Source organism: Megascapheus bottae, chromosome 15 (genome assembly GCF_031878675.1).
Source record: "Megascapheus bottae isolate mThoBot1 chromosome 15, mThoBot2.hap1, whole genome shotgun sequence".
Lineage (NCBI taxonomy): Eukaryota > Metazoa > Chordata > Mammalia > Rodentia > Geomyidae > Megascapheus > Megascapheus bottae.
Window position 1 is genome coordinate 57,126,673 of NC_143523.1, and position 134,412 is coordinate 57,261,084.

Genomic DNA, 134,412 nt, shown 5'->3' on the forward strand with positions numbered 1-134,412 from the left:
TCAGATCTCAGCCTCCTGAGTGGCCAGGGTTACAGATGTGAGCCATTGTTCCTGGCTTAGAAGGAACATTTTTTTTTGCCAGTCCCTGGGGCCTGAGTACCGTCCTTGGGCTTTCTCAAGGCTAGAGCTCTACCACTTGAACCACAGCACCACTTCTGGCTTTTTCTATGTGTGTGGTACTGAGGAATCAGACCCAGGTCTTCAGGCATGCTAAGCAAGCACTCTTACCACTAGGCCAAACTCCCAGCCCCAGAAGGAACATTTTTTTTTAATTTAAAGAATTTATTAACATTGATTTTTACATCATATTTCAAATGATGTGTTTAATAAGCAAGTATTCAAGAAGGGAAGTTCTACATACAATCAATGACACTTAGATTTTAGAACATAATTAAAATTAGGCTGAGGGTTTGTATGTCATAGATACCTATTAATCTATGTAATAAAACATTATGTCTATAGAGTCAGAAATTTTTATGTCTATATAGTTGTGTTTATATTTCCAATACCATGTCCATACCATCAGGTATGCAAATACTGTCATCGCTCTTGTACTGTTTGGATCTAATAGCCACATATTAAGGATACCATGCGCCTTTTGTTCCTTTGTTCTTTATCCCAAGGATAAACAGCAGGGTTTTTTTTTTTTGCCAGACCTGGGGCTTGAACTCAGGGAAGAGCTCTGTCCTTGGGCTTTCTCAAGGCTAGAGCTCTACCGCTTGAGCCACAGCATCATTTCTGGCCTTTTTTTGTTTGTATGTGGTCCCAAGAATCAAACCCAGGTCTTCGTGCATGCTAGGTTAGCATTCTACCACTAGACCAAACTCCTGGCCCCAAATCAGCACTTTTAAAATACAAGGCAGAATGCACTCATTCCTAAATGGGATGTCCTTTCATAATATTGATCATCAGAGCCCCTGAGCCCAAGTGGCAAAAGTGTAATACCAACAGTGACTAAGAACAAAGATTACTTTGCATAACTTGAAATCAGACCCTGCTTTTATCATATAAATACCCCCAGAGGTCAAAGAGTTCAGTGTCTCTCCCTTTGAGTGTACCCACACGCAGTGACAGTTTACCTTTCTGATTGTGTTTACCCTCTATGACTTGTGCAGAAAAGCTTATTTTGTGATTGAAGTCAAGGACCCTGAGCAAAGACACCCTACTTTTAGAGAGAAACTTTACAAATCCTCACCTGGACCAGATGACAATGCCAGCACTCCCACAGCAAGATCCAAATCTGGGACTAGTCTGGGATTCATAATGAGATCTTACCTTAAATAAGAACAAAAGCACAAACGTAGGGGAAGGGCTCAAAGTTAACACTCTACCACATGAACCACAAATAAAGTGGACATCTCTTATATAAAGTGGACATCATTTTGGTAGAAAAGTTACTCCAAGCTGAACATAAACACTTAAGCTAATATTCTGGAGCAAACTAGCTATCTTCTTATCTTGATCTGGGAGAAGGGTCAGGAATGTTATCCAGGGCCACTGTTCACCTGTGCATGCATGTCTCTCTCTGCACTCTGCCTAAATGACCCTTGCCACTTAGACACCCTAGCATGGTGCCTTTGCATGCAGCCAAGTATGTCTCTAGCCTTGCTTAGGGAGAGCAGTACCTTGTTTAGGGAGAGCAGTAGTCCCTAACAGACAAGCTTCCTAGCAAGTGAGAAGATCCTGAGTTCTAAGCCCTTAAATAAATATAGAGAATGACAGAGCATACCTGACAGACAGGATGGAAGGAAATAACACAGTTTTCTTTCCATCACTTCACGATCAAGTAAATATTCAAATCTTCAAATAAACTAAGAGTAAGCAAACGTCTATAAATATTCAAATAAATATTGTATATTGGTTTGTGAAATTAATCTTTCACTTTACATCAGAAAACAGAGCTAGAAAGTCGGGTGCAGTTTCAGGTAGATGGAGATCAACGGTCAATTGCAGGTCAAGACAAGGGGCTGTGCATAGGGATTAGGCAATGAGTCCTTGTGTGCATGCTATCCTGTGGACTTGGATCCTAACCTGGCTCTGAGACTTGAGTGGCTTTGATTCTGGGGGTTGATTTTTGATTTCTTTTATTTAATGCAGTCTTCAGGTTAGTCTGTCCTCAAGATCCTCCTGAGCCTGTCCAAGTCTCAGATTCCAGATGTGCTCAAACCAGTACTACCAAATAAATACAGAGACCCAACAGAGCACATCTGCAGAAACAGAACAGAAGGAAGTAATCGCTAGAAACAGATTCTGGCACGTGTGGCTCACACCTGTGATCCGAGCTCCGGGGTCTGTGATCTATCTGGGTAGGGACTTGATCAGGATGCAAAGACTGAAGCTCCATTCAGAGGGCCAGGGTGAAGGTCAAGGCCCTGGTGTGTCGTCCCTCCAAGGAGGCCCAGGGCGCAGGCGTGTTCCAGTGACAGTCTTCACGACCTATCAGATCGAAGCGTCTGGAGTCCCACCCACCACACGTGCGTCTATACCCGGCAGCCAATCACAGGCGACCTGGGCTCGAGCCGTGGCAGAGAAGCCGTAGTCAGGCGCCCAGGGCTCGAGGAAGATTCTAGACGTAGGCGTTGCCCCTTGCCGAGCGCCTTAGCGACCGGGACTCCCGAGGACCAGGGCAAGGTGTGGTGCCGCGCCAAGGTGAGCGGAGGCGGGAAGGGCCCCAGCCGCAGCCCCTCGAGTCAGGGCGCCTCCCACGCCGTCCGTTGGCCGCCGAGCGGCCTTTGTGGGGTAGGGGCGGCCGTGAGGCCTCTCCCCGGACCGGGCCTCCCCACGGCCCTCTCGCATGTCACCGTTTCTCTCCCGTTATTCAGGACATTGCTTCGACCAGGCAGGGATCGCAGTAGGAAGAGGTCACCTGGCTCCTGACGCTTGGCCCAAGCCAGACTCGGCCTCGACTGTGGTGGTAAATATCATTCACTCAGACCCTGTCCATGAGGGCACACATGTAATCCCGCCACCGGGGATCTTGCGTTTCAGGCCACCTGCACTGCATAGGGAGGCCCTAACTTAGAAAAATAACACAAAGTAAATCATAGAGGCTGGGCACTGGTGGCTCCCACCTGTAATCATAGCTACTTGGGAGGCTGAGATGGGAGGAGCATGGTTCAAAGGTCACCCAGGCAGACATAGCCATGTCAGTCGTGGGGCTTGAATTCTGGGCCTGGGGGCTGTCCCTGAGCACTTCAGCTCAAGGCTAGGGCTCCACCTACCTGAGCCACAGTGACACTTCCGGTTAGTTGGAGATAAAAGTTTCCCCAACTTTTAGTGCCCTGGCTGGCTGGCTTTGAATCACTATCCTCAGATCTCAGCCTCCCGAGTAGCTAGGATTACAGGCGTGAACCACCACGCCCATGACACTTTTATCTCCAGTTAACCACCAAAAATCTGGAAGGGGAGCTGTCGCTGAACGGGTAGGGCACTAACCTTGAATAAAATAGTTTAGGAACAATACCTAGGCTCTGAGTTCAAGCCCCAGCTCCACACAATCTAATGTGTAAATAAGTAAGGATGTGACCTTCACTTGCTTGCGAAATTTTCAAGTTCTTGAAAGTTTCGATGGACATCTGAGGTAAGCTAGACATCACTATATGAAATTTTCAAGTTCTTGAAGGTTTCAACGGACATCTGAGGTAAGCTAGATATCACTTCAGCTTTTTTCTGAGTCATTTGTTGGAAGTAAGAATCTCATGGCCTTTCCTGCCAAGGCCGGCTTCAAACTACAATCCTCAAATCTCAGCCTCTTGAACAGCTGGGATTACATTTTGAGAGTAAAACATTCTTTGGGTTGAGGCCATTTCACTTTAATTTCTGCCTCCATCTTCATATCACAGTCCCTTTCCTTCCCTTTTTTTTTTGAGATGTACTTTATATTCCTCCCTCTTTCTTTCATTTTAAAATGAAATCAGTAATATTTTTATTTGGCATCTTTTTCGCAACTTTAGAATTTCTTTTGCAATTCCCAGGAAGCATGTAACTAGTAAAAAAAAAAAGTGGGGGGGACTTTTTTGACAAGATAAATTACCTTAATATTTTAAGGCCTATCATAGTGTTGGAGGGTATGTAACTAAAAGGACAAAGAGACTGAATTATTTGGAGTATACTTAAATGTTAAGATATGAGTGAACCTAAATATAGTTCAGTTTGGAGATAGGGACATTATTGGGAATGGAAATTAGAATTACCTGCTAACAGCTAACATTTATAATATTAGGATGTATTATGATTTCTTTGTTAAGCAACTTGGGCTTCTTTTTGTTTTTGCCAGTCCTGGCGCTTGAACTCAGGGCCTGAGTACTGTCCTTGTGCTTTCTCAAGACTACAGCTCTACTACTTGAGCCACGGCACCACTTCTATATATGTAGTACCGAGGAATTGAATTTTGGTCTTTGTGCCTGCTAGGTGAGCACTCTACCACTCAGCCAAACTCCCAACCCCAGCAAATTGGTTTTTTTAATTTACTTTTCATTAAATAGTTATATAAAGGTGTTTCAGTTCCAAAGCAGACAATGCGTACAGTGCATCTTGATCAATGACCCTTTCCATCATTCACCTCTCCCTTTCCCCATCTTATCCCTACTGTCAAGTTATGTAGCTCAGTTTTTACATAGTGTACATTGAATGCAGTGACTGTATCTGCTCACTCTACCTCTCTCCATTCATGTATCATTGTATTACTAACTTTAACTCCACATTTATTTGGAAGCTGGGCAACTATGGCTCATGTCTGTGATCCTAGCTACTCAGGAGGCTGAGATCTGAGGATCATGGTTTAAAGCCAGAGGGGGCAAGAAAGCCTTTTTTTTTTTGGTCTGTCAGTTGACTTGAATTCTGGGCCTGGATGTTGTCCTTGAACTCTTCAGCTCAAGGCTACCACTCTACTACTTGAACTACAGTGCCACATACGGATTTCTGGTGGTTAATTGGAAATAAGAGTCTTATGGACTTTAGTGCCTAGGCTGGGTTTGAACTGTGATTCTCAGATCTCAGCCTCCTGAGTAGCTAAGATTACAGACATGAGCCACCAGGGACTGGCTAGTCTGTGAGAGATTCTTATCTCCAGTTAATTATCTGGTACTGTGGCTCAAGTGGTACAATGGTAGCCTTGAGCAAAAAGAAGCTCAAGGACAGTGCCCAGGCCCTGAGTCCAAGCTCCAGGACCAGCAAGGGAAGAAAAAAAAAGGATGTCAAGGAATACAGATGAAATCCCTTGAATTTATTACTTAGAATTGTAGAAGTGATCCTTAGAAGAAGGTTGGATTTGCTAGCAGTTCTCCCACACCACACTTGATAATCATTTAAGGTTGTCAATGCTGGGAAATTGCTATAGTAGTTATTGGCTACAGGACATGGATGATGATAAACATCTGCTATGCATCCAAAATTTCCACACATAAAGAGCTGTCTGACCAAAATGTCATTACTGCTTAGGAGGTGAAACACGTGTTAAGTAAGTGACTGCTATATGCAAGCAAACCATATCTATATAAGGAGAATGTTGACTGCAACAAGCCATGTTTTCAAATCTGGCTCATATTTTTGTGACATTTCTTACTGAATAATTATTTAAATAGTCTTGAATTTGTACTTGTAAATTATATAGTAATATAATTACTATTGAACTCAGCCTGCAGGCTGTCCCTGAGCTCTTGGCTCAAAGCTATTGCCCGACCCCTGGGCCTGGGTATTGTCCTTGAGTTTTTGCTCAAGGCTACCACCCTACCCTAGAGCTAAGCCCTACTTCCTGTTTTCTAGAGGTTAATTGGAGATAAGAGTCTCAGGTTCTTTTGTGCCCTTGTGCCTGGACTGGCTTTGAACAGGCAATTGCGCATGCACACGCATGTGTGCCAGTACTGGAGCTTGACCTCAAGGCCTGGACTCTTTTTGTGTGTGGGGGGGTCATGTGTCATGGGGCTTAAGCTGGGCCTGGGTGTTGTGCCTGAGCTCTTGAGCTCAAGGCTGCTACCCTACCGCTGAGCCTGGACATTGTCCCTGAGCTCTTGAGCTCAAGGCTACTGCCCTACTTTTGAGCCAACCCCCACTTCCCATTTTCTAGAGGTTAACTGGATATTAGATTCTCAGGTCTTTTTGTGCCCAGGCTGGCTTTGAAATGCAGTCCTTAGTTCTCAGCCTCCTAAGTAGCTAGGATTATAGGTTTGAGGCACTGTGCCGGGCCAAGGCCTGGGCTCTTATTTGCTTCAAGCTAGCCCTCTACCACTTGAACCACAGCTCCACTTCCATCTTTTTTGGTAGTTAATTGGACATAACAGTTTTACAAATTTGCCTGCTTGGGCTACTTTCTAACCTTGGATCCTCACATCTCAGCCTCCAAAGTAGCTAGGATTACATGTGTGAACTGTTAGTACTCAGCTGTCATTTTCAAGCTGCCATTTAATCCTCAGTGTACTTCTTTGTTGAGTGCAGACACTACAATTGTCTCACAGTTTGGAGAACATTGAATAAAGGAATGTATTTTGTATACTTACTGATGTATACTTTCTTACATAGGTGACAGTTTATATAAAGGCACTGTGCAAGAATTAAAACATTAAAAAATGGATCAGCTGTATTTATTAAGTGAGGAAGAACAAGATGCAGAACTACAGAAAAGCTCAAAAGCAACCCAACAAGAAGAGGATAAGGATGCAGACGTGGTCTTCGTTGGTGTAATTTCGAAGTCAAAACCAGTTGTTTCCAATATTTTGAACAGAATCAACCCAGGGTCAAGAAGAACAATGTATAATCACCTAAGAAAAGATACTAGACTGCAGCCTACAAGTTATATGAACCCTACATCAGAAACAAGATCACCATCTGAATCAGCCAGTCCTAGCATTACTAAGCCTTTATGTAAATCTAATTACAAAAATGACTCACTACAAGTCATGCCCACTAGGTCCTCAGAGTGTTCTCCTGTGGTTACCCTCACAAGTTCATGCCATCACGCAGAAGGAGCAGCACCTTCAGTGAAAAGTGTGAGCGAAAATCCTCGTGTGGCAAAGCGTCGACGTACCACTTCTAAAAGAAGGAGCACAAATCGAAAAAGAGCTAAACCTACTGATAGACACATAGGAAAACGTTCTACAGCTTTGTCTCTTTCCGGCAATATTCAAGCAGTAAATCCTCAGCAAAAGCCATCCTCAAATGAGGTTCATGCCTCATTAAGTCTTGTCCAGAGTGGGCCACCAACAGCCTTTCATTTCAAGCCAATCAGCTTAAATGTTGATAGAGCAAATGGAGGGACAAAATCAGACTTCTCAAGTCTAGGACATGAGAACAAGGCCTCTGATCCCAAGAGAGGAAAATTGATTCTTTTACTTGATGATTTCTACTATGGACGTCATAAGGGACATGGACGTGCAGGACAGAAAACTCTCATACACTTTAAATGCTCCAGATGTCAGAAAGTTCTAAAAAATATGAAGTTTATGAATCATATGAGGCACCATTTAGAACTTGAAAAGCAGAGTGACAACTGGGAAAATGATATCACGTGCCAACACTGCCACCGAAAATTCCCCATGCCTTTCCAGCTGCAGTGTCACATTGACAAAGTGCATTCTCCTCAAAAACACTCAAATATCTGTAAAATCTGTGAATTGTCATTTGAAACAGATCAAGTTCTCTTACAACACATGAAGGACAATCATAAGCCTGGGGAGATGCCTTATGTGTGTCAGGTTTGCAAATATAGGTCATCAGTTTTTGATGAAGTGATAGCACATTTTAAAACGCGCCATGCAAATACTAACTATCTACTCTGTCTGTTTTGTCTCAGAATTTTCAGAACTGCACCAACATACACGTGTCATTATAGGGGGCACTGGGAAAGGTGTGCCCATCAGTGTTCTAAATGTAGGTTGCAGTTTCTGACTTTCAAGGAGAAAATACAGCACAAGACCCAATGTCACCAAATGTTTAAGAAGCCTAAGCAACTAGAAGGATTGCCTCCTGAGACCCAAGTTGTGATTCAAGTGTCCCTGGGTCCTTTTCAGCCAGGACCAATGACAGCATCATCTATTACTGTGAATATATCTGACTTTGAGCCATCTCCCCTTCAAAACTAAAAGGAAAATTTCAAAATAGCCCAGTACTTCTACTTCTGGTAAGCCGAAAGTAAAATTTTAAAATCTAAAGTAAAATCCCCATAGAAATAAAAACCATTCCTCATTCACTAGCACCAAAATTATCTGAAGATTTCCCTTATTTTTTTTAGTACTGGGGTTTGAACTTGGGGCCTTGGGACTACACCCCCAGCCCTGAAGAAGTGTTTAATTTTATTTTAGAGCCTTTAGTGATTATCGTATACTTAAACATGCTAAATTGGAGACATCACAATTTTTTGAAATGGCATATTGCTTTTTATGATGTACAGGAAGCCTGCTTGTATTTGCAATAATTATTGTAGTTTTGACCAAATACAGTCAAAAGTTTTTTTGAATAAGATATTCAAAAATTTTAATTTCACATGTTCAGTTAATAAGGAGGCATTCTAATGAATTTCAACTTATTTCAAGTTTTTCCCCACATTTTTTTAAAACAGGGCCATAGTGTAAAATCTGGGCTTTAATGGGGCCAGTGTTCTACCACTTGAGCCACACTTCCGGCTCTCCTTTTATTGTTTCTTTTGGAGATAGAAGAACATGTATTTTACTGTATGAAATGTGATTATTTTATCTATGCCTCCTGAGTGACTAGGACTATAAGCTAGAGCCACAGGAGCTTCCAACCTTTTGATTTTCATCAATTGTTTTTAGTATGAAGTTTCATTTTGACATATTCGTATGTGCATGCATGCCTTGCACCTTGATGTACCTTATTCCCTCCATCACTCTTCTTTACCACCAGACCCCATTTCCTAAATGGTCTCCATAAGCTTCATTGTTCACTTTCACACATGTACATTTCAAACAAAAATTATTTTGACAATATTCATCGTCTCTCAACCTCTTTGTTGCATCTCTACTTTCCCACTAATGCCCACATTCCTGAAGTACCTGTTTTACAGTTTTACATTCCCATCCTTCATTTCTCTTAGTGTATGCTAATTGCTTACAGGAGGATTTCACTTGGTATTTCACATTATATATATATATATATATATATATATACATATATATATACACACACACACACAATATTTTAATCAAATTGATTTCCTCATTCATACTTGCCCACACCTAACACCTCTTATGCTCCAACAGCTTTTGATTGGCTTCATTTTTCTACTTCCATCACACATGCAATGTATTTCATTATTCACCCTCTAGCATTCTCTTTACCACCTCCCATCCCCTCCAGCAGAACACATAAAACCTCTCTACATGGACATGTTACACTGAGATAATCCTAACCTGCTTTAGTTGGGATGCATTTACCAATCTCTTTTTAGAAATCTTCCATACTCATATACATATACATATGGTCTTCTCTGTGTGTTTATCTTGCATATCTAACATCCACCTATGAGCAAAACCATGCAAAATTTTTGATACTTCTGAGCCTGACTGCCTTTGCTTAACATGATATTCTCAAATTCAATATATTTTCTTTTAAATAATGAAAATTCATTCTTTATGGCATTCCATTGTATGCGAACATCACATTTTATTGATGGATACTTTAATTGTAGGTGTCAGACACTGGGGCTTTTCCCATAGCTTAGCTCCTGTGTATATTGCTGCAATCAACTTCATTGTGCTAGTCCCAGTGGTTTTGCTGGACAGTACTTATGTTTTCAAGTTTTTTTGAGTAGTCCTTTATGAGCTTTCTGGTTTTTTTGTTATTTATCTAAGCAATGTTATTTTATGTTGAAAAAATGTATTGGATATTCAGATTGCAATTTTATAAAATTTGTGAATATTTTTATTTGCTGTTTTGCCAGAGAAAATGTTATTGCCAACAAAATTACATGTAAAAATATCAATTATGGTAATAAAATTGTTTTGAAAACATATTTTCTATTTTGATTTTATCAATACTTACATTTAATTTTAGGTTTTATTTACTGTCTTACCAGCTGTGCTCATTTTGTCTTAGGACATTGGCCACAAATTCTAAACAATGATATGTCTGAGTTAATGAGGTTCTTGTTTTATGTTTAAATAAAAAGATTACTATTTTGAGTAAGTACATTGCTCTTGGAGAATTTTTACTTATATGTTTAGAATAGGTGAGGAAAAGAGTTTAAATTTATCCATATATAAGTTACAGTGAGGTAATAACCCAGGGTTTACATTCCTATATCACAATTATAAATAGTCTTTTTTTAAAAACTGAAATAGTACTTACCAGAGTCACATCACTGTGGAAGTTTTAGAAGCAGGTTGGTGAGTTTTGAGGCCAGGCAGTGCTACACTACATAGTAGACCTTGTTTCAAAAACCCAAAAAGAAAAAAAGATCTTACCCTTTGTTTTAGCAAAATCAGCCCACTTGGGTTAGAATATTGTAATTATGTGGAATCCAATTTCTTTCTCTCTCTTCCTCAGATGTCAGTCTTATACATGTTTTTGATATTCTTTTCAAAATATCACCATACTTTTAACATTTTATCAGGTTTACCTTGTTTGAGAAAATCATACTTTTCTTAATTGATGTGGTTGATCCTATTTATTGTACTGTCCTTGCATATTAAATCATCCTTCATTCCATTAATAAATCCCACTTGATCCTAGTGAATTATCTTTATGTGCTGCTAGACTTGGTTTTAGAAGTCTTTTGATAGTCATTTTTGCATCTGAGTTCATTTACATGTGTATCTGTATATTATCTTAATACGATGGAGATGTTGGCCTTACAAATTATATTTGGAAGGATTTATTTTTGTAGAAATATTTATAGGAAATTGATGCTTCTGCTTTCATATATATTCATACACATACATATATTGAAATATATGTACATATGTATGCAAATCTCATTGAAATTATACACCATAGAAAGTACTGGACTACCTTTTAATACATCTCATTTTCATCATTTAACAGTTTATATAGCAGTAAATTCATGTTATTTGAAAGTCAAATGATTTCTCCATAGTTTTTTTTCTAATGTATTCCTTTGGCGTATTTTTTTCTTAATTACTTTGGAAAGTTAGACTTTCTTTTAGATGCATTTCATCATGTTTTGATTTCTTGCTATAGCTTTATTTTCTTGTTAAACTCTGTTGATTCTGGAGTATAACAAACTGTTCCTAACAAATGATCTTCAAAAAAGCTCTCACAGTCTCTGCACGTCTTATTATCTAGGATCAGGATATTTTGATTTATCTGCTTTGACACTTCCCAGTGCACCTCAGAACCTGTGTCCTAAGGCATGACATTTAACCAGAGCTGGCCTCAGTCTTTTTCAGCCTATAGCTTTTTCCTTTTCAGGGAGAAAATGGGGTGTACATCCATGCATTTGATATAGATCCTTTTGAACAAAACCTTCCGAGAGCATAAAATGTGAATAATTCCTGAATTTCCTTCCTGAATTCATGAAGTTCCTATTAATTGATCTGATGAACATTGGGAAAGTTCTATGATTCTATAAAACCAAAAATATAAAACAACCTTCCCAATTCTGTGCTCAATTAATGCTTTGACTCATCTGTTTTGACTGTCCAGTGGTCTGAAAACTCCAAGGCTTTGGTTCCAATATGAAGCTGTATGTCGGTCCTTTACACACAGTCCTGTCTTCTAGACCCTTTTGTCTTTGAGAAAATAAGGCATGTGGCAAACTGGTGATATAAAAGTATTTTAAACAACAGAGTCATCTGAGAACATCAAATGCATCCAAGTCATGAATCTCACTCTTGGGTTCCTCAACTTGCCATTGAACTTGTTCAACACAATTTTTGTGCTTCCTTAAAGCCAAGGTTTTATAACTAAGACAATGAGTAAATACAGAACAAGTCCTGAAAGAGATGCCTGTCTTCAGGGACCTTACTCATCAATGCACTAAGCAAACTAAGTAAATAAGGGTCAGATAAGTGGTAGGGCCTTCCCACAGCTCCTCTCCCTGAGGACTCATAACTGACATCAAGCACTCCACCACTCTAACACTTCTATTTTTTCCCCTAATGCTAGGATTGGCCATGGCTTATGTACATCTACTTTACTACCTGTGTGCCAACTCTACTTTGGAGTATGCCTACTCTTTCTGTCTGCACACTGTAAGGAAAGAGTTGGCAGTGTCATCTAGAGTCTCCTAGGTAGCAGTAGGCAGCTAGTTCTAGCTGAGCATTCAGCAGGGAGGTGGAACCTGTAAGACAGTCAGCAGTTGTAATAACCTAACTGACTCAAATCTCTCCCTCACACAAGTATTCGGTATTAATGCTGAAAGTAAACTATACAACTTGTGGGTGGGAGAGGGAGAGTAAGACTGGGAGAGAGGAAGGAAAAGGATGGCATTGTTCAAAAGAATGTAGTCTTTACCTGAATTATGTAACTGTAACCCTTCTGTTCACAACATAACAAAAAAAAATTTGAGCCAGGAGCATAGCCTAGTGGTAGAGTGCACACCTAGCATACACTAAGCCCTGAGTTCGATTCCTTGGTACCATTAAGTTTCATAATACCTTGCTTCATCCTGTAGTACATTGCTTAATTTCCAGTGTTTTTTGGGGGGGGAGGGAGGGGAGGTGTGGTTGTGAGGCTTGAGCAAAGGGCCTGAGTGCTGTCCCTGAGCTCTTCAGGTCAAGGCTAGTGCTCTACCACTTTGACTCACAGTGCCACTTCCAGATTTTGGTGGTTAATTGTATATGAATCTCACAGACTTTTGTGCCTGGGCTGCTCTGAAACTCGATCCTCAGATCTTAGCCTCCTGAGTAGCTAGGATTACAGGTCTGCCACCAGCACCTTGGCTCATTTCCAGTGTTTTATAGTATAATTTGTCATGCTACATGAAAGGTATGTAAATACTACTCACTGAGTGCTGTTCCATCAAATAGACAGCAAATATTTCTGCAAAAATAGTTTAGTTTTGGTGTTTTATCAGAAACAGTAATGATTATTTTTGAAATTTTAATTTTATTATATTTCAGTAGTTGTATAAAGGGATTACAATAAAATGTCAGTTTTTACAATGCATCTTGACTAATATCACTCCATTCATTCTTCTTCCCCATCTCTCCCAATACTTTCCCACCAGTTTTCCTAGTTTCAGAGTATACAGAGAATATTATGATCACATTCTCTCCTCTTCCTCTGATTTACTTACCATCTCCACTTGATTCCCATCCCCTTGCAAACTTCAAGTTATCAGCTGCCTTGTATATATGATGAAAAAATGAGTTGTTTTAAGTAGTCATACCATTTGAATTCTCCCCCTGCATATACTACACTTCAGTTAATATATGTATGTTCATGTGCAAATGACCTTGTATGAGTTTTACTTTAAATTAGGTCCTTTGTCTCCCTGGGCATGATGATATAATTTTTCCAGGTCCATGTGATATCATTCCTGATGGATGGGTAAAATTTCATTTTGCATATGTATCACAATTTCTGATCCACTCATCCATTAAAAGGCATCTAGACTGTTTTTATACTTTGGCTAATGTGAATAGTGTAAGAGTGTACACAGTTTATCCCAAATGGCTTTACTGTACCCTGACCTGTAATCCTTTATATAAATGTCCAGAGTAGTATCTATCAGCTATAGGGTAGCTCTACATTTAGGTTTTTGAGAAATTTCCAAACTACCTTCCACAGTGGTTAAACCAGGTTCCATTCCCACCACCAAGGTATTAGGGTTCCTGTTTCCCCATATCTATGACAACATCTCTTGTTCATATTCTTTTCCTTTTTGTTTTTGGTAGATCATGGGTCTTGAACTCTGGGCCTGGGTGCTGTCCCTGGGTTCTTCAGTTCAAGGCTACCTGCCCTACCCCTGGGCCTGGGTGCTGTCCCTGAACTCTTTAGCTCAAGGTTACCATCCTACCCCTGGAGACACAGCACCACTTCCGGTTTTCTAGTGGTTAATTGGAGATAAGAGTCTCATGGTCTTTAGTGCCAGGGATGGCTTTGAAATGTGATCTTAAGATATCAACCTCCTGAGTAGTTAGGATTACAAGCATGAGCCACCGTACCTAGCTTTTCTTGTTCATTTTCTTGATAGTGATTTTAACTGGGGTGAAATAGCATCTCTTATTTTGATTTGTTATTCCTTTGTGGTGGAGATACTGAGCATTTCTTAAGGTGTGTCTACTGGCCACTTTTACTTTGGAGGAGTCCCTATTTAGTTCATTTGCACATTTATAAGTTGAGTTGTTGACTGACTCACTGAGAGTTTAGTTTCTTGAGCTCTTTGTGTATTTTGTATACTAGGTCATTGTATGATATACAGCTGGTGAAAATCTCTCATTCATGTTAAGTTAGAAACATTTAAGTTTGATGCAATCTCATTTGTCAATTCTCTCTCTGGACCTTTTATCAAAAAGTTTCTGCTTATGTCAAGAAATTTCTCTTATTCTTTCCTGTAGTTGTTTCAAGATTGCTCTTGCAATTGGGAGCCCTCTGTGTTTCAACATAAATTTCTGGATTGTTTTCTTTATCTCAGTGAGTGACACTGATATTGTGATGAGCATTGCATTAAATTTCCAGATTTTCTTGGCAGTAGTGCTATTTTAACTGTATTCTGTCAATCCAAGAACATGATGATTGATCCATATGTTAATGTCTACTTCAACTTCTTTCTTTGAGGATTTATAATTCTCATTGTATAAGACATTCACTTCCTGGTTTGTTGTTTTTGCTGTTGTTTTTAAAAGAGTATTGAAAATGGAGTTGAATGACCTCACTTTCAATCATCAAATTTTTGGTATACAGGAAAGCTACTGCCAAATCTGGGGCTTGAACTCTGGGCATTGTCCTTCAGCCACAGCACCACTTCTGGCTTTTTCTATGTGTGGTAGGCAAGCACTCTACCACTAAGCCAAACTCCCAGCCCAAAGCTACTAAATTTGTGGGTTATGTTTACATCTTTCTACTTTGCCCAAGTTATTTGTCATCTTCAAGAGCTTAGTAGTAGTCTCTAGGGTCCTTTAGACACAGGATCATGTCACCTGCAAATAAGGAGTTTGTCTTCCCTTTTTATATCCCCTATTTGTATCCCATTTTTGTCTTTCTCTTGTCCTGGCGCTCTGGCTAGGAATTTCAGTACTATGTTAAAAGTTTGTAGAAAGTGGACATCCTTGTCTTGTTCCTAATTTTAGAGGAAATCGTTTTAGTTTTTCACTGTTTAATATTGTTGTTTGCAGTAAGTTTGTTATAAACAGACTTTAGACTATGTTGAGAAATGTTTAATCCCATCTAGCTTCTGTAGAGACTCTCTAAAGGATGCTGGACTTTGTCAAGTGCTTTTTCTGCATCTGTTGCGATGATCATATAATTCTTGTCCTTAGCTCTGTTATTAATTTATATATATTGAACCAGCCTTGCATGCCTGGAATGAAACCAACTTGATCAACAATATAAGATTTTTTTTTATTAGTTGTTGAGTTTGAGTTTAGTATCTATGTCCATCAAACAGATTGGTCTACAGTTCTCTTTTTTGTTGGCTCGCTGTTTGGTTTTGGGCTAAGTGTAATGCTGGCTTCATAAAACAAATTTGGTTGTGATGATTTTCTGCCTCATAGAAGAGTTTGAGAAGTGTTTTGTTTTTTTTTTTCAAGTGTAAAAGTATTTATTACGCACAGTGGGTGGATGGTGGCCAATTACAAAATGGTCATCAGGCTCCCTGCAAGGGGCATAGTGTGGGACATATCACATCAGGGAAATGGAAACCTATGCTGTAAAAGGAGGCCTAACTCTGGGCCCACCGCTCATTCCCTGGTCTTGGGACTGCACCTGGCTGAGATGGTGCCTGCCGCCCAGTTGGAAGACGTGGCTGTGGTTTGTAAGGTCACCTATGGATCGAACCCTTCTGCCCACTCGGACAACACATGCATCCTACTTCCTCAATGAGAGTACCACCCCCGCCCCTGCCCACCTTTGTGCTGATAGGCTCCTGCACCCTATATTAGCTGAATGGACTGGCTTCCTCAACAAATGAGCTCCTGCTTTGACTGGTCTCCATGATGCGGCTGATTGTCCTCCAGTGAGGGAGGGCTGGGTATGGGCGGTCAGTCGGCCCTCTCCTTTCTCGGCTCGTCCTGGTTGAGACATGTTCTCTCTATCCCTCCCGCGGGTCAGGAGGGACCAAGGAGTAAAAACTCCAACATCTGGCGCCCAACTTGGGGCAGGAAAAATGTGCTCATCGAAGTGAAACTGTCAGTGAATAGAGCCAAACAAGTTACGAGGTAAGGGTCTCTCTGAAAAGATGGGGCAATCTCACAAAGCATGAGGACTTGGAGCTCAAGGCGTTGAGATTTATGCTTAAAAGCCGAGGTTTGGAAATCTCGGATTCCCAGGCTGAGAAGGTCTGGGAGGCCTTAATGCGTGCTGCGCCCTGGTTAATGGTGGCCAATCTTTTCAATTGGGCCACCTGGAATCATGTAGAACACGTGGTAAGAAGGAGGGAGATTAACCTGGGAGAGGACCCTCTCCTCGGGGTCTACCTGACTTTGTCAGCCCTAAAGACCTGCTTCTATCCTGACTCACTTAAGGATACATCTAGGGACAGTGAAGATGCCCCTAAGGTGGCCTCAAACGGCGAGCCAGCTGGGGAAACTTTGAGTGCTCAGGGTCACGGCGAGTTAGCCCTTCCACTGATCCAGAGGAAACAGGTTTAAAGCCTCGCCCTGAGGAGGGATTGTTGGTCCCCTTTGATTCTGGGGCCAGGCTCTTGAGCCTTACACCAAGTGCTCCTGCCCCGGAACTCGTGGCGGACGACTGGGGTATGGAGTGACCCCCCACATATTACTATCCCTCTTCCCGAGAAAACTCTTCACCACTTCGTGTTAAACAGGAAGATGAGGGTAAGCCACCATTCTATAAAATCAGTGGTGACTCCTCCCCACCATGTATGGTTTTCCCGGTAAATGCTAACTCTAGGGGCAATAGACCAGCTCTATGGTATCCCTGGGAGGCCCAAGATTTAAAGGAGCTTAAAAAAGTGGTCTCCAAGGATGGGCCTAATTTGCCCTGGGACGACAACATCCTCCAAGGCCTGTCTCTCCAGCAGTGCACTACCCAAGACTGGAAAAATTTAACCAAGGCTCTGCTCCCTAGTACCCTGTACCTCAAATGGTGTGCCTTTTTTTAAATGAGGAGTGCCCTGCTCAGGCCGAGAGGAACCAGGCTGTTAATCCCCTGGTCACTGTGACTTATGGGATGCTATCAGGATCCAGTGATCACTTTTCCACAGGCCTCCAGCAGGCTGTTATCCCTGCCCCCTACCAAGAACAGGTGTGGGCTTTGGGACTGGCTGCATGGAAAAAAATGGAAGAAGGCTTCTCAGAGCCTCCAACAGCAGGAATTACTCAGAAGGCTACTAGGATCTTGCCACCCTTATAGAAAGAGTAGAGCGGAGCCTTCAAAGAAAGTTCCCCCCAGTGGGCCTCTCCGAGATCAGTTTGTCAAGATGCTGGTCTGGGAGGGGATGACCGCAGACCACAAACTGGCCTGTGCAGGAATGAAGGAAAGATTTATGGGAGGTAGATAGTTGCCACTAAGGATGTAGGCACTTGAGCCCACCAGTCACAGACGCTGGTTGCGGACCTACAAGCCCAAATGGCTTCACTTGCAGAGGTGCTTTCTACCGCCCTTACCTCTTTCAATGGAGCGGAAGAGGAGTCTGTTATGGATGTGGTCAGCAAGGCCACTTCAAAAGAGATTGCCTAGGGGTCGGATAAGACCTGATCCCCCACAGGGACATCTTTCAAGCCAGATCAAAGGGCAAACTCCACCTAAAACACCCTGTCCCCGATGCAGGAAGGGATTTCATTGGCAAAGAAATTGTACATCTAAATTTGACATCAAGGGAAATCCTTTAAACTAATGATGGGGCACCCTCCACCCAAAGGAGGCATCTCATCTAGAGATCCATCTAGGGCTCACCGGACCATCCCAGTAGTCGCAGGGATTAGGCCAAAAATGGATATGTTCATAGCAGGGGAAAAGGTTCTACTGCCTGATTGACGCCAGAGCAGATCGGACAGTACTGAGAAAGGAGGTTCCCCCCGAGTGGAAATTGATTCCCGGACCCCAGTTGTTAGGGGTGGGGGGTGACATCAAGTCTGAAGAGGCCAAGGACTGGCTCCCTTGGAAGGATGTGGATGGCAGCCAGGGGGAGGTGCGCCTCTAGTGCTGTCTAGCCTAACAGCCAACTTACTGGGACAGGATATTTTGGGAGAGGCAGAGGCATTCATCACCACAGTCCATGAAAGGATATATAATGATACCCTAGAGGAAGAGGATCAACAGCAATTCTGCCTATCAGGCCATCTTAGTAACTATAGGGGGGACCCGCCTTTGGAGGCTGCAAGGCAGAACACTCCTGCACCCCGTGTAAGGCCTCACCCCCAATCCTAAAGGCCACTGTTCCTATCGTCCCCCCATCCAATGGCTTCCGGGCCCTCCAGTTTGGGAGGAACAGTGGTCGCTTCCTTTATATAAATTACAAAAACTAAGAGAGATAATATATGAACAGCTGACTATAGGGCATATCAGGCCCTCTTTAAGCCCTTGGAATAGTCCTGTGTTTGTCATACAAAAGTCCTCGGGGAAATGGAGAATGTTACAGGACCTAAGAAAGATTAATGAGCAGATGGTTGCCTTGGATCCCCTCCATCCCTTGAGACTTGACCCTCATTGTGATTGATATCAAGGATTGCTTCTTTTCTATTCCTCTAGATCCCTGGGATTGTGAAAAATTCGCCTTCTCTGTTCCCTCAGTGAATTTCCAGGGGCCAGATGAAAGATATGAGTGGGTGGTGCTGCCTCAAGGCATGACCAATAGCCCAGCCTTTTCTCAACATTATGTTTCACAAATTCTGCAACCCCTTTGGAGGAGATCAGACATAAATATATATGTATACATGGATGATATTATTATTGGGACAACTGATGAGATATTAAACTTTGCCTGTAAGGAACTTCAGATTCTTTTACAGAAAGGAGGATTGCATATATCTAATGACAAAGTACCCCTTTAAGACTCTGGGAACTGAACTTAGACTGGACTCTGCCTCTCCTCTCAAACCCCAATTACTCTTCCAATCATCCTACACCTTGGTAGAGTTACAGAAATTGTTAGGTGAGCTCAATTGGCTGAGATCTTGGCTTCACCTGCCTATGGAAGAACTCCTGCTTTTTGATTCTTTAAAGAATAAGGCCCCTACAGATGTTGTTACCATGACCCCATCACATCAATTGATATTTAATAAGATTCAGATAACATTAAATGCAGCACAATTGGCTCATTATAATCCCCAATGCTCCCTCTGTCTCTGGATTCTCCCCGACTCTAACCTACTTTCTGCAGCAATTATTCAGCTAGGCGAGCCTCTTCAATGGATACATGTGTCGGTAGGAGGAGCTCCTAGAGTTTATTCACAACTTGACCAGTTGGCTGACCTAGTAATTAAGGGTAGAAATATTTCCCTGAGGCATTACGGTCAAGATCCAGAAGTGCTGATAATCCCCTACCGGTTGTCAGACTTAGGGTGGGTCAGAAGAAAACATGATCAGGTTGCCACTGCCTTGGAAGGTTTCATGGGAAAGGTGGATTGCCATTATGGTACTTCCAGATGGCTGTCATCATTCTCAAGGTTACAATGGACGCCCCCCCCCATACTATTTTCCACTAGGCCCCTCCCTGGAGCAGAACATGTATTCACAGATGGGGGAAAGGCGGGATCTGCCATAGTGATATGCTCTGTCTCTCTACCAAAGAAAGGAAAGACATCCACTATTTTGAGCCAGTCACGGGATCTGCACAGTTTAAGGAGCTGTAGGCAGTTGCCTTGGGCCGTAACCTATGTTCATGGATCAATGAACTTGTTTTCTGATAGCCTATATGTAGTCAATTTGCTACCAACCTTAGTGTCAACCTATATAAAACTGGACCAAAACCCAATTACTCCCTTAACGATTCAAATCCCTGTTAAACAAATGAGCTAAACCCATTTTTTTTTTTTACAGCATCTCAGGGGACACCAGGATTTGCCTAGGAGGCTGACGTGAGGAAACGAAATGGCTGATCAATTGGTAACCAATGGGATTATTACAGCTACTGCTCAGCTTCACCAGGACCTTCAATTAGCTCAAGAGTTACATGAACTGACTCACTTAAATTGGAGAGAGTTGCATCAGAGATTCCCCCTAGTCTCTATAAAAGACTTGTAAATCGTGCATGCCGTTTTTACAAGTCCCACCTCTACAATCCCTGGGGCCTCAAACCTAATGTTATCTGGCACACTGATGTAACCAACTATGCACCCTTTGGAAAATTAAAATACATATTTATGTCTGTAGATATTCATTCACATGATTGTTGGGCTACTGCGCATTCTGGCAAAAGAGCCCAACACACTGAAAGCCATTTTTTACAGTGTTTTGCTGTCTTGGGTTTACCCCTACAGGTTAAAATGGATAATGGGTCTTGTTTTATGAGCAAATCATTACAAAATTTTTTTCATACTTGGAATATTAAACATACCACTGGGATACCATATAATCCCAAGGGACAGGCTATAATTGAGAGACACAATAAGACCATAAAAAAAATCAACTAATAAAAAAGGGGAGGCAACACCCATGATCAATTGAGGACAGGCATGCTTACACTAAACATTTTAAATTTTTCCAGGGATCAGCCTGATTGCCTTTCAGAGACATTGGTCTAATCAGACAACTTATTTAAAGGTTGAAGTCCATTGGAGGGATCCTCTTACTGGATCATGAAGAGGCCCTGATCCCCTCATTAGTGTGGGGAGACGATTTGGATGTGTCTTCTCAGTGGGAGAACCAAACCCAATTTGGGTACCGGCTAGAGGTTTAAAATATTGTTAGCAAACTAAAAAATAATTACCCAAGAGCACCCCCTCTTGAGGTATGATTTTCTTTCTCCCTCTCAGGAATGATGAGACCATACTGGATATTCTGCCTACTTGTGTTTGGATTCCTCAGAGTTGCCTGCCTTCTCATCCTGGGCATCATTATCCACGCCGCCCACAAAGACATTCAACGATTACCTTCTCCCCTTCGTGGGCCACTTGCCTCGGTTCCTTGTATTTCACATCTTATGTGATAAGCTCCTTCAGTTTCTTAGAGATCAATTCAGGTTAAAAATTATTCAGCTAATGGTAGTCCGGCAACAATATGCTGTGCTATGAGATGCGGACTGGGAACCCTATGAGGTTGGCCTGGGCCCTTACCAGGATGTACAGGTGTAGACCAGAGGATAGAAGGGTTTCCTTTGTGAACTTTGGCCATCTCCCGTACTTAAAATCTCCATTTGGGTCTGCCAACCTTACAGGTGAATTGCCTTAAGAGCTAGAGTGGTAGTCAATGACGGGTAAGATCCCCAGAGGAGGACAACCTAAGGCAGGCACACCCTTGAGTAAGGCAAGCACCTGCTAATGAAACAAATAAGGGGGAGATGTGGAGCACGTCACATCAGGGAAATGGAAACCTATGCAGATCCCAAGCAATGGATAGTATCAAAACAACTATGGCTGCCTTGAATACAGAATATTCAGCTTGTCCAATCTGGCCCTTAAAGGCAGCCACACTGGCAGTATTGATGAAAACCCCACATTCGCCTCCTTGGTTTGCTTCATTCTGGCCCATCTCATTAGCAGCCAGGCAGTTCCTACAGGGACCTGTGAGATTCACATTGACAACTTACCGCAAGTCTTCCAAAGAGTGGGCCATGTTTTTTGTTGTTGTTGTTTTTTTGTCTGTCCTGGGGCTTGGGCTCAGGGCCTAAGCACTGTCCTTGGGCTTTTTTTAAGGCTAGAGCTCTACCACTTAAGCCACAACACCAATTCTGGCTTTTTCTTTGCATGTGCTACTGAGGATTTGAACTCAGGTCTTTGTGCATGCTAGGCAAGCACTCTACCAGTAGGCCAAACTCCTGGCCCCTAGCCATGTTCTTTTTTGCATTGTATGTGTTAATGGCCACTGCAATGCCTGCACAGTTGACCACCATATCTACACAGCCAAACTTTTATTTTGCTAGATCCAGGGTTACTTGAACCTCCTCAGAGTTTACATCAGCTGGGCAAAGAGGCAGCTCTTTCCTAAGTTCTGGGCCTCACTATCTGAGTTGGGCAAGTCCAGAAGCACAGCAGAGGAACCCTGTCTCACCAATTGCTTGGCACTGGCCAAGCTAAGGACAGAGGCTCCGCTGATTATTATAGTGACCAATCCCTTCATGTTGCAATAGGCTGCAACCATCTTGCTCCACCTTACCAATGTGTTAGTTTTTTTTTTTTTCTTTTGGTCAGTCATGGGGTTTGAGCTCTGGGCCTGGGCACGGTCCCTGAGCTCTTCAGCTCAAGGGTATCGCCCTACCCCTGGAGACAGCACCCACTTCCATGTCAACTGGGATAAGAGTTTCACAGACTTTATTGCCCAGGCTCGCTTTGAACTCCTATCCCCAGATCTCAGCATCCTGAGTTCCTAGGATTACAGGCGTGAGCCACTGCACCCAGCTTCAGTGTGTTAGTTCTTTAAATGTCTTTTAGAATTCAACTGTGAGACAATCAGGACTCCATTTGTCTTTGTTGGGAGTTTATAACAGACCTGTTGAAATGGCTAACTGCTGGCTCAGTTTTGGTACACTGATGTTATCTAAGAGTGCATCCATTTTTACAAGATTTTCCAGTTTGTTGGTGTAAATTATTCCCTCATAATACCTCGAATTTTACTCATTTTTGTTGTGATATCTCTTTTTTCATTCCTGATTTTATTTGGGTGATTTTTCTTTTTTGGGTCACATTTGCTAAAAGATGATCAATTTTGTTTGATGTTTCCCCCCCCCTCTCTCTCTCTCCCTCCCTCCCTCCCTCCCTCCCTCCCTCCCTCCCCCCCCCCTCTCTCTCTCTCTCTCTCTCTCTCTCTCTCTCTCTCTCTCTCTCTCTCTCTCTCTCTCTCTCTCTCTCTCTCTTTGGTCTCAAGGCTTAAAAATCTAGGCCTGGGCATTGACCCTGAGATCTTCAACTCAAGGCTAGTACTCTACCACTCTGAGCCACAGTGAAACTTCCAATTTTCTGGTGGTTAATTGGAGTTGAGTCCCATGGTGTTTGATGCCTGGGCTGGCTGAACCTCAATTCCTAGATCTCTGCCTCTTGAGTAGCTAGAGTTTCAGGTGTCAGCCACCAGTGCCCAGCATTTTTTTTTTTTTTTTTTTGCCAGTCCTAGTAACTGAACTCAGGGTCTGGGTACCATCCCTGAGCACTTCTGCTCAAGGCTAGAGCTCTGTGACTTGAGCAACAGAACTACTTCTGGCTTTTTCTGTGTATGTGGTACCAAGGATGCGAATCCAAGGCTTTGTGCATGCTAGGCAAGAACTCGACCACCAGGCCACATTCCCAGCTTGGAAGTGTTTTTAAAGAAACAACCTTTTTTTTTGTTGATTCTCTGTATAACATTTTATATATTTCATTTATTTATGATCTAATCTTTATTATTTCTCTTGCTATGCTAGTTTGGGGATTTGTATTATTTTTATTTTCTAGGACTCAGATATACAATTATTAATTTGAGGTATCTTTAATTTCTTGTCGTAGGTGCTCGTTGCTATAAACTTTCCTCTTATTTACTGTCTTAGCTTTGTCCCAATGGTTTGGCAATGTATGTTCATTTTTATTCGATTCCAGGAATTTTGCAAGTTCTTTTCTTTTCTCCTTAATGACCCACTATAATCTCAGCAATGTGTTGTTCAGTCGCCATGAATTCTGTTATTCTGTGTCTTTTTTTGTTGGTAACCATTATTATTTTTTTTCATCAGGAGGGGCAATTTCAATTTTCTTAAACTTAGACATTGATACTATTTTGGAGAATGTCCCATGAGCTGCTAAAAATGTGTTCTATATAGCTGCTGGGAGAAATATTCTGTAGATATCCATTAGGTCCAACTGGTCTAATCTGAGGTCTTAATTTCTCAATGGATGATATATCCATTGGTGACAATACTGTGTCAAAGTCTACCTATCACTGTGTTTGGATCTCTGTGTTATTTTATGGCCACTCCTATTTGACAAAGTTGGGTGCTCCACGGCATCTGAGGCACAGACATTAAGAATTGTTACATCTTCCTGATGGAGAACTCGTTTCATTAAAATAAAGTGGCTTCTAATTTTAAAATCTGCTTTATCAGATATTCGTATTGCTATTACAACCTGCTTACTGTGACTTGCAGCATTGTCCTGAGTGCAGGGTAAGTTCACAGAAAAATTCCACAGACTTTCATCCTCTTCCTGTGCAGCTGGGGAGTGAAGCCCTCACTGTTGTAGTTGAGTAGCCTTCTTCCTCGATTCCTTTGCAGTGAAGAGTGGCTTGTATAGTTAGCATTAAGTTCTTTTGTTTACTGCTTCTCTGGAGCCATCAGAACATAGCATTCACCATCTGTATCATCATTTATGTCACTTCCCAAGCTTCTAAGGCCCCCAGATCTGTAACTGCAGCTTTATTTCTCTCCACTTGTACAGTGACTACATGGGTCTCAGGAGAATATAAGAAGAAAGATCTGCAGTGGCAGTTCAGCATTTCTACAAAGCCGTGGATCTGTGCATCTAAATAATATTGTGACCCCTCCCCAACTCTTTTTTTACAGACTTAAGATTTACTACTTTAACCCATAAGGAAAATATTCTTGTTATATTTTATTGCCTTTAAGTAGTTGTACAAAGGAGCTCCTTCCCTCCCATGCCCTCCAGAAAGACTAGGAGGCCTCTACTCCAAAAAACTGGCAGCTCTTGGAGACTAAAGTTGCCTCTGAGTTCCCACTGTTCAAACTTCAAATAGTTTTCTCACAATCTACTATAAGAAGGCCTGTATAGCTCTCAACCTGGCTAAAAGATTAATCTTAAGAGGTAACAGAGCCAATTTTCTGCCTTAAATGACCTCCCTAAAATAGCTTCCTAAATGGAACTGTATGGTAACTAGTGTTGGTAATACCACCAAGATCAGAAGATTCACTGATATCCTAGCTAAAACTATGGTTTTTGGTTCAATATAAAGGGGAAACAGAAGTCTGGGTTATGTATCAGAAGGCCCAAAATAAAGTTGTTGAATATGTCTTAAAAAGTATATTAAGGGTTGAAGTTATGAAAGGTTCATACGTATAATTAAGTTGGCTGTAATTTATCAGTCACTAAATGTTGTAAGGGTGAAAAGTTAATACTGATGTTACATCAATGTATTTGTGTGTGTGCATGTGTATGAGTGTGTGCACATGTACACGCATGCGTGAGTGCACAGTCCATTACTAGAGTGTCAACTCAGGGCATGGGAGTTATCCTTTAGCTTTTCTGCTCAAGGTGAGCCCTCTACCACTTGAACCACAACTCCATTTTTGGCATCTCTTAGTTCATTGGAGATAAAAGTCTCTTAGACTTTTTTCCCTAGGCTGGATTCAGATTATGATCCTCAGATCACCACTCAACAGTCTTAAAATATTTTTCTTTTTAATATTTGCAAAATAAATAAATAGCTCAATCTTTATTTGTTAAGGTAAAACTTTACTTTTACTAGGCTTCTAACTATCTAGAAAACTGAGTCCTAACTAAATCAGAATTGATTTCTTTGTTTGTATAAAAGTCTCTTATATTAAGTGACTATAAATTAAGGTACAGTTAAATGTGTGGGCTACATATCTAAGCCTTAGTTAAGTGTTTTGCAAAAAGTTACTGAATACTAGCATTTGCCTGTATTTTCTGTTTAGTAAACAAATGACTGCCAAGTGCTCTCTAAAGGATAGTCATTGATTGAGGAGCATGGTCTAGGGGTAGTGCTTGCCTACTAGCATGCACAAAGCCCTGGGTTTGATTCCTCAGTACCACATATACAGAAAAAGCTGGAAGTGGTGCTGTGGCTCATTTGACAGAGCACTAGCCTAGAGCAAAAAGTGTTCAAGGACAGTGCCCAGGCCCTGAGTTCAAGCCCCAGAAATGGCAAAAACAAAACAAAACAAAAAAATTCAATGAGCTAAATGGACATTGTCATATACAGAGCATGCCCTTGTGTTATATGTGTGTGTGTGTGTGTGTGTGTGTGTGTGTGTGTGTGTATTCACTGACACTGTTTCCCAGTAACTTGTAAGAACCTCTTTGCAAGAGGTATTACTTATCTCAAAACCGATAAAATTATTTAAGCCATATCCTAACTCCAGGGAAAATTATTTTGGCCTAAAAAAAAAAAAGACATTTTTAATGTTAGGGTAAAGGGAAGACAGAGTTAGCAGGCTCACCATAAGTTATAAAGGATCCTGATGCTATACTTCCAGAGGACAGATTCACAAATATGAATTCTTTATGATTCAGAGGATTCTGAACTCATGTAACCTTGAATCATGTACACACACTGCTACCTTAGCTTTGCAACCATACATGGCAAGATGATACTTTTGTCCAGTAGAGTGTAACCATGCACCACTGCTGGAAAGGGTACAGCATCTGTGAATCTGTGTTGCTGCTGCTGCTGCTGCTGCTGCTGCATAGGCAGAGAGAGAGGGAGACAGGGAGAGAGGGAGAGATCTGAATAAAGCGTCACCTCTAATACTACCATAACTTGCCCTTTCTTTTCCCTGTTCCTAATCATGCTTCCATCTGCTTGGAACAGAGAACCAGAACCTGCATCATAATTGGCAAAATTTAGAACAGGTTATTGCTTGCTGATAGCAGAGACAATTGCCCAGGGTGGTCAATAGGGAGCACAGGCTACCCCATGGAGGGAGTGCCCCTGTAACACTGGGATATAAGAGAAGCAATGGCAGCAGCCACAGAGATGGCTCTGTGGACCTAGTGCAAACAACTGACTGATAGGATGCCCGGGAGAAACAAAGGAAGCCCCTGCTGCCAGCAATCACTCTCAGGGGGAGCTGGGTTTGAGAAAGCAGCCAGGGAGTTCATCTGGTACTAGATGCAGGCAAAGGCCAAGTTCCAAGTAGGAAGAACAAAGAGAGAGCAGCTCAAGCCAGCCAAGACCAGCTCGTTTACGGAGCCAGGTGTGAGCAGAAGAAGCAGCAGCCAAGACAGGACAGAACCACCGAAGAAGACACAAAGAGCTGAGCACCACAGGTTTTCACCCCCACTTGCCTGGACAGTGACAAGGTGGACAGCACCTGAACCTGAGGAAGCATGTACCCCACTTGTGACTTCTAAGCCAGAGGCCAAGAGCAGGGGTCAGAGGTCCATGGAAAGCAGGGACACAGTCTAAGAAAGCCAAGGAGCAAGCCTGGGCCACAGAGCTGCACCACAGCACTGAGAGGGCAGGTAGGTGATGGCCAAAGCAGAAACCAGAGTAGCATGACACAGAAGAGGCCAAAGCCCAGGTGAAGGTGACATCAATAGGTGGGTAGCAGCAGCCCATGCAAGTCTAGTGTGGCTGGTGAAGAAGCTAGATGGGACATGATGATTGACTGCAGACCACTAAAAATTGTTCCTATCTAGCTTCTTTTAACAGCTACAAGAAATGTAGCTCTATTTGAAAAAAGAAAACTTCCACAAATTAAATATGATTAAGTAAACTGCAATGCTTTTTTTTTCTCTCTCCCATCTATAAAGCACTTTAAAAGTACTTTCTGGGCTAGGTATATGGCTCGTAAGTAGAGAATTTGCCTAGCATGTGGAAGACCTTGAGTTCAGTCACCAACATCATACTCCCCACTCCCCACCACACAACACACACAGAAACATAGTTCCACGTGTAACCTATAATGAACAGATCAGAAATATCAAAAAGGTCCTCTGGTCATGTTTTGTGATGATTCTCAAAAACATGTGAAACCAAATCGGATTAAGTCAAGGCCATCATCTAACCAATTAGATGTGGGAGATTAACCGCTGCGTGTGGAGAGGCTCCTGGCCCATGTTACATTCTCCCATCCGATTTCACTTAGCAGACAGGAATCCAATTTTAGTTTAAGAAAAAAATTTCAAGCCCTGGTTGCCCAGCTGCCGCCACTGCTGGCAGTCTCTCCATTCACTGGTGCCCGGCTGGTCCCCACTCCACTCCTGCGCGTCTTTGTGAAGCTGCTCCTCCCTCTCGCTGAGGCTTCAGCTTCTTTCAGCCAGGAGCCGATGCCTCACGCCTGTCATCCTCGCTACTCAGGAGGCTCAAAGCCAGCCCGGGCAGGGAAGCCTGTGAGGTTCTCATCTCCAATGAACCACCACAAAAGCCAGAGCGGAGTCGAAGCTTACGTAGTAGAGCGCCAGCCTGGACAGAAGCAGCCAAGTGAAAGACAGAGGCTCCAAGTTCACGCACCAGGACTGGCACGCACGCACGCGCACGCACACAGACGCACACTCTCCCCCCACACCGTCCCACACCGCAGCTCCCACCTGGGCGTCCGTCCGAGCTCCCGTAGCGGCGGGACCCTCTCAGCAGAGGCGCGGCCCTCTCCTCAGCAAGCCTTCCCCGGTGTCCCACAGGCGCCGGCGCGGACTGAGGACGTCTGGGTGACGTCATCTCCGGCCGCGCACATGCGCCGTTGGGACTGCACGCTTCTCCCCAGTCCGGACGCGGCGGCGGATCGGGGAGGTCGCGTAGATTATCCCCGAGAGCAGTGTGGGGCTCTGGCGGGGCCTAGGGAAAGATCAGGAGGCGGCGAAGCATACGCCTCCGCCATGAAGAAGATCTTCGGCTTCAGGACCAAGGGCCCGGTGCCCCTGGGCTCCTCCGGCGGCGCCCGACCCCGGCGGAGCGGGACTGCGAAGAACCCGGGGGCGCCCGGGTACCCCGTGCAAGACAAGGATATGGGAAAGATCCACAAAGCGGCCAGCGTAGGGGATGTGGCCAAAGTACAGCACCTCCTCCTTCTGGGGAAGAATGGCCTGAACGACAGAGACCGGAAGGACAGGTAGTCAGGGGGGTCTGCGGGGCGGTGGGATTGGTGTCGGGGAGCCGGCACCTCCTTCCAGGCTCGGGAGCTGCAGGACTTGGGAGTCCCCGGCTGTGCCCTTCCTTGTGGTCTTCTCACCGCTGGTCCTCAGCACGGGGAAGCTGACCCTGAAAGACCCTTGTGAGAAAACCAAGACTGGCGCTGGGGACGGGGAGGAGCCGGGGGGAACGGAGGGAGGGAGGGAGAGGAGAGTGTGTTGGTACTGGGGCTTGATCTCAGGGCCTAATCGCTGTCCCTTAGAATTTTCACTCAAGCCCGGTGCCTCTGCTACTTGAGCCACACCTCCATTTCTGACCATTACAGTTGTCATATATCAGGAATAAGTGTCATTCTGCCACGATCATTAAAATGTGAGAAAAATAGCATCTGAGTCTTCTTGAACAACATAATCCTTAAAACACGTCTGCAAAATAGATTACTATTTTGTACTAAACATACTACCTTTCTCTAATAAATCATATTGTTTACTTGATTGGACTGTTGTCTTTGTTTAGTAATACCAACTATTCTAAATACTTAAAACCATAAGCAATCCACTGGTGTCCTTGAGATCATTTTTTAATCGTTATTATATGAATAAGAATAGCGATGACTAGGAAGTAACAGCCCTTCAAGTAGGATTCAAACTCAAGTTACTCTAAATTCAAAGACCATACTTTCAAATAGACTCTTCTAAATTACATGCTATTTAATGTTCACAATGAAAGGAATCACTATTTCTATTTTTAGCTAGTGTTCTGTATTTACCTAAAAAGTTCTCTCACTTTCACAGGACTGCCCTGCATTTTGCCTGTGCCTTTGGTCATTCAGAAGTGGTGACTCTCCTTGTAGAGAGAAAATGTGAGATTGACGCCTGTGACAATGAGAACAGCACAGCTCTGATTAAGGTATACAGTAGCCAGTCATTTAGCATGAAATGGCTTTGATTTGAATTTATGGCATTGAAATACAACTAGTAGAGCTAAGTGCCCATAGCTTACTCCTGTAATCATACCTTCTCTAGAAGCTGAGATCTGAGGATCACAGTTCAAAGCCAACCCAAGCAGGAAAATCCATGAGACTCTTATCTCCAGTTAACCACAAAAGGCTGGAAAATAGAGCTCTGTCTAAAGTGAGCACCAACCTTAAATGAAAAAGCTAAGGGACAGCTCACAAGCCCTGAGTTCAAGTAGTAGTACCAACATACACACACACATATGTACACAGATGCATATATGTATATAAATATACATTATGTGATATATATATGAAAATATGAATACATAGCATATGTATTATATCACAACATATTGTAGTATAGTGTATGTAGTATATACTGTATGCTATCTATTATGATATATTGCATATTATATAAATATTGTATGTATTACATACTTATATGTGCCAATAGATAAAATGTTGAATGTCTTTTTTTTTTTTAGTCACGGGCCTTGGACTCTGGGCCTTGGTGCTGTCCCTAGCTCTTCAGCTTAAGGCTACCACCTTACCCCAGGGCCTGGACATTCTCCCTGAGCTCTTCAGCTCAAGGCTACTGCCCTTCCACTGAGCCACAGCCCCACTTCCAGTTTTCTAGTGGTTAACTGAAGATAAGAGTCTCTCGGGCTTTAGTCCCTCAAATCTCAGCCTCTTGAGCAGCTAGGATTACAGGCGTGAGCCACCAAGCCTGACTGAAATGTCTTGTTTTTAATTCCTCATATTCCTCATGTTTCTTTGTGCCCCAATGGTAGGCTGTACAATGCCAAGAAGAGGAATGTGTCACCATTCTCCTGGAACATGGTGCCAATCCAAATATTCCAGATGCCAGTGGCAACACTGCCCTCCACTATGCCGTGTATAGTGAGAACATACAAATTGCAGCCAAACTCTTTGCACATGATGCAAATACTGAAGCAAGAAACAAGGTATACAGATCCATTCATTTTATTTCTAAATTACTTGAAATCCATTTCTTTTAACAATGATGGCTAATATTTAATTTCAGCAGGCCTATGCAACTAGTTGCTCATTTTTAACAGTCTAGGAAAATTGAGTACAATGAAGTATATGCTTAATTTTTGTTAGAAAAGTTATTTCATTCTGGGACCCAACATTTTGGTAGAGCAACATACTAAAGAAAGAAAATATTTTGTAAATATATACTTTGGAAACACATTCACCTGCTCAGCAAGGGGAAAAGGGGCTATGGACTAAATGTGGCCTATAGATATACTTAATTTGCCTTCATAAATTGAGTCAAAATTTAAACTTCAGGAACTGTTGAAGAAATCTGAAATTCCAGTTAATGTGGTCTTTGAACCCACATGACTGTTCAGTGCTTGTGTTGAGACCTATATGATTCATATATGGCCTCCATTTGCTGTGAATCCCCACTTGGAATTTTTTCATATCATCTACTTTAAATGATCTCTACAAAAATTACAGTTTATACCTTTTTCATTTTTAAAAAACACTATATTGTGATTTAGATTTCAGAGTTTTAAAAGTTATGATAATTTAGTAAAATGTGATATTTTCTGTTGATCTAGAGATAAGACAAGTTAGGAGTTGATATTGAGAATAAAAATAGAATAGAAGTTGATATTAAAAAGAAAAATAGAGCCAGGAACATGACCTAGTGGTAGAGTGCTTGCCTAGCATGCATGAAGCCTTGGCTTCGATTCCTCAGTGCTACATACACAGAAAAAACTAGAAGTAGTGCTGTGTAGAGTGCTAGCTTGGAGAAAGCCCAAGGATAGTGCTCAGTCTTGGAGTTCAAGCCCCAGGCCTGGCAAAAAAGAAAAAGAAAAAAGTAGAAGTTGGTATTGGAGTGTGTTTGCATGTGTACATGTGTCAGTACTGAAACTGAACTCATGATTGCCAAGGCTGGCACTCTACCACTGGGCCACAGCTCTACTTCCAAATTTTTGCTGGTTATTTGGGGACAGACTTTTCTTCTGGGGCATGCTTTGAACCCCTGATCTTCAAATCTCAGCCTCCTCAGTAGGTAGAATTACAAGCATGATCCACCAGTGCTGTATTTTTTTTCCATTTTTCTTTTTTCTTTTTTTTTTTTTTTTTGCCAGTCCTGGGGCTTGAACTCATGACCTGGGCACTATGCTTGGTCTTTCTCAGGATAGAGCTCTACCACTTTTGAGCTTTTACTGTGTATGTGCTATTAAGGAATTGAACTCAGGGATTCATGCATACGAGGCGAGGACTCTACCACTAGGCTATGCTCCAGGTGCCCCCCCCCCGCCCGCCTTTTTTTTCATATAGTTTTTTATTGTAATTAATAGAATGGTTACATGATATTTGCCAGATAGATGGTACATTGATGGTATATTGATATCCTTTCACATGTTTTGGTCCCCATTTCCCTCCCCTCACCCCCACCCCTCATCTTGTTTTCCCCTTTTCCCTATCCAATTTCAAATAACTAAATACAAATATATCCGATATATCAGGTAACAAAGTGAGATAGTGTAACAATATGAGATAACCAAGGGACAGCAAAAGTGATGAGAGATAACATAGTACCTTAAGAACAACAATCATTCATTATATGGCTTATGTTTACATCATATTTTAAATGACAAGTTTAACAAACAAGTGTTCAAGGAGGGAATCTCTAATTACAATCACTGGGACTTAGTATTTAGAACTTAGTCAAAATTAGGCTAAGGGTTTGTATGTCATAGAAACATATTAATTTATGAAATAGAACATTATGTCTATAGAGTCATAGGTTTTTATGTCTATATAGTTATGTTTGTATTTCCATTACCATGTCCATAGACAGAAACAAGGCTACACTCCAGGCCCCCCCCCCGCCTTTTTTTTTTAAAGATTTTATTTACCTATAATATAACTAGTCACTCCCATTAGAATGAATTATTAGAATAGTCATGGTGCTAGTTAAGTACATTATGAATATTGCAAACAATCTATCTCTCTAGCCTTAGCTCTTAAAAATGCACGGATTTATAGGCTATATTGGCTTATGCTAAAAACAATTTACATATATATTTTTTTAACTTAAAAAATAACTTTATGGCCACTACAGAATAAAAACAGTGGCTTTATATTTGGGACTCAGAATTATCATTATAAAGAAAAATGCGTTTTTCCTGAATTTTCTAATAGCTAATAAAATATCTTTATTATATAAGAAAAACATATAGACCATTTAGTAATAAGTGTAAGGTCTGCCGAAAGGAAACTCCATGCATTTCAGGAGAAGAGGGTTTATTGTGTGAGATTTCCTGCCACCCAAGATGGAGTCAAGGCTGGCATTTCAGCTAAACCTCCACTTCTGGCTCTTTGCTTTCTTAATCAGGGATAAGAGTCTAATGGCCTTTCCTGCCTTAGCTGACTCTAGACTATGATCCTCAGATCTCAGCCTCTTGAGGATCTAGGTTTATGGCCAGTGGAGTGAGCTACCATTACCCTACCAGCAGTGAAGAGTGTGGCGTGAGCTGTTGAGAGGTTGAATATTCATATAGCCAGTCTAGGCACAAGAGGAGCATTTAAAGCCAAGTAGGGGGAGAAGGAAAAGAAAGTATTGTATATAATTTATGGTGCAATCACTTTCCTTTCAGTTAAGAAATATATAATGTGTGAATGATAAACTTGTCTTACAGGATGATCTCACACCACTTTTACTGGCACTAAGAGAAAAGAAACAGCAGATGGTAGAATTTTTTGTAAGAAGCAAAGCAAAGACTGGTGCAGTTGATGAACTGGAAAGGTATAGTACTAAAAAAAAAAAAACCTTATTGCAGTATTCTCTAGTTCTCAGACAAGTCAAAAACTTAAAATTAGTGGGAAGACAATTATTAGAACATAGTAAAAAATATCAATATAACATCATGGAGAAAAGCATTTATTCATGGTAGGTAACAAAGAACAATAGTAGGATTTGAAGGGGTATCAGTGTGTGTGAAGTAATGCACCTTTATCTGGTGAATATAACCAACCCCTCTTACTTACAGTAAAAAAAATTTTTTAAAAATTAGTAGGATTTATATTCTCCAATTGTTGACTGATTGTTATTTATAATTTGATTGTCTTATAGTCCTATATATAGCTGTAGGGGTTCATGGTCTATGTAATATGAACTTTTTTTATTATTGAACTTCTTGACCCTTGCATAGATTTTGCTTTTGTTTTGTTTTAATGTGCCAGAATGTAGTGTCTCTGCATTATCCCATAGCATTTTCGCTCAAGGCAGGCACTTGACCACTTGACCCACACAACTCTACATCTGGCTTTTTCTTCTTTTTTTTTTTTAATAGAGTAATTAGAGATAAGAGTCTCTTGGACTTTCCTACCAGGGCTAGCTTTGAACCTCCTTCCTCCTACCTCAGTCTCCTGGGTTCCTGAGTAGCTAGGATTATAGGTGTGAGCCAGTGGTACCAGGCATTTTTTATAGTATTCTTCTACCTCTACTTCTTATATATTTTTCCTTTTAAAATGCTATATTAAATATATGAGGGTTGCAAATTATTTTTCGTTTGGAGGATTGTGTTTCAAATTGCTTTCTTCAAAGACTATTCATATTAAATTATCACTAAATGATTCTTATGATTATTGTTACCAGATGTTATTCAGGTTTTTTCTTTTTAATTTCTAGTGTAGTTTGATGTTTTTATTTTTAATTGGCATGGACAGAGGAAAGACAAGTAACTTGAATTGGGTAAATTTTCCTTTAATAAAAGTAATGTAGCTGGGCGTCAGTGGCTCACACCTGTAATCCTAGCTACTCAGGAGGCTGAGATCTGAGGATCGAGGTTCAAAGCCAGCCCCGGCACTAAAGACCATGAGACTCTATCTCCAATTAACCACCAGAAATGGCGCTGGCGCTCAAAGTGGTAGAGTGCCAGCCTTGAGCTGAAAAGCTCCAGAGACAGTGCCCAGGCCCAAAGTTCAAGCCCCATGACCGACTGAAAAAAAAAAAAAAAGGTTTGGTGAGCTGAAACAATAAAACCTCTTAACTTTTAGAAGACTTTGAAACATAACACACCCAAGAGAAATAGCTATTGACTATAGAACTACAGCTTCTGAGCTCAAGACACGATCTAGAGAAATAGCTATTAACTATAGAACTACAGCTTCTGAGCTCAAGACACGATCTGTGTTCTCAAGCTAATCTAATGAGTGTGCTGATTTGTAGATCATTTAATTCATGACTGTTTCACCTCATTGTCTTCTCTACTAATAAGCATCCTTAAGAATTGGAAGAGCTTACACATTTGAAGCATATGTGGGATAGTTTTAATATTGGGTCAGGTATTTTCTGAAAGACTTGTGAATTTAAAATAGTAATTTTACTTATCTTTTTCCTTTGTACATAGCAGTAGGCAAATACTTTCTAACTGTGAAGAAAAGAGACTTAAAACTTCTGAAAATGGCCATTCAGGTAAAAGTTCTGATTTAATTTTTTTTTTAATTGCTTTTGGTGGTCCTGCCCTAGAAAATCAACTGAAAAAGAAACTTTGAGCTAGATGCTGGTGGCTCACACCTGTAATCCTAGCTATTGAGGAGGCTGAGATCTGAGGATCACAATTTGAAGTCAACCTGTGCAAGAAGGTCTGTGAGACTCTTCAGCTCCAATAAATTACAAACAAAACAAAACAAAGCCAGAAGTGGAGCTGTGGCTTCAGTGGTAGAGTGCTAACCTTGAGCAAAAGCAACTCAGGCATAGAGCCCAGGCCCTGAGTTCAAACCCTTTGACCAACAAAAAAGCAAAAACAAAAGACAAGAAAAATTTTGAACATAGAAGAACAATTTAAGCAATGATGGAATTATATTTATATTATATCCTAATTTCTTTTAGTCTAGAATTTGGAATTATAATTTATAATCTACAACACTATTATTTATTTTTTTTTTTTGCCAGTCCTGGGCTTGAGCTCAGGGCCTGAGCACTGTCCTTGGACTTTCTCAAGGCTAGAGCTCTACCACTTGAGCCTCAGCACCACTTCTGGCTTTTATCTATGTATGTGGTACCGAGGAATCGAACCCGGGTCTTCATGCATGCTAGGCAAGTACTTTAACCACTAGGCCAAACTCCCGGCCCTACAACACTATTATTGAACAAGTGTTTTCATTTAACTTTTGTTCCTAAAATCATTTATACTTTTGTATAAATAAGAAAAGAGGCCTGGGATGTAGTTCAGTGGCAAAGTACTTGCCTAGAAAGTGCAGTGTCCTGGTTTTGATCACAGTACTAAGGAAAGAAAAGATCAAAAAAAAAAAAAAAAAAAAAAGCAGTTAAAAAAAAAAAAAAAGCAATAGACTTTTAAGGCTGAGATCTTAAATTGCTGGTTTGAAATCCATCCAGGCATGAAAGTTCTTGAGACTTATATCTCCAGTCCAGTAGCAGAAAGCCAGATGTGGATGTGTGGGTCAAGTAGTAGAATGCTAGCCTTGAGTTAAAATGCTTAGGGATAGTATCCAGGCCTGAGTTTATGCCCAAGTACCAACATGCACAAAAAACAAGAAAGACTTAAACTATTGTGTTATGTGTCTACATTTACATTACAGAAAATCAGGCTTATAAAATTGAATTTTCTATTGGATTTTTTAAATAATAAATAGATTCTACTTTTTGTATGAACATTATTATAGTTTTGCCCCTAACTGAATTATTTCACGTGTTTTCAAATTCTTCAGTTCAGGAGATAATAGCCATATTCTCTTACTATGATTTTGATAGTTATACCTACTTTACAGTGACTTATATCTTGCTGTAACATGTTATATATGATAATAGATTGAGTACTGTTTTTTTCTAATTTACTTTTTTCATTTTTTTCTTGTGACAGTGCTAGGAATCAAACCCAGGGCTTCATGTGTTGTAGGTAAGTACTACATTACAGGGCTATACCCCTGACACCTTAATACCCTAGGACAATTTTCAATTCATAGCATAACTGAGAGGAATATTCAGAAATTCCTCCAAATACTCTGTGTTCTCCAGGCATAGCTTCCTGTGTGCTAATACCTTCTGCTGAATAGCATCATGTTGCAGTGATGATTCTGAGGTAGTAATACATTACTGTCTCCCATAAACCATAATATGCAAGTAGGTTCACTGTTAGTGCTATATATTCTGTGGATTTAGGCAAATGTTTGACATGTATGTATCATGGGTTATAAGCACATTTCCCCATCTCTGCATTTTTTGTTTCTCATCTAATCTCTGACCACTGATCTTTTTATGTCTTAGGAGGCTCTTTTATTTTTTTCAAGAATTATTCTATAGTTAGAATACTGTACTGAATTTTTTTTCAGTTAAAATATTAGTTTTACCAGTCACTGATGGCTTGCCACTGTAATCCTAGCTACTTAGTAGCCTGAGATCTGAAGGTTCAAAGCCAGCCTAGCAGAAAAATCCATGGGACTTTTTATCTCCAGTTCACTAGTAAAAAGCCTGAAATGGAGCTATGGTTCAAGTGATAAAATCTCAGCCTTAAGCAGAAAAAACTAAGGACAGGGTCTAGGCCCTGAGTTCAAGCCCTAGTAACAGCAAAAACAACAACCACCACCACACACACAAAAAAAAAATCCCTCTCAGATTTACTTATCTTTTTGGGAGGGGGGCAGGGGGGGTCAGTCATGGGCCTAAAACTCTGGGCCTGGACCCTTACCCTGAGCTCTTCAGCTCAAGGCTATTGACCTTTCTCTGGGCCTGGGTGTTGTCCCTAAGCTCTTCAACTCAAGGCTACCATCCTACCCCTTGAGGCACAGCACTACCCGTTTTCTAGTTTTCTAGTGGTTAATTGGAGATAAGAGTCTCACAGTCCATATTCCCTGGGCTGGCTTTGAACCATGATCCTCAGATCTCAGCCTCCTGAATAGCTAGTATCACAGGCTTGAGTCACTGTACCTGGCTTTACTTGCCATTTTTACCTGTCAGAATAAACTATTCCATAGGTAGGAGATAACTTTTTCCTTATCTTAGGAAAATCTGCTTCTACTTTTGTGTCTCTTACCCCCCCCACACACACTGTAAATTAGAAATAAGAGTCTTGTAGGCTATCCTGTCCTTTCTGGTTTCAAACCTTGATCTTCAGATCTCAGCCACTTGAACAGCTAATCTTACAGGTATGAGCCACTAGAGCCTAACTAGGAGAGATTAGGAGACTTAAAGATATTAGGCTGTTCCCCAGAAGAGAGTTAGTGACAGCACTTGATATCTCTTGGACTGTTCTCAACTGGCAGCTGGAAAACCATTGCAAGCATTTGTGTTCCTGGTCTGTTATCTCTATCTTAATAGGCTACAAAGTACAGTGTCTAGAGATACAGATTCCATGTGACAGGATATTTCACCCTAAACTGAAAATCTGATGAAGCTATGTTGTGTTTTAACAAAATGAGTATAATGTCTTATAATGGCTTTTAGTACCAATAGTCCAGAAAAAACATACCTATGTTTGAGATTGTAAATTTGTTTCTGTCTTCCTGATAGTATTCAGTTAGAATTATGGTCTTATACATAGCAGTTTATTCTTAGTTATCAGAATTTGATAAACTCCATTATTTATTGTATTTGATAACTACCAAATAGATGAAGTAAGAGTTCATAATGCAGTAGTTGCATACCACGAATACAACTAAAAATTATTCTTGGTACTCTCTGGGTATGGTCCCAGAGGACTTTCCCACCAACCTTTGAAGTCTTTTGAGTCTTTTGTAGTTATGTATTTTTCTATTGTTGATTTAAAATTTATTTTCATCCTTTTCTTTAATAGATAATGAGAGTTCCGAAGATGGTTCTTTAACCAGGTAGGGATGTATACATTTTTATAAATTTATTGCTGAACTAATTGGTGCATACAGTTAAAAGACACAGATCTGTTGAGTTTTCTACTCTGAGTTGGATAGCATATTATGTAACATGCTGGACATTTCAGAGGACAGAACTTACATATTCTGTGGATGAAACGTTTTTTGCTTTGATTGTGTTTGAGATAAGGCCTTGATTTTTTTGCTTGCCTGGACCTCACTACTCCCATTTACACTTTTTTTTTTTTTTTGCTATAGCTGGGATGACAGGTACATATCACAGTAGCTAGCTTTTTCTCTTGGTACTGGGACACAGCCTGGGAACTTACACAGCTTGGCCTCATATTGCAGTCCTCCTGATCTCTCTGCTTTTTGAATAGCTCAGATTACAGGTATAAAATATCAACAGCCAGCCAACATTTTTATTTTTTAGTGCACTTCCAACAACTTTGCAAACTATCTGTGTAATTTTCTTATTAATCAGGTTACTTACTGTCATTCAGAGAGTTTGATTAATTGGGCCTGTGATCACCTGGTTGACAGATAGCTGACTCATGAGTTGTCTTTCAGCCTACTTTTCTACGCTCACTGCCCCTTGGCATAGATTGACTGGTACCTGTGTGGCAAGATAGGGGTCCTGTTCAGGTGCTGGTGGCTCACACCTGTAGTCTAGCTACTCAGGATGCTGAGATCCGAAGGTTGCAGTTAAAAGCCACCTTGAGGAGGAAAGTCCATGAGCTGTTTATCTCTGATTAACTACTAAGAAGCCAGAAGGAGAGCTATGTTTCAAATGGTAGAGTGCTAGGCTTGAGCAAAAAACTCATGGACAATGCCCAGGTCCTAAGTTCAAACCCTAAGACTTGCAGAGAGAGAGAGAGAGAGAGACAGAGAGAGAGAGAGAGAGAGAGAGAGAGAGAGAGAGAGAGAGAGAGAGAGAGAGAGAGAGAGAGAGAGAGAGAGAGAGAAGAGGGTGAGAGGTGACAGAGGGGATAGGTTTGATTGAAATATATTGTGTGCATGTATGAAAACACCACAGTGAAAAAATATGTATGTACATACACACAGACACATACATACATATATGCGTACATACATAATACATACATGGAGGTCTTATCTGATCAGTTTGGAAAGTCTCCTTTAGCTATACATTAATTCTAATTTGTAATTCTCTCAATCAACCTGGTTATATTCTTAGTTTGTCCTATTATTTTTGACAAGTATAGTGACATACTGTACTTTGTTTTTTTGTTTGTGCATGTGCTGGGACTTGTATTCAGGATCTTGAGCCCTCATTTATCTTTTTCCACTCAAGGCTGTTACTTTACCACTTGAGCCATACCTCTGCACTTGGTTTTAATCAAAAAAAGGTTTAGGGCAGATCTCACTTGGTTATGCCCATAATACCATATCATCAATGTCAGCTAACTACTAGAGAAGAATGATTTTACTGAAAGTATGTGTAGATTATATTTTATTATTTTTGAAGTCAATAAAAGTAATACTGGAATTAATGACCCAGGAAATTGAGTGTTACCTTGAAAAGCATGTTCAAGGGAGTTTTCTACAAATTGTTGCTTTTGGCTTCTTTAATTACAAGAACTGACAAGAATTGAACGACTGGAAAGAATCTCTTGTCAGACAGGAATGTGGGAGCTTCTATTGCTTTTGATTACCTCCATTTATAAAAGGTGTCTAAGAGCCCGTAAAGCACCAGGGAACTGGAAGTACATGGATTTGTGGCCTATGGCAGGTTCCCTTCATCTCTTTTCAAAATCTTTTTCTTTTTCTTTTCTTTTCTTTTGTGTGTGTGGGTGTGTGTACTCACATGCATGAGTGCGTGCTTCTGTGCCAGTACTGGGATTTGAACTCAGGACCTGGTCCTATCCTTTAGTTTTTTCCACTGGTAGCACTCTCCCTCTAGGGCCACGTTGTCATTTCCAGCATTTTGCTGGTTAATTGGAGATATCTCACAGACTTTGTTGTCTGGGCTGGCTTTGAAACCATGATCCTCACATCTCAGCCTCTGAGTAGCTAGGGTTGTAGGTGTGAGCCACTGATGCCCAGCTTTTTCTAATTATTTATGGCATTCCTGTGTATTAAAGGATAAGATTGGCTGGAAAATGAGTCCCAGAGCTTCAGTTGGATTGTTGGTAACAGGTCTGTGTTTAAGAATAGGTTGTGGAGAATTTCCTAGAAGCAGGAAAATGGAGAGCATTTCCATTTAGCTTGTTTCAGCCTATCTTTTTTTTTTTCTCCAGTCCTGGGCTTGAGCTCAGGGCCTGCGCACTGCCTTTGGGCTTTCTCAAGGCTAAAACTCTACCACTTGAGCCTCAGCACCCCTTCTGGCTTTTTTCTATGTATGTGGTACTGAGGAATCAAACCTGGGTGCATGCTGGGCAAGCACTCTACCACTAAGCCAAACTCCCAGCCCTCTTCAGCTTCTTTTTAGGAATTGAGTTCAAGTCCCTGTGCCAACACACAAAAAATAGAATTAAGCTTGGCCCAGTAGCTCTCACCTATAATCCTAGCTACTCAGGAGCTGAGATCTGGAAATTGTGGTTCAGAGCTAGCCTAGGTAGAAAAGTCCATGAGACTCTTATCTCCGAATTAACCACTAGAAAACCGGAAGTGGTGTTGTGGTGCAAGGAGTAGGGCTATAGCCTTGAGCTGAAGAGCTCAGAGACACTGCCCAGACCCAGAGTTCAAACACTACAAGAAAAATATAAATTAATAAAATAGAAACTTGCTACTTTTTGCAGACTGGAATAAGGCTTGTCCTGTACACAAAAATATAAACAATTTTTGGAATTTTTGATGTGTTAATCTCTCTGAAAAGAATATTGCCAAGGCAGAAGTTTGGCCTAATGGATAGAATGTTTCCCTAATATGCACAAAGACCAGGGTTCGATTCCTTGGTACCACATAGAAAAAGACAAACCTGATACTGTGTCTCAAGTGATAGAGCTCTAGCCTTGAGAAAGCCCAGGGACAGTGTTCGGCCCCTAAGTTCGGGACTGGGGAAAAACAAAAAAAGAATATTGCCAATAATCGCATGTATGTTTTGTGTTCTATACTTTTGTATATTTAACCTTCAAACATTTTAAATGTTTCAAGACCCTTCTGCTTGTATTGTTTTGTTAATAGTAAAGGGAAGGAATAGATTTTATTATTTTTTTTAATCCTTGCTAAGTCTAATGGTTTTTATTTTTTTCCTCTTCTTCCTTCGTTTCTCCTCCCTTCACCTTTTCTCTCTTCCCCTTTTCTCTCTACAATCTTGGTGGGTTGTCCAGGCTGGTCTGAAACCTACAAGCCTTCCACTGCAGCTTCCTGAGACCTGGGATTATATGAGGGTGCCAATTAGCCCAGCTTAAGAAATTGTTCAGATATTTAAATTGTATTATCAACAAACAATAATGAGATCTCCTTCCTTCTTCTTTTAGTTGTAGTTCTTTTTTAGCTTTTTTGTATTGCATTTGGCAGAGCAGATCTTTTCTTGAATAAACCTTTTGTGAGGGAAGAAATTTGGGATTCTGCAGATATTTCAAGAACATGACCATGAAAGCGATACAACTCCATTCTTTAGATTTTCTTAATAGAAGATTTCCCTGAACTGAGACAGCAATTTCTTACTCTCCTGGCTTAGTCTTCAAACAATAGTAAGCAGTACCAACTTGATAAGAGCATCTTTCTATCATGTTGCAAGTTATATTTTGTCTCAATTCTGGGAAGAAAAATCTTGTCAACCATTAGTTGGATTTCTTGTACAATCTTCAGGGCAATTCGTGAAGCCATATTGTTTGTATTGACTGGCATACCTTAATATGAAATTAATAGTCTTTACTGAATAGTTCACAGATAAGAAATGTAGGCAAGAAGAGTAAAATGTTGAATTATATCAGTCAGGAAGCATCATTTAATATACAGATAGCTAACTTTTCATTAGCCTTCTTTAAGAACTCATTGGATCCATTTTTATTAACTACTGTTGCTCTAAAAATAGGCTTTCTAACACACCACCTGGTCCTGATGACCCATGGCCTTCATCAGATGAAGATGACTATGATTTTGATAATAAGGTAAAGTACTCTTTTGTGAAAGTAATTTTCTTGCTCTTAATTTAGTATTGTAGTGTTTACTATTAAAATGTATCACTATTTTGTATGGCATGTTGATCAGAGGAAACCATTTCATTGAAGAGCTATGATTAGTTAAGCTTTTGTTTTGCTTTTTCATTTGGTAAATACCAAAGACAAATAAATGGGTTGAGACAATGGGGACTGAAAAAGAAAATCATCATTTGGGCCATAATAATTATGGTGACGAGGCTGGGAATGCGGCTCAGTGGAACAGCGCTTGCCTAGACTGCGTGAAGCCCTGGGTTCGATTCCTCAGTACCACATAAACAGAAAAAGCCAGAAGTGGTGCTGTGGCTCAAAGTGGTAGAGTATTAGCGTTGAGCAAAAAGTGTCCAAGGATGGTGCCCAGGCCCTGCCCTGAGTTCAAACCCCAGAACTGGCAAATAATAGTAATAATTGTTATTATTATTATTACTGTGTTATCCTAGTGGCCCCCCTCTTTCCATAGCTTAGCATGCTCTTTCTCCAGGCAGCACTAGGCCCATTTAGTAGAGGTAATAAATAATTAGCCACTACACCCTTCACCAGAGATGGCACTCCTTTGGACAGCTATAACCATAGAAGGCAACAAAATCTAATCCTCACAGTTTATAAAAGGTCACCTAACATAATAGCTGGCACTTCTTCTCTCTTGTGAGAAGGAGTCTTGCTGGTCCCTTTGCTGGCAATAAACCTTTCTTTGTCCTCCAGACCTGGATTTCTGCCTGGTTTTCTGGCAAAGTCTTAATATTCTCTGACAACTGTGACTAAGTGGATGCGGAAGACCTTTACATCTATATGTCTAGCAACTCAGGAAGTGGATACTGGAGGATTTAGGTTTTAAGCCAGCCCTGGCAAAAAATTTCTGAGACCTCCATCTCAACCAGTATAAACTGGGCATGATGTCGTGTGTCTCTCTCTTCACAGGTACTTGGGAAGCATAAATAGGAGGGTCATGGTCCAGGCTAGTGCAGATATACATGAAAGGTGCTTTTCAAAAAAGTGAAAACAAAATGGGCTGGAAGCATGTCTCAGCCATTTTGCAATCGTAAGGTCTTGGTACTGTTATTTAAACCATTACCAATATAATTTATAATACTCATGCTTAATTAACCATTAGCATTATCAGTTAATTATTACTGAAATCATGGGTCATGCTTGAAATTGATGCTGAGATCTGCAGATCATAATTAAGAGCCAACTTGGGCATACAAGTCAAGGAGATACTTGTATATAATTAATGAGCAAAAAAAACAGAAGTGGTAGAGTGTCAGCATGAAGGAAAAAAGCTAAAGGTCAGTGCCCAGGCCATAAATTCAAGCCACAGTACTGACAGCAAAAACAGCAAGTAGCAAGCAAGGTTCTGGTGGCTCATGCCTGTAATCCTATCAGGAAACTGAGATGTGAAAATTCAGGGTTCCAAACCAGCCCAAGCAGGATAATCCCCAAGACTCATATGTCCAGTTAACCACCAGAAAGCCAGAAACGGAGCTGTGGCTCACAGTGGTAGAGAGCTAGCCTTGAGTAAAAGAGTTCAGGAACAGTGGCCAGAGCCTGAGTTCAAAGCCCCACAGCTGACAAAAACAACAAAAAGTCTGCAACAACAACCAAAAATGTAGTTTTGAATTTTATTTTTCTTGCTTAGGCACTTTATTTTAGTATCATAATTTATAGGAGAGATTTTTCTCTATGTCTATTCTGGTTTCTGTGTTTAGACTAACATAGTAGAAGTTAAAAAGCTATCTCAAAGTTTGTATTACAGTGGAATTGTACTGTTTTCTGAGTCATCCATTGAACATATACATATAGCTGTAAATTAATTTGGTCAAAAAAAATCAATTCTAAGCCAGAGACTCTGTTAACTATGTGGTAAAAGATTAATTTCAATTTTTTTACATAATCATTTTAAAGCTCCTATATCATCATGAGCTTATATAGTTTAGCAATATATTTGAAGCATGTAAAATATTTTGTATACCAGAAACATTTTAATATTTTTGAACTTGAATAAATTAGCAGATCTACAGATTTCTATATAATGGAGTTCTACATAATTGAGTTCCACATACTTTAAAAATATATATGAATATTATACATATATAATAAAACCCACTGAATTTCTAAAAATATGGCTTCAATTATATTTCCTTCTAATGATCAGTATGTATACAATCAGGTGAGTTATATCATGAAAATAGAAAATACAGGGCCAGCAGTGTGGCCTAGTGGTAGAGTGCTTGCCTAACATGCACAAAGCCCTCGATTTAATTCCTCAGTACCACATACACAGAAAAGGCCAGAAGTAGTGCTGTGGCTCACTAGCCTTGAGAAAGCTCAAGGACAGTGCCCAGATTCTGAGTTCAAGACCCAGGACTGGCAAAAAAAAAAGTGAAAAAAAATAGAAAATAGAGTTCTAATACATTCTAGTTTCACACTACAGCTGTGAATTTAGGTTATTATTTAGATTATAATTTTTTAAGCTTACTTTGAGACCTACCCCATGTTGCAATGAATATACCAATTTTTTGTCCAAGTGGGGAATGGACTGAACAATATTTTTATTGTTCTTTCTCTAGTTTATAGGTGTGATCTTAACAGCTTTCAGGGTAGTGACAGATAACTATGTTTAACTATTTGCATTATTTATCTTATTGTATAAAATTAAACTCTTACTGTAGTATTTACAAAATGTAATGCCATGGCTCACATTTGTAATCCTAGCTACTCAGGAGACTGAGATCTGAGGATTATGGTTTAAATCCATCCTTGCCAGAAAGGTTCATGAGATACTTTTTTTTTTTTTTTGTCAGTCCTGGAGCTTGAACTCAGATCCTAGGCAATCTCCTTGAGCTTTCTCAAAGCTAGTGCTCTACCACTTGAGCCACAGCCCCACTCCTGGGTTTTTAAAGACTCTTATCTCCAATTAACCACCAGAAAACCTGAAGCAGAACTTTGGCTGATGTGATAGAACACTAGTCTTGAGCACAGAAGTTCAGGGACAGTATGTAGGCCCTGATTTTAAGCCCTATGACCAACAACAATGAAAAAGTAATCTTAGGTTTTCTTTTTCTTTTCCTTTTGCCAGTCCTGGGGCCTGAACTTAGGGCCTAAGCACTGCCCTTGGGCTTTCTCAAGGCTAGAGCTCTACCACTTAAACCACAGCACTACTTCCAGCCTTTTCTATGTGTGTGGTACCAAGGAATCAAACCCAGGTCTTTGTGCATGCTAGACAAGCACTCTACCACTAGACCAAACTCCCACCCCCTGTTGATTTTCTTTAAAAATCTTGTACTTAATATTTTTTTCTTTTGTATACTCGTGTAATCAACCTCTAATTTCTTCCTTCTCCCTCTGTCTTTTGTCTTCCCTTTTTCATATGATTAACTCCAGCCTAAATTTCTCATTGCAGAGACTATTTCTTCATTGCCTCTTCCTTCAGTCTGTACCTGTCTCCACTGTGGACATATTTGGTAGCTGTCTGTGACTCTCTTTCATCAGTCATTACCTAACAAGATTCTTGGTCTATTTCCTCTTTTTCAGAAGGAGCTTGAGATATATATATATATATATATATATATATATATATATATATATATATATAACCTTTTGGCTTTTAACACATACACTGCTTGCAATTCCAACCCATCTCAATAATATTTAAAAGTAGGCTTTACTTTTTTCTCCTCTAGAAGTAATTCATGCAAATGCGTATCATAGCAACATTCAGAATATATGATATATTAAATTTCTTAATTTAAAATTAGCATTAGGGGAGCTGGGAGTTTGGCCTAGTGGTTAAAGTGCTTGCCTAGCATGCATGAGGACCGGGGTTCAATTCCTCGGTACCACATACATAGAAAAAAGCCGGAAGTGGTGCTGAGGCTCAAGTGGTAGAGCTCTAGCCTTGAGAAAGTCCAAGGACAGTGCTCAGGCCCTGAGCTCAAGCTCAGGACTGGCAAAAAAAAAAAAAAAATAGCATTAGGATTTTTTAAATACTCTAAGCTGTAGTAAGATAGATTTTTCTGGTTATTTTGGTTAAAACAGTAATCTAATGGCTATTGCTGTAGAGGAGTAACATTAAGAGATAACTTTCATCTCTATGATCCTCACTACATGAGAATATATATGTTAGTAAATGGCAGACGTGATTCTTCAGTCAACATCTCTGTTTTGCAAAACTTTTGCCTTTTATACTAGGCCATGTAGTAGTGGTAAATACTACCATTATTTTATCAGATTTGATAATTGTCTTTTTTTTTTTCTAGAATGTTCCAAAAGTAAACTTAAAGGAGCTATGGACTGCAGCCCAGCAATCCAGGAAAAATCGTAAGCTATTTGAAGACTTTCTATTGTAATACTCATTTACTATAAAATTACAGATATTTTTCACAGTTTTTCTCTTCATTGTCATAGAAGCCAAATGTGACTTTAGGAAAGTAGAAACTACAACTTTGTTTGACAACAATAATTCTGATAATGAAAAAGAAGATGTAGTTGAATTCCTTCCTAAAACTTCAGTCAAAGTCCAGAGCTTTTCTCTTCCTTCCTCTTCATCCCATGACCCCACGGTAAGATGGTGTTTTTTGTTTTATTTTGTCTTAACTGGTTTTCCCATGATCCTTTGCACACCTATCTCTCCAATCATTATAATCAGCAAAGTTTTCAATGGAGGTTTGCAATTACAAATTTCAATTTATATTTTCAAGATCTTGATAATCCTACTGAATTCCTCTTTCATATCCCGATTTGTCTTTCTTACTCATTCAAGGAATTCAGTAGGATTATCAAATTTCATCTACTTCAGTGTCATGGAAGGCAATTATTGGGGAATTGTTGACTTTTGGAGGAGTCATGTTATACTAACAGATCTACTGTGATTGATCAATATTTGACTATTTTCATGGTTTCTAATTTGGTTTTAGATAAAACATCTTAATTTATTTTACTGTTTGACTATAATCTGGTAACTTTAGTATTTTTTAGTCAAGGAAAATTTTATAAATAAGCAGTTCAATTGGAATTTCTAGTCAGTTAGGAGGTTTTTTTCCCCCCCACCTCTTGTTTATTTTTTGTTCTAGGGGGTCAGAAGTGTATCCTAGTGATGGAGTGCTTTCCTAGCTTGCACAAAGCCCTGGGTTCAATCCCTCGGTACCACATACACAGGAAAAAAAATATCTATCTATCTATCTCTATCTATCTATCTATCTATCGATCTATCTATCTATCTATCTAGATATAGTTCTAGCTGGAATCAAACCCAAGGCTTTGCTTGCTAGATAAGAGCTAGGTCTGAAAGAGCTAGACCTAACCTATGCTAGGTGAGGGCGTTCCTGCTCTAGTGTACCTTAAGCTCAAATATTCACAACTGTCAAACCTTTTTTTTTTTTTTTTTTTTTTTTTTTTGCCAGTCCTGGGCTTGGGCTGAGGGCCTGAGTACTGTCCTTGGGTTTTCTCAAGGCTAACACTCTACCACTTGAGCCTCAGCACCACTTCTGGCTTTTTTCTATGTATGTGGTACTGAGGAATTGAACCTGGGTCTTTGTGCATGCTAGGCAAGCACTCTACCACTAGGCCAAACTCCCAGCCTCCTGTCAAACCTTTTTCAAGTAAATTCTTCCATCTTCAAAAATTCTTAGCCAGGTGCTGGTAGCTCATGCCTGTATTCATACTCAGTTGGCTGAGATCTGTGGATTGCAGTTCAAAGCCAACCGAGGCATGACAATCCATAAGACTCATGTCCAGTTAACCACCAGAAAACCGGAAGTGGCACTGTGGCTCACAGTGGTAGAGCACTAGCCTTAAGCTGAAGAGCTCAGGGACAGTGCCTAGGCTCTGAGTTCAAGGCCCTTGACTAACCCCATGAAGAGCATCTGCAGTATTAGTCTGTGGTTTGACAGATCTGCTCTGCCTCTGAGGTTCATCCCTAGCCCTGAAGACTACAAATCTACAGACAGGAAAAGAGTCCCTATGTATGTATATGAGTATGTGCAGAAACACATACACTTAAAATTCTTTTTCTTTTCTCTTTTTTTTTCTTTTTTTTTTTTTTGGTGGTACTGAAATATGAACTCAGGTTTGCTACAGAAACATCCTTCCACTTGATCCACAACCAACCTTAGCTCCTCTAGTCTATCGATAGATTCTCATGCTTTTGTCTGGGGCAGCCTCAGACCTCGATCTTCTTACCTCTGTTCTTCAGAAAAGCTGGAATTATAGGTATGCACCACTATTCCCAGCCTGGTTTTGAGGTAGGATATCCCTTTGCCTATGCTGGTCTTGATCTATTTTCCTTCTCTGTCACTTCTTCTGAGTAGGTGGAATTATTGCTTTTTCCAGTTTTTAACTGTCAACCAGTGATGGTAAAAATAGGCTATTAGAAGTGCTACAAATGTTAATATTGGATTTTACAATTCTTTTTTCATCCTACTGGTAATTTAAAATGCTTCATTGTGTAATTACATATTCTTTTTCTCTATAATTTAAAGCGCTCTCTCTCTCTCTCTCTCTCTCTCTCTCTCTCTCTCTCTCTCTCTCTCTCTCTCTCTTAGTTTTTTGTTTTGTGATGGGTGTCTTATGTCGACAAGGCTTGCATCAAATGCGTAGTCTCTAAGATAGCTCCTTGCTTCAGTCTTTTAAGAAGCTGAACTCCAAGTTATTGAAATTATAAGTATATGCCACCAAGCCTGGCCTATAATTTAAAATTAAGCATTTTATTTTTAAAAAATGATCTTCTACTGGACACTGGTGTCTGACTCCTGTAATCCTAGCCACTCAGATGCTTGTGATCTGAGGATCTCGGTTTGAAGCCATCCCTGGCAGGAAAGTCCGTGAGACTCTTTATTTCTAATTAGCCACCAGAAAACCAGAAGTGTGGCTGTGACTCAAAGTGGTACAGTGCTAGTCTTGAGTGGAGAAAGCTCAGGGACAGTGCCTAGACCCTGAATTTAATCCCTGCAACTGATGAGAGAGAGAGAGAGAGAGAGAGAGAGAGAGAGAGAGAGAGAGAGAGAGAGAGAGAGAGAGAGAGAGAGAGAGAATCTTCTGATAACATCTTAAGCTGGTATTTTAGAATCTTTTCATTAAAATTTATAAATGTATAGTTTCATAATTAAACATTTGCATAGTTACAGTATGCTTGAAACAAATACTGACATAGATAATTGAAAAGTTGTATTACTTTAAGTTTAAATTTTTCAGAGTCCTTTGTAAGTTTGCCATTATTTCCTTATGCTAGTTTATAAGTTTTTATCCTTTAAATCAGTATTTTTTCCCCGCAGTAAATATCATCTATTACTCCCAGTGCATTTATTCTGTCTTCTAATTGTTCTGTATACCTCAAATTTGATATGTCACCAACAGAAGACATTGATCTTGACCCTTTCCTGGCTCTATGTTAACCTACCATTCATTTGCCTTGTCAAAATGAACTTATGTTTTTCCTAAGTAATAAATAAGATTGAAACACTCTTATCAGATCACCATTCAGGTCACTCAAGTTTTTCATTTTGTACTTGCTTGTCATATTTCATCTCTGTCAGGATTCACTGTTACATCTTTACACTGAAATACTTTTTACTAGGCTTCCTCCCTTCCCTATTAGGTTCATTCATCTTTATATTGCTGCCAAGATGTGTGAAAGATCTGCTTTTTCTAAGTGGGTTTCTTAAAATTCTGCTTTTGCTTTAAGACTTGGGTCTCATTAATTATTCTGCTAAGATAGTATCAGCAAGTAAGGAAAGGAAAAGGAAGAACTGCTTGGGATAAAGAAGGATTTTTGAAATGAAAGTTCTATTTTAACTACTTTTTCCAAGATAGAATTAAGACACATCTCAGGTTGTTCAAGAAATAGCAGAGGGTGTGGGTATGTTTTGAGATTGTGGACTGTTAATCTTATTTCCAAGTCTTTATGCTTACCATATGTAAAACATCTTACCCTATTGAAACTAGCTAATAGATTGTGAACTTAAGTTCAGCCAGTCTGAGCAGAGGTACAGGGCCTGTTTAGTTAGGGATAAATAGGGGAGCAGCATACCTGCTTTGTGTGCTTGCTTGTTAGATTTCTGGCTGATAGCACACCTTTCTACAGAAGTAAATTTTGTCTTGTTGAGACAATTTTTTTTTTGCCAGCCCTGGGTCTTGAACTCAGAACCTGACTAGTCTCAAGACTAGTGCTCTACCACTTGGGCCCTAGATCCACTTCTGGCTTTTTCTGTGTATGTGGTACCAAGGAATAGAACCCAGGGCTTCTTGCATGCTAGGCAAGCACTCTACCATGCTCCTGGCCCCATTGTTGAGCAATTCTTTATTTTTGTGTCTATCTTTGGGGCTCTGGTGGTTCGTGGAAAGCACATTTATAACATGTAGACTTTTTTATTTTTCTTGTGCCAGTACTCTGACTTGATTTTAGTGCCCTAGGCACTGTTCCTGCATTTTTTTCATTCAAGCCTGGCACTCTACCACTTGACCTATATCTCCACTTCTTGCTTTTTGGTTGTTAATTGGAGTTTCAAGTCTCATGCCCTTTTCTGCCTGGTCTGGCTTTTACCTGCAATGCTCAGATCTTAGTCTCTTGAGGAGCTAGAATTATATGCGTGTGCCATCTGTGCCTGACTTGGAAACACATTTATATCATGTATAACTTATGTGGTGTGCCCAACCCTTCTCTATCATATTCCCAGTAACTATACTGCAATTTTATCCCCTTACTTTGCTACCTCTCCCTATGTGGGTTGTCCTGTCTCATCCTGTGCTATCTTTTGGGCTTCACACACACACACACACACACACACACACACACACACACACACACACACACACACACACACACACACACACACACACATATGCATTTCATTGTAGAACTAATGAATTTAATGCTTATGAGGCATATTGGCTCATGCCTGTAGTCTTAGGTAATCAAGAAGCTAAGATGTAAGCAGCTTCATTTGAAGCAAGTTTGGGCAGGAAAGCCCATGAGACTTACTGCCAATTAAAATTGGAGAGTAGAGCTGTGGCCCAAGTGGTAGCATGCCAGCCTTGAGCAAAAAAGTTAAGGGACAGCTCTCAGGCCCTTAGATCAAACGCAGCACTGGCATACACACACAAAAACAATGTTGTACTAACAGGTTGCATAAGTGAATGGGGAAACAAGTAAATTAATATGCTTTCTGAGCTTGGATTTTATTGTTGTTGCTTCTATAGGAAGGAACAACTGAGCCAGCAATTGGAAAAGGAGCGAATGATACTAATATTACTGAGAGAGTTTCACAAGAGCAAGTAAATCATGACAACTTGACTCATGTTGATGGACGGTACAGAAATAATAAAACTGGTAAGTTAGTTACTGCCTCGGAAAGATTCTAGATTTTCAAATACTGTTATTAAAACACTAAAGTTTGTAAATCCCTCCAAAACTGCTACCTGTTTTGTTGTTGTTATTGTTACTATCTTCTTCTGTCTTCCAACTTGTAAAACTGCTCCAACACAGTGAGATTCATTCTTGCTGTTTATTTATTTGTTTATTTATTTATGGGTCATGAGGCTTGAACTCTGGGACTACCGCCCTAACTCTTGAGCCACAGCCCCACTTCCCAGTTTTTAGTGATTAATTGGAGATACGAGTCTCACGGTCTTTAGTGCCAGAGATGGCTTTGAACCTGAATCCTCAGATCTCAGCCTCCTGAGTAGCTAGGATTCTAGGCATGAGCCACCTCGCCCAGCTGCTGTTTTTATTTTTATTGTAATTTCATGTAGGGAAGTGGATGTGGATATGTACTTCAAATTCATTTTAATAAGTGTTCTCATTAGTGCTTGTGTGACCACCTTTTAGAAATGATGTCTGCATTGGGATTAGGAGATGAAGATGAAGAATCACCTTGGGATTCTGAGGTATTATTTATTTATTTACTTATTAATTTATTATGCCAATACTGGGGCTTGAACTCAAGGCCTGGATGCTGTCCTTTAGCTTTTTCACTCAGGGCTGGCACTCTACTACTTTCTAGAGTTTTTTTGGTTGGTTAATTGGAGATGAGTCCCCAGACCTGGGCTGGCTTCAGGATGTGATCCTCATGTCTTACCTCCTGCATAGCTAAGGTTACAAGCCCGAGTACCCTGGTACATAAAGAATCATCTCATTAGTATAAACTGACTTAGGAGATTTTGAGAACATTTCCTTAAATCCAAGGACAATAAATTGAAGGTAGTATCAGGAGAAGAATGGGCAAGCTGCAAATGCTAATGGGGATGAGCTACAGTAGTACAGCAGTTCGCTGCTTGAGATTGCCCTGAGGAGAGCCTTACCTTCCTGGTAGAACATTCACATCACATACTCAAAAGTTTCTTATTAACAAGGATCTTATTTTTACACTAAAACAATTTCTGTCCTTATGAGTACCTTAAAGGTTTAATGGTATTACTTAGAATAATAATAAACATCTTTTAAAAATTAATGCTATATGTCTCCTTTTAAAATGTCTTGTTATATTTTCATGGGGAATGTAAAACAGATTTGGGTATTCTGAAGTTAGTTCCCTGTTGAAATATAAACATAAGGTAATATTTTGTCTATGAATGTTTTCTGTAGATTTCCATACTGTGTAAAGTTGGTGAGCCTATAAAAATAAAAATTTAATGAGTTATATATGAGGTTCTCTACAGAAATGCTCCAGGTTTCAATTTAGGCCTTTATTTTTATAAAGGAAATTCAGATATGTTCTCTGAAAATAATTATGAAATCTTTATGTAGCTTAGTATTGATATTAATTTGAACAGAGTGTCTCTGAGAGTCTACCACTGAAATGTACTGGTTACTTATCTGGGGATACAGATGGAAGAGGAAAAAGTGCAGTAAATGAACAAGTGGAAGGTAAGAACTATTTTATTTTAAAAAGTCATTTTTAAAAGGCTGGGAGTATGGCCTAGGGGTAGAGTAATTTTTAACATGTACAAAGCCCTGGGCTCGATTATTCAGTACCACATACAGAAGTAGTGCTGTGGCTCAAGATGGGGCATTAGTTTGAGAAAGCCAAAGGACAGGTGTGCAGGCCCTGAGTTCAAGCCTCAAGACTGGCAAAAAAATTTAAAGAAAAATCATTAGAAGTTGAGCTTTGGAGACCAGGAGTTTGGCCTAGTGGTACAATGCTTGCCTAGCATGCATGAAGACCTGGGTTCAATTCCTCCGTACCACAAACATAGAAAAAAGCTGGAAGTGGTGCTGTAGCTCACGTGGTAGAGTTCTACTCTCCCCAAATCCCAAGGACAGTGCTCAGTTCCTGAACTCAAACCCAGGTCAGGCAAGAAAGAAAGAGGGAGAAAGAGAGAGAGAGAGGGGGAGAGGGAGAGGGAGAGGGAGAGGAAAGCAAGAAGTTGTTGACCCTTGGTGATTCAGTTTATAATCTTAACTGTTCAGGCAGCTGAAATCTGAGGATCACCATTTGAAGCCAGCTTGGGTGGGAAAGTCCATGAGACTCTTATCTGTGGCCAACCAACCAAAAGCTGTAAGTGGAGCTCTGGCTCAAGTGAAAGGGCATCATCCTTGAGTAGGAAAAGCTAAGCAAGAGAATAAGGCTCTGAGTTCAAGCCTCAGTAGTGCCACAAAATAAATGAATAAATAAATGAATAGTGATTTGATAGAGTGCTTATTTAAAATATTAACATTGATTTATTATAATAGCCAAAGAAAATTGCTTATTATTATAGTTAGGAAAAAGAGAAGTGAAATAGCAAAAATTTATATATACATATATATTTTTTTTAATCAGGCTCCAGCAACATAAAACAAAAAAGGATCTAAATTGTTGGTTCCATTTTAATATATTCTAAAACCTGAGAGAAATTAGGAAACAAAGGAAAAGAGAAGAGGAAATGAATGAAATTCTATTAAAGAGTTGGAGATGTGGCTTAGATGGTAGAGCATCAGCCATTGAATAAGCATCAGATCAAGCATTCGAATCTAGGTCTCAGCACTCCTAAAAAGAAATTTAAGAGTGGACAGTCACCAGTAGCTCACATCTGTAATTCTAGCTACTCAGGAGTCTAAGACATGAGGATCTCGATCTGAAGCCAGCCAAAACAAGAATGTTTGTGAGACTCTTCTCTAGTTAACTAGCAAAAACTTGGAACTAGAGCTGTGCCAACTCCAGCCATGAAAAAAATTCCAAGGAACAATGCCTAGGCTCTGAGTTCAAGCTTCACTATCACCTCAAAAAGCGTAGTAGAAATTGCAGTGAGTATAGGCATACATGAAGGGGGGAAAGAAAGCAAATCCGTATAGTGGAAGGTAGGGAAATATTCTTAAGAAAAAGGATGAACAAGATTTTAGAAATGAGGGGAAAACTTGTCAAGGAAGAACAAAAGTTGGCCTCTCTTCCTCCTTCCTTACTGTTGAGAAAGCATCTAGCTCTGAAAAACCTGCTTTATTTTACTTGCATATAGAAAATTGTCCATGTGACTTAATGTCTTATCAACTGCTGTTACCTACAGGATGATTTCCCCTGAGCTTAAGCTAGAGAAATGGAATAAAGGAAGCATAGGGTTCATCTTGGAGAAATCAGTAAAGCCCAGGCCTGGATGGAAAAAGCTAAGGGACAACACTCAGGCCTTGAGTTCAAAGTCCAGTGCTAGCACACAAACTAAACAATATTGTTATTCATTGTTTTTGTGTCCTGTTCCCAGGGCTTGAACTCCTGCTTTCTTGCTCATGGCTGATACTCTACCAGTTGAGCCACACTTCCATTCTGGCTTTTTTGCTAATTATGTAGAGATGGATTCTCAAAAGGTATTTCTGCAAAGTCTGTCTTCAAACCATAATCTTCAGAGATTGATTTGAATGCAGAAGCTCTGGCTGTGATTTAAAAATAACTTTTTAAAGTAAGATAGTCCTTTCATAAAAATATTTTATAAACTTAAGCTGATAGCCAGGCAAAAGTAGCTTATGCCTGTAACCCTAGCTACTCAGGAGGTAAGCCTGGGAGTATTCAGGTTATAAGCTGAATTATCTCCAGTCATCCAGCAGAAGTTAGGCCTATAGGCATAGCTCAAATGGCAGAGGTTAACCGTGGGCAAGAAAGCCAATCAAAAACAGACACCTGAGTTTGTGTCCTCCTACTGACAAAAAAAAAAAAAAAAAGAAAAAATCCTAGCAATATATCAAGTCAAACTAATTTTGGAAATAAGAGACATTATAGTTTATTTCCTGAATCTGTATGTTATTATTTTTAGTAAACATTACACTGTTGTTCTGTTGTTGTTTTGGTTTGGTTTTTGTCCATTGTGGAGCTTGAATTCTAGGCCTAGGTGCTGTCCCTGAGCTCTTCAGCTCAAGACTAGTGCTCTACCACTTTTAGCCACGGTGCCACCTTCTACATTGGTTTTTATAATATAATACATTATTAACACCTTATACTCTGACAATTCTATTTTTTTCTTTGTGATAATTATTGATAATTATTGTGGTAATTATTTCTTAGATATGGTTTATATACCTTCTTGCATGACTGGATCAAGAAACTTTAAGATGGCTAAACTAGAGGATTCAAGAAATGTAGACAAACCAGTAGCCCCCGTGGGTATGGAATAAAATGACTGATTATGTTAACTATTACTCTACAAGTATATAACCAAGTTGATCAATTTAGAAATTTTTTCTTCAGTTAGAAATGGATTTTACAATCCATTGAACTATGTAAATTTTCACTTCCTAAATTACAACATAAAGTATAAAGTACAGATACTTGTAGTATAATAGTAAAAATGTTTCCCATGTGTTACATTAAATGTAAGTAAATACTATTACATTCTACCACCTGCTTTGACCTCGATCCTTTAAAGGTCATGATTTGTTTCTTTCACTAGAGATCAATGTTGTCTCCATCAATCAGCATGCACATGTTGGTAAATGTGTATTTTTCTATTTTCATTATGTGTTATTGGAAACATCTCACTTTTGAATTCTTAACTGCATGCATTGCTAAACCAGTATTCTTATTTTTAATTATTTCCAAAGCTAACTCTGAGGATTGAGCATCATATTAACACATCTCTGCATGAAGATAAAGTTGGCTTTGAGGTATTTCTCTATTACTGATTATGTGTCTGTTTTCTTTCTTAGAGTGTCTGGAGATGTCTCCTCTCTTGAAGGTAATAACCTAAATTTTCATCTTGAATTAATAACCACGTATCATATGAATGTATATTTCTTAACTGTCTTGTTTCCAACCCCTTCCAGACTACCACTGACATGAAATCCTCTGTTCCAAATAAAGAAGTAGGAATGAATGCTATCCAAACATACAAAATAGGTAAATGTTGCCATATTTTGGAGAGAAGTACATTAAAACAAAGCTCACAGTCTTCTCAATCCGAATACTTTTTTCCCCCAAATTGGATTGAAAGTTTTGATGTAAATGATGCAAAAATCATTGTTGATTCTTATACATGAAAGAAAGAAGAAATTGGGATATTATAAAAGCATAAGAGTTTGAAATGTATACTCTTAACTCAGATGTTTTAACACCAGCCTGTTTCTAATTTAGAATCCTGGTACTTACTAGGAATTTACAAATGGAAATTACAAAATTCTATAATTTTACCAAAGTTTAAATGCTTTAGGAGGGCTAGGCACACTGTGCCTGCTTGTATTTCCATCTGTTCAGGAGACTGTGGCAAGAGGTTTGTTTGAGCCCCAAAATTTGGGGCCGTCCTGAGAAACTTTAGCAAAATCTCTTCTCTTATAAATGGATACATAGCTGGACACCTGTAATAGCTCCTCACTAGGCTGAGACCTGAAAGCTTGAATTTGAAGCCAACCCAGGCAGGAAAAGTCTGTGAGACTGACCTCTAATTAAACAGCTAAAAACCATAAGTTAAGGCAGGATTCAAATGGTAGAGCACCAACCTTGAGCTCAAGCACCAAAAAAAAAAATTTAATAAGGGAAAACAAAGGTGCCTGCTTAATTTCTAGTCCAAGTTTTACTTTAATTACTTCCTCACTTGAGGGATGTTATACTGGTGATCTTACGCCCATTCAAATGTTCTGATTAGTAGACTCAGGAACATTCTCAGTATCTTTATTAAAAATTGAAAAAGTGAATATTTCTTTTTTTGGAGGGAAGGAGTCATGGGGCTTGAACTCAGTCTAGGCACTGTCCCTGAGCTCTTCAGCTCAACTGCTGTCCCTGAGCTCTTCAGCTCAAAGCTACCACCCTACCCCTGGGCCTGGGCCTTAGCTCTTCTGCTTGAGGCTACTGCCCTTCCCTTGAGCCAAGTTCCACTTCCTGTTTTCTAAAGGTTAATTGGAAATAAGAGTCTCAGGTCCTTTTGTGCCTGGGCTGGCTTTGAACTTTGATCCACAGATTAGCCTCCTGAGTAGCTAGGATTAAGGGGGTGAGCCACCCCGGCAAAAGTGAGTATTTCTTAATGACTAGTTGATAGACAGTAGTTCTTCAGTATAGTGATTCTGAAATGTCTCAGGTTCAGTTCACTATTTCTTTTGATAGTTACTGTATAGGAATTATGTCTGAAAGATTTGCATTACAAGCATACATAAGCATATAGCTCATAGCCATTAGAATTATATATGCATATAGCTCATAATCATTAAAACTATAACATTATGACATATCACATGTCTGAAAAATTCATTTATGAGAGAATGGGGAGTGAAAATGATAAATAGCATTTATTATTATTTGACCTCTTGAGCAGATTTGGAATGGAAGGGATTCCCAGATCACAGTTTAGAACCACCATTTTTTTCTTGTTGCTACAGGAGCTTGAACTAGGCACTTTTCCTTAGCGTTTTCAACTGGTATCCTTGAGCCACAGTCACTTCTGGCTTTTCACTGGTTAATTGGAGATGAGTCTCATGAACTTACATGTCCAGCCTGGCTTTGAATTGAGATCCTCAGATCTCACCCTCTTGACTAGCTAGGATTACAGGTGTGAGCCATTGGTGCTTGAATTTGTAGTATTTTTAAATTTTGTTTCTGAGGGCCTACTTATGTTGAATGGATGAATTTGTAGATGAACCTGAGATATTTTTATGCCTTTAGAAGAAAGTGTCTCTCGAAGTGATTTGTTGATTTCTTAGAGATTTTCAGTTATTCACAAAGAAGTAAATATTCAGCTATAGACTACACTTAAATTTGTGCTTGAGAAAATATATGTATATTATTTTTAGTTTCTACCCCCTTTTTTAAAAAAAAGTATTACTATTACTTGTTCTAAGTAGTTTATTATAACTAAATGTATACATTTGCCAGGAGAACAAGACTTAGAAATGATGACATCAGAGTCTGAGGAAGAAAGGCTTATTGACAATGAAAATAACCAGCTGCAACAAGTATGTAAAAATTTAAATTTCTGTTTTTTTTTTTTTGCCAGTCCTGGGCTTGAGCTCAGGGCCTGAGCACTGTCCTTGGCCTTTCTCAAGGCTAGAGCTCTACCACTTGAGCCTCAGCACCACTTCCGGCTTTTTTCTGTGTATGTGGTACCGAGGAATCGAACCCGGTCTTCATGCATGCTAGGCAAGCACTTTAACCACTAGGCCAAACTCCCGGCTCTGCTTTTTATTTTTTATATTTATTTCTTTATTTTTGTCAGTTGTGGGGCTTGGACTCTGGGCCTGGGCATTGTCCCTGAATTCATCCACTTCAGCCAAAGTGTCACATCCTGTTTGCTGGTAGTTAATTGTAAATAAGAAGATAAGAATTTCTTGGACTTTTGTGCCCAGCTGAATTTTGAACCGTGATCCTCACGTCATTGCCTGCTGAGTAGCTTGGATTACAGGCATGAGCCACTGGCTCCAGGCTTGTTTCTGCTTTTTAAAACTAAATGAAAGCAAAAACAATTTAACAATCTGGCCTAGATGTCATTATGTGATAATTACCGAATGCTTAATCAAAGAGTATCAAATAAATGTATATCTAAATGAAGAATTGACATCAAGGTAAAGGCAGAGTAACAAGTTCTATAGAAACAAGTTCATAGTAACAAGTAGAGTTCTTGGCTTTAGATAGAAAAAAATTCATGGTTCAGTTTACTTGCTATTACGCTTGCTTCTTTTTCCCCCTGCTTATCTCTAATGAATCAACAAAAAGACAGGAGATGTGGCTCAAATGGTAAAACATCAGCCTTGAGGAAAAAAGCTAATGGGACAGTTCTCAGAGTCTGAGTTCAAGCCCCAGTTACCAGCACCAAAAAACTGAGCTACTTCTGCAAACGAAACAAGACCGGGTGAAGAAGAATATTTGGCCTCACCTGAGTTTCAAACTGGCAGTATTGGATTAGGAACTTGGAGAAGTAATGATAAATCTGTGAAACAATATCAAGATACATCTAAATTCCAGGTCAGGCTTCTGATGTCTCAATAAAAAGAAAAACTGTTGGATATCATCTCTGCAGGGCTTCACACTAATCTTTTTATCCTTATAGGACTTTGTTTTGTTTTTGTGCTGGTACTATAATTTGAACTCAGTACCTAGGTTTTGTCTCTCAGCTTTTATGCTCAAGATTGGCTCCTGATTTTTTTGCTGAAGGGCTGGCTCCTGATTTTGTCTGGTCAGTTAGAGATAAGAGGCTCACAGACTTTCCTGCCCACGCTGCCTTTGAACTCTAATCCTCAGATCTCAGCCTCTTGAGTAGCTAGGATTATAGATATGAACCACCAGCACCCCGGTGTTTATATTTGACTGAAGGTAAATTATTGGTTAACTGTGTAAGAATGATATTCTCCATTGCCATTGTATGACTTCAATCAAATGAAACTTGAAGAAACTGCATTTAATAACATATATGTATACATATATACATATGTGTGTATGTGTGTTGTATATAGATCTATATTACTGCTACCACAGCTCCTTGAGTTTGGTAAATAAGGCATCTTTTCTAGCTAGGTGCTGCTACAGTCAGCACTTAGAACTGTTGATCATTTTGAAAGTAAGTGCCTACATGGCTAATGGTTTTGTATACATTTAGTAAGTCATAACTCCAGATGCTGTGAATGTGACACATGTCTAGCAAATCACCAGAAAGCTGTAACACCAACCTGCTTAAAATTACCTTTTTTTAATCCTATATTAAATCCTAATAGTTGTCCAAATAACCCTAAATATAAGTTTATTTGTAAATAGCCAAGTTTATTCTGAGCTTTTTCCTTCTTAGTCCTAGTAGACTTGTCTCAAAATTGAGACTTCTATTTTCCTTTTATTCATTGAGGTTTAATTTTATGTAAGAAACCATGTTTAGGGAAAGCTCCGTTTTTGTGTTTTTTTTGTTGATGTTTCATGTTTTTGTTTTATTGATTTTTTTTTTTTACTTATGCTACTGGTACTGTCTTTTAAAAATATATGATGTTTATACTCTAAACAAAAAGCATTAGCTTTTTTGTATAGCTAGTGTAGATACCATTTTTGTACAAATCCAAGGCTAAATCAGTAAGCAAGTCTGCCAACTGAACATTTAATTATTAACTATTTCTTGTGTCCTTGTGCATTCATCTATCCATAATTTACATGTAGTATTCATAGGTGAATTTGTCATTTTTGCATGTGTGCCAGTCCTGTGGCTTGAACTTAGGGCCTGGACACCATCCCTGAGCTTCTTTCTGCTCAAGGCTAGTACTCTGTGACTTGAACTCAACTTCCAGCTTTTTTAGTAATTTATTAGAGATGAGAGACTCAAGGACTTTCTTTCCTAGGGTTGGTTTTGAACCAAGATCCTCAGATCTACACGTGATGAGTATCTAGGATGATAGGCATGAGCTGCTGGCACCTGGCTGAATTGTTAACTTTGTAAGTAGATCAAGATGCCAGCATCTCTTGGTGTAAGTGAGCACTACTGTTTTCCTAAGTTGAATTGAGGAAGTAGAGCTGTGGCTCAAGTGGTAAAACAAGCACCACCCTTGATTAGGAACAATGCCCAGGCCCTGAGTCCAAGCCCCAGCGCCCACACCTACTCACAAAAAAATTGAAGCTGTGTGTAGGTACTCAAGAGATCTGAGGATCATGGTTCAAAGCCAGCCAAGGCACGAAAGTCCATGAAACTTTTATCCCCAGTTAATCACCAGAAAACTGGAATTGGCATTGTGGCTCAAAGTGGTAGAGCACTAAGCCTTGAGCTGAAGAGCTTAGGGACAGTGTCCAGGCTCAAAATTCAAGCCTCATGACTGACAAAAAGAAAAGAACAAAAAAAGACCAAGTTGAATTCTTACTAGATATGTACATAAAAGAATCTTCTTGTTAATGGAAAAAGATGACTTTGAGGAAGTATGTTAATTCAGTTATATGTTAAACTTTTATTAAATAAAATATTTTTAAATGGTGTCCCGGCCAATGAGCAGCAACCAATTCATTTCCAGCCAGCCTGATCTGTTTGTTATGCTTTTATTTGTACAAATATTTTACTCAGATCATTGGAACTTATAATTCCAGTGTGACCACTTTAAAATTTTTCAACAGATGTGTTTAGATTTGTAGATATTTTCTTCTTTCTTGCTTTTGTTGTTGACTGGTTGCTAATAGCTCACGCCTATAATTCTAACGGCTCAGGAAGGTATGATGCATAGCATAGTGATTGAGTACTAGCTCATCAGAAAAGCCCTTTAATCTCCATCTACAAAATACCCAGCCAAAAGCCAAGCTAGAGTTGTGGTTCTAGTGATAGAGCACCAACCAAGTAAGCAAGCCAAATGAGTTTAAACCCTCATATTCTGCAAAAAAAAAAAAAAAAAAAAAAAAAAAAAAAAAACAAATGAGAAAGTCAGTGCAAACAAGAAATTGAAAAGCAAGTTATCCTTAGTCTTGTAATTGAAGAATAAACTATCTTTGGTATCAAACTTTCGTTTTAGGTTGACAGAAAAATGAAGAATCTCAAAACTAAGGAAGGTCAACGATCCAATCTATATAATGTAGCTTCTTCTGCTACCAATGATAATGAGTTAAATCAAGAAGGAATGAGTGTAAAAACTGATAGGCAGAAATTTCTTCTTAAGGAGAATGAAAAATATGATGGGTAAGATTATGGCAATATATAATAGTAATGGTTATTGTTGTATAAAACCAATTCTAGTTTGGACTAATATTCCTTATTAACAAATTTTGTGCTTTTACCTGGGATATTCAGCTTTGCATGGTAATCGGAAAAACAATGAGATATTATTTTTACAACTATATCAACAGATATTTTATTAAATAGTAATCAGGATTGGCAAAGGTGAAAAAATTACTTAGTAAATAGTAAATAAAAAAGAGCATTTTACTTACTACTAGTAAATTCATTCGTGAATAAAATACATTTCATTTGCTAGCTCTGAGTTAATAAGATAAATTTCAATTACTATTAGTAAATTTCATATTCTATTAGTAAATGAAATTTGATTTTTTTTTAATGGAGCAATTTGGGCCAAGAGCGTGGCCATGAAACTCTGGGTTTGGTTCCTTGGTACCACATACATAGAAAAAGCCAGAAGTGGTGTTATGGTTCAAGGGATAGATCTATCCTTGAGAAAGCCCAAGGACAGTGCCCAGGCCCTGAGTTCAAGCCCCAAGATTGGCAAAAAAAAAAAATGGGGAGAGGGCTGGGAGTTTAGCCTAGTGGTAGAGTGCTTGCCTAGCTAGCATGCACGAAGACCTGGGTTCAATTCCTCTGTACCGCATATATAGAAAAGCCAGAAATGTGCTGTGGCTCAAGTGGTAGAGCTCTAGCCTTGAGAAAGCACAAGGACAGTACCCAAGCCCTGAGTTCAAGGCTCATGACTGGCAAAAAAAAAAGAACAGAAAAGAAAAAAAATGGGGAGATAAATTAATGGCATTACTTTTTGAACTAGATTGTCCCAAGATAGAAAAAGATGACTCAAGTATGCATGTGAAGGATATTTATTGTATATTATATGTACCATATATAAAGTAGATGAATATTTCTACTTTATATGTAACATGTACATTACAAATATGTAGTATACATGTTAAGGATTACTTTATACATGTTACATATATATATATATATATATATAGACATTGCCTAAGAATACAAGTTAGAGGTAATCCAATATCTCATCAGTAAAAAGGCAGATAAATCATTGTGTACATTAAAAAAATATAGTGTGTGGGGCCAGGAATTTGGCCTAGTGATACAGTGCTTGACTAGCATGCACTAAGATCCAGATTTGATTCCTCAGTACCGCATACATAGAAAAAGCTAGAAGTGGTGCTGTGGCTCAAGTGGTAGAGTTCTAGCCTTGTGAAAGCCCGAGATCAGTGCTCAGGGCCTGAGTTCAAACCCGAGGACTAGCCAAAAATTTTATTATAAAAAACAAGCAGTGCTGGGTACTGGGGGTTCACATCTGTAATCCTGTCTACTCAGGAGGATGAGATCTGAGGTTCATTGTTTAAGCCAGCTCAGGCTCGTAGCTCTGTTTGACAGAACAAAAAAGCAGAAGCCTTGAGTGAAAAAGCTAAGGAGCAGCACTCAGGGCTCTTAAGTCAAGTACTAGTACTTGGTACTGGGTACCAACAGCAAAGTAACTTGATTGGGTCTAAGGCCCTAATTTACTAACGTTTAATCTTATTTCTAAAGATAGCCAGCCAGCATGCATGTCATTATCCTTTTATTTATTGATTTATTTTTATTTTCTGGTGAGGTTTTGCTGCTTCAGTTTGTTTTTGTTTTTATTTTGCTACACCTGAGGATTGAACCCTGGACCGGGGATTATCCCTGAGCTTTGGTGCTCACTGCCAGGACTCTACTACTTGAGCCACAGTTCCACTTCCAGCTTTTTGTGATTAATTGGAGATAAGAGTCTCATGGACTTTTCTGCCTGAGCTGGCTTTGAACTGCAGTTCTCAGATCTCAACCTCCTCAGTATCTACAATTACAGACGTGAGCCACAGTACCCAGCTCATTATCCTTTTAAAGATAATACCTGTTAAATATACACCACATCCTATTTTACAGCAGTGACTCCTATACAACTTGCAAATTTTCAATTTATAAAACAAGCTTATTTGCTGAATTTCCCCCCTACTTGCATTTCTATTTTAAGTAGTGGGCCTGCCTTACATATGAAAGAAATAAAGAAAAAAGAAAAGGAAAAATGGACCTCCAGAGAATCTGTGATTGTGCCCATGTGTGAGGAAGGAAGGTAAAAAAAAAAAAAATTCTAATTTCTTCTTGAATTTCCCTGTGATAAAATGTTAGTAGTGATAACTTTTAGAAGTAAAGCAATCAAGCATACTTACCTAGAACAATACTGTGGTGGATTGAGATGAGGGCAAAAAACTGACAAGAACTAATTCCAATAAAGGGTCACTATGACTAACTGAATCTCATATCCTAATTCTAAGTCTATTATGTGTATATTATAACTAAGTATAATTCTGCATGTGTTCAGCTCATTTTAGTCTTCACAGCATTGGAAGCCTGACTAGTGGATGAGTATCACCAGTTCCTCAGAGTTTACTGAGGAAACAGGGAATGGGAGAATCACTGAAGAATATGAGATTTAAGAAACTTCTTCTAAATATAGACTTTTAAGCTATATTTGTACTGGCTACCAGTTGCTCACATCTGTAAAATTGTGTAGATCTAAAGACTTTAGTTAAAAGATTTGCAAGACCAGAAGTTATTAATTAATATAAATAAGATGGTTTCCTCTGTGGTTAGAGTGCTTAAACATAGTTGAAAATAAATACTATTTTTACAGTATATTGTGTAACCTATCTATATCTAGATTTGAATCGGGGGTCTTTCACTGACTAACAATGTAGTTTTGGGAAGTTATATGGCCTTTCTTGGCCTTGTTTTCTTCTTTTATAAACTAAGAGTTCAGATGAGTTTAACACATACACAGTATACTTAGACTAATGCATAATAATTGCATATCAAGTCCTAAAACACTAACTCTTATCACATGTTCAAAAAGGATTTCCTTTTAATATGTCATATAACATTTTCCAAATGGGTTTTAGTGACATGAAAAGTTTGTTGATACTGAAACTAACAGTAACAACAACAAAAAAAGCTCGTCTCTCTTTCTATGAAAGAATACAAGTAGCATTATGTTTTTCTTTTGCTTTGACTATCAGAAATTTTAACCTAAGTGTTAACACCTTGTTTATGATTTTTTTTCTGGTTTGTTGGGGGACTTGAACACTGGGCCTGGGCATTGTCCCTGAGCTCTTCAGCTGAAGGATATATACCGCCTTACCCTTTAAGCCACAGCGCTACTTCCAGTTTTCTGGGGGTTAGTTACAGATAAGAGTCTCCTGGACTTTAGTGCCCAGGCTGGCTTTGGAACTGCGATCCTCAGATCTCAGCCTCCTGAGTAGCTAGAATTAGAGGCATGTATGTATATAATTACAGGCATATATATATATATATATGGAGTCATGGGGCTTGAACTGGGCCTGAATGCTGTCCCTGAGCTCCTCAGCTCAAGGCTGCTGCCCTATCCCTGGGCCTGGGCGCTATCCCTGAGTTCTTCAGCTCAAGGCTACCGCCCTACTCTTGAGCCAAACTCCACTTCCCATTTTCTAGAGGTTAATTGGAGATAAAGAGTCTCAGGTCCTTCTGTGCCCAGGCTAAGCTTTGAACCTTGATCCTCAGATCTCAGCTTCCTGAGTAGCTAGGATTACAGGCATGAACCACTGTGCTGGCTTTGTATGATATTTTTAACATTATTTTCAATCCCTCACTGTGTTTGTAAGTAGATCTCCTATAATGTTATGTTTTAAATAATAAAACATATTAATTTACTAATTTTTTATTTTTGTATTTTATTTATTTTTTGCCAGTCCTGGGCTTGATCTCAGGGCCTAAGCACTGTCCTTGGGCTTTCTCTCTCAAGGCTAGCGCTCTACCACTTGAGCCACAACACCACTTCCAACTTTTCTATGTATGTGGTACAGAGGAATCAAACCCGGGTCTTCACGTGTGCTAGGCAAGTGCTCTACCAGTAGACCAAACTCCTGGCCCAATTTACTAATATTTTAAATATTGAACTTGAGAGTATACATTTTATGAAAAGGGTGGGTAAATTATAAATTCAGGTGTTTTACATAAAAAGATAATTTATGTAAAAGATTTTTTGTCTAAAAGATTTTATATAAAAAGATGATAGTTTTAAATATTCTTTGAATTTTACATATTTATATATTTGCCTGAAAAGATTTTGTTTTGTTTTGTTTTTAGGCCTACAAAGAATATACATAATGAAAACAACAAGGTATTGTTGAAAATAAAAAAAATAGTCTTATTGAAAAAAATATATTATAAAAGGTAAAGTGAGGGGCCGGGAGTGTAACCTAATGGTAGAGTGCTTGCCCAGTATACCTGAAGCCCTGGGTTCAATTCCTCAGTGCCATAAACACAGAAAAGGCCAGAAGTGGTTCTGTGGCTCAAGTGGAAAAGCACTAGCCTTGAGCAAAAGTGCTCAAGGACAATGCCTAGGCCTTGACTGGCAAAAAAGAAAAAAAAGGCAAAGTGATACATTTTAAAATATAAATTCAACAATATATTATTTAAAAGAGAAAGTGAAGAAATAGGCTCTTCTTGAAAAAGTGTGGAACAGTAGCCATTGATAAATGTATCCTTTTAGACTGAAATGAATTCTCCTAAAGCCAGTCATAGTGGCACACACTGGTAATCCAGACTACTTGGAAGGTAGAAAGCAGAAGGATTATGATATGAAATCACCCTGGACAAAATATTTGTGAGATATCCCTATCTTAATATGTTGAAAATTCTTGTTTGCTTCTGTAGTCCCAGCTATGCTGAGGAGTAGATGAAAGAATCACTGTCCCCCCAAAAAAATCCTATCCCAAACCTAGCAATAAAGAGATGGAGGCATGGCTCAAGTGGTATAGTGCCTACCTAGCAAGTAGAGGGTCATGACTTCAAACCACTATTCTACAGAAAAATAAAATCTCTTCTTTAAGAAGGACCTAAGCTTCTGCTCATATGAAAAGACAGGTAATGACCACTTCTATACATTTAGTATATGTTTAGTGTGGGAGGGACATTTTGAAATACAATTTATTTTATAGGTCAGAAACCCAATAAATGAAATCGATGATTCTGATGACTTAAGTCAATCATCTGAAACAGCCTCTGAGGATTATGAGCTGCCCCATCCTAATTATGATAACATTGTGCTGCTAATCGAGCAACTTAGAATGGAGTGTAAAGGTAAGACCATTCTATAAACACAGGCTTGTTTTTTCTTTTATCTTGGTAGCAGTACTGGGGTTTGAGCTTCAGGTTTCATGTTGGCCTGGCAGATCCTGCACTACTTGAGCCATGCCCCCAGCTCTTTATGGCTTTAGATACTGTTTGAAAGGGGTTTCATAACATTTCTGCCAGGGCCAACCTCTTGAGTAGTTGGGATTGCTACTTCCTTTTGATATGGCCTAGAAGGCTTGAACATTGATCTGTCTCTGTATGTGGTGGACATCACCTTCCATGTCTGCAGTCTCTGATGTTGAAATCTGTAATTTAATAGATTTTGTCCATTTGGGTTTGGATTTTTGAGTAGGAACTCTGACTGACCAGCCTCTGCCAGTGTTATAGATTGGCTTGAATAATATTCTCCCGCCTCTGCCCAATTGCTTCCTCTGTATCCCTCAGTTCTCCATTTGCATCTCTTCTTCAGGGAAATCTCAGGTCACCAAGTTTGTCATGTGTGTGTATGTTTGCCAATAGCTGGGTTTGAAATTCAGGGACTAAGTGATGTCCATTAGCTTTTTTGCTAAACGCTGCAGCTCTACCATTTGAACCATTACTCTACGTCTGACATTTTGGTGGTTAATTATAAATAAGAGTCTTATAGCCTTTCCTGCTTAGGCTGGCTTTGAACTGTTATCCTCAGATCCCAGCCTCCTGAGTCATTAAGATTATAGGCATGAGCCAGTAAGTAGCTCCTGGCTGAAATTCATCTTACCATGTGTCTACCTGAATTAATTATCTTCCAATATATTTTAATTGCATGTAGCAATGACATTTAACATTTTCATACCTGTATTTTTTTACTTTGAACATGTTCACCCTTATTGACTTACCTTGTCTTCTCTCTGTGATGGTCCCCTTAATAGTTCCCCCCTTTACTTTCCTGTTTATGAGGGAGAATGTGTGTGTGTGCATGTGTGCCAACCAGTACTGGGGCTTGACCTCAGGAAGTGGATACTGTTCTTTATATTTTCTGCTCAAGTCTAGGACTCTACCACTTGAGCCATACTTCCACTTCCAGTCTACTTCCATCTACTGATAGGTTTGAGGTACAAGTCTTTCGTGCCTGAGCTGGCATGGTATCAGTATTGCTGGCATGGTATCAGTATTCTTATATGTTGGCCACATAGGCATGAGCCACTGGTCCTCAGCTCCTGTCTTTTTTTTTTTTGTCTAGATTTCACACATGAAAGAGAACATATGTGCTTATTATATTCCTGAATCTGACACATTTCACTTAATGTGATAATCTCCAGTTCTCCATTTTCCTGAATTAACAATATATTTCATCTTTCTTCATGTCCGAATGAAACTTCATTGTAACATATATGCCACATTTTCTTTCTTTTTTGAGTGAATATAAAAATTATAAAGCTTTACATATTCTATTATGTATTTTATTTTTATCTTATTTTTCTCCCTGATACAGATTTTGTTAGCTTATTGAAAATCCGGGATGCAGTTCATTCATATAAAAGATTGATTGAACTGAAAAGAAATCACTGTGAAGAACTTTCCGGAAAAATTAAAAGAATGGAAAGCAGAGTCAGAGGACTACAAAAGGAGCTGTCCGAAATCAAAGAAGGGAAATCTCAGTTAGAACATGAGAAAGTTGAATGGGAACAAGACCTCTGCAAATTGAGGTATGATCTGTTTTTTTTTTTTTTTTTTGTCGGTCATGGGGACTTGAACTCTGGGTCTGGGCTCTTCAGCTCAAGGCTAAAAATACACAAATTTTCTCTCATTTTTTACTGTTAAATAGGTAGGCCCACTGAGAAGAAATGAAAATAAGAAATTAAAATTATGAGAAACAGAAAGGAAAAATATTTGAGAAATAATATTAGGTTCATAAGTCAGCATCTGAAGGTATAGGTGACAAATGAGGTTTTTTTTGTTTGTTTTTTTTTGTTTTGTTTTGTTTTTTGTTTTTTGCCAGTCCTGGGCTTGAGCTCAGGGCGTGAGCACTGTCCTTGGACTTTCTCAAGGCTAGAGCTCTACCACTTGAGCCTCAACACCACTTCCAGCTTTTTTCTATGTATGTGGTTCCGAGGAATCGAACCCGGGTCTTCATGCATGCTAGGCAAGCACTTTAACCACTAGGCCAAACTCCCGGCCCGACAAATGAGTTTTTTAATTTCTGAAATCAAAATGAATTTTCTGATCAGCATGTTTAACTTTAGATTTGCCTTAAAACAAGAAGAGGAGAAGAGAAAAAGTGCGGAACAGTTTTATGAAAAAATTAAGGACCAGTTAAGAAAAAGTGAAGAGCAGTATAATAAAGAAGTTGAAATGAAGCAACAACTTGAAATCTCTGTTAGAACTCTAGATATGGAATTGAAGACTGTAAGAAATAATTTGAATCAGGTATATTCATATTTGATAATCTCCATTTCTACCTTGATCAGTATTAACTTACGATATTCTCTTAATATATGCAACTGTGGGTCTGAAAATGTATTATTTGGCAATTTCATCATTGTACAAACATCATAAGCGGTGTGTACACAGGACGTATAGCACATCACTAGATAGGTTCTAAGATTATTATCATTGGGTATGTAGGATATTGTTCTACATACCTGTGGCATGTGTGTAGTACAGCATATGGCATATGACCATAATATAGATTTTGAACACCTTACATATAAATTATGACATTTCCAGCTAAAGTGGCCCCTTGTAAATTTTACCATCTAATACAATTCTTAAGATATTCCTAAATGACAGAATAAAAGTAAGTTGTATTTAATCATTTTAGGCATTCTTACGTTAAAGCACAGCCTAAGTAGCATAGATACTATAATAAAACTGTCAATAGTTGTTTTTTTTCTTGAATTTTCTTTGTACTGCTAATTAAGACCCATTTTTGCTCTTTTACAAGTTTAGATGTATTGTATGCAGTTCAACTTAAAGTTAATAGCAGTAATAGTGGCTTATCCGATAATACTCGAGAGTCAAAAGGCTGAGATTTGAGAACCCCTTTTGGAAGCTAGGCTAGGCAAGAAAATCTGTGAGCCACCTGCTTTTAGCTAACCACCTCTGCCTCTAGTTAAGCTGGAAGTGAAGCTGTGGCTTGAGTTATAGAACACCAGCCTTGAGGGAAAACTTAGGGGATAGCACCCAGGCTCTGAGACTTCAACCCATGGTACTGGCACAGATAAAGAAGAAGAAAAAACTTGAAAGTCATAAGGGGTAAAGATCATTATGCTTTATTTTTATTTATTTATTTTTGCCAGTCTTGGGTTTAAACTCGGGGCACTGTTCTTGAGCTTTCACAAGGCTAGTGCTCTACCACTTGAGCCACAGGACCACTTCCGGCTTTTTCTGTGTATGTGATACGGAGCATGCTAGGCAGGCACTCTACCACTAGGCCACACTCTGGGCCCTCATTATGCTTTAGTAGCTACATTCCTTCAACTATATAAAATGATGCTCTTAAGCATCATTCTCTCCATAGTAGGAAACCAGAAACTCAATGAAATTCATCTCTAGGTTTTAGAGGAACGAAATGACACTCAGAGACAACTTTCTCGAGAGCAGAATGCCAGACTATTACAAGATGGGATCCTGGCAAATCACCTTTCCAAACAAAAGGAAAAAGAAATGATGCAAAAGAAAATGAGTGCTGAGGTATTTTCTTTAGACATTTTCAAATGTGTGTGTGTATTGTTATGCGTATGTATTACAGTCCAACTAGGTGCTGCACCATGGAAAATACGGAGGATTCTTTTTTTTCTTTTTCTGTCCTGGGGCTCAAACTCTGGACTTCCTTTGCTGAAGGCTAACACTCTACCATTTGAGCCACAGTGCTACTTCTGGCTTTTTCTGAGTAGTTTGTTGGAGATAAGAGTCTCAGACTTTCCTGCTCAGGCTGGCTTTGAACTTGGATCCGCCTGAGTAGCCAGGAAGACAAGGGTGAGCCACTAGTGCCCGGCTACAGTGCATTTTTTGGAGGAGGTCACCTTTTTGATCCATTGTATAAAATAATGTTCTCAGTTTAACTGACATTTCTAATCTTTTTAATTTTGTTTTTACTGTAGTTGGTCTGAACTTTATATAATAAACCTGTGAATACAGTGGGCTCACACTATAAGCCTTCTTTGAATTTCTGTGTTTGTAACAATTAACTGGCTTGGTAGGAATGCTTTAAATAGAGTCAAAAACCCTGGGGAAAAGCTTGCAGCTGAGCCTTCAACATTCCCTATTCAGGACATGTCATTTCACTGATAAAGGTAGAAGTGCTTTTAGATATATAATGCTTAGATTTACCATTTACCAATAAATGTAATTTTTCTAACTACAAAAATTATAAACTAAATATGGATTGAATGTTTTCAGGGAAAGAAAAGTTAAAAAACTCTGGGGAAATCTTTTCTGTTCATATGTATGTGGATATATTATGGGCTGGCTGTGAGAAGTATAAGTCTCATGTTTTAAGATAATCAAGTTTATTCATCTCTGTGCCTTTGGTCTGATGTAATTCAAGAAAGGATTTTCTAATTCTGAGTTGGTTCCATTTCGATTTCTTCTTTGGTTTTGTTTGGTTTGATTTGTAGTCAGTTATAAGTACTTTATACTTAGTTATAAAAATTACATTTATTAATGAATGATAAATGTATTTAATGCCAACATTTAGCCTGTAATAGATCTACATGTCTTTGAACAGACAAAATTCTCCCAGAGTTCTTTTAGTTTTCTTTTCCTGAGAATATTCTATAACATATTCTATCTTCATAATATCTTAATATAGTCATTTATCAAAAGTACACTTATTGATGAGTGATAAAGCCAGAGACTATGTCACCTGCATAGGTCGGGTTTTGAGGCAGGGTCTCACTCAGGTTACTGTACAGCCTGCTCATTTCTTTTTATTTTCATAAATTGATTGACTGCAATTAAATTTTTAAAATTTGGCAGTTTATACTTCTATAACCTTTGAAGTAAAGTTTAGATCTTGTGGGGGTGGTTGCAGCTGAATATCTATTTATTGCAGTCATTTCATTTGTTTAAATGTACAGTGATTCTTTAATTTCAGAAGAAATTGTGATATGTCATTTTATTGAGTGCTACCTAAATCTTTCTTTTGTTTCATGTAGGTTTCTCTTAGTCATGAGAAAGAAAAAGATCTCTTGCATACAAATCAGAGGTTACGGGATGAAATTTCCATGGTAAGACTGGAAATAGACACAATAAGAAGTCATAACCAGGAAAAGGAAAAGAAGTATCTTGAGGATATTGAAATAGCAAATGAAAAGAATGATAACCTTCAAAGGACAATAAAACTAAATGAAGAAACATTGACAAAAACAGTATTCCAATACAATGGACAGATTAGTATTCTCACAGCTGACAATGCAATGCTAAATTCTAAACTGGAAAATGAAAAACAAAGCAGAGAAAGACTGGAGACAGAAGTCGAATCGTACCGCTCTAGACTGGCTGCTGCTGTCCATGACCATGGTGAAAGCCAGACATCAAAGAAAGAACTGGAACTGTCTTTCCAGAGAGCAAGAGATGAGTGGTCTCGCTTACAGGATAAGCTGAATTTTGATATTTGTAACCTGAAAGATAATAACGAGCTTCTTTCTCAGCAACTTTCTAAAGCTGAAAAAAAAGTGAATAGCCTAGAGATTGAACTACATCATACAAAAGATGCTCTTCGAGAAAAGACTTCCATTTTAGAACATATACAAAGAGACCTGAGCCAAACACAAAGCCAAATGAAGGAACTTGAACACATGTATCAGAACGAACAAGGTAAGGTAAATAAATACATTGGAAAACAAGAATCCATAGAGGAGAGGTTGTCTCAACTACAGAGTGAAAATACTTTGCTTCAACAGCAATTAGATGGTGCTCACCACAAAGTTGACAGTAAAGAAAAGACATTAATTAATATCCAAGACCAGTTTCATGATATCATTAAAAAACTTGAAGCTGAAAGTGAAAAGCAAAGTCTCATGCTCCAGGACAGAAATAAGGAGTTAATTGATGAATGTGATCATTTAAAAGAACGATTGCATCAATATGAAGATGAGAAAGCAGAAAGAGAAGTAAGTATCCAAAGGAAATCTTTATTCAAACTTTCTGAAGGAAAAGCCAAAGCAGTAATTCACTAGGGCTAATTAAACAGCCTGACTATATTGTCTAGTTCAATATAAAAATACATTAATTAGGAATGCACTTATCTTAGCTCTTAGAAACATATCTTGTTTTCAGTCAACCTGACTTAGACCTACTTCATAGCACAAATTAACTACATGTTTTAGCTCAGCGTCTTCACTGACCACGTGTAAGCTCCCCACCCTTCCACTCCTCTCCACCTCCTCCCTCATCTCCTGAGTGCCAGCTCCTGAAAATCAGCATCTCCAGACATTCGTGTGAGAAATTGTACCAATCAGAACACTCCATAGGAAGAGTGTGGCCTGACTCTTCAGTCTTCCTAAACAGTGCTTAACGGGAAGGCAGCTCAGAGTATTCTTACTGCACTCATGCTGTGAACAGCTGCTGAAGTTTCTATAAAGTTCTTAAGTTCCTCTGCAATTCCTTTGGAAGCAGAAAGCCCAGAGAATGTCTAGTTATTTGCACATTTCAAATAAAAATATGTTCTGTGAGATTACAGGGGGAAAAAATTAGCCATGTTTGAGTAGAAGAGTAGCTAATTGCCCTGATCTTTTCATTTACTCATTGTATGCATATTTTGAAATATCACACTACCTCATATATATGTACAAATAATTATGTTTAAATATTTTTTTCCAGTACTGGGGCTTGAACTCAAAGCCCAGGTGCTGTCCCTTAGCTTTTACACTTAAGGTTGGCACACTATCATTTGAACTTTCCTCTCCTTCTGGCTTTCTATAACATAAAGACAATAAAGTCTGACTGACTTTCCTGCCTGGGCTAGCTCTGAAGTATGATCCACATATCTCAACCTCCTGATTAGTTAGTATTTCAAACATAAGCATGTAACAGTAGTACTGAAGTTGAACTCCAAAAGGAAGGGACAGACACTTAAAAAAAAAAAAAAAGCCGGGTGCCGATGGTAATATAGTGATATAGTCAAGCATGTATGGTGATAGAAACATAAGCTAGCCAGCTGTGGGTGGCTCACACCTGTAATCTTAGATACTCAGCTACTCGGAAGGCTGAGATCTGAGGATCACAGTTCAAAGCCAGCCTGGGCACAAAAAGTCCATGAGACTCTTATCTCCAATTAACCATCAAAAAACTAGAAGTGGTGTTGTGTATCAAGAAGTAGAGCTGTAGCCTTGAGAAAGCCCAAGGACAGTGGCCAGGCCCTAAGTTAAAGCCCCATGGCTGAGAAAAAATAAATAAAAGGTAGACTTGACAGATATTTTACTTTGTGTGAAGACACTGTGCTACCCATGAAAGTTTAAGAAGTTACAAACTGATAATACACATATATTGGTACTGATGGTCTTACATTACTGAAATGCTCTTTATTTTGTGGGGTTTGGTGGTAGTAGGTTTGGGGCAGTACTAAGGATTGAACTCAGGGTTTTGCCTTTGCTAGGCAACTGTGTTTCTGTATACCATTACTGGGGCTTGATGGTGTCCCTTAGCGTTTTCACTCAAGGCTGGTGTTCTCTCACTTGAGCCACAGCTCCACTTTCAGATTTGTGCTGGTTAGTTGGAGAGTAGACCCTCACAGATCTTCCTCCCTAGGCTAGCTTCAAACCAGTCCTCAGAGCTTGGCCTTCTCAGCTGCTAGGATTACAGGTATGAGCCACCAGTACTCAACCAGCAAAGCCATTTTTTATGTAATCTTCCCACTTGCCATTTATTGAACCCCTTCACAAATAACTCCCTCAGATTTTTCATTTTAAGGACTGTCAAATAAAGGATATAACTTTCTCAAATACAAAGATAGTAATGTCTGGCAATCAGTCTCTACTTTGAGGCAAATAAGGTTGTGGTAGTTATTCATTTAGCAGCAAGAATAAATACAATGAGTAGAGGAAAAATTCTAGCTGAGATCAGAGAAGGAGCTGAAAGCCAACTTTGATTTTATTCTGACAGGAATCCATTAGATAGGAACAGAAGATTGGGTATATGAGAAACTCTGGAATTCATTTTAGCCTTAATAAAAATAAATAGAGGGCTGGGCACAGTGGCTCACGCATTAATCCTCGCTACTCTGGAGGCTGAGATCTACAGATCTCAGTTGAAAGCCAGCTCAGGCAGAAAAGTCCAAAATACTCTTATCTCCAGCTAAAAAGCCAGAAGTGAAGCTGTGGCTTGTGCAAATACATACTTACATATGAAAAAATCATCCCACCATGTAGAATGACTAAGTCCCTCCACATACTCATTTCTTTAAATAGTTTATTAAACGTTGCAGGATTAACTTTATTAATAGTTTATTCAGTCTTAAGGATTGGAAAAATAGGTAAATAGTGTCTAAGCCAGAAGACACTCCTTCTGTGTCTTTCCCTGAACTATGTAATAGGAATATTATCTATAGGACGTATATGGTGATATTTAACAGAATACATGTAAGAGGTAAGCATTATCAACCTAGCTTTATAATAAAAAATTCTAAAAATCAGTAACAAATATCTTACCAGGTAGTTGTGAGACAACTTCAACAAGAACTGGCTGATACTTTAAAAAAACAATCTATGTCAGAGGCTTCGCTAGAAGTTTCCTCACGTTATCGCCTTAATTTGGAGAATGAGACCCAAGATTTAAGGAAGAAGTTAGATCAAATTAGAAGTCAAGTATGTATGAAACTTAACATGCCAATTGTTCATCTAAATCTGTACAAATAATGTATGGGGAGGGGTTGTTTTTTTCTTTTTGCTACTGTTGGGACTTGAACTCAGGCTTACTTCTCAAATTTCTTCATCATACCTCTTGAGCCTTCTCCTGCCTGGCTTTTTGCTATTAAATTAAAAGAGTCTTCTGGATTTTTCTGCCCCAGTTGACTTTAAAGTCTAGGCCTTCAATTTGAGCCTTCTGAGTAGCTAGATTACAGACATGAGCCATAGCACCAAGCTTAGTTTTAAAATAAAATTTGTAATAGGCACTTTTTTGTGTGTTTTCATTATAATTAGTATCACTATAATCATCTTTTTTTTTTTCAGTCCTGGGGCTTGAACTCAGGGGCTGAGCACTGTCCTTGGGCATTCTCAAGTCTAGAACTCTACCACTTGAGCCACAGAATCACTTCTGGCTTTTTCTATGTATGTAGTACTGAGGAATCAAACCCGGGTCTTCAAGAATGCTAGAAAAGCACTCTACCACTAGGCCAAACTTGCAGCCCTAGTCTTCTCTCTTTAATTCACTTGTTGGTTAAACTCTGATGCTTATTTTTCCATTTCCCTATAATTTCATGTATTATTTTATAAAATAGTTATCCTTAAGGTGAGACGTGTGTAGCGTTTACATAATTGAGACACTTTTTTTGTTAAAAATCAAAACTTTTAAATATATGAAAAGAAAATTAAGACTTTTTTGGTGCTATCTCTTGCCCTGGTAAGGTAAAGCAGGTTAAATAAGTGGATAATTTTCATAGAATCTCCCAGCAAAATGTGTCATCTCTTTATCTTCACTCTTGTGAATGAATCATCATATATTTATTTCATGAATAATGTGAATAGAAAGGCTTTTGTACTTTCCTCAAAAATGCAAGTGTTAGCCAGAGGATTAGAGCCAATTCATCTCAGATATTTGGAGTTTGAGGCAGTAGGATCTCAGGTTAGAGGCCAACCTAGACAAGTTAGTCTCAAAATTATTTTTATTAAGAGCTAGGAATGTAACTCAGTAGTAGAGGACTTATCTAGCATATATGAATCCCTAAGTTCAGCTCCTAATAATAGACTGTATGGGGAGAGAAACAAATGTTTTAAGGTAATTTAAAACCTATTTCAAAAGCAAAGTTTCTTTCATTTTTCTTTATTTCCCTCCTATTTGAGTTAATTGGGCTGAATTCTCTCTTCTGTTCTTTCTGTCTGAATTCTAGGTTTTTGTTTTTGGTTTGTCTTGTTTGTGCTGGTATTAGAGCTTGAACCCAGGGCCATGTGCTGTTTTAAGTACTTTATAGACATAACCTAATTAAATCTTTCCAGAGACCCCATGGTATAAATGCTGTTACCTACCTGTCACAGATGAAGAAACTAAGACACAGAAATCCCAGGATTACACAGCTGGGATTTAAAATGAGACATTCTGCCTTCGGTGCAGATGTAGTGACTGAAACTATTTCATGGGCCATCTAATTGTCAATAAAGTATGTGTTTCAATCTGCAGCCACTTATGAGTCTTAAAAGTAGTTGATAAGCAGGGTGTGGTGGCTCACATCTATAATCCTGGCTACTCTGGAGGCTGAGACTGAGATCTGGGGTAGGGCAGTAGCCCTGAGCTGAAGACCTGAGGGACAGTGCCCAGGCCCAGAGTTGAAGCCCCATCCCCCAAAAAATAGTTGATGAGTTTGGTACTTATAATACAAAAATATAAATGTTTATCATGGACAATTTTCTTTCCATTCTACCAATTTGTGTACCTTATAAAACTATTGAAAACCAGTAATTAGGTATCTCTGTCTTAGGGCAGAGATCAGTAACTTTTTTAGTATTATTTTGGACTCTGAGGGCCCTAAGATTCCTGTTACATTAATATGCAAATTAAGTATGATGGGTTTCTAGTAACATTGCAGCAGAAAGCAGGGTGAACAGATTGATAGTAGACTATTAATAAGTATTTTTATTATTTGTTTTAGCTGCAAGAAACCCAAGATCAACATACAGAGGCTGTTCGATGTTCTGAGAAGATGCAAGATCACATTCAAAAGTATAACTTAGAGCAATATACAAAATATTTAACCATGTATAAACACATAAGCATTTCAGTATAAAAATTATATCAGGGGCCGGGAGTTTTACCTAGTGGTAGAGTACTTGCCTAGCATGCATGAAGACCCAGGTTTTATTCCACAGTACCACATACACAGAAAAAGCCAGAAGTGATGCTGTGGCTCAAGTGGTAGAGTTCTAGCCTTGAGAATGCCCAAGGACAGAGCTCAGGCCCTGAGTTCAGGTCCCAGGACTGGAAAAAAAAAAAAGAAAGAAAGAAAGAAAGAAAGAAAGAAAGAAAGAAAGAAAGAAAGAAAGAAAGAAAAATGATATCAATTATGGTGATAAAGACATCTGTGTAAAACCAAGGGAAAACTTCAACAATATGTTGTCTCAAATGCATCATTTATAGTTTAGAACCTGCATTTTATGTGCATGAGGCTCTGGGCTCCGTCCCAGCCTCACCAAAAAGAAAATAGATATTTATCAATTTTTTGCATGATCTACAAAACATAGTTAGAAAACCAAATCAGTTACTAAATCTGTTTTTCAAAATTTGAGGATTTAATGACTCAGATGTGTGTTAGGAAATTATATGGGATTTCTAAAAAAAATTGTTCTGCATGAATAGTTAAATTTAAGATATCTATTTCAGACTTGAACTTGAAAATTCCAAGTTAAAAGTTACATTAAAAAAGCAATCAGGGAAAATTGAAGAGCTTCAGAAAAGCCTTTTAAATGCAAATTTGGTAAGTTATTCTCTTACTGATTTGTTTCATACTGAAAAGGAAATTTTGCTAGTTGTATATAGGAATATTTTAGGCAATATAGCAAGCTTCAGTGTAGCATTCATAGTAATATTCTACTAGCAGTGAAAATCCTCTTGAATTTATTGAAGTTGACTGTATAAATTGTATGGTAGTAAAATTTTAACTTAAAAGATTGTGATACTCTAAAACCCATATTTTATACCTATCTTACCTTATTTACTCATTTCCCATTGATGCCTATGGATTATGTCTGCCTTTCTGCTATTCCGGACATTGCACTCTCTGAGGCCCTACTAATGCTTCATAATAGATTCTAAAATTCTAAAAAATTTAAGTAATTAATGTAGAATTCTGAGTTTCTCGTCATCTAAGCTTTTCAATGAGGGTTTAAGAATGAAATTACTTAACAATTCTATTCCTCATCAAGAACAAATACTGTGACAGGTCCTGGTAGATCTCTTTACAGTTCAGGAGACTGAAGCCAGCCCAGGCAGGAAAGTCCATGAGACACCTGTTTCCCTTTAACCTCCAAACATCCAGAAGTCGGATTGAGGCTTATGTGGTAGAGTGCCAACTTTGAGTAAAAAGCTAAGGGCCAGCACCTAGGCCCTGAGTTCAAGCTCGAGCACTTGCAGGGGAAAAAAAAAAAAAAAGAACACCAGGCCCCTTTCCCCAAAGAAATTCATATGTCATTTTGGATTCTGAAGAACAATTGCCAGTGAGAAAGTAGAGATGGCTAGGACTCTCTTGGAGTATCACACTGTCACACTGTTCCTGGAGTCAGAAACGAGTTGTTTTTCTATCACCTTGTTCATCTGCCTTTCAGAGACTTAACAGTTTTAGAAAAGACTGTGTGTGTGTGTGTGTGTGTGTGTGTGTGTGTGTGTGTGTGTGTACATCACTATATATACATAACTATGTAAATAAACACTTTTAAAAATGTATCTTTGTCATGTAAAAACTTTTGGAGATGGAGTGGGGTCATGGGACTTGAACTCATCCTGGGTGCTGTCCCTGAGTTCTTCAGCTCAAGGCTGCCACCCTACCCTTGAGCCAAGCCCTACTTCCCGTTTTCTAGAGGTTAATTGGTGATAAAAGTGTCTCAGGTCCTTCAGTGTCCTGACTGGCTTTGAACCTTTGATCCTCAGATCTCAGCTTCCTGAGCAGGTAGGATGACAGGCGTGAGCCACCACTCTCAGCAGGTGTAAAAACTTTTAGCAAAGTTTTGCAGCTTATAGTTGCAGAAAGGGTAATGATGAAAGTATACCTCAAATTTGAAACTCTGGATTCTTTAAATCGTTTTTCTTATTGGTTTTCAAAGTCTGAAGACAAAAAGGAACAACTAAAGAAACTTACTGAGCTGAAACAATCTCTGGAAGATGCTTTGGATCAAGAAAAGAATAGAAGTGATAAATTAGAAAAGGAACTAACTGGGTAAGATTTAACATTTCTGATCTTTCTAACCATTTGCTAATTGATGTGACTATTAATTTTACTAAAACACAAATTCACTTTATTTTTATTTTATTTTGGCCAGGCATAGGGCTTGCTTGAATTCAGAGCCTGGGCCCAGCACTGTCCTTGGACACTTTCTGCTCAAGGCTAGCACTCTACCATTTCAGTCACAGTACCACTTTCAGTGTTTGCTATTTATGTGGTACCAAAGAATTGAACCCAGAGCTTCATGCATGCTAGGCAAGCACTCTACCACTAGGCTACACTCCTGGCCCCCATACCTTCTTTTTCATCATTAAGTAATATATACTCTTTTAATTGCTAAAATAATTACATTTGTTCTTTAATGATTCTGAAAACAGCAGTGCCTTTAACTTTGCCAGTTGTGTCTTTCAACAGCCTTGAATTTTATTTCTGAATACTGTTTTGGTTTTTGTGCCAGTACTAAGGCTTGAACTCAGGGCCTGGGTACTGTCCTTCGGCTTTTTTACTCAACGCTGGTGCTGTATCACTTGAATCAGACCTCTATTTCTGGCCTTCTGCTGGTAATTGGAGTTAAGTCTGTTGTCTGTTGGATTTGTCTGCGTGGTGTGGCTTCAAACCTTGATCCTTAGACTCAAGCTTCCATATCCAGCAAAAAACTAGAAGCCAAGGGACACAACAGCAACAGTAGTAGTAGTAGTAGTAGTAGTAGTAGTAGTAGTAGTAATAGAATATTTTTCCTTTCTCTCCATCTGTCTTTCCTGCCCCCAGTATGTTATTGGCATATAATCTGTTTACATCTTCCCATATAATATGTCATCTTTAGGTTACTTATTAATGGTTAATGTGAATGTTAATAAATAATTGTTAGACCATATTGTTCAGGGAATAACAATATATGTTTAGTGCAGATGATTTTTTAAGCATATGTAATCCACAGTTGGTTTCACCTTTGCACATAGGACAGGCAGATAGAGCACTCGCCTTACAGATCCCATACAAACAACTATATGTAGTACTTAAAGAATGTGTGTCTCCACCAAATTAAAGTAATAAATGCTTTCCCGTGGCTAAAACCTCCAACTAGGTTACTTTTCTATTTTCTGATAACTTGTTTGTTCTGCTTCTAATCAATTCAACTCATGTGACTATCATTTAATATCTTTTAAGTCTTTTACTTTCAGATAATATGAGGTTAAACAAATGAGAGAAGATGCTGATTTATGTTTGTTTCTTTTTATATGATAGGATTCAATACCTGTTTAAAGTTATTAAACACTCTCTAAAACCTTCTTTCCCATTGTGCAGATTTAGGAAACTTTTTAAAATGACAAAAAAGAAGTTAAATGACCATGAAAATGAAGATTTTAGCCTCCTTGAAGATTTAAAAGGCAGTCAATTTGAAATGGACATTCCAGTTATTGTGCTAATTCAGAAGGTAATTTTCAATTTGTAAAACAAAAATCACTTGACTTGGAGAAATATACATCTAATGCATTGAGTATTAGTGATTTTTTATAAACATATAGACTTGATACTAATGTAAACTATATCATTTTTCTATTAAAAAGGTACACCATTGATTCTTTTTTGTGTGCCACAAGAAAGATTTTTACCACAAAAGCCACTTATTTTAGTACTTAACCTGTGAAAAGGCTGCTGGTTAGAAACAAACAGTAAAATACCATTAATTTCCTATTTTTTGGAGTGTTTTCCTTCAATTTGTCTCTCATACCTACTACTACACAGCATAATCTTTTTTCATCCAGTTTTCAATAGTATTTTCTTACTTTATGCAAAGAAGCAGAAGGTTACAAGAAAATATTCAATTGTTAAAAAAATAAAGAAAAAAAAAGAAATATGAAAGTGGTTCACGACTGTAATCCTTGCTATTCAGGAGGCTCAGATCTGAAGCCATCCCCAACAGAAAAGTCTGTGACACTCTTAGCTCCTTTTAAGAGCCAAAAAGCCAAAAGTGAGGCTGCAGTCAAAGTGATAGAGTGCTAGTATTGAGCAAAAATGCTTCGGGACAGTGCCTAGGCCCTGAGTTCTAGCCCCAGGAACACCACAGGAGATCTATCTATCTATCTATCTAGTATATATGTATAGTATATATATATATATATATGTGTGTGTGTGTGTGTGTGTGTGTGTGTGTATAATATATATATATATGTAGATACAGAGATATATATATAGAGAGAGAGATCATATCACTAAACGTTTATACTAGAAGATGCCACTGTTCCTCCTTTTGTGTAATACAATTCAAATCAACAAAAAACACTTCTAGTTCAGAAAAAACCACTGACACTGGAATCCATCCTTACATAAGATTTGTTAATTAAAATCGTATTCTGAGTCTTAAGCTAGGTTTTGATTATTGTTACTGGCCCAGAATAACTCAAAAGCATGCCCCTGAAATGTCTTTAGGAATTATAAGGAATGAAGATGATAGAAAAGGATAAGAGACGACTTAGAATCATTTTAAGACAAAGACATGAAACAATTGCTACAAATCAAAGATCAAGTGCAGATACTTTAGTGATTCTTATGTTAGTACTCATATAATATGATAATTTAAAAATAATGGAAACAGGGCCTGGAGTTTGGCCTAGTGGTAGAGTGCCTGCCTAGCATGCACAAAGACTAAGGTTCAATTCCTCGGTACCACATACATAGAAAAAAAAAAGCCAGAAGTGGTGCTGTGGCTCAAATGGTAGAGCTCTAGCCTTGAGAAAACCCAAGGACAAAGCTCAGGCACTGAGCCCAAGCCCAGGACTGGCACACACACACAAAAAAAAATATGTCTTTTGTAGCTCTTGGAAATTTTAACCGTATTTTTTTCTGAATATTAAAAGAGACCACAGCCTAGGAATCTATTTAGTGCAACTAATTTATGTCAAGATTTGTTAATACTTTTGTTTTACACTTGTCAGCCTACTTCCTTTATTTCCAAACTATATTTTATTCCTGCAGATTGATGATCTTACAGCAAAACTAGAAACTGCATCTTCAAAATGTCTACATCTGGATAAAAAAAACCAGTTTCTTCAGCAAGAGTTACTATCTATGAAAACTCTACAAAACAAATGTGAAAAACTAGAGAAGAATAAAAAGAAGCTGGAACAAAGAATAGCAAACCTCAAAAGCCATGTAGAGAACAATATGGTGGAGAATGTTCGAGTAGAGCAGTATACACGGGAGATTGAAGAGAAAGCAAGACAGGAATTAGTGGAAAAACTGAAGCAAGTCAATCTGTTTTTACAGGTTAATTTATTTGTAATGTGCTTTAATTGAGATCACTGCAGATTATATTTTCCATGTTTACATTGTAGAGGAATCCTCCCACATCCCTCTGCTGTTAGTGATTTCTTTCATGGATTTCTAGGAGGAAAACATGCTGTTTGTAATTCTCTGTTTCTATCATTATTCTAACGCAATTTTCTTTCAGAATAACAGTTTTTATTAGAGAATCAGTTGACTTTTAAAAACTAGTTGATATAAAACGATTAAAAAATTGTCTTGGAAAATTTTTATCTTATTAAACTGGTCTTAGATTAAGTTGTTCCATTTTTTTTTAATTTTTGAGCTGTTTCCATTATATTTATTTTTTTAATTTTATTTTTTGCCAGTCTTGTCTTGCACTTAGGGCCTAAGCACTGTCCTTGGGCTTTCTCAAGGCTAGAGCTCTACCACTTGAGCCACAGCATCACTTCCAGCTTTTTCTATGGATATGGTATCGAGGAATTGAACCCAGGTCTTCGTGCATGCTAGGCAAGCACTCTACCACTAAGCCACACTCCTGGCCCTGTTTCCATTATTTTTAAATTATCATATGAGTAGTAACATACGAATGACTCACTAAGGATTGAGTTCAACATCAAAGTGCTTGCCCAAGTGTATACAGTGTTTTATTTTTGTGTATATTTGTGTATTTTAAAGTATATTCGTATATTTTAAACTCCAGTCTTTTTTTTCCTTCACATCTTTGAAACTGCTCTCTGAATCACTGACTCGAACAAGGGAACAAGGCTGGCAAGGCATGACTCTAGAGAGTTCAGTACCTGCCTAACATGCAAGCACGGGGCCTTGAGTTTAATCCCTAGTACAGACAGATAGATAATAAATACTTAAATTATAATTATTTTAAAACATGTTCTTTTAATTTGGTTTAGGCACAAGCAGCATCTCAAGAAAATTTAGAGCAGTTAAGAGAAAATAATAATGCTTCAGTAAGAAGTCAGATGGAACTCCGGATTAAAGATCTAGAGTCTGAACTCTCTAAAATGAAAACTCAAGAAGATTTTAATAAAATTGAAATAGAAAAATACAAGCAGCTCTATCTTGAAGAATTCAGAAGTAGAAAATCACTGTCAAACAAACTAACCAAGTAAGTGAAAACATAAAATAATCATAGAAAATAAACAGTATAATTTATCTCATAGCATAATTTTTAATGAATTAGCTCATTTATTTAGTAGGCAGTAAAAGGTAGACAGTATTATTTGGAAAATACCCCTAAAGAGCTGCGTATTGGTGGCTCATGCCTGTAATCCCAGTTACGTAGAAAGCTAGGATCTGAGGATTGTGGTTCAAAGCCAGCCTGGGCACTAAAGTCTATGAGACTCTTATCTCCAATAGACCACCAAAAAACCAGAAATGTCACTGTGGCTCCAGTGGTAGAGCACTAGCCTTGAGTTGAATAGCTCAGGGACAACACCCAAGCCTGAAGCAGAGTTCAAGTCCCACGACTGACAAAAAAGAAAAAGAAAATACCTTTAAAGGTTCAAATTTTAGTTCAAGATAATTTTATTTCCTTGTTTTTCATGGCTTTGTCCCCTTTAAGTTCAAATATAGCTAGATGGGATCTATCTCAGTCTTAAGTATTTTTGAAGTTTTTTTTTTTTTCAATTTATTTTTATATTAGACCTGGAGCTTAAACTGTTTCTTAACCATTTTCTCTCAAAACTGGTGCTCTGCCACTGGAACCACAACTCTATTTCAGACTTTTTGCTAAGTAATTAGACTTTGCTGCCTCAACTGGTTTCAAACCTCAATCCTCAGATCTCAGCCTCCTGAATAGCTAGTATTAAAAGCCTGAGCCACCAGTGCCTGATTTTTTTTTTTTGTTAAATAGAATTGCTTGTCAATAGAATTGCTTAAAAAGAAATATGAACTTGTCTGTCTTGCAGGAAGATTAAGCATTAAGTACTGCTATTTCTCTTCCTCTGAACACAGTCTGATACTTGGTGAAGTATCTTTCTCTCACTATGGTTTTTAGTATCAGCACCAGTGGTAACTGTGGACATTAAGTCATTTTTCAGATGTGATGAAGGCATAGTTGTAATGCAGGGAACATAAACACAAGATGAAGGAAATCATAATCGTTCCTTAGTCAGTGTGAGGGCCCATGGAAGACAGGAAGAAAGGACAGATCCCATCTTGGCTGCTTTGCCAATGATATGATGAACTCATTCTTTTCAGTTGTCAACTCTGTTGTTTCCTTAAGGGTTGTTGCTTGCAGTTATTCCTCAGTACCAAGTGCTTCATTTCTTCCACAACAATTGGTGGAATGTACAAATGGTGAAAGCAAATGATTGAAAATGTAGTTAAGGGTTGATTTTTTAATTCATAAACCATTTGTTATGTATTTCCTATGTTCAGGGGTTTGTGTGTATATTTATGGAGTACAACAGGATTTAATATTTGTATATAGTGATATGGCAATTATAATCAAGCAAAGTAACACCCATCACCAGAAGCTGGTGATTTGCACCTATAATCCTAGCTACTCAAGAGGCTGAGATCTGAGGTTCATGCTTCAAACTCAGCCTGGAGCAAGAAAGTCTGTGAGACTCATATTGCTGTGGCTCAAGTGGTATAGTGGTATAAAGCACTAGCCTTGAGCAAAAAAGCTCAGTCCCTGAGTTCAAGCCCCAAGACTGGCACCATGAATGAACGATTGAATGTATTTCAAATGGCATCCTCCAGAATCTTCTAATAGGGCCTTTTCAGAAGCCAGCACTGTTGGCTCTTTAAGTCATGCAACTGGATTGCCATTCCCATCCCTCCTGTAAGTTAGGAATATTTGTCTCTTAGACGAAACCAGTATTTGGATCTAATAGATATACTCAGCATTTCCAGTATTGACACTTGGATGAGAAGTTCTGTATACTCATATGATAACTTTGTGAGGCAATTGACTTAGGTCTGGTAGGGAAGAAGGAGAAGGCAAACCTTTGCCTTTTGCACTCTTCACAGGACTAATGAGAGGCTGGAGGAAGCCAACACCAAACTCTATGTGGAGGAACAGCAAAACAGATCCTTACTGAGCACACTTAGTGCACGGCCCATCCTGGACTGCCCTTGTGCTGGAAATCTTCATAATACTATGGGGCTCAATAGAAGTTTTATTCCAACAGAAAGCTTAGCGCTTCCTACCTCGAACTCAGGACTTTCGAGTAAGAGCATGGAGAACTACCTGACCAAGGTCAGTTATCATGTCTCTTCTTCCTTTGGCCTTCAGATTTCTTATCTAATTCCAGTTTGTAATTTGGTGAACAGTATTGAATATTTTACCCAACTTGGGCATATGTTAAAGATCACAACAGTCTACATTAATATAAAACAAATTTTAACAACCCTTTAAATCCCCAGAGTAAATGTTTTCAGGAGGTAGCTTTTCCTAACGTTACAGTATGCACCTGGGGCATAACTGTTTATTGGTGTTTTGAATCTCCTGGATTCTTTCATTTGAAGTATTTGCCAGGCTTAGGCTGAATTGGGCCTTGTCGAGATTTAGGTGGAGTTTCTCACTGTTGGACTGCGGGTATGCTTGTTCATCCAATGTGCTCGGCTCAGTGGGCCTGGCTCCCAGCACTACTCAGAGAGGAGAAAACTAGCTACACATGTAACCATAACTATTTTAGCCAATTTGTACATATGTTAAGAGCACAACAATATGTTAATAAAGAAATGGACACTTGCTATGCGAATATAGAAATAGCTCATTCAGTCCAGTCACCACCATAGCTCTTAAAACTTTAGAAGGATAAGAGGCAAAGGTAATGCTGTCCTATCTAAGGTGACACTAGTTAATGTATACTCCTTTGAATGTGTGTGTGCTGGGGCTGGGGTTTAAACTTTGGACCTGGGCACTGCCCGTTACTTTTTTTGCTCATGGCTCACACTTCTACCACTTGAGCCACAGCTCCATTTCCAGCTTTTTAGTAGTTCATTAGCAATGAAAGTCTTACAGACGTTATTGTACGGGCTGACTTCATACCTGTATCCTCAGGTCTCAGCCTCCTGAGAAAGGTGTGAGCCACCAGCACCCACTGAGGTATACTCTAATAGTTGTTTTTTTATTTGTCTGGGGTTTTTTTGCCAGACCTGGGGCTTGATCTCAGGGCCTGAGCACTGTCCTTGGGCTTTCTCAAGGCTAGAGCTCTACCACTTGAGCCACAGCACTATTTCTGGCTTTTTCTATGTATATGTAGTACTGAGGAATTGAACCCAGGTCTTTGTGCAAGCACTCTACCACTGGGCCAAACTCCCGGCCCTCTAATAGTCTTTTAAATAGAGATTCAGACATACATTTATTTACTTATTAGTGTATTCAGTTATTTATTTTATCAGCCATGTGGCTTGAACTGGGGGCCTGGCACTGTCTCTGAGCCCTTTGGCTCAAGCCCACTGCTACTCCACTTTAAGCTACAGCTCCACCTCCAGTTTTCTGCTGGTTAATTGGAGATAAGCGTCTCTCAGACTTTCCTTCCTGGGCTGATTTTGAATGTCAAGCCTCGGTCTCACCCTCTTGAATAGCTAGAATCACAGGCATGAATCACCAACCAGCTCCTGGCTTGCAGACCCTTATTTAAAGGCCCTATTTTCTAAGTGATATAGCATTCCTTTGGTAATACCTTTTGTTTAACTTCATTATAATTTTTTTACTCGTTTCAGATGCAGCAGGAGTTGGAAAAAAGCATAACTAGAGAACTAAAAGAAGGTATACTACAAACATCTAAATTGATTTCTGTTATAAATAGCAAATGTTATCATCTTGTGGTATCCCTTTGCTTTGATTGATAGATTTAGATTTTATTTAATTGAAAAATTTATTAACATGGATGTTTACATCATATTTCAAATGACGTATTTAACAAACAAGTATTCAAGAAGGGACTCTATATACAATCACTGGCACTTAGATTTTAGAACATAATTAAAATTAGGCTGAGGGTTTGTATGTCATAGATACATATTAATCTATGTAATAAAACATTGTCTATGGAGTCATTGATTTTTATGTCTATGTAGTTGTGTTTATATTTCCAATACCATGTCCATAGCATTAGGTACACAAATATTGAGTCCTTTCTCTTGTACTGTTTGGGTCTAATAGCCACATATTAAGGATACCATGCGCCTTTTGTTCCTTTGGTCTTGAAGTCAACATGATTCGCTCTAGATTCATCCACTTCCCTGCAAATGCCATTATTTTATCTTTTCTGTTGGCTATGTAGAATTCCATTGTATTTATGTGTGTGTGTGTATATACATATATATATATATATATCACATTTTCTGTTTCCATTCATCTTCAATAGGGCATCTGGATTGTTTCCATCACCTTGTATTGTGAATAATGCAGAGATGAAGATAGCTGAGCAGGTGTCCTTATCATATCTTGGGTTATGATGTGCAGGGTAGATGCCCAGGAGTGGTATGGCAGGATTTTAGGGAAGGTCAATTTTCAGTTCTTTAAGAAACCTCTACACTGCTTTCCAGAGTGGCTGAACTAAGCTTAGATTTAGATTTTTGCATTAAATATTTCCTCACATTCATCAAGTAAAATATAAAATTATAAATATTTCTAATATATAATATTCTCCATTCCTTATTTACTTACGTTTCATAGCTGTGTGAGTGTGTGTGTGCGTGCGTGTGTGTGTGTGTGTACTGCAGCTTTAATTCAGGGAGTAGGCACTTTAGCTATTTCTTTCAAGGCTGGAACTCTACTACTTGAGCCACATCTCTACTCCAGATTTTTGCTGGTTACTTGGAGGTAAGAGCTTCATGGACTTTCTGCCCAGGCTGGCTTCAAACTTTGATCCTCAGGTTTCAGCCTCCTGAGCAGCTAGGATTACAGGTGTGAGCCACCAACACCTGATTTCCATAGGGTTTAAAAAGTCTCAAACAGCAAGTTATCTCTTTTTTCTTTTTTCCTTATTTTCATGGCTCATCAGTGGCCTCACTTCTACCATCGCTGTGAGACTGTGAAGCCTACAAATTGAAACTGTACTTAGGAAATAAAACCATCAAAACCTTCTCAGGTTTCTGGCCCAAATGCCCACACTCATCCAAAGGTAGTCAAGCAAACAGAGTTCATAAAATACCCATTGGCCAGTTTGAGTTGAAGCCTCTGAACTTAGACATTGTTTACATTTGCCTTCAAAAACTCCCTTCTCCTTTGCGTGGAGTAAAAATATTGGAGTCAGCCTTATCCCTGCTACTTACCATACTCTCCCAGACTGCCCAGACTCACAATGCTCTCCTCACCTCTGTTCCTTCTCACTTACTTTGTATGGTATTTAAAACTAGCATTTGAGTCATAAATAACACACAGAATTTATAGAAATTGCTTGTCTTTCTCGGTTGTGTTTGTGTTGTTTGGGTGTTGAGACTAGCTCTCGTGACCTAACAGACTGGCTTTAAACTTCAGCCAGGTTGGCCTCAACTCTTATTGTCTGGTCTAAGCCTACCAAATGCTGAATTATAGATGTGTGCAGCTGACTGATGGATTGGTTGGTTTAATTTTGGGGGTTTTGTTTGTTTTGGGGGTGTTTGGGGTTTTGTTTTTTTTTTGCAGGGCTGTAAATCAAACCTATAACCTCATATATGATAAGCAACTACTTTTTACTACTGCTAATAGACTATACAGCCTAGCCCTATTTGTCTGTCTGCAGTGGATTGTAGTATAAAATTACAAGCATACTGTATCATCTTCATTCTGTCTTTCCATTGCCTGTCATAGTACCTTCACACTTGGTTGTTGAATTAAAGAAGCATAAGGAAAATAACTTTGATACTTAACCAAAATTTTCATTAATCCAGTGCACCACCATGAGCAAATTATTTATGATTGTGTATTCTAGTTCTACAAGCATAATTTCCATTCTTATTAAACACTGCTAAGTCTTTGTATTAACTCACAGTTGGTGAAGTAGGTTATTGTGGTGTACATGTCCAGCTACTGGGATAGACAGGCAAAGAAAGTCAAGAGTTCAAGACCAGTCAGAGCAAAGTTGGTGAAACTCCATCTCAACAAACAAATACAAAAATGAAAGTGCTGGTGTGTGCTTCAAGTGGTAAAATGCTGATTATTGGGGGAGAGGAGGAAGTGTGTTTGTATATTTGTGTGTATTTGTGTGTCCTCATGTGTATTTGTATATATGCGTATCTACACACAACTATAATTCTTTTTTCTCTCCAGCTGTTGCTGAACTTGACTCTGGATTCTTTAGAGCGTCTCCCCTGGGATCTACTCCTAAATCAAGTCAAAATCTTCTCTCAGAAGCATCTCAAGGATATGTAGAGATTCTAAAGAAGAAATACATGATCTGAAATGTGACTATTTATTTATTGGACTGTTTCTATGATTAATTGCACTCCTCTGAATAATGTGAAAACCTTACTAAAGGGAAATATTTTTAAGTCATACAGTGTATGATCAGAATTCATGTAATCGTTTTATATAACTTTTAGGCAGCTTTTGAAGGGAAAAACTAAGCACTACTGAGTTTTACATATTCAAACTGACCCAAAGCCAGGCAACCAAGTTGTCATTAATATTTTTTGAATAAAGTATTACTTTAATATATGCTTTCCTCACTATATATATGGACCTAAAGATTTATACAGACATGTCTTTGGTTTACTGGTACTGTTGCCATGGTCAACACTTTAACGAATCATAATTATCATCAAACATTTTTATATTAAGCACTAATGTATAGTTTCTATAGAGAACCAAGATGGTTCAACTTTTATCTATGGTTAATTTTTTTTTTGCCAGTACTGGGCTTGAGCTCAGGGCCTGAGCACTGTCCTTAGACTTTCTCAAGGCTAGAGCTCTACCACTTGAGCCTTAGCACCTCTTCTGGCTTTTTTCTATGTACATGGTACCGAGGAATCAAGCCTGGGTCTTCGTGCATGTTAGGCAAGCACTGTACCACTTAGGCTAAACTCCCGGCCCTATCTACGGTTAATTTTTGAAAAGTCTTAAAATTAGATAGAAGTTCTACATTCTTGTGAAAAGCACTGGAGCTGACATATACTGTTGTTCCTTGTTATTTTAGTGCACATTTCTTACAAGTCAAAATGAGTCTGTGTAATTACAGTATAGCCTTTATAATCATAAAACTAATGTTAATATCTTCTAACACAATCTTCAGATTCAAGTTCTGTTACTTCTCGTTTCCTGCAAAGCAAAAAGATGGCTTCAGATTCATGGGTTCCATTTAATTATATTGCTTCAGTGTGGAATATTCTTCAGTCTTTTCTTGGCCTTTGGTACTTCAATCTTCTCCTTACTCTCCACCTCTCCACTCACCCCTCACTCTGGGGGGGTCACTGGTTTTAAGAGAGGATCAACAGATCATATTCAGTGTCAAATAAATTCTGTATTTTGATTTTTAACTTGTCTTTTGAGATAGAATTCATTTTTTACTATTAAATTCATCTCATGCATCAGTGTTTTTTGTTGTGGTTGGTTTATTTTCCCTTGTACACAATAACATCACAAACATGATTCTGATTTTTCCCATTGCATCCTATCTTGTGGCCAACTTTTATTTCCCCATTACTGGTGATTTTAACATTCATAATTACAGATATTATCCACTTGGTTTCTCTTTATTCAGTTTACCAGTGATGTCCTGTATAACCAAAGAAATTCCCAGATGGGTGATTTTTACACTGATTCATTATCTCCCAGTGCACCATTTTGTTGTTGTTGTTTTGTGTTGCCTTTTATTTTGTTTAGTCTTATTCAATCTGGGACAGTTCTGATTTTCATGACATTTGTATTCGTGTGTAGGTCCATCATTCTGTAGACTGCTCATCGGTTTTCTTCTCATAGAGTGTTACCTCGTGATTATGTGACTTGAGCAAAAGAATAGTACACAGGTGATGCAGAATTCTTCCCAAGGCCGCCTATTCCTGCTGCAGGAAGACCCTCCTCTGATGGAAAGGAGAAAGCAGCTATGCCGGGGAAGCAGGACCATCCTCCTGCCCCCGAGGCCACGCCCCCACGCGGCCACGCCCCCACGCGGCCACGCCCTCTGCCCCTGAGCAACGGACTGAGAACCCTAAGGCCATGGGCAGCCGCCTGGGAGCTCACGAGGCTGGCAGTTGCTCTGGCTTCCTGCCGTCCCACGAGGATATCGGAAGCCTTCCGTTAACAGCTTGAGATGAAGCTACCTGGTGGTCGTCGGGAACCTGGGCGCTTGCCTTTGAAAGCCATCTTTCCTTCCATCCTTCAGCTCTGGGCTGCCCGGCATTCCAGCCTCAGCCACCCCTTCGGTGGCTGCTCCGTGCCACTGTCTGCAGGGCAGGAGCCCGCTGCGCGGGAAGGCCGAGCCTCCTGGCACACGGGAAAAGGTGACGCTACATACCACTCCTCTAGCTCCAGACAGTCGGCAACAAGCGACTTGCTTGTTCTTTGGGGACCTTTAGGATATAATTAACCTAAATAACAAGGGCAAAAATACCTGTTGGTTCACTTGAAAAAGGAGAGAAGCTTTGAGCAGTTGCTGCATTTCTCTCGGGTAATGCTGCTTCTTGAACCGTGCAAATCGTTTTGCCACTCGACTTTTGTTTGTGTGTGTGTGTGTCACAGGGCTTGAATTTGGCCTAGGCACTGTCCCTGAGCTCTTCAGCTCAAGGCTACTGCTCTACCCTTGAGCCAAGCCCCACTTCCCGATTTCTAGAGGTTAATTGGAGATAAGAGTCTCAGGTCCTTTGTGCTTGAGCTGGTTTTGAAACTTGATTCTCAAATCTCAGCCTCCTCAGTAGCTAGGATTACAGACGTGAGCCACCGCTACTGGCCAGCCTGCCACTCAACTTTTCTAACACCAGGTAATTCATTATAACCTTCTCAAGCTGGAGTAGACACAGTCCCAGGTCTGTGCAGGGGAAAAATAGAATCTTTAAAGAGCACCATTTGCTGTACCAGATTTGGAACAAATGAAGTTTGGTAATTTCCAAGGTTAGAAAGTAAAAGTTTTAGCTAGGTCAGTCACACCTAACTACTCAGGAAGTTGAGATCTAAGGAACTCAGTTCAAAGCTAGCCTGGATATAAAACTCCATGAGACCTTTTTAATCTCCAATTAACTACCCAAAATTCCATATGTGGGGCTGTGGTAGAACATGAGCCTTGAGCTCAGGGACAGCACCCAGAACTTGAAGCCCCAGGACCAGCGCACACACACACACATCCATATCCTTTCAGAATAAAAAGCTCTGTAGAAAATGAGAATAGAAGGAATGAATCTCAGCCTAATAAAAATATATCACAAACTTAAATCCAGTATCATACTAAACAGGAAAAAAAATTTAAAACCATCTCAAAGTTAAGTTAGGAACAAAACAGGGTGTCCATTCTAATTTCCAACTGGAATTAGCCAGAGGAATAAGAGAAGAGAACAAGAAAAAATAAGCCAGATAGGAAGGAGATAATCAAATCACCTTTTGCAGATGACATGATCATATACCTAAAGGACCCTGAATATTCCATACTAAACTTTAGTCTCTCTCTGTGATACATATATATCACAGTAGCTTTTGTGTATGCCAACAATAAACAGAAAAGGGAAAGGAAGAAGGAAAAGGAAGAAATATGCATCTAAGAAGTAAAAGAACTTTACAATGAAACCTTGAAAAAAATGGAAGACTCCAAAAGAAAGAACTTCTATGATCACATGTTGGCAGGGTTAATAATATCTTGAGAATCGCTATAGTATGGAAATGGGAAGCAATCTACAGATTCAGCACAATGCACATCAAACATCCCAATGTCACTTCAAAATTAAGGAAAAAGGGACAAATACAGCTTGGAGGCATGGGACACCTGGCCAAAATCTCCAATATTTGAAAAAAAATAGCCACTAAAGACGCCAAGGGAAAAAAGGTTTTAACCCAAGTTGCCTATGGTGGGAAGGAAAGATTCAGTGATGCATCTTACCTAGTTAAGAATAATTTTCATTGTACATAATCTCAGCAGCAAAGCATTGAGTCCCTGGCTTACTGAATGCTGTTGGGGGTGAGGGGAGAGGGAATTGGCATCCAGAGAAGGTTTGTGACCATAGAATACCCTGATCCATGAAAACATGGATCAGTCATAGCTCTGCTGTCCTGGGGCACTAGTGAGCCTCTAGTAATGAGGTGACCACAAAAGATGCTGTGGAGATGGAGCACCTGCGATGCAGGTGAGCTGAGGCTTTGGGACTCTGGGCAACAAGGAACTGTGCAGGCGATGGCCCTATCTTTTCTGGCTAGAGAGTCTACTTGAGGATCACTGCAGAAATCCCAAGTCTACACTGGGCAGAATATTCACCATCAGGTTGGGGGGTGGGGTTTGAGGGCAAGGCTACTATGCTAGACATATTCAAGAAGAAATCTCATAGGAGGAGGTCTGGGGTACAGCCAAGCTCAAGACTCCTATACCCTACAAGTGCTCTTCAGTTGACCTTCCTGGTGGTCTCAGTTGGAAAAGAACTGAAGAATGGCTACCAACGCTCGGAATTCGCTTCAGCAAGTCATCTCTGAATGAGCAGCTCAATATTCTGAGCTGCTCAGCGTTCTAAATAGCTGAGACTGGGAATGTTGAAAGAACTTTGTGACATCATTTACAAACAAGGAACAAGCAAATGAGTAAAGTCCCAGATGAGAAGCCGCCAACCATTACAGAGAAAAAGGGAAGAGATGATTTTGAGAGTCTCTTGCTTTGTTGATGTATTGTACTTTAAGCAGTTGCTGGATAAAATATTTATCTCCCCTCACCCCTAACCTTGCAACTTGAGCATTCAGGGGATAAGGGAGGAGAGGGTTGCAATCAGATTCTGGTGTTCAACTGAATTTCCCTTTAGAGACAATATTACCTATCAAAACACAAAGCAGATCTGGATACTGTAAAGCCATTTGTACAGCCATGTTCATTGCTGTACTATTCACTGTAGCCAAGATGTAGAGACAGTCCACATGTTCTTCAATGAATGGATTAAGAAAGTGAGACATATATATAGGGAAATTTTAATCACCCATTATGAAAATATTATTTGCAAAAAAAAGTGAAATTAGTCACACCCAAAGAGACAATGGTTTCATGTTTTCTCTCCAAAGAGACAATGGTTTCATGTTTCCTCTCATTTGTTAGTTAGCCCTAATTTATAAATATGTAAGTAAACATATAGTCATATGTATATGTACATAAATGTATTAATCAAAGTATGGTATTTGCAGGGGAGAATTCAAATGATGTAACTCCTTAGAACAACTAAAAGACTAACAAAATAAATAACAGGAAACCACCACTTGAAGAAGGGTGTAAAGAGAGAAAATGGACAGACAGGCGGGTGAAGACTGCAGTCATAATACTCACTGCATATCATATGAAACTAGGAAAATGGCCGAGGAGGGTGGAGAAGGGAAGAATGGAGAATTATGAAAGGGGTGACAATCAAGATGCATCTTACTCAGACGGATATGTTAAATTTTAATCCCTTTGTAGAAGTGCTTTAAAGATAAGGAAAATATAACCCCCCAAAAGCAGTAGATTTCTTTATGGGGGAAGAAAAGAATTTTTGACTATAAGAGAAGAAACCTAGCTTAACTGGGGCAACAAAAGTACAGTGCAGCTTACTACAAAATCTCCTCTCTCTAATCAACTCTCCCAGCCTCATCCCCTGGTTAGCTGGAAATAAAGAGGCTCATGGACTTTTCTGGCCAGGACATGATTGATAGTATTGAAAGATAAATTCATATAAGAATTACTCCCAGGGCTGGGAGTGTGGTCTAGTGGTAGAGTGCTTGTCTAGCATGCACAAAGCCGTGGGTTTGATTCCTTAGTACCACATACATAGAAAAAGCTGAAAGTGATGTTTTGATTCAAGCAGTAGAGCTCTGGCCTTGAGAAAGTCTAAGGACAGTGTTCAGGCCCTGAGTTCAAGCCCCAGGACTGGCAAAAAAAAAAAAATTACAACCCACATGCCAGACTCCATCTCTCTTCTCTCTGCTTCTATCCTTCTAGATCCACATTAAAGATAATGTAGGTCACACATTATCTTTATTATTTTTTGCCAGCACTCTAGGCAATCACTCTACCACACATTATCTTTAATGTGTGCAGCATCACGTCAAGCCAAGTACTATCTTAATGACCTTAAGTATATGTGTCCATGTGCACATGCACATGTGGGTAGGTATGTAGGTACCTTGGCTTAAGCTCACCTTTCACTTGACTGGTTTGCTCATGGCTGGTGCACTATCACTTGAATCACACCTCCAGGTCAGCTTCTTGCTGTTTAATTTGGAGATGGAGTCTCACAGACTTTTCTTCCTGGGTTGAGTTTAAACTTACATTCTCTGTGTCTCGGTATTCTGAATAAAATCACAGGTGAGATGGCTGGGAGCGTAGCCTAGTGGTAGAGTACTCACCTAGCATGAACAAAGCCCTGGGTTCAATTCCTCAGTACCACATACTCAGAAAAAGCCACAGGTGGTGCTGTGGCTCAAGTGGCAGAGCACTAGCCTTGAGCAAAAAGTGTCCAAGGACATTGCCCAGGTCCCGAGTTCAAGCCCCAGGACTGGCAAAAGAAAAAAAAGAGATTATAGGTGTGAGACAGTAGAACCCAGGATATAAAAGGTAGGTGTGTGTGTGTGAGAGAGAGAGAGAGAGAGAGAGAGAGAGAGAGAGAGAGAGAGAGAGAGAGAGAGAGAGAGAGAGAGAGAGAGAGAGAGGGGTGGGGGGGAGGCGGAAAGAGAAACAGAGAGATAAACTGGAGCTTTAAATCAGAGCCTGGGTGCTGTTCCTTAGCATTTTCACTCTGTCACTTGAGCCACAGCTCCACTTCTGGCTTTTGGGTAATTAATTGGAGGTAAAAGTCTCATGGATTTTCCTGCGTGCACTGGCTTTGAACTGCAATCTTCAGATCTTAGTAGCTAGGATTACAGCATCCTACCTTTTTAAAAAAAAAAAAAAAAAAGCAAAAGCTGGCCGGGAGTTTGGCCTAGTGGTAGAGTGCTTGCCTAGCACGCACGAAGACCCAGGTTCGATTCCTCGGTACCACATACATAGAAAAAAGCCGGAAGTGGTGCTCTGAGGCTCAAATGGTAGAGCTCTAGCCTTGAGAAAGTCCAAGGACAGTGCTCAGGCCCTGAGTTCAAGCCCTAGGACTGGAAAAAAAAAAGAAAAGAAAAAGAAAAAACTTTGTAAAGTATATGAACATCTTAAAAAGTACAAATGGCATCACCTACTGGAATGAACACTGACCTGAAGAGAAAACTCAGAACAGTGATTGCTTATGATGCTCTGATGAGGAGGAGCCAAGACTTGGGATTAATGAGTTCCTTTTGCCTCTTTGGAGTCTAAGAGAAGGGTCAGAGTCTCTAGATGAGCAGCCCTCACCAGTAACCTTACCTCTCCCTCTGAAGATCAAGGTGGCTCCTGTGATCCTAGCTAACTTCTGAATTCTCAGCACATGTTTCTTAGATGTCAAGGAACCAAAAGAATGCAGTTAGTTCCCAAACCATCCTCCCTAGCCCTATCAAGACCTCCTACTTACTCATGCTGCTATTCCAACTAAGAACTCTGCTGTGACCTTTATATCTCTGCAGGTTTCTGTTCTGCCTTGTGACATCAAAAGACAAAAGAAAAGGGAAAATACTTGAAACCACATTAGAAGATGGCACTTTGGAGAACAGAAGGATTTACAATACCCAGCATACACTGGATGGCTCTGGTTTAAGTTCAAGGTGAGCCAGCAGGTCAAAGTCATTATACATATATACTGATAATAGGTCCTTCCCTCCACTGCCCTCCAGCTGGCACTGATTCTAAGAAGAATAGAACATGTTCACATAGCTGGAGGACATGTGTGATTTAGCACCGGGATTTGGACTCAGGACTTGGAATTCTCCTTTGGCTTTTTCACTCAAGGCTAGTGCACTGCCAATGGAGCCACAGCACCATTTCCGATATTTTGCTGGTTAATTGGTGCTATGTGTCTCATGGACTTTCTTGCTGAGGCTGGTTTGGAACTGAGGTCCTCAGATTTTAGCTTCTTGAGTAGCTGGGATTACAGGCATGAGTCACTGGTGCCTGGCTCTCTTTTGAATCTTAAATATACAAGAGATGTGCATCCTAAATCATTAATGTGCATTTAGCTAACGCATAAGATTGACATTAGGTAAGGAGGGACAGGTGGATTATTGTGCCAGTTAACAACCCTTGGGACCAGACTCCTCAAGTTGTAACACCAGAGGCAAGCTTATGTGCCAAAGTGCTTGCCAGGTATCAGGCTAAAGAAGGTCCAGTGACCATTAGCATATCCCACACTCTGTACAATATCATTTTTGAACATATTTTTTCAAGTAGGATTTGCATTTCAAGACTGACCACATGCCAGTGGCTCATTCCTATCATCGCAGCTACTCAGGAGACTGAGATTGTCAGCCAGGGCCAATAAATCCAAGAGACTCATCTCCAATTAGTAGCCAAAAGTCTGGCTTAAGTGAAACAATACCAGCCTCAAGCAAAATCTCTTAAGAGACAGTATCCAGTCCTTGAATTCAAGCCTCTGTACTGGCACACATGGACACAGTCCTGCTGCACTGTCCTTGTTCTTTCTCAAGGCTAGAGCTCTACCACTTGAGTCACAGCACCGCTTCCAGCTTTTTCTATGTATATGGTACTAAGGAATCAAACCTAGGTCTTCGTGCATGCTAGGCAAGCACTCTACCATTAGGGCTTGGGCGTTATCCCTGAACTTTTTAGCTCAAGGCTGGTTCTCTAACACTTGGACCGTAGCTCTACTTCTTTTTGATAGTTAATTGGCTATAAAAGCCTCATGGGCTTTTTTTTTTCCAAGTCTAGCTGGCTTTGAATCAGGATTCTCAGCTCTCAGCCTCCTGAATAGCTAGGATTACAGGTGTGAGCTGCTTGCACCTTCTAAGACACCAGTCTTAAAAGGATGACAATCTTGGGGCCTTAGAGGCCCATCTGTGCTGAGGGAGGCTAGACAACAGTGGACTGAGAGTGTGGTCTCACACGTGAGCTCTGCCACCAGTTCCACTGATTTCCATAGGGCATATAACTATTCCCTGGGTCTGTTAAATAGAGCTAAATAATCTGATCTTTTTTTTCCAGAATAATGCTTTTGTGACTTGGTGGTATTTATAGCCTTACCAATCTTATTCAAGGCCATGACAAATAAGAATCAACAGTAATGACATCCCCCGAAGCTCATCATCAGAAGCAGTTCAGAGAGTAGTAACATGGTAAATGCTCAGCTACTGAATTTTCCAATCCTGTGTATTTGTTTCTACAGAACCATCTTCCTTCAGATTCACAGGAGAAAGGACCGAGAAGTGTGTGGAGAGAAGGGTGTCCCCCAGAAAAGACCATCTGATACTGAAGGTTTTACCAAGTGGGAACGGGGAGCCCTCCTGGTAAAAACACTGGGTCATGCAGAACCCCGTGTTTTCTTCGTCATGAAGGCGCTGGATGCTGTCTTGACTTGAATCGTGTGTACACATTGCTCTCGTGGTGGTTTTTTTGTTTTCTTATAGACAAGGTCTGCTGGGCCTGGAATAGCATGCACACAGCACAGCAAGTGCCAACTGCATGACTGCCGGCTGTCTGCACCCCTGCCCCCAAATCTAGCCCATTCCCTGCACCCTGTCCTAGGACTCTAGGGAACTCATGATCTTGTTCTTCCCTTAAGAGCAAAGTCAAAGAGCACAGTCAGATCTCCCGACCTTGCTTCTTGTCTCCTCCATATTGGAACTGCTCCATTGTGCTTTGAGATGAAAAAAGGCCAGCTTGAGAGAGACGTGATACTTCACAGGGACCTCCTTGCTTAGCCCTGGCTTTTCCCCTGAGGAAAGAGGCGAGAGTGGAGGCTTTCCCATTTGGGGGAAAATTGGGGCAACATTGCCTTAGGAGCAGTTTAATGATACCTCAAGCTTGTGGGTAATCCAAAGACACTTCAGGACCTTGATTTGGAGCTGTGCTTGCCTAGGGCTAAGCTTTAGCTGTGCTCTGGCCTTCTGCTCTGACTCTCTCTCTCTACACTACCAATTATTGGTGCTGATATTTTTACAGTTGGGATTAAAGCTGCTTGGGATTAGCAGAGCCCTTGGGGGGCTGTGTTGGGGACTGGGGAGCGAGCCAGGGAGAGATGAAGGAACTCTGCAGCTGTTGGTGTGTTCCAATGATAACTGAAGCTTCCTATGAAGCTTCCTATGGCCTCCTGTAGCCCAGTCCTATTTCATTGGACTTCTGGCCTGTCAGTGTCTTAGGTCTGTCTCCATGTGTAGCTCATGCAGCTGACTTACTAATCAGCTCAGTCTGCTTGGAGTCCTCGTAGTCGGGAAAAACAAAATGACTCAAAATCTGGCCTCAGTTCCCCCTTTTGGCCTGTGTTTACCCTTGATATCTCATGATACTCCATCTCACTTAAAAAAGAAAAGGATGGATGTGAGGAGAAGAATGTGATATACTCTGCTCTGTGGGCATTCTTACAGTTCCAGAAAGTTGCTATGAAGTAAAGGCAGGGACTTGGTGACCATTGTATAGAGAATGACTCCAAGGCCCATACATCCTCTTCAAGACCTTAGACGAGCTCCTCAGCAGCAGGGCTAATAGAAGGCTTCCTGAATATGGCCAATGATCGACTTGTTGTTGAAGTCAAAGTCTGCAATCTTGGTGTTGACTCCATCATCCAAAACCAGTCACTCTGGCTTTAGGTCTCTATGGACAATACCCTCCAGTGAGAGTATTGCTCAGTAGATTGGTGTGTGGGGGGGTGTCTCAGCCCCTCTTTCCCTTTTGAGGCATTGCTGCTCTAAGGAAGTGCTGAGTTCTCCTCTCCACTCCCCGGTGGTGGGGCACTAGCTGTGGTGCCACGTATCCACAAGAGTTTCAACTGTGTGTGAGCTCATTCAAAGTCTTGCAACGTGGCGTGATCTAGAATAGGCTCTAACCAGTAATGGAGCTCTGGTGCTTCTCTCATTAATGGCCTCAGAGTCATTTTGGTCCCAGGAAGGCAGGTGCCAACCTTACCTCATGTTAGTAATATTCTTTGTATGCAGTTACTGGCATGTAAAGGGCCCAAGCCCCAGAGATGGCCCTTCCCTGTAGTGAACTATTAACTACTTTACCAGCAGGAATCCTACTAATTGACAAGCCTAACAAATGACTTTGAGTTCAGGAGCAGAGAGCTCAGGGCAGAGCTTAGGGGTCGAGGGGAGAAGCTCATAGGGGTTAAATCCATGTCCCTTTTCAGTGGAGATTGTTCAAGCACAGACCAAGGTTTGACTTGGGTGTAGGATCCTTTAGAGTGGAGAATAAATGTAGTGCTCAGTAATTGGCCAGGATTCTTGTAAGGAAGCCCTCACAAGAATCTAGAACACTGTGTTGGCTGTGGCGAGCGAGCGGCTAGCACATGTGGAGCTTTGTACTTGATGTTCTTACTGCCCTCTAGTGGTATATCTTGTCTGTGTTAATGCTCAAGCCAGATACTGGCCAAGGCTTTAATGTGGTCCTCTATGTTAGAAGTCTAAGGCTCAGGAATGAGGGCCGAGGCTTCTCTGCATCATGGAGGCCTACTGTGGGTCCAGTAATTCGGATGTTGAGGAAGGGCACTGTGGCTCAAGCGGTAGAGCACTAGCCCCAAGTAAAAAGTTAAGCAGATATGCAATGCCCTGAGTTCTTGCTCCAGGACTGGCAGGCACATGCACATGCAAGCATGTGTACACATGCACACGCACACGCACACTCACACACAGAGATGTTGACTGCTAATTGTTGGAAGGACTTCTGTCCTTTTAGGTCAGAGGGAATTAGGATGGTGGGGAGAAAAAATGAAAAAGAAAACTATAGTGACAATACCTCTGTTAACATATACTTCTAACATTATTTTGACTCACAGCTGACTTCAAAATGGAGTTCAGTTGGAATTTTCAGTGTTAAAATTGTAAATTTGGTTGATTGTGTTTTTTTCACTTGGACTTTAATTGGAAAGTTTTTGGTGTAGAACTCACTCAAAATATGTCTGTCATTCTACCTGTCACTCTAACTCTCCATGGTTCTACAAGTTGAGATTGAATGCACTTTCCAGGTCCCATGAGAGAAAGAACCATGTCTAGTCTATTCACTAACCCATAATCCCAGGGCTAAAAACACCCTTGGTCATATAGTAGGTTCTCAATAAATGTCAGTTGGATGAATACTTTTCATATTGCTTTGTTTGAGATTTCTAAAACAATCTGTACAGCATCTGAGTTTCTCGCAGTATTACATATGTATTCTCTCTCTCTCTCTCTCTCTCTCTCTCTCTCTCTCTCTCTCTCTCTCTCTCTCTCTCCACATCCCTCCTTGCCCTCCCCTTCCCACTCTTGCCCAGGCTGGTTCAGTATCTGTGATTGTAGGAACATGCCATTGTCTCAGACTACATTTTTTTTTGCCAGTCCTGGGGCTTGAACTCAGGGCCTAGGCACTGTCCTTGGATACTTTTTGCTCAAGACTAGTGCTCTGCCACTTGAGTCACAGTACCACTTCCAGCCTTTTCTGTGTATGTGGTACTGAGGGATCTAACCCAGGGCTTTGTGCATGCTAGGCGAGCACTCTACCACTAGGCCACACTCCTGGACTTACATATTTTTTTTAAAACTAGCAACTCATTTATTTAGCATCAAGAAAAAGAAATGAAGACAATGCATGCATGTGTGGCTATGTGTGCAGTGATATTAGGAAACCTTAAGTTTTATCTACAAGTAATTTTTGATAAGAGACTAAAATGTTTATACATAAGATATGTATATATGATATACAGTCCCTATACCAGATGTGTCAGAGAAGTCAGTCTCTGTATGTGTAACCAAGACATTTGAAGCACTTCCAGAGAAACAAGCTATATGCCAACCACCAGACCTATAATTCTAGCTGCTCAAAGGGCTGAGATCTGAAGATCCCACATCAAAGCCAGCTTGGGCAAGAAAGAACATGAGATTTGTTTCTCCAGTTAACCACCAAAAAGCTGAAGTGTGGAAGGGAAGGGGTGACGTTGTCCAGAAAGAAATATACTCTTTACCTAATTTATGTAACTATAACCTTTCTGTGCATCACACTTAGAATAACAAATTCTTTTAAGTTTTCAAAGCAGTTAACCAAAACCAGAATATCTGATCAGAAAAACAATTCTTACTTAGTGGATGCCCTACTACTACATCCATGCCTCTAGCTCTGAGAAAAACTAATTTTCATAACAGGATGTGGCTTAATTAAAATGGCAGTACTTGAGTCAAAAAACTACTTTGACAGACAAGAGTCATAATTTCTATACTGGATATATTTTGGAGTGCTCAATCTCACAATATACTGGACAATGTGATAGAAATATGTATGTTAAAAATGAACCATAGAACTTGTGAGTGGAGATAAAAGGCATAAACTGGTAGAGAGAGGGAGGAGCAAAGAAAAAGGTGCCATTGTCTAAAAAGAAATGTATTCTTTACCTGACTTATGTAATTGTAACTCCTCTGTACATCACCTTTATAATAACAGTATAAGTTTTTTTAATTTTTTTTCAGTCTTGGGCCTTGAACTCAGGGCCTGAGCCCTGTCCTTGGTCTTTCTCAAGGCTAGAGCTCTACCACTTGAGCCACAGCACCACTTCCAGCTTTGTCCTATATATGTGATACCAAGGAGTCGAACCCAGGACTTCATGCATGCTAAACAAGCACTCTACCACTAGGCCAAACTCACGGCCCCAGTGTAAGTTTCTTTAAGAAAAAAAAAAAGCTAAAAATTGAGCTGTGGATCAAGGAGTAGAGCACCAGCAATGAGTGAAAAAAAAAAAGCTAAGGGATAGTTCCCAGGCTCTGAGTTCAAGACCCAGTACAGAGAATGACAACAAAGAGTCTTTTCCTTCCTGAGTGTCAGTGGCTCATGCTTGTTATCCCAGCTACTCAGGAGGCTCAGCTCCACTTTTGGCCTTTTGGTGGTTAAATGGAAATAGTCCCATGGATTTTTCTTCTCCGTCTGGCCTTGAACCACTATCCTCAGATGTCATCCTCCTGAGCAGCTGGGATTACAGGAGTGAGTCACGAGTACTCAGCTTAGTCAAATACTTTAGGATCCTGAAATTATCTAATATAGAGGGAAAACAAGCATACTTTTATTTAAAAAAAAAAAAACTTCTTTAGATCCCTCAAGTAGACCCTGCTACGTCCTATCCCTTGTGTATTTGAAAATAAGCTACAGAACAGGGAGTTTGGCCTAGTGGTAGAGTGCTTGCCTAGCATGCATGAAGACCCGGGTTCGATTCCTCGGTACCATATACATAGAAAAAAGCCAGAAGTGGTGCTGAGGCTCAAGTGGTAGAGCTCTAGCCTTGAGAAAGCCCAAGGACAGTGCTCAGGCCCTGAGCCCACGCCCAGGACTGACAAAAAAAAAAAGAAAATAATCTGCAGACATGCGTTTCTGTCACCTGATATACACCAGTATATATTTCTTCCAAAAAAAGCACTGATCTACAGGACTGTAGTTCAAGTCAAAAAACAAACAATAATTAGAACTCACAATCTACATACCCTGAATTTTGCCACATGTTGTAACAGTCTTTTTTTTCCTCTTTGTATGACACCCCCTCACCATCTGCAGCAGACTCAAACTCAGTATTCTGACACTTTGGCTCATTGGCTGCTGCTCTATTACCTGAGCCATACCTCCAACTCCTTTTTTATATTTTTGTTAAATATCTAGTCTCTTCCAATCTAGGAAAATTCTTGGTTTTTCCTTTTCTGTCACTGATTAGTTTTAAAGAATAAATGCTTTATATTGTGCAGGATAATTTTTCAACTAGGTCCATTCAAGCAAACCTTGTCATGCTTTCTTAGTACTAAATATTTAATTTTCTCATGCTTGAACCAGGGCTTCAATCCATTGCTTGGCCTTTTCACTCATGGTTGGTACTCTACTACATAAGCCACACTTCCAGCCTGACTTTTTTTTTTACCTTTCTTTTTTTTATTTTTTTAAAGAATTAACGTTGATTTTTACATCATATTTTAAATGACAAGTTTAACATACAAGTGTTCAAGGAAGGAATCTCTATTTACAATCACTGGGACTTAGTATTTGGAACTTAATCACAATTAGGCTAAGGGTTTGTATGTCATAGAAACATTAATTTATGAAATAAAACATGTCTATAGAGTCATAGGTTTTTATGTCTATATAGTTATGTTTATATTTCCATTACCATGTTCATAGCTTTGGGTATGCAGTTATTGAGTCCTCGCTCTTGTACACTTTGGATTTAATAGCCACATATTAAGGATACCATGCGCCTTTTGTTCCTCAGGTCTTGACTTGTCTCACTCAACATGATTCGCTCTAGATTCATCCACTTCCCTGCGAATGCCATTATTTTATCTTGTCTGTTGGCTATGTAGAATTGCATCGTGTATATATACCGCATTTTCTGTATCCATTCATCTGCAGTAGGGCATCTGGCTTGTTTCCATCGCCTGGCTATTGTGAATAGTGCAGAGATGAACATAGCTGAGCAGGTGTCTTTATAATATCCTGGGTCATGTTGTTCAGGATAGATGCCCAGAAGTGGTATGGCGGGATCGTAGGGAAGGTCTATTTTCAGTTCTTTAAGAAACCTCCACACTGCTTTCCAGAGTGGCTGAACTAGTTTACATTCCCACCAGCAGTGTAGTAGGGTTCCTTTTTCTCCACAACCCCGCCAGCATCTGTCATTGTCTGAGTTCAAAATCTTGGCCATTCTTGTTGGGGTAAGGTGGTATCTTAGGGTTGTTTTTATTTGAATTTCCTTTATCACCAGAGATGATGAAAATTTTCTCATTTGCTTTTCTGCCATTTTAATCTCTTCTTCTAAGTCTCTCTTTAGTTCCCTTGCCCATTTAGTGAATGGTTTATTGGGTTTTGGGGGGATTCGTTTCTTGAGTTCCCTGTAGATACTGGATATTAAGCATTTGTCAGATGTATTGTTGGTGAATATCTTTTCCCAATTGGTTGGCTGTCTCTCTACTTTTGTGACTATGCTTTTATCTGTGCAGAAACTTTTTATTTTTAGGTAGTCCCATTTATCGAGTCTCTCTCCAATCTGTTGTGACCCTGGGATTCTGTTCAGGAATCTTTTGCCTGTGCCTATGAGTTCCAGTGTCTCTCCTACTTTATCATGTAGCAGTTTCATGGTTTCCAGTCTGAGGATCTTGGATCCACTTTGAGTTAATGCTTCTGCATGGCGAAAGGCTAGGGTCAATTTTTAGTTTTCTGCATGTGGCTGTCCAGTTTTGCCAGCACCAATAATTGAATAGGCTGTGTTTGTTCCACTGTATATCTTTGGCTCATTTGTCAAATACAAGTTGCCTATAGGTATGTGGTGGTTCTATTTCTGGGTCTTCTATTTTGTTCCACTGATCTTCTGGTCTGTTTTTGTGCCAGTACCAAGCAGTTTTTGTTACTATGGCTCTATAGTAGAGTTTGAAGTCTGGTATTGTAATACCACCAGCATTGCTCTTTTTGCCTAGCATTGTTTTGGCTATTCTAGGTCTTTTCTTGTTCCATATGAACCTTTGGATTATATCTTCTGTTTCCATAAAGAATGTCTTTGGGATTTTGATGGGGATTGCATTGAATTTGTATATCAATTTTGGCAGTATAGCCATTTTCACTATGTTGGTTCTCCCTAGCCATGAGCATGGGATGTCTTTCCATTTCCTAGTGTCCTCTTTAATTTCTTTCATTAGGCTTTTATAGTTTTCATTGAATAATTCCTTTACTTCTTTGGTTAAGTATATTCCTAAGTATTTTATTTTTGGGGGGGCTATTGCGAATGGGGTCATTTTCTTGATTTGGCCTTCTGTTTGTGTATTGTTGGTGTACAAGAAGGCTACTGACTTCTGAAGGTTAATTTGTATCCTGCCACTTTGCTAAAGTAGTTTATTAATTCTAGAATTTTGGGAGTGGAGTTTGTTGGGTCACTCAAGTAGAGGATCATGTCATCTGCAAATAGGGATAGTTTAATTGCTTCTTTCCCTATGTGGATCCCTTTGATGTCCTTTTCTTGCCTTATTGCTCTGGCTAAGGTTCCAGCACTATATTGAAGAGAAGTGGAGAGAGTGGGCATCCCTGTCTAGTTCCTGATTTTAAGGTGAATGGTTCTAGTCTTTCACCATTTAGTATAATACTGGCTGTAGGTTTTTCATATATGGCTTTCAGTATTTTGAGGAATGTACCTCTTATTCCTATTTTTTCTAGTGCTTTCAACATGAATGGATGTTGTATTTTGTCAAATGCCTTCTCCGAGTCCAGAGAAATTATCATATGATTCTTATCCTTAGCTCTATTGATGTGATGGATTACATTGATTGATTTGCGAATGTTAAACCAGCCTTGCATCTGTGGGATGAAGCCTACTTGATCATAGTGTATGATTTTTTAAATTTGTTTCTGGATTCTGTTGCCAGGCTGACTTTTTTTGCTGGTTAATTGGAAATCGTCTCACAGACTTTTCTGCTGAGTGGGTTTTAATCCCCCATGTCTCCGCCTTCAGAGTAGCTAGGATTGTAGAGGTGAGTCAGTATTGCCCAGCTCCAGTGCTCTTTTCATTTTACCTTAGTAAGGCCACATGGTGAGGTGAACTTTGATGACCCATCATTTTGTTTGAGTTCATTCATTCACAAGTTTACAATTGATTAGTAGCTTTTTTTTAAATTTCCCCCCTATTTATAATGATGGAAACAAACAAAGGCCATCTAAAACAGAAGCTTCTGGAAGAACCACTTGTTCTTGCCAGTCTTGTATCTCTCAAACTTGACCTTGGCCTCCCGTCAGGCCTTGCGGTTTATGAGCTGGGTCTCTGAAGACATCCTTATTGACCACAGTTTTGTCCAAGGGTATATCCACAGAGTGCCTTGTGGGCATACAGTGATTGTAGTTATAAACCTTCACAAAGGATTTGATCTTTGACCTTGCCCATGTTAGCTGTCACTTTTCAGGGATAGCGATCAATTCCAGCCACCAAAAGCATGGCTGTAAGGGTGATCTGAGGTGCCATCACCAATGTTCCTCATGATGAGGTTTTGCATCTGGATTAACGTCCAGCCAGGACCATCACCTCTTGCTGGATTTCATGAACTTGCCCATTTCCAGCACATGGAACCCAGATCACTGACAGTGGCAGATTAGAAGTCCCTCCACTCCCATCTACTCACCGACCTGATTATGGTTTGTGGGGATAGTCTCTGATATAACACAGACTCCAGATGCCTGCTCAACTGTGCAAGTTAACTCTGTTTATTATGACAGGGCAAATCTAAAAGTGGGAAAAACCTGATAACATACAAAACACAAAAGACATATAAAACTGATAAACTGAAGAAAATCTATATTTGAGATGGCATATCAATTTCTGGTATTTCATAATATAGTTATATAAGACATTAGCATTAGAACAAGGTTGAAGAGTGTATGAGAACACTCTATTTTTACCAAACGTTCTAGCAAATATATACTTTTATTACTTCATAGAAGTTTCTGAAATTTATTTCACAACATAGAGCTATCAATTATTACTTGTTTCCTAAAGACATTTCTGACAACATAAAACATGATTTACAATATTATAAAAGTTTCAGATTAAATTTTCTAATTTGATATTTCCCTAAAGTTTGACATTGTCCAGGGGCCAAGAGTGTGGCCTAGTGGGAGAGTGTTCACCTAACATGCACGAAGACCTGGGTTCAATTCCTCAGTACTACATACACAGCAAAGAAGTGATGGTGTGGCTCAAATGGTAGAGATCTAGCCTTGAGAAAAGCCCAAGGACAGTGCTCAGGCCGGCAGCAAACCAGGGTTCGCAGATTGGGATTCCTGAAATAGGGGCAAGGACTAGGAAAAATTAAAAGAGAGACAAACAGATGGAGTTCGGGAGGACTACAGCCCAAGTCAGCAGTCCAAGAAGGCTGTGAGCTCCAGACTGCCGCCTAAGACTGTCCTGTTTATTTTAAGTTCCAACCTTAAATACTCTTCTTAAAACTAGGGAACTGCCAGAGGCTACAAAATAGTAAACAAGTCACATATAGGATAAATGAGAAAGGGTTAACATTGCTTAAGTCATCCTGATAAGAACTGATTGACATTGCTTAAAATTATCCTGATAAGAGTTACTTCCTTGTGTATACAGTTGTGTAGGTCCAAGGTCAGGTCCAAGGTCATTGACCCCACACTCGGTCCCCAACATCTCCCCCGTCTTTCTTTTAAAAGATGTGGACTTGCTTGTCTTAGGTTGGGTGGATCGCTGACTCTGCCTTACTCGTCATGGGGAACTTCTTCAGATCAAGCTGAAGGCCCTGTCTTAGGTTGGTCAGAGAGCATCCCTTCTTATCCCATCCTTGACTGTGATTCCTCTGGGGGGGGGGGAATTCATCCATCTGGGGCTTAGATCTGCGGAGTTGTTCGATTGGTGACTGTTGCAGATGTGACCATTGGACGGGTACTGGCCATAGGTGTTGATTTGTTCCCAGCCATATCTTCAGTTGTCACTTTACTTGGAGTAGAAACAACAGGAGTTGGCTTGATATTGGCTGTTGGTGGATCTGAAGTGCTGGCAATTCCTCGTTCTTCAGAAGCTGCAGTAGTTTTCAACGTGATCTGTCTCTGCTGTTCTGGGACCTTACTGGTAGGTTCTTGAGGCTCTTTTCTCTGCTCTAAGTGCCTCCCTTGATGCTCTCGGAGTTCTCTCTCCAATCTACTGATTCGACCTTCTTAATGGGACTTAAGAGCTGTCATATGAACATCAAGTTCATTTTTTTTTATCTAATGTTCCATTCTCCCCCCTCTTTAAAACAATGCAATAATTCAAACCTAAATGATTTTCTTGATTAAACCTTGAACATGTTCACTCATTCACACACATTCATACTCAAAGATTTTAAAGTGCACAAAATTAATATTGGCCGTTCATTTTCCGGAAGTTTGTGTCAAGAGAGCTTTGCCAATTTTACTCTTGCAGGTGAGAACCAGGTTCAAAACAAAACTTTAGAAAAACCATAAGGATCCATATTTAAAACTGGTACCAATTTCAAAGACAAAACTGGACAAGAAAAAATATGTAACACGAACAAGACAAAGAAACAGAGACTTTTACACTTAACACAAAAGCATGAATTCAGGTCTTTTCCCCATTACTGGATGAATTACTGGAGGGTTGGGGGTGAAGGTCCAGTGAGTCGCTGCTTGGATGACCACTGTCACTCTCCACAATCTGAACATAGCGTTCGGGCAGCCAGCGGGCATCATTTTCTTCCTGTGAGAAAACACATACATGCCCTCTACCCCAGGTTAGAACAGGATCTGGTCCGTGCCAAGCACCAGTTATGGGATCCTTCCATTTTACTAAGGCAAAAGCACGCTGCTCTTTTTTCCCAGAATCGCTGAGCAGCAGATAAATTATTTGAATCCAGATTCAAAAAATTTAAAACAAATAAAGCATGATTAAGTATATTCACAGGGGTAGCGGGATATGACTCTCCTTTCTGTATTTTAGCAATTTGATGTTTTAATAATCCATTAGCTCTCTCCACAATGCCTTGACCTTGAGGATTGTAAGGAATGCCTGTAACATGAGTGATATTATAAGAATGGCAGAAGGATTGAAATGCTCGGCCTGCATAGCCAGGGCCATTATCTGTTTTTATTTGCGAGGGAATCCCCATCACAGCAAAACATCGAATGCAGTGAGAAATACAATGTTTAGTAGCTTCCCCAGCAAGGGGGGTGGCCAGGATAAAATTAGAATAAGTATCTACAGTAACATGAACATATTGTAATCGGCCAAATGATGGAACATGCGTGACATCCATCTGCCAAATGTGATTAGAAAGCAGTCCTCGTGGATTTATACCTAAATGAGGAGCTGGTGAGAAGGGCACACAGTTGGAGCAAGTTTTAACTATCTGACGTGCCGTTTCTCTAGATAATTTAAACTGTCGGCTCAAGGCTCGGCTGTTTTGATGGTGGATGGCATGTGACTGCTTAGCAAGTTCAACTTGAGTTAAATAAACTCTGGTGGAAGAATCAGTAACTGCGTTACCCTCACTTAAAGGGCCAGGAAGATTAGTGTGAGCTCGAACGAAGCCAAAAAAACAGGGGTGGTTGCGAGAACAAAGCAAAGTTTGTACTTGGCGAAACTGGGTCTGGATATTGGAGTTAGTAGTTCCAATAAAGGGAACAGTTTCTATGACTTGAAGAGCATGAATTACATATTGACTGTCTGAGTACAAGTTAAAGGGCTCGTCTTGTAACAGGACGAGTGCTTGTAAAACAGCCTCTAATTCTACCTTTTGGGCGGAGGAAATACCCGTAACCCAAGATTGAGTTTTCCCATTAATGGTCAAAGCAGCCTTTCCATTAGAGGATCCATCTGTAAATACTAAAACGGCAGAAGATAAAGGCGAGGCCCGTACTATGGAAGGAAATAGAAACGTATGACACGCAGCAAATTGGAGAAGTTTGTTAGACGGGTAGTGATGCAAAATTTTTCCTGTATAATTGGCCCAAGCAATGGCCCAAGAATCGCAATGGGCGAATAGCCAATCTTGTTGTTGTAGATTATATGGGACACAGATAAAATGAGGTTCCTGACCTAAATATTTACGGGAATCCACTCGGCACATATGTATCAGATTAGCTACCAATTCGTAGCAGGGGGTCAGCACTTTGCCGGATGTTGATGGTAGATAAAGCCATAAAAGTGGGCCATCCTGCCACAATACAGCAGTTGGGGAGTGAGAAGTAGCTAAAATGTAAACTCCCCATGGTTTAGAGTAGTCACAATAGGTCACTTGTTGCTGGGAAATTGCCTTTTCTACGATTTGGATGGCCCTCCTGGCGTCGGGATTTAAATTGCGCAAGGATGTAGGGTTGCTATCTCCTTTTAAGAGATCAAAGAGGGGTTTTAACTCTCCTGTGGACAGCTTTAAATAAGGCCGAAGCCAATTTATATCTCCTAAAAATTGCTGAAAATCATGAAGAGTTTTTAAGTGTGAAGTTTTTAATTGTATTTTTTGGCTTTTAAAATAGTGTGGGCCTAATATGTGGCCTAAATACATAAAAGGGGGGTGTTCCTGAACCTTTTCAGCTGCTATTATAAGGCCAAAGAGGCTCAGATCTTGCTTTAGTTGTCCAAAGGCTTGTCGTACGACGATAGGGTCAGAACAAGCCAACAAGATGTCGTCCATATAATGAACAATATAAACAGAAGAGAATTTTTCACGAGTGGAAGAAATGGCTCTAGCTACAAAACTTTGACATAAAGTTGGGCTATTTGCCATGCCCTGTGGGAGCACAAGCCAATGATATCGCTTCCTGGGTTCTTTAAAATTAACAGAGGGGCCGCTGAAGGCAAAGCGCTTACAGTCTTGAGGTGCCAGGGGTATAGTATAGAAACAATCCTTCAAATCTATAATCTTATAAGTATCCTTTGGGATTGCCATGGGTGAAGGCAAGCCAGGCTGTAGGGCCCCCATCAGTTCCATAGTTGCATTTACCTTTCTCAGATCCTGTAACAGCCTCCATTTACCTGACTTTTTCTTTATAACAAAAATTGGAGAATTCCATGGAGAGTTAGAAGGGGCCACATGTCCCAAGTCCAGCTGTTCCTGTACCAGCTGCTGTACTGCAATGATCTTTTCTAGAGAGAGAGGCCACTGTTCGACCCATACCGGTTCTTCAGAGAGCCAATTTATGGGATCAGCATGAGGGGCAGGACAAACAACAGGCCCCGTTAAAGAATACCCTAATCCTTGTCTCGGGGGGGTGAGACTGGGGTTGGAGTGACTCTGGCTCCCCCTGTGCTGCTCGGCCTAGTCCCCTAAAGGGGAGGAGGCCTTGATCAAGTAACTGCTTAGTGACCGCAGCACTAGGACTAAACATATACACTCCCATTTTTTCGATGATATCACGACCCCATAAATTAATTGGCAGATGATCCAGGACAAATGGCTGACAACGACCAGAGTGCCCTTCTTTATCTCTCCAAACAAGGATCGCACTGCTCTGCTGTGGGTCAGTTGCTTGCCCAATCCCCTGTAGGGAAGTCATAGAGGTTGTCAGGGGCCATTGGGCTGGCCAGTGCTTTTTAGATATTACAGACACATCCGCTCCTGTGTCTTAATATTCCTTTAAAGGATTTTTCTTGTATAAATATAGTCATCTCAGGCCTCTCTTGTTTTATGCTTTGTACCCAATAGATATCAGAGGATCCAAATCCTCTCTGTCCGCATGGGGCAGAAGAATTAGTCTCCCCGTGAGGTAAAGGCACAAGTATTAGTTGTGCTAATTTTTGACCGGCAGGGATCGATACCACGTGTTTCGGGGCAGAGGCCATAACTTTGATTTCTCCAGTAAAATCCTGGTCAATTTTGCTAAGTGTAATCTGTATCCCTTTAAGAGCTGAGCTACTTAGCCCTAACAGCAATCCAGCCACTCCCGGGGGAAGGGGACCGAAGACCCCCGTGGGGAGAGCTTGTGTCCCCATCTCTGGGGTCAATACTGAGCAGGTGGAGGAACAGAGGTCCAATCCTGCGCTGCCTGGGGTGGCACGGAAGAGGCTGGAGACTGATCTTGGGGGGTTGTTAGAAGATGCACTTGTGGCCGAGAAGAGGGAGGGACTGCCCCATGGTTTTGCGGGGCCAGAGGCTGGCCCCTTCTCCAGTTTCCCGAAAACGGGTGGCCATTGCGATTTGTTGCTGACTTGCAATCTTTAGCCCAGTGCTTCCCTTTACCACAGCGTGGACATGTGCCAGGTGATTTTTCTCTCTTTAACCTGGCCTGGCGTGGACATTGTGTCATCCAATGTCCTATTTGTCCACAAAAGAAGCAACTCCCCGGGGGGCTAGCATCCTGAGAATGCCGCTGACCTCTATATTTTAGAAATTCAGTAATAGTCTTTCCTTGAGGAGCGGTGGCTAAAGTAAGGCCTTGTACATGGGAGGGTCCAATGTCAGCACACAGTGAAATAAAGTCCGTGATTCCTCCCTTATTCCTATGGGGTCTGATAGCCGCCTGACAGGCGGTGTTGGCATTTTCATAGGCTATGTGTCTAACGATAATCTTCCTTGCGTTCTCATCTTGTACTAGGCAGTCTGCAGTCTCCATTAATTGAGACAAAAATTCTAGATAAGGTTCATTCGGTCCCTGTTTAACTTCTACTAAATTTTTTGTACGATTGGAATTGCGTAACCTTTTCCAAGCCTCTTTCGCCGCAGCATTTATTTGTGAACAGGCTTCCTTTGCATAACCCAATTGATCTTCGGTGTTTTTATAGGTTCCCTCTCCTAACAACTGATCAAAAGTGTAAGGCAGGTTATTTGTTTCAATTTTAGCCCGACACTGTGCAGTGAACTCTGTCTCCCATAATAAGTACTCTCCTGCACTAAGGCATGCTCTGGCAAGCCGCTTCCAGTCATTTGGGCATACAATACCAGCACACGCGGCCTCCAATATTACTTGAGTAAAAGGGGCAGTTGGCCCATATTGGGAGCAGGCACTCTTTAAATCCTGTAATAGTTTAACAGGAACAGGTTGATGGTATACTTGTTCATCATGATCAACTAAACTAGGGAAGCATCGAGGCCCTGAAATATCTTCCGTCTCTCTAGCAGCCTGAGTCAGGTTTAATTGCGATGCACTGTGCCAGGTTGTAGTGCCTGTTAAAAGGGACTTGTTGCTAGGGCCTTTAGGCTTGCCTAAAGGTTGAAAAAGAGATTGGGGCTGCAGCCGGAGGTGGTGGGTGTGAGGGGTAAGGTTTAGAATCAGACACCATAGTGGCCTGAGGATCATATTTCTTTCCTACTTCTGGGGGGGCTCTGCTCTATCCCCATTTTAGATAGTAGATGTAGGATTTCTTCTAACCTCTTTTCTATCGTAGCTATCCGGTCCTCCATTGGCTCATCATAACTTTCCTCCTTGATATTCAAATCTGAATTCTGATACTCAATATCTACTGGTTGTTGTTCCCTTTTCAAGATCTCACTTAGACTCTCTTGGGCTGCGGCATATGGCTCAGCCTCAGGTTTTTCAGAAGGGTCCTTTAATTCCTAAATTTCCCTTAATTCAAGATTATGTTCAGCATTCTCATGTTGAGGATCTATGCATTCACTTACTAAATTCCATACAGTAATAGCCTCTACTGGGGTCTTTTCGGGGCCATATACATTATAATAATCTTGAATTCCTTTTCCTATCCGCGGCCAGGTTTTTAGGAATTCCTCCTCTATAGATCTCGGGCATGCCTCCTCAACAAACTGTAGGAAGCTCTGAAGCACCCCTTTTTCCACCCACGTTCCGTGGGCTTCAAGTAGGCCTGATAAGATAGGTACATATAAACTATGGCTATGAGTTTGACCCATAATTTTTACTCCTGACTATACACTCTCTTAATAGTCCTACGACGTGTTACTCACCAGAGGGGGGGGTCCTTCACCTTCGTCCCAGATTTTCAGGGTCCCTGTTCGGGCGCCAGTTGCCGGGGCCAGCTGGCAGCAAACCAGGGTTCGCAGATTGGGATTCCTGAAATAGGGGCAAGGACTAGGAAAAATTAAAAGAGAGACAAACAGATGGAGTTCGGAAGGACTACAGCCCAAGTCAGCAGTCCAAGAAGGCTGTGAGCTCCAGACTGCCGCCTAAGACTGTCCTGTTTATTTTAAGTTCCGACCTTAAATACTCTTCTTAAAACTAGGGAACTGCCGGCCGGCAGTTTGGCCTAGTGGTTAAAGTGCTTGCCTAGCATGCACGAAGACCTGGGTTCGATTCCTCGGTACCACATACCTAGAAAAAAGCCAGAAGTGGTGCTGAGGCTCAAATGGTAGAGCTCTAGCCTTGAGAAAGTCCAAGGACAGTGCTCAGGCCCTGAGCTCAAGCCCAGGACTGGCAAAAAACAAACAAACAAAAAAAAAAAAAAAAAAACAAGGTACTGCCAGAGGCTACATTCATACAAAATAGTAAACAAGTCACATATAGGATAAATGAGAAAGGATTAACATTGCTTAAACTCATCCTGATAAGAACTGATTAACATTGCTTAAAGTTATCCTGATAAGAACTGATTGACATTGCTTAAAGTTATCCTGATAAGAGTTACTTCCTTGTGTATACAGTTGTGTAGGTCCAAGGTCATTGACCCCACAGTCGGTCCCCAACAAGGCCCTGTGGTCAAGACAAAGGACAGGTAAAAAAAAAAAAAGAAGGCTTTAAAAGTTCAACATTATCTAGTTTGTGTTTTTCATAGAAATTTACAAATTTAAATTATCTGTAAAGTTTTGGGATTGGGGATTTAGCTCAGTGGAAGAACACTCAGGACTATCCCTGGGTTTGTTCCTCAAAGAAAAACAAAAGTATAAAATTTTATATCAGCAATAATTTAGGATGTCACTTAGGCTGTTGGATAAGTTAAAATCTACAGTTTATCCTCCCTCATGGGTATGGACTACATTCAGTCCAGTTTGTGGATGAAAGGTACTGAATTTTCTCGAGCGTGTGTACAGTAAGGTGTGGCTGTATATGTGGCTATATATGTCTAATGTCCATTTCATTCATCGGATTTATCTTGTGTGTATATCCTCTGATGTACACTGAGGTTTGACTTTTGAGAGAATGTTGTCTTACATGTGTTACAGTCATAAGGCTTTTCACCTGTGTGCAATCTCTGATGCTTAGCTAGGTCTGATTTCCGGTAAAAGATTTTCCCACATTCGTTACACTGGCAAGACTTCTCACCTGTGTGAGTCCTATGATGTACTGTGAGGGATGATTTGCAACTGAAGGAGTTCCCACATTCAATACATTCATAGGGTTTCTCCCCTGTATGTTTTCTCTGATGTAGAATCAGTCCTGACTTCACACAGAAATACTTCCCACATTCACTGCACTTATAGGGCTTTTCTTCCATGTGGGTCCTCTTATGTACAGTCAGAGCAGACTTATGGCAGAAAGCTCTTCCACACTGAGTGCAGGCATAGGGCTTCTCCCCCAGGACTCGTAGCTAGTGGTGTAGGAGCCCTGCTGCTTGCCACCTGTGCTTCAGCACGTACACACTCAGTGACACAAGCAGTCAGGAGCCAGAGGGTGCCTGGACCCTCCCACCTGGAGCAAGTGGGGCGTGTCTCAGGACACCAGTGGCTGAAGGTCGCATTCAGGGATGTCCCTATTTGCTGACGAGGCGGCCACCTCTCCATCTGTATTTAGCGAGCACGTTTTGTAACATAAAGTCAGATCTGCACGTAGAGTCTGGTCTACGGAGTCTGTGTTTCTGGGATTATTCATGGGCTCCATTGCCATCTTACTCCCCCTCCTAGACGTCTGAGAAGGACCCCAACACAGGTAAATCCTCTGATGCTGCGTGAGCTGTGACTTCTGGCAGAAAGACTTACCACATTCATTGCATCCATACAGTTTCTCTCCAGTATGGGTTCTGTTATGTTTAGTTAGGTAGGACTTACTGTAGAAGATTTTTCCACATTGAAAACATTCATAAGGTTTTTCCCCTGTGTGTATTCTATAATGCTGAGAGAGGGTTGACTTGTGGCTGAAGAATTTCCCACATTTGGTACAGGAAAGGGTTTCTCCCTGTATAAGTTCTTTGATGCACTGTGAGGTCTGACTTTAAGCATAAGTTTTTCCCACATTTATAACATTCATACAGTTTCAATGCTGTGTGAATTATCTGATGTGTGCTGAGTACTGACTTAGGGTAGAAGGCTTTCCCACAGGCATCACATGTATAAGGCTTATCCCCTATGTGAGTTCTCTGATGCTGCATGAGGTGCGACTTTTGATAAAAGCATTTTGCACATTCCAGACGTGCAAAGGGTTTCTCCCCAGTGTGTGTTCTCTGATGAACTGTAAGGTGTGCATTCCCACAAAAGGATTTTCCCACATTCATAGCATTCATAAGGCTTTAGCCCAGTGTGGGTTCTCTGATGTTTAGTGAGGTCTGACTTCTTGTAAAAGGTTTTCACACAGACAGTGCACCAATAGGGCTTCTCCCCTGTACGTGTCTCCTGGTGTAACGTGAAGGATGACTTGTGGCTAAAGGCTTTCCTGCACTGATTGCATTCATAGGATTTTTCCCCTGTGTGTGATCACTGATGTTTGGTGAGGTCTGATTTCTCCCAGAAAATTTTCCCACAATTCTTACATCCAAAGTGTTTCTCTCCTGTGTGCACTCTCTGATGCCTTGCGAGACATGATTTTCCTGGGAAAGCTTTCCACACACTCAGGACACATAAAGCACTTCTCTCCTTTATGGGTTGTCTGGAGTTTTGAGAGACATAACTTGCTCATAAAATGATTTCCGCTTTCATTATTTTTACAATGTGTCTTGACACCACTGTATTTAAGAGGGGGTAGTTTTCCAGGGATTCTCCTCAGAGGACACCATCTCAGGGAATAGGAAGAATGAGGCATCAGAGGGTGTGCTCCCACATTCAGCACTGGCATGGTCCATCTCATCTGTGTTATCATTCTTATTCAGGTTGAACAATGCCTTTTCTAAGAACATTCCCTGACTTACATTATAATCAAAGATGTGTCCTAAAGTATGATTCTTTTCATACTGAATAGGAGTCTCACAATGACACACAGAAGTCCTGTTTTTTAAAACTTCATTTCTCTCCTTAGAGTGAGTTTCCTCATGTTTAATTTTAAGTAGCAATTTTCCACAGGCATTAAATTCATCAGGTTCATTCCTTAAGAACATTGTCCTACTAAAAACCAATTGTGAAATTCTACTGAACCTCATTCCATAGGAGTCAAAATGACAGAATACTTTTGTGGGAGAAAATAAATTGATGTCTAAGTTCAATGGTTTTTCCTATTATATTGCCTTTTTCCTGGGTCAACGTTTTGTTATTAATGAATACAACTTCCCACCAATGTTTAGACTGATTTGCCTGGCTTCTGTCATTCATATGGTCAGCATTCCAACAGTCTAGAAAGAAGTCATAGCAATTAAAAACACATCTGTTTTCCAGTTAAATGTTTTTTTTTCTGTTTTTTTGCCAGTCCTGGGCTTAAGCTCAGGGCCTGAGCACTGTCCCTGGATTTTTCTCAAGGCTAGAACTCTACCACTTGAGCTTCAGCACCACTTCTGGCTTTTTCTAAGTATGTGGTACCAAGGAATCGAACCCGGGTCTTTGTGCATGCGAGGCGAGCACTCTACCACTAGGCCAAACTCCCGGCCCCCAGTTATATGTTTTTTATTTGAGTTTTTGTGGGGGGAGAGTACTGAGGTTTGAACTGAGGGCTTCATGCCATGTTTGTGACACTGGTGCTCTACCACTGAGCCATACCTGCAGCTCTTTATTACACTGGTTATTTTTAAGCTAGGGTGTCACTCCCACTCAAGTGCATATTTGTCAATGATCTGCCTATTTATGCTTTGCACAAAATTAGGATACTACTGCATTCTGCTTTGAGTCTAGGAGTAGGGGGTCTCACAAACTCGTTTGCCTAAGATGGCCTCAATTTGCCAGGATTCCAGCCACTAGCACCTGGCACTAAAAAGTCTCTCATAGAAAGTACCTTTTATACAAATGCCATATGCTATCACTGTCATTTTCTGTCCAGTTTCCAGAGGTAAAACTGCCATATGTGTATACTTTTTATTTTGTGGGTATGAGGTATGAATAAATAGACTAGAACAGTAGAAAAAAAGAAAAGCATCTAGCTATTAAAAAGTTAGCTGGGCACCTATAACTTACACCTGTAATCATGGCTATTCAGGAGGCTGAGATGAGAGAATCACCCTGCAAGCACAGGCAGGGAAACTGTGAAACCTTTCTCTCTAGTTAACCACCAGATAGCTGTGAGTTGTGGTATGGCTCAAGTGGTAGAGTTCAATCCTTGAGTTCCGGCCCAGCACTAGCATGCACATACACAGAGAACTATATATTTGAATGTGTGGATAATCTCTCCATGTATCCTGCTAAAAATAAGATAAACAGAAAAAGAATAAGGAGCATTACCTCTAATAGCCTGTGACTTTCACATCATAAGGAGACAAAAATACAGTGAGTCAACCTGGACTACTTCCCAAGCCACAGCTGTGTATGTAATGGTACTCACCTGTCACCCTAGCTTTGTGGAAGGCTGAGATTGTGTGACCCGATACCTACCGAGCAAATGTGAGACCCTGAGTTCAAACCTTACTATCACTACATAACAAAGAAGTTAATGGTGCTGTGGCTCAAGTGGTAGAGCACTAGCCTTGAGAAAGCCCAAGGTTGGTGCTCAGGCCCTGAGTTCAAGCCTCCATCTGGTGAAGAAGGAGGGGGGAGGAGGAGGAGGAAGGGGAGGAGGAGGAGGAGGATTCTAAAAGATGACAATACAAAGTCTAATACTGCCTTCTGTAATGTTAGAACAGTCTTGGAAAGGAATTATGATAGCAAAACGACACATGCTGTATAGAGAAAGGTACTAAATATGAAAAGAAATAAACTGTTTATTGAATTGAAAGAAGTAAATTAAAAGAATATAATTCAAGGCCAGCTGACTCACATCTGTAATCCTAGCTAATTAAAAGATTGTGGTTTGAAGTCAGCCCAGGCACGAAAATCCTTGAGCCTCATCTTCAGCTAAACCAGCAAAGGTCTGGAAGTGGAGCTTTGGCCTAAATGATAGAACATCAGCCTTGAGTCAGAAAGCTGAGGGACAGCACCCAGGCCCTGAGTTCAAGCCCCTAGTTCTAGTGCACACGCGTGCATGCGCTAGCACATGCATGCCCACACACACACACACACACACACACACACACACACACACACACACACACACACTCAAGACCAGAAATGTGGAGAAAGTTCCCCCAGATGAAACTGCAAGGCTAAAGAAAAAGGCTCAGGACAAAACTAAACTTACTGTGGTACAAAATTCCATCAGCAGATCTCACTAGGAAGCCAAAGAGAAGAGATCTAAGAGCACTCAATGATCTCCTGACTTGGGCCAGAAGTTTGGCCTAGTGGTAGAGTGCTTGCCTAATTTGATTCCTCAGTACCAAAAAAGCCAAAGGTGGTGCTGTGGCTCAAGTGGTAGAGATCTAGCCTTGAGAAAGACCAAGGACAGTGCTCAGAGCAGAGTGTGGAAAAAAAATGAACAAAAAACTGGAACAAAATGTCCAGAAGCTGCTCATGCTTATAATCCTAACTACTCAGAGAGCTGAGATCTGGAGGATCATGATCCGAAACAAGCTCAGGCAGAAGAGCCCTCGAGAGTCCATCTCCACTTAGGTAGGGTAAAAAAAAGCAATCCAGGGCTGGAGGAGTGGCTCAAGTGATAGAGTACCAGCTGTGAGCAAGTCAACTGAGCAAGAGTGAGACCCCTGAGTTCAAACTCCATACTGGCAAATATAAAATGAAATAAAGTATGAAGTAAAAAAATAAATCAAGGTGCACTTAAAAAAAGAATGGCGCAATGAATCATGTTGGACACTAAAGGCAAAAAGCATACAATATGGCTGATGCCACCATCCACTACAGAAACTGAATCCCATGAGAGACACACAAACAGGAGCTAAAACATCACTATCAAGTAACTAGAAGAAAAGCAAAAACACATGAGCAATGGAGATCACTTGAAAAGAATGGAAGGGTCCAGTGTTGGGAGAACTAAGAGGAACTTGCCATCATCGTGTAAGCTGGAAGGAAACTGAAGTGGTTTGGAAAACACTCTAGGACTCCATGGAGAAATTGTTGGTTCATAGACAGGAGGAATGAATCTCAAGTTGTCTGTGAGGCAATAATCATTCCTTTACCTGAGTCTGCCTGCCTTCCTTCCTTCCTTCCTTCCTTCCTTCCTTCCTTCCTTCCTTCCTTCCTTCCTTCCTTCCCCTCCCCTCTTTCTTTCTTTCTTTCTTTCTTTCTTTCTTTCTTTCTTTCTTTCTTTCTTTCTTTCTTTCTTTCTTTCTTTCTTTCTTTTCTTTCTTTCTTTCTTCCATCCTGGCTTGAACTCAGCCTGAGCAGTGTCCTTCAGCTTTCTCAAGGATAGAGCTATACCATTTGAGCCACAGTACCATTTTTTCTATGTATGTGGTACCAAAGAATTGAACCCTGGTCTTTGTGCGTGATAGGCAAACACTTTATCCCTAGGCCATGCTCCTGGCCCCTAAGAGTTTCTTAAGTAAAAAAAAAAAAAAAAAAGAGAGATTGTATGTGCTAGTCCTAGGGCTTGATCTTTGGGTTTGAACACAGCTCCCGGAGCTGCTTTTACTCTAGGCTACTGCTATATGACTTTGAGTCATACAGCTACACTACTGGCTTTTTTCATAATTTAGTGGAGATGGGAGTCACACAGACTTTCCCATCCAGGCTGGCTTTGAACTGTGATCCTCAGAGCTTAGCCTCCTGAGTATCTAGGCATGAGCCACCAGTGCCTGACTATTAAATTCTTTTTTTTTTTTTTTTGCTAATCCTGGGCTTGAGCTCAGGGCCTGAGCACTGTCCTTGGACTTTCTCAATACTAGAGCTCTACCACTTGAGCCTCAGCACCACTTCTGGCTTTTTTCTATGTATGTGGTACCGAGGAATCGAACCCTGGTCTTCATGCATGCTAGGCAAGCACTTTAAGCACTAGGCCAAACTCCCGGCCCCTGACTATTAAATTCTTATCTATCTTTCCTGTCTCTTGGTCTAGATGCTCTAACATACATACCCGTGACTACAATATTGCTAAATATTAAGATAATGAACAAGCTTTGATATCATCAGATATCAGCTAAAATGATTAACAGCCTTAGTGAATGCTTTTGTTTGTGCTGGTACTGTGGCTTGAACTCAGTGCCTCATACTCTTGCTTGGCTTCAAATAGTTTGGTATTGGATAAGAAAAGAAAATGTATTAAAAATGTTCCTCCTCTTTTATTTTATGAAGACACTGGATATTTATTATTTCTTCTCAAGGTACAGAACTCTAGTGAGCATTAGGCCCTCATGTGTTGACACTATATATTTTATTTAGCTTTTTGGTCAAAATTGAACTTTTGTCCCTGGGTACTGTTGACTCATGCCGATAATGCTACTCTTATCCAGATTTCCCCTGACAGTTCTTTTTATTGTAATACACTCAATTCATTTACACATTCATTAATTTCTATATTCTGTGGTCAGCTTCATAAAATATAGTTTTAGTGTTACCTACATAAATTTATTTAGACATACTATTTTCACCACTACTTTTTTTTTTGCCAGTCCTGGGCCTTAAACTCAGGGCCTGAGCACTTTCTTGAGCTTTGTCAAGTCTAGAGCTCTACTACTTCAGTCACAGCACCACTTCCAGCTTTTTTCTATGTATGTGGTACTGAGGAATCAAACCTGGGTCTTCGTCCATGGTAGGCAAGCACTCTACCACTAGGCCAAACTCCCAGCCCACCACTACATTTTTTTAATCCTCATTTCTTTTTTTCTTTTGTCAGTTGTGGGGCTTGAACTCTGGGCCTGTTCTCTTGTCCCTGGGCTTTTCAGCTCAGGGCTAGCACTCTACCACTTGAGCCACAGCACCATTTCTGGTTTTCTGGTGGTTAATTGGAGACAAGAGTCTCATGGACCTTCATGCCTGGGCTGGCTTTGAACCTCGATCCTCGGATCTCAGCCTCCTGAGTAGCTGGGATTACAGGCATGAGCCACCAGTGACCAGTTTAAAAGGAAAATATTTTAAATTACATAAATTATATAAGAATCAAAAATATTCAAAAGTAATTTTTTTGGAGATACGAACTAGTGAGCACTAGATCCTTTAATTCTTGAAAATGTTTTTGAGATTGTCAACCCTTGAATTAACTACAGACAATAACAGAATGGATCCTTGTTTGTGCAGTCCCATTTAACTCACCTGGGAAGTTCTTGAAAACTCTTCCTTCACTGCAAATGGCTCTGCCCCTTGCACCTCAGGCTGGCTCACACAGCACCCTGTTAACAGACATCATGACGGCATCAGGTGGGCAGCTTCAGTGGTATGGCCTCTGGTGGAGGAGGCATCATGCTACTGGGAATTCAATCTTTTCCCAGTATCCATGATCTTTACAGAGTACAAAGAGCCCACAGGCTTCCAAACTCAAGGACCAAACAAATGCTATGTGGAATGGCCCAGTAACCAGTCTCACCCGCTGAGACCAGGTGGCTGTAGTTTTCAGGCATCACATCCCTGTACAGAGACTGCTGGGCATGGTACAGGCGGCTCCACTCCTCCTGAGTAAAGTCCACAGTCACATCCTTCAATGACATTGATCCTTGGAATTTCTGTTCAGTCTGCACCATCCACGACTCGATGACGTGGAAAAAAGATACATGGGATGAGTCCTCCCAGTGATTACAGGTCACAGATTTTGAAAATCATTAAACAGCCATTGCAGTTGCTTTATACTTATTAAGAGGGAGGAAAGCAACTAATAACTGCTATTGGATTAAGGTTTTAATTCATTCAACAAAAACAAAAAATGGTCCACAAGATTCAGTGGAGTACCTGGAACTATTGGAGCTATTGGAAATAATTTATTAAGAGTCCTATTATACTTGAGGATTCAATAATGTGGCAAGAAAATAGAATATCTGTAGTAATATGCTCGTGCTAAAAAGGAAGTGTATACAAAACAGGTTAATAGGGTTTGGAGGCATGGCTAAGGTGGTAGAGCTCCAGCCAATGAGTGAAGTATCAGATACTGAGTTCAAATTATGGTCCCAGGAATTAGAAAACAAAAAAGACTAATGTTATATTTACAATTTCCTTTTTGGTTGAAGACTAACCCTGTGTTAATCCGAAGCCCGGGGACACAGCCGAGGGAAAGGCAGGGATGTTGGAGCATTCCAGAAACCAGTACAGAACAAGGAGAAGACATGAGAGTGTCATTGTCCTGACATAAGAAAAAGGGCCAAGGAAAAGGGGCCAAGGAAGTAGTTGGGGAATTAATTATGGAGAAATTTAAGTCCAATGGTTTCCCGAGTATTTGATCATTGTATTATCTTCAACAGTATTTTTGTATACTACAGGTTTATACCTATAAAAATTAGAAAAATAAAAAGCAACAAAACAAAAAACCAAGAAATTACTAATACCACTGCACAAGTGGCCACACATCACACACTGTCATTTATTTTTCCTGATTTGTTCAATATAGCACACATACATATATGTATGTATGTATGTATGTATGTATGTATATATGTGTGTGTAGCCTGGCCCAGTGGCATGTGCCTTGGGAGTGGAGGTGGGAGTTCAAAACCAGACTGAGCAAGAGAGAGAGAGAAACAGAGACAGAGACAGAGAGAGAGACAGAGACAGAGACAGAGAGAGACAGCAAGAGAGAGAGAAAGAGCACAATTTAGCCCATGTACAGAGATACAAAAAACCCTAAACAAAAAAATAAATGAACTAAATCTAACAACATATAAAACAAGGTATAATGGATTATAACCAGGTTGATTTATTTTAGAAATATCAAAACTCAATTAAGACAATTCAAACAACTAATAAAAGAAAAAGATATCTGATAATTTCAATAGCTGTCAAAAGCAGTTTGATAAAACTGAGTTTGTGAGGGGGAGAGCAGGTAACTCTACCGCAGATTTCTCCTGGACTGGCGCAAGAGAAGGTTTAGACATGTCATCTCTGAGCTCAAAAGTGATCGCGCTGTGAAAGTCCCCTGGGCCACTGGTCACTTCCATTAAGCTGTTAGTTGACAAGACCATGTACATTTCAGGACAGGAAGTATAACTAAATTATCTAGTTATCGTGGAAATGCTATAGCATAGGAAAGATAAATTATGCTATAAATTACACTTTGTATACTCATGGCTAATTACAAGAATACAGAGAGACTTAATTACATACTCAAAAAACTTTAAGTAAGGGAAAAGATGCTATTCATTTAATGATATGAAATATGCATGTTAGCTATGTGGTGAATAAAATTAAAGTACTCTGGCCTGGAGTGTGGCCTAGTAGTAGAGTGCTTGCCTAGCATCCATGAAGCCCTGGATTCAATTCCTATGTATCACATAGAAAAAGCAAAGTGGTGCTGTGGCTCAAATGGTAGAGCTCTAGCCTTGAGAAAGCCCAAGGACAGTTCAGCCCTGAGTTCAAGCCGTGGGATGGGAAAAAAAAGAAAGAAAAAAAAGTACTCAAACTTGAGAAGGAAGTAAACCAAAATTTTATATGAGTAAGATTTTCTAATGGAAATAAATAAGCATGTAATCTGCAAAAAAAAGTCATAGGAATTCATGATCCAAAAGGAAACTGTGAGCTGGGTGCTGGTGTAATCCTAGCTACTCAGGAGCATGAGATTTGAGGATCCTGGCTCAAAGCCAGAACTCTTCAATTAAGCACCAAAAATGTGAGAAATGGGAGCTATAGCACTAGCCTTAACAAAAAATGCTAAGGAACAGTGCTCAGGCCCTGAATTTTTGCATGGCAAAGGGAGGGATGGAGGGAGGAGAGGAAACTGCATAATATGGACTATAATTAGATAACCTTGATAAGAGTTTTGCAAAAATCAAATATACTGATACTGATTGGCTTTCATAGGGTATGTCCTGAGGAGTCCATCAGAATTTGAAGACTCATAAGACAAAAATTCACGTAATACATCTAACCTGCTAACTGTCAATGCTTAGAAACACTGTGCTTGGGAGAGTATCACTTGTTTACCCTTCTGACCTTAGAACCCAAAGCTCACTATCACTCTATAAGAATGTACAAGAATGTCAACGATACTAGTTCTACTTATCCCTAGAAAAAGACTAAAATTTAAAACTCTAAAGTACAATCTCTATTAAATGCCGATGATTTTATATACTTATAAATATAAAATTAACTCCTCACAAGGGCGTAAGATAAAATCCTGAAAGCATTCATCCATCCATCCCAAAAATCTCTAGGGAAAGTATCAGAAGCTAAAAAGCAGGCAAATCTTCAAGTTGGGTGCTAGCAGGACACGGAACTCTCAGAACGAAACTTTTAAAAAGGAAGATGGACAGCTTGAACAAGGCAAACAGAGGAACTGATAGGGTGTGTGTGGATCTGGTGTGATGTCGGGGAGAATATAACTGCAGAGGGCAGGGACTGGAGTAGAAAAAGAACAAATCCCAGGCAGGCACAGGAGCCTGGGAGGATCACTGTTTCGGGCTAGCCCACGAAAAAAAGCTAGTCAGCTCCTGTCCCAATCAAAAACTGGGCATGGAGGCACATACATGTAATTCTAGCTAATTAGGCAGCTCCAACACTGAGACTTGTCCTGAACAAAAATGCACCGTTAAAGAAATAACTAGGGCCGGGAGTTTGGCCTAGTGGTAGACTACTTGCCTAGCATGCATGAAGACCTGGGTTCGATTCCTCAGTACCACATACATAGCAAAAAGCCAGAGTGGTGCTGAAGCTCAAGTGGTAGAGTGCTACCCTTGAGAAAGTCCAAGGACAGTGCTCAGGCCCTGAGCCCAAGTCCAGGACTGGCAAAAAAAAAATAACTAATGAAAAAAAAGAAAAAGAAAAAAAGGCTTGCGGTATGTCTCTCAAGATAGACTGCCTACCTAGCAAGTGTGAGTTCAAATCCCAGACTTAAAAATGGAGCAAAAGGGGCCGCGAGTTTGGCCTAGTGGTAGAGTGCTTGCCTAGCATGCACAAAGGCCCTGGTTCAATTCCTCGGTACCACATACATAGAAAAAAGTCAGAAGTGATGCTAAGGCTCAAGTGGTAGAGCTCTAGCCTTGAGAAAGTCCAAGGACAGTGCTCAGGCCCTGATCTCAAGCCTAGAACTGGCAAAAAAATGGAGCATAAGCATACTACCTGAAAACCATACATTTAAGAAAGCTGCACAACCTCATTAATCATCAGATATATGAAAATAATGCTGTCTGTCCATTAACAAGCATTTTTATAAGTACAGAGAGGAAAATAATATTCAGGTAAGCAACAGTATCTACATAAATCAGAACTCTCCATATCCAAGCTGGATGCTAGTGGCTCACCTTTGCAATCTTAGTTACTCAAGGGTCTGACATCTGAATGACCAGGATCAAGAAATCTAATAACAGAAGATGCTGGCGGGAATGTAGCTAGGAGGGATCACTACTACACTGTTGGTGGGCGTGCAAACTTGTTCAACCACTATGGAAAGCAGTATGGCAGTTCCTCAAAAGACTAAACATAGAGCTCCCCTATGACCCAGCAGTTCCACTACTTGGCATTTACCCAATCATCCAGAAACAAGGACAGACTAAGTCCACTAGCACAACAATGTTCATTGCAGCACTATACACCATAGCAAAGATATGGAACCAACCCAGATGTCCCTCAGTTGATGAGTGGATCAACAAGATGTGATATTTATACACAATGGAATTCTATGCTGCTGTCAGAACAACATCACCCCATTTGTAAGGAAATGGAAAGACTTAGAAAAAAATCACACTAAGTGAAGTAAGCCAAACTCAAAGGAACATTCGCTCAATGGTTTCTCTCATTTGTCATAATCAGTAGAAACCTTGGATTCTCCTAGCAGAGATTTACAATAGAACAAAACCTAGATAAATAAGGCCATATAGCATGATGCTAAATGAAAGGACCTCCAGGATATAGAAACAAAAGCCATATAATGAGTGATTGTTGTCCTTAATGTACTATGTTATCCCTCATCTCTTTTGCTGTCCCTTGGTTATCTCATATTGTTACAGTATTTCACCTTGTTATCTGATGTATATATGCATATTTGGTTATTTGGAATTGGATAGGGAAGAGAGGAAAACAAAATGAAGGGCAGGAGAGGGGGAAGGGAAATGGGGACCAAGACATGAGAATAGGTATCAAAGTATGTGAAGTAGTAATGCACCTTCTATCTGGTGAATATAATATAACCCTTCTATTACAATAAAAAGTATACGGGGGAAAAAAAGAGTCTGACATCTGTAGAAAAGCAGTTCAAAGACAGCCCAGGGAGAAAAGCCTGTGAGACTCCATCTCAAATATAACCAGCAAAAAGCTGAACTGAAAGCCTGACTCAGGAGAGCACCCACCATGCATGCCCAAAGCCCCATGTCCACATCCCAGTACCATAAAAAATGATTATTATAAATACACAAAACTCCCATGTAAAAATAAGAATGAAGCAACTTACCTTGTTCATTTTGTGCTTTCTATGTAGTTCTGAAGACCCAACTGGGCTAGAAGAAAACCAGGGTTATGAAAGATGTTGGCTCCCATAAATTTGATTCTTCTGCCCTAAAAAGCTATTCATATATACGAGATGAAATGTTCTCTAAGGGAGGTTACTGTTCCTTTGAACCTTAAGAATGATCAGGAAGAATTAGGTGAAAGATCACTGAATATTACTCTAATCACTCTAATTCTCTCAGATATAAATATTTGCATCCTATCCACTTTAAGTTTTACTCACTGTTGGTGTTCATAAAAACCTTAAAATTGGCAAGATAGGGCCGGGAGTTTGACCTAGTGGTAGAGTGCTTGCCTAGCATGCACAAAGACCCGGGTTTGCTTGCAATAAAGACTCTCGTGCTCTTACATTGGATTCAGCTCCTTGGTGGTCTTTGGGGACCCTGATATCTGGGCATAACAGTGGTAGAGGTCTAGCCTTGAGAAAGTCCAAGGACAGTGCTCAGGCCCTGAGCCCAAGCCCAGGATTGGCAAAAGAAAAAAGGCAAAAAGCCTGGGTGTGCATGAATTCCTAGAGGCAGGGACGGAGACTTGGGCAGTAGGTTACTAGACCTGCCAGTCTTGGGACTGAATTCTCAAGCTCCCCATGACCCTGCCCCCAGAGGGATAAGCTCAGGTGCCTTTATGCCATGCCACATGACTTCATATTCCTGTTTTGTCTCCTGACTCCTGGTTCTTCTCAGGTCACCATGGCATCCCACTTAGTTCTCCATTGGAGCTAATCTGGTTTGTGGGTATTGCTTTTATGTCTTTCTTTCCTCTTTTGCTCTCGTGGCTCATTTTTCTGACAGTGTTAAGTTTCTTTTGGGAGCTGCAGATCTTTGAGACAGGAATCTATCTGCCAACCACCAGTGCTCTAATAAAGATTTCTGATTCAGGGTCTGGGAGTTTGTCCTAGTGGTAGAATGCTTGCCTAGCATACACAAAGACCCAGGTTCGATTTCTCAGTACTACATACATAGAAAGAAAAAAGCTGGAAGTGTGCTATGGCTCAAATGGTAGAGCTCTAGCCTTGAGGAAAGCCCAAGGACAGTACTCAGGCCCTGAGTGCAAGGCCAAGGACTGGCAAAAAAAAAAGGCTGAAGAAAAAGCAAGGTTTGCTGAGACTGAGAGAGATCTGAAGGTGCTGATAGTGTCTTGTAATAGGAAAATGACCCTGGAGAACCAGAGTGCACAAGAGTCAAGAATGGATAGAAACTGATGCTGGCATCTTCTAGCCAGGAAACTGGGGGACTCCCCCAAAGAGAGAAACAGAAGCCTCCATTAATAGCAGCCCATAGCTTAATCTTCAAGTTCCTTCCCCTGCTTTGGGGACCTCTCAAGAAAGCAAATATTGCAACCTATCCAACATTAGAACATCATGGGGAATCATACATCCAGGGCATTATCATCAAAACTGGAGTTTCACATTCGCTGACCACAAGTCTGTTAGCCTTTGGTCCTTTACTGCTTCAATTGTATTTGTTGAATTATGGTTTTTCCCAGCTGAAAATCAGAATAAGGCAATGTGCCTTTCAATTTCACTAGTCATCCCGCTCTATTTAATTCTCAAGTTTCCATCACCCTTTGTTCCTTTTATCTCTTCTCTTTTTTTGTTCTTTTCTTTGTCAACTGAAGCCATTGCACCTACCATTTAATCTGTCATTTTCATCCCTTCCTAGTACTTAGCCCTCCTCATCTGTTCCCTCTTCAGCTATGATAGTGAATTTCCTCTCTTACCCATGTCTCTCACTACAGTTCTTTCACCTGATTTTCCTCAGTTTCCAACCACTTCCCACTAAGTACTCACATAACAATAGTTGTTTGTGCTGTTTGCTTTTTTTATTAAAGAATTTATTAATGTTGGTTTTTACATCATATTTTAAATGATAATTTTAACAAACAAGTGTTCAAGGAGGGAATCTCTATTTACAATCACTGGGACTTAGTATTTAGAACTTAATCAAAATTAGGCTAAGGGTTTGTATGTCATAGAAACATATTATGAAATAAAACATTATGTCTACAGAGTCATGGGTTTTTATGTCTATATAGTTGTTTGTATTTCCATTACCATGTCCATAGCTTTGGGTATGCAGTTATTGAGTCCTCGCTCTTGTACTCTTTGGATTTAATAGCCACGTATTAAGGATATCATGTGCCTTTTGTTCCTTAGGTCTTGACTTGTCTCACTCAACATGATTCGCTCTAGATTCATCCACTTCCCTGTGAATGCCATTATTTTACCTTATCTGTTGGCTATGTAGAATTCCATTGTGTATATATACCACATTTTCTGTATCCATTCATCTGCAGTAGGGCATCTGGATTGTTTCCATTGCCTGACTGTTGTGAATAGTGCAGAGATGAACATAGCTGAGCAGGTGTCCTTATAATATCTTGGGTCATGATGTTCAGGATAGATGCCCAGAAGTGGTATGGCGGGAATCATAGGGAAGGTCTCTTATCAGTTCTTTAAGGAACCTCCACACTGCTTTCCAGAGTGGCTGAACTAGTCTACATTCCCACCAGCAGTGTAATACGTGCTGTTTGTTTTTTTGCTGAAGCAAAAAGGCAAAAAACAAAACAAAAAAAACACTTAAGCAGACCCATAACAAGCAATGAGATTGAAGAAGTAATACTCTCCCCACAAAGAAAAATCCAGGTCCCAGTGGAATCTCAGATGAATTCTAGAAGAGCTTTAAAGAACTAAAACCAGTACTCCTCGAATGAAAGGATCCCTACCAAACTCATGCACACATCCAGCGTTACACGCATGCCCAAAGCCGGCAGAGACCCAGTGAAAAAAGAGAACTATAGACCAATCTTTTCAATGAACACAGGCCCAAACTCCTTAATAAAATACTTGCTATACATGTGAGGGGCTCCAACGTGCTGGCTGTTTCTCATGTTGCCATGTTACAGCACACAGGCCGGTGGCCACAGAGTTGACTTCTTTCTCCCAGAAAGTGAGGCTCACCCTCGCTGCAAAGCAGACTAGATGCATTATCAGTGAAGGCCTTGCTTCATTTTCATACAAACAAAAGCTAGTTGTCTTCGAAGCCACAGGTCCTACTACAGAAACACTCTCACCTGAGAGTGTACAGAGGAGAATGTACAGAGGTTTAATAGACAAGTACTAACATCCGATAAATTGTTCCTGAAGTGAGTGATGGCTTCATACAAATGTAAATTTTGAGAGAAAAGTCAAAGGTGCTTCAGCCTTGAACTGTGTGTTTGTGTGTATAAAAATATTTATATATGGGGCCGGGAGTTTGTCCTAGTGGTTAAAGTGCTTGCCTAGCATGCACGAAGACCGGGGTTCAATTCCTCGGTACCACATACATAGAAAAAAGCCAGAAGTGGTGCTGAGGCTCAAGTGGTAGAGCTCTAGCCTTGAGAAAGTCCAAGGACAGTGCTCAGGCCCTGAGCTCAAGCCCAGGACTGGCAAAAAAAAAAAGCGCTAAACATAGAACTACCCTATGATCCAGTGGTACCATTCTTGGGCATCTACCCAGAATATTTTCATGCAGTACATAGTAATGACACTTGCACATCCATGTTCAGTTCTGCACTAGTTACAACAGCAACAGTCTGGGCACCCTGCATGAATGAGTGGATCAAGAAAATAAGGTTTATATATATATATATATATATATATATATATATATATGTATATATGTATATACAATGGAATTCTACTCATCTATCAGAAACAATATTAATTATTTATAGGAACTTGGATGAACCTAGGAAAACATGTTAAGTCAGG

The 134,412-nt window shown here is 39.9% G+C and overlaps 2 protein-coding genes, 1 long non-coding RNA gene and 3 pseudogenes across 4 annotated transcripts; 3 read left to right on the top strand and 3 right to left on the bottom strand.

Annotated features, from left to right (window-relative positions):
- Nucleotides 1-2,534: 2,534 nt before the first annotated feature.
- On the top strand, nt 2,535-8,397 carry LOC150054416 (zinc finger protein 280B-like). 2 transcript variants are annotated; one of them, XM_090346769.1, is made up of 4 exons: nt 2,535-2,649; nt 2,823-2,914; nt 4,277-4,410; nt 6,517-8,397. In XM_090346769.1, the coding sequence occupies exon 4, from the start codon at nt 6,564-6,566 to the stop codon at nt 8,073-8,075; it is 1,512 nt and encodes a 503-aa protein (XP_090202895.1). In that variant the 5' UTR covers nt 2,535-2,649; nt 2,823-2,914; nt 4,277-4,410; nt 6,517-6,563; the 3' UTR covers nt 8,076-8,397. The 2 variants fall into 2 exon arrangements, with proteins under 2 accessions (XP_090202895.1, XP_090202893.1); XM_090346767.1 differs by lacking the exon at nt 4,277-4,410.
- Nucleotides 8,398-21,422: 13,025 nt separating this feature from the next.
- On the bottom strand, nt 21,423-22,920 carry LOC150054417 (3-hydroxyacyl-CoA dehydrogenase type-2 pseudogene; annotated as a pseudogene).
- Nucleotides 22,921-28,630: 5,710 nt separating this feature from the next.
- Nucleotides 28,631-92,293, top strand: LOC150054418 (ankyrin repeat domain-containing protein 26-like). The gene is made up of 35 exons (XM_090346770.1): nt 28,631-28,960; nt 29,775-29,889; nt 30,730-30,903; nt 33,622-33,728; nt 35,335-35,399; nt 36,808-36,843; nt 38,737-38,770; nt 42,774-42,849; nt 47,154-47,214; nt 47,302-47,456; nt 52,090-52,219; nt 52,718-52,776; nt 53,662-53,755; nt 56,358-56,456; nt 56,999-57,027; nt 57,116-57,188; nt 59,151-59,230; nt 62,738-62,901; nt 64,931-65,029; nt 67,078-67,111; nt 67,932-68,073; nt 69,539-69,752; nt 70,290-70,473; nt 71,602-71,739; nt 73,206-74,162; nt 76,701-76,853; nt 78,854-78,924; nt 79,582-79,675; nt 81,018-81,130; nt 82,442-82,571; nt 84,113-84,403; nt 85,312-85,526; nt 87,398-87,626; nt 89,099-89,144; nt 91,632-92,293. Exons 1-35 carry the CDS (start codon nt 28,728-28,730, stop codon nt 91,760-91,762), a joined length of 5,025 nt encoding a protein of 1,674 aa, XP_090202896.1. The 5' UTR covers nt 28,631-28,727; the 3' UTR covers nt 91,763-92,293.
- A 1,214-nt stretch (nt 92,294-93,507) lies between these two features.
- LOC150054419 (uncharacterized) lies at nt 93,508-101,340 on the top strand. The gene is made up of 3 exons (XR_016537866.1): nt 93,508-93,799; nt 99,033-99,170; nt 100,745-101,340. It is a non-coding gene; the product is annotated as an uncharacterized LOC150054419 (long non-coding RNA).
- Nucleotides 101,341-109,176: 7,836 nt separating this feature from the next.
- LOC150054420 (large ribosomal subunit protein eL27 pseudogene) lies at nt 109,177-110,021 on the bottom strand (annotated as a pseudogene).
- Nucleotides 110,022-118,042: 8,021 nt separating this feature from the next.
- Znf33b (zinc finger protein 33B) lies at nt 118,043-131,209 on the bottom strand (annotated as a pseudogene).
- Between the last annotated feature and the right edge of the window lie 3,203 nt (nt 131,210-134,412).

Bases quoted from the DNA above. Each gene is read 5' to 3' on its own strand.
- LOC150054418 (XM_090346770.1), top strand. From the start codon at position 28,728: ATGAAGAAGATCTTCGGCTTCAGGACCAAGGGCCCGGTGCCCCTGGGC. The intron at 36,844-38,736 runs GTAAGTACTACA...TTTCTTTAATAG, and splicing joins CAGGGCTTCATGTGTTGTAG to ATAATGAGAGTTCCGAAGAT. The intron at 57,189-59,150 runs GTAAATGTTGCC...TACATTTGCCAG, and splicing joins TATCCAAACATACAAAATAG to GAGAACAAGACTTAGAAATG.
- LOC150054416 (XM_090346769.1), top strand. From the start codon at position 6,564: ATGGATCAGCTGTATTTATTAAGTGAGGAAGAACAAGATGCAGAACTA.